Below are 139,443 nucleotides of genomic sequence, written 5' to 3' on the forward strand. Positions count from 1 at the left end.
GTGTGTGTATATACATTTCATCACTTGAGCTCAATCATTTTGTGTATATAACACTTATTCCATGATATTTTGAAGACGATATATCTATATTGGTAAGACATATCTTCTCTCGTGTTATATATGTAGTGGACATGTGAAGCCTCTGTGTGCGTTTGTAAATGGACTACGAGTAAAAACATATTCATATTAGAATTGTAGTAATGAACAAAATACATCTTCAACTTGTAATAGTTTCTACCCAGACATCTCTTGTTTGAAATTTCGACATCTCTTAAATTATTGTAACAGTTTCGAAATTTTTTCTTAAAAAAAAACTTGTATAAAATAGAATAGAAAAGAGTAATTTATTATTATTTTGTCGCAAGGAAGAAACTGACTACAGATTTTGACAGGACAACATCAACACATGCTTGCTTTTTTGAATAGATTAATTTAGTCGGATGTCATTAATTCTCTTCTCTGAGCAGTCCTAATCATAAAGTTTTCAATATTTCACACAGCTTGATGTCCCGTAAGAGAATAATGTTAAGAAAATTAAATTGGTAGATAAAATTTGTGAACTAAATAATGTGTCATCAATAAAAATGAGCATGCTTATTAATGCTTAAGTAATCATTCAATCATCAACTTTCATATCATTTAGTTACAAAATTCTATCTACAAATTTAATCTTTGTAGCATTACTTCTCGTATAATCCATATATAGTTATCATCCATAAGGGAATGGAGAGGGACAGAGAAACAAAAACTTAAGTACGTTATTAATGAAGGGTTTTTTAGCCAAAATGGTCCCTAAGATTTGCATAACTCCTCATTTTGGTCTCTGAGATTGTCCACCATCCATCCTTTTGGTCATTCCATTAAAAACTCTGTTAAGTGTCCCCGAGATCTTGGTCGGAAGTTTGGGCAATTTTCAAAGCTTCGTAATTCAATCGTTTCTTAACCAAATTCAACCCATAATATATCAAAATGAAGATAGGAAAGTGTAGAATAAGATTATACCTATTTGGAAGCCCAATGGTTGCCAGAGATGGTTGGAAAATAGCCTCAAAATTGACTGGTCTGAGGGAAAACTGGAAAACTCGCCGGAAACTGGGCAAACTTTAAACATTCATAACTTCTTCAATACTCAACGAAATCAAGTGATTCAAAAACAAAAATCATAATTCTCGATGAGACGAAGAGAATGATACTTTTTTTTCAGTGGCTAACTCGCCGTGGTTTGGCCGGGAAACGACTCGAAAGTGGCTGTCTTGGTCTCAAGTTAGCCCCTTTCGAGCCATTTTCCAGCTAAACCACAACGAGTTAGCAGCTGAAAAAGGCACCATTCTCTTCATCTCGTCAAGAAATATGATTTTTATTTTTGAATCACTTGATTTCGTTGAGTATTGAAGAAGTTATGAACGTTTAAATTTTGCCCAGTTTCCGACTAGTTTTCCAGTTTTTCCTCAGACCAGTCAACTTTGAAGCTATTTTTCGACCATCTCCGGCAACCATTGGGCTTCCAAATAGGTATAATCTTATTCTACACTTTCCTATCTTCATTTTGATATATTATGGGTCGAATTTGGTTAAGAAACGATTGAGTTACGAAGCCTTGGAAATTGCCCAAACTTCCGGCCAAGAGCTCCGGGACACTTAACGGAGTTTTTAACAGAAGGACCAAAATGATGGATGGTGGACAATCTTAGGGACCACTTCTATTGATTTGAAATCTCAGGGACCAAATTAAGGAGTTATGCAAATCTCAATGACCATTTTGGCTAAAAAGCCTTAATGAAACTTAACATGCACGCCACTAGTATTATAATCTTAAGTTCGACTTCATAAATAACAAGTTCAATGATCAAGAAGTCTTAAGTTTGATTTTCATAAATAGCAACTTCAACAGAGTTAAGATTAAAAATGGGTGGACACGCATTGCATATTTAGAGGAGCCACATAGGGGTCACAAAGGTATTTGGGTGCAGAAAATTTGGATTCCTCAAGCTCATCATGTCGCTTACTCCAATGATAAGGTAATTTATATTAAACTATAAAAGCGTGATTAGAATATGGAACATCAAGTGCAAGAACAGATACTTTTAACCAACTGAGTTACAAGCCACTTCCGAAGACTATCTTGTTGAATGGAATTTCCGTTTTTGTTGAACAGCAATGGTGCTAATACCAAACTAAACCCTACAATTAAAGAGATGAACATGACAATACTAGTACTACCGGCCCTGCCGATGGCAAGTGCACTATATAGCTATCAGCCCAGCTGGTATCACTCTCATGAAGCTCATGTGTCAAACTAGCTCGCACAATTAATTAAGTACCGGCCAGCGGCGAGCAACCCAAATTTAATGAATTTACTAGACAATCTAGCAAACAATTGCCAGTCGCAACTTAAATGATTCGGACTCGTTTAGTATAGAGGGTCGGATTAGAATTGATAAGCCATTATTTTGAAGATACGTTGAAGGAAGAAGTATTATTTTGAGTTAGATGTACGTAGAAGATGATTACCCATTAAGAAAACTTATCAATATTTCACTCCCTAAATTAGTATGATTACTGAAAGGGATAAGTTTCCTTCATGTCTAATTCCCGTCCAATAACCTCAAAATAAAAAATCATCAACTTCTATCTTCAATATACCTTGAATTCATAGAATTAGTTATTTCAATTCAATAATAGAGACCAAACGAGGCCTTGGTTACACACTCAGGAATCTGTCATTGTTGAATTGATTTTGGTCACATGACCATGAGAGAGATAGGTGATCAGATTATGTATGGATCACAAGCGACTCGTTACCCGGTATAATCTCTCCTCCTTTTCCATGGCCGACCTCAGCTCCAAATATCTTGAAAAGAATTTTACACAAATTAATCTCGCCAACAATCAAATATCGGTCATTGAACGGAGTAGTCTTCCAATTTATACATGCAATTCATTATTTTGCAGTGAAATTAATCAGCCATAGGCCCATACGCATACGAAGAAAGATTTTTCAGTATGTTCAGTACGCCATATGTTTTTATACATTTAGAGGGATGCTTGAAGAAAAAAAATATTTCTCTGCAATTATATAATAACAGGAGATATACCGCCCCGTGCCACACTGAAAAATATCTCCCACATGGAACAACCACGGTTATTTTCTTCATGTGGGCACATGCATATTAATCATCCCCTCACTAGCCGCATACAACTTGGAAAAAATAATAATAATTAGAGTTTATATTAATTTACCTTACCTCCTACAACTTTAACTCCTATACATATATATGGAGTCAAATCTTATAAATAAAATAAAATTAAAGTTAATTTAGAGCCAAAATATTATACCTTAAACAAATTAATTAGGGTGAAGCTAGCGTGTGAATATATAGCTTTAAACTGTAAAGGGAGAATATATAATGTGGTCGATGGAGTGTGGGTGAACCGATTAACCCGTAAATTATACATCCTATTTGATTTTGGTCCCCTCCAAAAATTATTAGGCAATCTTGTCCTCGGGGATTAAGTTTAGATGTAGGATTGGTGAACAAAGTCGGGCAAAGTTGCTTTATTTTTTTTGTGGTTCGTAGTTTTGTTCTTGTTTTTGGTCAATGTGGGTTTGTTCTTACATATGCATGCATACTTGATGTTTTAGACTTTGAATCCTTAAACATGCATGAATGAAGCACATATGCCCCTTTTTCACTCCAAAACAAAATCAATTATCCAAAACCATTATTATATACAAAATTTTGTGATATTAAAATGAATTCATGTGGCATAATATGAATAGACGACGCGTTTATTCTTTAGATTATAACATTAACAACCAACAAGACCAAATCTCAGATTCTGGGGTTTGTGTTGAAGTTTAAACCGAGGCACTCAAAATCTCATTTTACTCCCAGCTTTTCTAAGTCTTGTTTGAAAAATAAAATTTATAGATTGTGACACAGAACAACAGTTGACTGGGAGCTAGTCATAAGGTAATTAATGGTCAACTTGATTTTGTACAAATGGATCCTGGTTAGACTTATGTTGGTAACCGACCAAAAAAAAAAAAGAAACTTATGTTGGTAACTTTTTATGTCAGTTTTTGTAAACATTATGGAAGGGAGATTAAATTTGACGCCGTATTTACATATTCTTTTTATGTTAATTTTTGTAAACATCAAAAAAGAGATTGAATTTGATGCCCTTCAGGGTGCATTTGTTGCACAAGACTATTTCAGACTGGATTAGCTTTAAAAATTAAGCTGAAGTCGCGCTCGAACCCTTTGCTGTCGAAAATTGAGATCGATGAGCCCAAGGTAACAAAGCAGACGAAGGCGAGAGAGGATGAAGCGCAGGTCTTAGTCAGTCCCATATAGTTTTTGGGGGATCTTGCTAAGACTGTCTAACGAGGCCTTCATTGATGCAAGTAAACCCTAATCACATTAAAGCTATAGTTTCGCATGGTGACAAACATGAGACTACATTAATACTTAGTAACGAGGCCAACAAATGCTCCCTCATACCCTTAGAGCTGGCCTGATAATTAACAGGACATGCTGAAACTATAACATGCTAAATTGCTTATAGTTCAGTACATGTGACATGCATTTTGCCTTGGATTGACATTCAACACATTACACTTCAGAAACTTTTTGCATACAAAATTGAAAAACTGGTAGAAGAGGTTGATCTGAATGAAAGATTATTATACTTCTCGCGATTAGTATATGCCCTATATTTTAACAGTGTACAATTTGCATGCAACACCAACAAAATCAACCTGGCCAACGTAATTCAGATTTCCGAAATAATATTGGAAACCCTAAATAAAAAAGGTAAAAATACAATTAAAATTTGACACAGGAATTTCACAGTTTCACACAGACCAACGGCCTCGCTCCCGCCAAATAACCAGCCGGAGCTTATTTTTCCTTTTTCTTTTATTTTTCTTCACCGCCTCTTGTTCTTGCTCCCAAGCAACAAGGCGAAGTAAAACAGAATCCTAAACAGAAACCCCCAAGCCACCGTGATCCAGAGGCAGTTCCACTTGCTCAAATCCGTCACCCCCTGCTGCTCCAAAATATCAGCCCCCGTCGTCAGACACGTGGAAGTCGTGATGCGCATCCCCAGCGTCTGGCTCATGCTCTTCAGCAGCTTCAGCTTCATCGCCGCCGGCACCGTCCCCAGCGGGGTGTTGTCGAAGATCTGGACCCCGCGAACGAAACACTTGGTGGGGTCCTGGAACTCGTTCTGCATCACCCCCTCGTAGGGATACTTCACTAAAGACAAGTAGTGGAACCAAATCCAGTAGGCCGGAATTCTATCGCGCGTGATGAAGAAGCCGCTGAAGAGGAGGAAGTAGGCCAGTATTGCCGACTACGATCGTGTACCCGAGCATCACGTGCGGGACCACCCCGGAGAGAAACGTGACGAAGGAGCTTCCCGCCCAAAACGACGCGAATATTATCAGAAAGTAGAATAAGAAGCCGGACAGTCCGCCGTCGAGCCCCACCGCCCAAAACGTCGTCGCTGAGAACGCCGTCGAGAGAAAAATCAACGATGGAAGCGCCACCAGAGAATGCGAGAGGACGTAGGAGGATCGGCGGTAGGCGTTGTAGGCGGTTTCGCGCATGAAGATGTAGCGTTCCTGGAGGAAGACGGGGAGAGCGTCGGCGCAGGTGTAGAAGGTGGTGGACATGGCAAATGCGATGAATCCGAGGCGCTCCTGGACGCCTTTGGGGGTGTTATCGAGCTTCCAGAACATGGTGGCAAGGATGAATCCGGTGACCATGACGGCGCCGAGGCGGATGCCGAAGAGCTCTGGCATTCTTCTAGCGTTTTTCATCGAGCGGTTGGCGAGCACCGCCATCTCTACCCAGATTGGGTTCGCGAATGTGGGGACCATCGAGTTCGGGCTCGGGTTGTTGTTGGTGGCTCCGGATACCAATTTCCCGCGAGAAATGCTCGCGCTTATCGCCTCCTGGAGGGGAACGACGTGTCGTGCGTCGGATGCTCCTCTGTACGACGCGTCGTTGGGGTTCGAGTGTTTCTTGTTCTGCCAGGTTCTGTTGAACTCCACCAAGCTTTTGGTCCCGCCGGGCGAGCCTTCAAGTTCTCGGATTATGTCGAGCGCAAACTCGGTCCGGTTCTCGGACTCGGGTATGGGGTGCCCAAACTCAGCGAAGTAGGAAGGTAAGTTGGTGGGGGACCCGCTGTAAACGGTTTGGCCCCGGGTCAGGAAGAGCAACCGGTCCAGGAGGCCGAGGATCCGATAACTAGGCTGGTGCACTGACATCACCACGATGCTCCCGCTCTGTGCGATTCGCTGGAGTACTTTCACCACCATGAATGCGCTCGTGGAGTCGAGGCCAGAGGTCGGCTCGTCGAGGAAGAGGATGATCGGGTCGTGGATGATGTCGATTCCGATCGAAACGCGGCGGCGCTCTCCGCCGGAGACTCCGCGGTGGCCTTCGTCTCCGATGATCGTCTTCGCCGCGTTGCGGAGGCCGAGCTGGTCGATCAACGCCTGGACGCGGGACTTCTTCTTGGATTTCGAGAGCGCGCGCGGGAGGCGGAACTCGGCCGCGAACATGAGCGTCTCTTCGACTGTGAGCATCGGGAAGAGGAGGTCGTCCTGCATGACGTAAGCGGATATCACCTTCAGGAGCCGCGATTCAAGAACCTCGCCGTTTAAGCTGACGGTGCCTTTCAAGCTTCCTTTCGCGATCCGATTCGCTAAGGCGTCGATCAAAGTGGATTTACCCGACCCGCTCGCGCCGAGAACCTGCGAGAATCTCTCCCTCGCGCGCTTCTCCCGTGATGTCGTTGAGCAGCGTCTTCGTCCTCGTGAAAAGATTATCTCCGCCGCATACGGGATCGGAAGCCGTGGCTGCGCCGAGGCGGTTATTGCAGCCGGATAACATCCCCGACAAGCTGAACTTGCGGCGGATCTTGACACTGTAAGTGAGGTTGTTGAATGAGAGAACGAACGGCAAGGAGCGAGGCTCAAGGCTGGCGTCGGAGATGTCGAGTTCATGGTGCGCCGGAGTCTCGCCGCCGTCACCTGTGACCTCCTTGCGTGCATCACCAACTTGCTTCAGTAGCTGGCCGAGCGAGGGCGACGCGCCGTGGGCGGGGCGTGGGAAGTCGTTTAGCTCCATGGAAGTGAAAAACGGCGATATCTGGTTGTCCGCCACCCGAGCCGACATTCGTATTGGTTCCTTACTCTCCAAGTCTCCTGATATTTATAGTCGTGGAGTATGTGATCTGCAAGTGAGGAGAGAGTGGTTAACGGCGTGTTTGGAATGGGATTAATTTCTCAGAAAAATGCGTCAAATCAGAGCGGTGTCGTTTTGCTTCTTCAACTCGACTGTAGTTTCTGTTTCTCTCTCTAAAAATGCACCTCTCTCGATCCGTTCCTCTCTCTCTCTAGAAGTGAGAGTTAAGCTTCTGCTCTATGGAGTTACGGAGAAGTGTTTTCTATATATAGAAAGCCAACAAACGTAAAACCGGGTGAGGTTTTGATGGTGTGGGTGTAGGGTTTACTTACTTTTCTCTGTTATTTTATTTATTTATGTTTTAATTTCTAATTTAATTTTAATTTAATTTTCTGCAGGTTTGAAGGGGGAGGTGAGAGAGAGGTGACCTACAACGCCTAATCTCATCTCCATACGTCTTCCCTTTCTCTCTAATTCTGCTTCTTGAGCAAGATATGGGAGGACACGTGGGTGATATGGGCTGGTGACACGTGGAATTATGGCAGGGTTAACAAGTTTTGGGGATCCATGTGGAAATTAGGTTGGGTGTTGATCAAATTATGCGTAAGCAGTAATGTAATTATATGTATTTGGTCCATAATCTATATTTCGTGGATGGCTCAAGGGTCACTGATTTAGGTGCCCATTTTATGGTTTACCGGGTTAAGCTATCGAGTCGTACGACTTTGACAAGTTTGTCTATGTATACAGTACACGACGATATGATTGATACGCTTTATTTTTCTGATTTAATAATACAGCGTAGCAGTGTTCTGGATACACCGAAATATTTATCGCAATCTTGATCATTAAGCGATGGGGTTCCAATTTATGAGGTGTACATGGTTGGCAGGAAGCGGAAGGTTACTGTTTACAGGCAGCTTTCTTGTGTAGTGTTACAATTCACTTTCCAGTTTTCATATCTTCCCTGTTGTTTAGTCGTTTTACACTTTCTGGTACGAGTTTAATGATTTGGGTCATTGATTCGGATGTGGGTTATGTAGCTATAACTTCCAAGTTTAGATTTCTTTTCCACATGGAGCATCTGCTTTGGGACTCACAAGTCCTTTGTTTTGGTGTCAAAACCTTTTTAGGGAGTTTCTTAAGTCCAAGAGATTCACAATTTGGAAGGGCAAATTACGGTGAGACGTAAACACAACCGATTCATAAAGTGTGTTTTTTTATTGGGTAGTTTTTTATGAGTTGTTTTGACATTCTTATTAAACTATGATTGTGGTAGCAAAAAATCGCTGTCTTTTTAGTCTTACAAAACAAATTAAACACCTTTGATTAAGCTAAGAACCGCAATCCCTGAGGGGGAGGTTGATTGATCAATGAACTTTCGATGCCTAAGTCAGGTTTTTCTAGAGTGAGGGTTGAGTTATGCATAGTAACTTCAACTTGAACATTGTGTAGCATGAGGTATTTATAGCATGGCCGCCCAGATGCGTAGGGTTTTTCATGGCATGTGTCTACGCCCAGTTGGTCAGGTTATGTCATCTGATGGATAGAGTTTGTATTTGTACCATGATAGTACTGAGGATAATCCTTATAGATATTATTAAATTAACTAATAATATACTAAGGATTTTCTTTGAGAATCCTTGATTAGAGATAGCTAGGAATTAGTTATTGATTTTGCTTTTAATTCCTTTGCCTTACACCTTGGCATGAGCAGACGAGCTTTGAGAAGTCATACTCAGGAGCTCAAGTCTTATTGATGGTTGAACTGCACATGGAACGGATGCGGACCTCACTAATTTAATGAGAACATTCTAGTTTCTTGCCGATGAAATTCCACGTATCAACTCCACAAATTTCTAAATTATTTTTAGCTCTACAGTAATTTTTACAAAAGGAGCACTCAAGTGTCTCCTCTTATTATTCATTAATATTACTAAGTAATCCTCAACTCTGTCATTTATTCCTATTTCGATTTATCCTCTATGTTCAAGGGTTTCACATTTCAATTTGAAACCCACATAATATATACGATTGGAGTTGCCTGCCTCCTACTCCTAGGAGTCCGCTATGCCCATTCAAGACGAGTCACCGAAGAGAAATGCTAAGGAGACATTATTAAAAGTGAGACTATTTATAAATTCTCCGTTATCTCATGTTTTTACACAATATTCTATAATTTTAACAAAAGAATTAACGTTAAACTTTAAAGTGTCAAAATTCCTCCCTAGCATAAGCACGAAGAAAAACAAGTTACCTTATTAGTACTAATTTTCTTGTTCATCAATCGCATATAGAGACAAACTAGGCAGTACGATAGGACGTGAAAACACTGAATTCCATTTCGACGTTAATACGTGGAATCGTCTTGTTGGAGAGACATGATCCAAACCCAGTATGACATAAGAACAGGAAAATAGGTCTATGATATATATATATTTTTTAATTTCAGTAGCAAATGCAAACCTTATAATAATTCGGGTGATACTTGTACAACACCCCAATTTATATTATGGTTACACAGTGACAACTGCATGATACACATAAGTCCAAAACAATATCTAAGTGCAATAAATTATGCAATAGTATACAACACACTTTAGCAGATTTTCTAACGTACCTCACCTAAGATCGTTAAGTTGGGAACGAATAATAGTGAAATAAACCATTCAAAGCAATTTTGTCACACATCATCGTTTCTAGAAAAAAAAAATGAAAAATCATATTTGGTTGCTAAATGACGAGAAATTTCTCAAGAGTGTCAGGAACACAGTCAAGTACATCAAGTGCCATAATATAATTGGTTAGAGATTTCTTTTTCAATTTCCAACGAATTATATTATAACACTTGGTGTCACGGAATATATTCCTGGCACGTTGAAAAATTTCTCCTAAATGACAAGGAGAATGATTCTTACAACGAGAGTACATCGTTATCATCACATCCGTATTAGTATTAAAACGAAGTGTGCAAATTTTTCTTTACACGACATTGTATCATTGATACGGAACACTACAGTAGCAATGTATCCGTGCTATGTAAGTTGCTATTTTGAGAAAAAGGAAAGTAAGAAAACAAGGGAAAGATTAAAAGGTAGAGAGGTTGGTAGTTAAATATAGATAGGCTACCCCATCCTTCACCGAATCATAAGGTAACTCAAACCAATAAGGAGATGGGAGGGATGGAGGGGCTTAGCTAGATATTTTATGTGAGAAAAGCAAAGTCCCCTCAAAAGTCAAACAAACATGGACGTATCTGCATGCGCATACAGTGCACATATGAATATACTTCTTCACTGCACTTTACACTCATGTTTTGACACTTTCGCGGAGGGATTCGGGTACTGTTTGGGAAAAATTCTTAGGTTCCGATGACCAAACCACGTGGCGTCCAGTTGAACACATGTTGGGCGGGACCAATTGCAGATGGGTGACAAGTTTCGGGAAAAAGAAAGTTGCAGAGAAGAAAAATGCAGAGAAGGATAAGTCATATTTCATGCCTCCAATGAGGTTACAACGGAATAGTATATGGACAAAGATTGTCTGTTCTCTCACTTTCGGCGCTTTCTCGTGCTCTCTTGTTTTGTGTGATTACGGTTAAGCTACGTCAATATTTTATATTATTTTTTATAAAGATAATAAGACAAAAATAAAAAGTAATATAAAATATTGACGTGATTTAACCGTGATCACACAAACACGAAAGCACAGAAAGGCTTAACCGTGATCACATCATCCACTACAGTAAAAAGACTTAGGTAACCAAAGTGCTGAGTCACCACATTCCTATATTCCACTACGAGGCAGGTAAATTAACCAAGGCATGAGTTAAATCATTGCAGGGTCCTGACACTGTCCGGACAACAGGACAACTCCGATTAAACTGGATAACAGTCGTATAAGAGTCTCACACATGTTTTAGCAAACCTAGATGCATTTCGGACCGAGACTTTGCATCAAATTTCCAGTGCTCAAAGCCTACTCCGCCCCTGAAAGCCATGTCCGATACTTGAGTAATCCGAAGCCGGCCTACTCGGCCCCCGGGAGCCATGTCCAATATGTGTAGGCCGATGCAGCAAACGAGTGCTATGCATCAACATCAATCTAAATTCTGCAGGAAGTATGACATTTTACAGAACCCTAAGTAATACAAGGCATGCTGGTCCACAACCCCACATTCGAGCGAGCACAAAATAATGAAACAGAAGTTGCCCCCACATATATACATATGTAAAGCGAGGACTCCAAATTCTGTTTGGTTTTGGTGGTCGACCAGGACTCCAAATTCTGTTTGGTTTTGGTGGTCGACCATTCATGCTTAGCTTAGCTTTAACGAAATGGGTCCAAGCATCATGTTTTCGCCTCCGAAAACATCTACAGATAACCAACTCCCCGGAAATACTATACATTTGTACAAGCAGAAGTGCGGTATTAACTTGGCACAATGTTTGTTGGCTATCTACTTGGTTTCTCCGGAACCTGCTCTTATCCGCCGAGTACCTGTACTAGTTCATTTTACCCGTTTACCGATCATCGTTAGTAGCAAGAGGTGTAAAAGAAAATGCTTGCAGCAAAAGTCGGCACAACAAAAGAGATGTCATGAAAAGCACAAGTCAATACGAATTACCCACTCTACAATTTCAGCTTAATTACAGCATCTTCAGATGCAAAGTATTCTCATTTAAGCAATTCAATTTGTGCCACCCATGGGATAGAATGGTTCACTTCATATAGGCACATACAACATCAGCGGTGCGTATTAAGAAATCACATAAGGCAAATTTTTAGAAGTACTACTCAGTTATCAAAATGTTGGAGAGAAGTGGCCACGTTGAGAAAAATATAAGCCAAGGAACAAGGAATACTTCATCGAAGCAACATCTACAATTACCTTACTAATTATCATCCTGGAAGTTGACCGCAAGATCCCAGTAATGAGCAACGCCAGCATCAGCAAAAATCTTCCGGGCAGCAGCTTCGGTCATGCATTCATGAACATAAAATCTATTGAAGCTCGGTCTGGCAACACTTCCTTGCCATACTAACACGCACTTATTAGGAGGCTTGTCATCCTCAACATCATCATCTTCTTCCTCTTCTTTTACTGCTTCAGCCCAGTTTATGCGCCTAAGCATAACCTTAGCATACCTCTTAATAGACTTGCTTCCACCTTCAACAACCACAACATTAATACCATCTGATATCACACAAGATCCAGTCAGCCGGTTCTCTCGCGCATTAACATCTATCTTGAAGCGGGCCTTTGGATGCGACAGCTCATTGATCCTGTAAACTGAGACTATGGTCTCCACGTTATTTGGGTCATCAAAAAGCTTCCTTTCTTTCTTCTCGCGTCGTTCAGCAGGAGTGAGCTTGCGTGCTATATTCCTGTCTGCATGAGCCTGTTCACGTTCAGCAGCTGCACTCCGGATCTCCTTTTCAAGCCTGGTTGGATCTTGGGTTGCTTCAGAGCCAAGAACTTTCATCAAATTACTCATTTTAACTTTTGGCTTTGGAGGCTCAAGTAGGCCTTGTCTAATCATCTCCTGCCTATCTTTCTCTCTGGCCAGACGTTTCTGTGTACGTAGTTTTTTCTGTTCCTTCTTGGTCAGCTTCAGAGGTTGAGGTGGTGGAGGAGCTGGCTCAGTAGGGGGCTCAATAGGTTGAGGATGCTCAATATAGATTGTGACTTTTTCCATCTTCAATTTTTCCTCAGCTACTGTACCATCGATGACTTCATTATAAGTACCAGAGTGCAAGAGGGGCACATCCCTGACATAATTAGCAAGTATATTCAGGAGACATCTTTAGCATAATGTGCAGTTTAAAGATGATTTTAATCAGACGACAAGTTCTAAGAGGACTAAACAAAATGCAAATTCAATCTGCAATTTAAAGTTGGCAAATGAAACAATGACAACGTTCTTCAAACATCTTAGTTGAAAGACATAATTCAAAAGGACGGATATTAGGGTATTGGGTTCACCCCTTTTGTTTCATCTATCGTCACAGATCATGGCCTATTTTCAACATCGGGAACAGTGGGGAAGCGTAGAGGAGAAAATATAATCAGTAACCATATTGAATAAAGTTTCTAGGTCATTTCATTACTTGCAGTCACAAAAAGTAATGTTACGTCTCCCCCAACCCAAAAAAAATTAAAAAATAAAAACAATCATTCAGCAAACTGCAGCAACGCAAAAGGCAATCAACTTACCACCACTCGATTTCAGGAATTGGATCCTTTGGCTTTTCTTTGGTGATAACTCTCTCTCCTACCTCTATCAAATTTGGATTAATATCTGGCGCTGCCTTTGCCTTTGCAAACTGTTGCTGCTTTGCTCTTTGCTCTTTGGCTTGTGCTTCTCCAAATTTACTCTGTACAGATGTAGGAAAATTTTAGTCAGAGTCTCAGAGACAGGTAAATAACTCAAAAAATGATCAAAGGGGTTAAAGGGACATCAATAAATACCTTTAATTTTATAAGCTCAGCATCTTTTGTCCATTTTCCTTCCTCTACAAACGCAAAACCCATCCTCTTTGGCCTCAAAAATTTTTTACTGATGCCCACATCCGGATCAAAATGAGGATTCTTTTCAGGATCCACATCCAATTCAGGTTTTAGAATCTGGAATGCTTCTTTCTTCTGTTTGTTAATGTTGACCTGAAAAAATAAGAAACAACATATTAAATTTCAAACAAAAAAAGTCCATATAACAAGAGGCAGCTGATTGACAGGTAATAGCTACTAAACCTTTAGAGTGCTGAGGTTGTTTGGTTTGGTCACATTCACTAAGTTTCCGTGCTCATCTATTTCCCTTCCAAGGGCATCAAGACGAAGAACAGGGGCCTTAGTAGGCTTCTGAGGGGCAGCAACATCAGTTGCCACCTGTCCGGGAAACACATTTATAAGAGGAGAAAACTCGGGGTCTTGATGGAACCCCATCTGAGCAGCAAGCTCTTGTGCACGTTTTACAGCTTCAAAATTGGGAATGCCTGCTGCAGAAATGGGTAGTGCAGATGAATCAAATGTTGCCACAGAAGCAGCTGTACCACCAGCTGTTGATGGGGCCGGTGCACGTAGTATCCCAGCAGTGGTAGATGGTGGTTTAAGTGCCTCCTTCGTTTCCAAGTTATGGCTAGCGTCTTTGCTTGCATTGCCACCCTTCTTCAACTGCATGATAAGAATAGTGATAGTAAGTTTATCCAAAGGTATATATGTAATAAGAAATTGTATAGTACATGAAAGTTTGTCGCACACAAGTGTCAGACACATTAAAATTTTATGTGGATATGTTACCTGGTTAAGCTTCTTCAGCTTCTCAGTCAATTCCTTCTGCTTTTGTAAAGTTCTCTTAATTTTTTCTACATCACCAAGAGACAGATTCGCACTTTTCCCAGCAGTTGAAGATGTTCCATCTGTACTAGAGTTTCCATGAACCTCATGAGATCTGGTAATACTAACTCCCTTATTTTCATTTGTGGTAGGAATTGAAGATACCTTGGTAGGAAGGGGTTGATTGGGAGCAAAAGAGGTCTCAGGCATAGTCCTTGATGTCGTAGTAGGTTCCAGAGCAGCACCCTGTAAGTGGTGAAAATTAACAACGTCACTCGCTGCGGTTGCCGAAAGATCTTGATCATGGTGGAGAAAAAAAACACAAACATGAAGAATCAAAACAAAATGAAGGGAATACATTTCATACTGATGACCTCGGTCCTCAGCTAATGGAGAGGTGACCTAGAACGGATATAAAGCATATAGGAAACAGAGCTATTTTCTAACGAAGAAAATAAGACACCTTACATTATTAAGGAAGAATATACCTCTTCTAAAAATCTGTAGCTTCCAGGTAAATCAATCATCAGTATACAACACTACAAATTTCAAGAGTAATAGCAAGGTAGTTCAACCAACATTTTCTGTTTCTCTTATTCGATAAATATAGTTTACTTCAACCTAAGTTGTTATTTGGAGAGCCTTATGGCTTCTAGCACTATGGCATACAATCACATACGGCAATGCTATAAGAAGGCATAACCCTTCTGCTACATCATTAATCCATACCTCAAACCATGATATCAACGAGGGGTTAGAAATTTCAGTTTCAAAAGAATTGCAGTTTTACGAGTGATTAAGAGGCTAACCTACGGTATATCCTAAATGTGGAATATTTTCGCCAGGTTTTCGCAATTTCAGCATCTAAATAACATAATTATCAAATTCAACTAAAGCGTAAATAAAAAGAAAGGTACCATCAAGCATAAAACTTACATTACCCACCCAACCACTCCCATTTGGGGCGGGGGCGGCGTTCTGGAAATTGCCAATCTGATCATCCCCAACTTCTTCTTTCTTAACATTAACCTCACTCGCATTCACATTCAATTCAGTTCTCCGTTCAATAGCTCCGCAATTCTCTCCGTCCTCTTCCGCCTTTACTCTGCGGTCATCAAACCTCCTACTCTTTCTCTGACCTCCATTCACTTCCTGCCCATCTTCCTCGAATCGCTTCCTCTCTCTCCTCTCCCCTTCCGAAACCCTAGACCTCTTCTTATCTTCTAAACCATCACCATCGCCATCTCTACCCTCACTCCTCTCCCTCTCTTTCCTCTTACGCTTCGATTCCTCTCGCTCCTCCGACCTCTCGCGTTTCGCTTCCCGATGCCTGGACCTTTCTCTGCTCCCTTCCCTCTCGGCCCTGGGCTCGTAGGACCGCTCGCGATGGTCGCGCGAGACATCCCTGCCGTCTTCACTCGGCTCGCGTGACCGTTCCCGACGAGATTTGTGGTCGCGGGCCTCGCGCTTGGAATCACGGTCCGATCGGTGGTGGTGGCGGTGGTAATCGGAGTCCTTTGACGATCGCTTTTCATCGGCGTCACGGCTGCGATGCTTATCGTAGTCTCTGTCTCGATCCCTGCGGTCGCGTTTGCTCGATTTGTCTCTCTCCATAGCTAGGGTTTCCCAGTCGCTCACTCTTCTCTCTCTCCCACCAAATGGGGGTTCAGGAGGATAAATTGGGCAGAATGCAACGGATACGATTTCTATGGGTATTTTCGCAAGGAATTAAAAGAAAACTCACGTTTTATCGATAATAGTCGAAAGATAATAAAACATAGGCTAAACTTTATACGTTGTTTTAGGATAATAAACAAAGAAATTTAGCTAAATTTTTCTTTATTATAATCACGTTTTATTGATCTGCCGTTCTTGCAATTCAAATCAGAGACCAGAGACAAAAGGATAGGCCACTCTTGATGCTTGGTTCTAAGGTTGCTTAGTGAGCACTCAGGGAGAAGAATGAGTCTCATATTGATGAAAGGCAGTGGCGAAGTCAAGATTTATCGATGGAAGGGGTGAAATTCAAAAATGTGCAAAGTTCAACCAAGGCGGTTGCTTTTACATTGAAGAGTGCAGAGTTTTGATAATATTCATAGTAGAAAATGCTCTATGACTAGAGCGGTTGTAAGTGGGAGTAATGCTAGGGAGATCGAAATTTTAAACCAAATTTGTAAAATAAATGATGTGTCATCAATATGAAATAAACACGTTAATCAATGCATAACTAATAATCCAATCATCATTTGGTTTCCAAACTTGGTTTAAAAAATTTGGTTCATCTAGCATTATCTTATAAGTGGTGGTAACATCAAAACCCATGTAAGAAGCTTATATTGGTTAAGATTAGGTTCTAAAAGACGTTAGGGTACTAGCCGGAAGGTGGGTTGAGGCCTAGCGCCTAAGCGAGATCTAGACGAGAGCCTAAGTAGACTAAACCAATTTAAATTAATTTATTATACATCATGAATAAACATTAAATAGTATTTACGTTATTTTTTTAAATCATAATACAATATTTGTGACATCCCATATCGCTCAGGGGAGTGATCCTTAAATGTATGTTCTCATCCCTATCTAGCACGAGGCCTTTTGGGAGCTCACTGGCTTCGGGTTCTATAGGAACTCCGAAGTTAAGCGAGTAGCGCGCGAGAGCACTCTCAGGATGGGTGATCTATCGGTAAGTTCTCGTGTGAGTTCCCAGAAACAAAACCGTGAGGGAATGGTAAGCCCAAAGCGGACAATATCGTGCTACGGTGGTGGAGCAGGCCCGGGAAGTCGTCTCGCCCGGGCGGGATGTGACAATTTGGTATCAGAGCCTAACCCTGGCCGTGGTGTGCCGACGAGGACGTCGGGCCCCTAAGGGGGTGGATTGTGACGTCCCACATCGCCCAGGGGAGTGATCCTTAAATGTATGTTCTCATCCCTATCTAGTACGAGGCCTTTTGGGAGCTCACTGGCTTCGGGTTCTATAGGAACTCCGAAGTTAAGCGAGTAACGCGCGAGAGCACTCCCAGGATGGGTGACCCATCGGGAAGTCCTCGTGTGAGTTCCCAGAAACAAAACCGTGAGGGAATGGTAAGCCCAAAGCGGACAATATCGTGCTACGGTGGTGGAGCGCTCCCGAGAAGTCGTCCCGCCCGGGCGGGATGTGACAATATTTGTATATAATGTGCAGTTTAAGGGAAATATGGTTGGGGTTTTAAAAGAGAAAAGAAAAAAGAAAAATGGAAAATAAAACTTACAAGAATAAATAAAACATTAGTTAAAAAGGTAAACAAACCAAAAAAAGGTCAGGTGAGAAGAGAAGTTAAAAAAAAAGGGAAAAAATGAGTTAACGAGAAAAGATGGGGTAAGAAGAGAATAGAAAAGTGAAAAATGGGTAAACAAACGAGTAGGGGTCAGAACTTTTGCCAAATGACGCCGTATAGGAAGAGCAAATGAAGGCTTCATCTTCTTTGCAAGTTCCGGCCCGCCGCTCTGCAAATATTTTTTTTCAGATTTTGTTCACCAAAAATTAAAACACAAGAGCCATCAGCGCACCAGTGCAACGCCGCTGCATAACCAAAGCCAGAAATTCAGCAAATTTAAAAGAGTAGAGGGGCGAAATCCTCACTCTTGGTGGAGATTTCCGACGAGCGGAGGGGCGGCCGCCTTTTCTTGCCCCTGTGTAGCTTCGCTAGTGATGATTGTACCACGTGTTATAAAAGGTTATAAGAGGTTGTGTTACTTTCCATACTGCCAATTAATTTTACTGTGAAACCTAACTTTTTTCATGAGCAAGTTACTACCAGGCTAATAAACTGACGGCATTTTGTGGGTGTGCAACTTTGGGGCAAAAGATTCGTGTGCTTTTATATTTGTTTCAGACAATTTTCTTGCTTCCCAGGATTGTCTTGTGTATTTATGTTTTAGGGTATAGGAATTAGGGGTTTTTTTGTTTTTAGGTTAACTGAATGTGAAGTGACAATTGAAATGCAAGCCACACATTCGTGGAGATCAAATGTGACACCCAATAAAATGATTTTTTTTTTTTTGAACAAACGATTATATTTTAAGTTTACTAAATACTCAAGGTACGTATGCTTCTGATTTTTCTTGTTTTTTTATTTTTTTAATTTAATTTAATTTAATTTTTTAGGGAAGGGATTGTTAGAAAGTTTATATTATATAGAGGTTAAAATCAGAGTACACCTATTTTATGATATATTTTTTGTGTATTTGAACAATGGATGTTATCATCTGCACCTTGATATTATGATATGATGTTATTACGTTTTTGTTTATTGATATTTCACATTAATGTTACTGTAAACATACAGGAAGACGGGAAGACAAAAACAAGTCTATTTTAAATCCGATCTTTACTCGGAATATAGCCAACAATTTATCAAAACCACTTAAATGCTATCTCCGTAGCCCCCCCCCCCCCCCAAAAAAATAATCAAGAAACTCGCCAGAATCGAACTTAACATCTCTCACTCATAAGTAGAAAGAAATGTCCATTAACGATCTTTAAGTTTTTTAGATTATCTAAGTAAATGCTTTTTTTATTAATGAATAATGGCGTTAGCATTTAGCTTTAAGTCAACGAGCATTACCCTTTTTTCTCCTTTGTTTTTTGGCAAAACTGTTTTCTCTTTGCTTGATTGTGTTTGGTGAAGGAATCGCTTAGTTTCATACAGATTACAGAGGGATTAAGATCAGGCTAATACAGATTAACCATCATTAATCATCAGCCACAGCAGGAAATCAATGGCAGGTTTGTTTGACAAGCAAGCAGATTTGTACTTGGATTCAAGGCCAACTTATCCCAAAGAATGGTACTCCAAATTGGCAGATCTCACTCCTCACCACTCTCTCGCTTGGGATGTCGGAACCGGCAACGGCCAAGCCGCTATCGGTGTTAGTATCACGATACTACCCTCTTTCCCTTCTCAATTTGCTGCATTTCTTTGAATTCAGTTGAAATTATTCTCTTTACAAGTTACAATATACAACATAGCAAGTTAGTTTCTTTTTTCTCTTAAACTAAGAATTTCACATAGAAGTGAGTCAGGAAAGTTGATCATGTTAATATGATGGTGCCTTTGCACGGAAGTTCGAACAGCATATTAGAATAATTTTGAATATCGTTTTGTCACATCCATAATTTCATAATATACATATTGGTTGCATCCCTGCTTTTCTATGCTGAATAGCCTACTTGACTATTCCACCCAAATGTTTGATTTTCAAATGATCAATATACATATATAGAATCAAAACAAATGATTACTGAGATTCGCCAGGAGGATACATCTTAAATCGCAAAAGGAGGGTTTGAAAACACTGAGGTTTTAGTCTAGATTATAGTCTAACCACATTTCACACGAGTATTGAACACGTTGACTGTTGCAAAATGTTACCACAACGATTGTGCACATTAAGTTTGATAAGAGAACGTTCATCGCTCTAACTTGTATACTGTATGTTTTAATAAAAAGGTTGCTGAGCACTATAAACAAGTGATTGGAACCGATGTGAGTGAATCCCAGCTGCAGCGTGCAATGCCACATCCTCGTGTTCGATATGCCCACACGCCATTTACCATGACAAACGACGAATTAATAGCCATGATCGGGGGCGAAAACTCAGTTGACTTGGTGACTGTGGCCCAAGCTGTGCACTGGTTCGACTTACCAAAGTTTTACAGTCTTGTTTCGCGGCTTCTGAAGCCAGGAGGCGTGTTGGCGGTTTGGTGCTACAATCGCATCGAAGTTTGTCCGGAATTTGATCCTATTGTGAAGCGACTTGAGGACACAACCCTTCCCTATTATCATCGTAACATCCAGTACGTGTTTGATGGTTACAAGACGCTTCCTTTCCTTTTCAGAGCGTTGGTTTCGGATGCGAGGGGAGTCCATTGGCGCTGGACATTCCAAAGAAGTTGTCGTTCGAAGGGTTTTTGAAGATGGTACGGTCATGGTCTGCAGTCAATACGGCCAAAGAACAAGGCGTCGATTTGTTGCCCGAAAAGCTGGTTAAAGAGTTTGAGGTTGCTTGGGGCGGCTCCAAATTAGTCAGGTCTGTCAGCTACAAGGCTTTTATGCTCGCCGGAAAAGTTAAGGTGTGATCTTGTTGGGTGGGTGTGCGGATCATTTCCTCCTACAAACAAATATTACTTTGACGTTTGTATTGAAATTTCTTTAAATACATGCGACAGATATCAGCAGTTAATCATTGTTTACGTGTGCAATTTTTCTTACCATAACATGAAGCTAAGGATCTGGAATCCACCAATTTAGAGAGAAATCCCAAAGGATAATTTGATTAATTGATGATTGATGATTACATTGAAGCATCCATTGGCTTAAATAAATGGATTACAACTCTTTGAGACAACTTATATGGCTTAGGTAATTTAAATGAAAGCAAACGACATTAACCAAGCAGAAATCAAGGTTCGGTTTTTATTACATAATTTCAAATGTTGTTTTGGAAGCCTAAATAGTCTCGGATTGCTAAAATTCGCCATGTTTCACTGCAAAGATGTGAGTTGGAACCACGGCGTTGTTCCCCTCTCAAAAAGGAATCGTGGCTCAATTCAAAGCTTGGACGCCAAATCTACAAATTTCTGATGCATCCCTTGTCTTTCGTTAGTCCATTTCCTCTTCAATCCACTCGGTCCATTTGTTCTACATCACTCTCTTTTTTTAGGTTTTTTGGTAAACATCACTTTCTCTTTGTTCTTAAAGAATTGGCAAAAGCTTCAATGAATCATGCCTCTACAACTCCAAAGGACAAAGCATAAAATTCTATTTACCCCGGAGGGGTCCTTCCCTCTCCGATCTAGGTCAACAAATCATAACTTTATCAACTAACGGTGGAGCAAGTTTTGGCAAAGGTTGTATCAAGTTTGTGATTTATACTTTGACTAGTAGACAATGGCATGCATTTGTTTAAGAGTTCGCTTTCGTTAATTTCTTTGTCACATTTAATTGACGGACATTCTTAATTACAAAATTAATATATAAAGTTTGGGAAAAGACATGTTGCCTCTTATTATAATCCTTGATGTAGATGTGGAAAATAAATATTTGAGTAAATTACAAAAAACTACCTTAACTATGGGTCGAATGACAATCTCATACCTCATGTTTGAAAAATGACAATTTCATACCTCATCTTATGAATTCGTTTCAATATCACACCTCCATCAGTTTTTCTGTTAAGTTTGACTGTTAAGTTATGAGTTGGCAGGTGTGGAATCCACATCCTTACCCAACTAAATTAAAAAATTAATTAAATACTAATAAATATATTTCAACAAAAAAAAACTAATAAATATAGAAAATCATTTTAAAAAATTATTAAGAAATTGTGGGACCCACCCTCATCCCTTACCCTTTTCCCTACACCATCCGTCCCCTACCTTTCTAGAACCCCCTCCTTTTTTTTCCTTTGCAATTCTCCCCCCTAGCCCCCAACAACAAAACCCACCGCCTTTGTCTCTTCTTGGTCCTCAGGAAAACTCTCGTCCTCACTCACTCACTCACTCTCTTCCTTTCCTAGTCCTCGGGGAAACTCTCTTCCTCACTCACTCTCTTCCTCTCCTGCAACTCCTAATTCACCCAATGCCATTCCCATCCTTGCCACTCTCTCTTCCCTTTTCGAAAACCCGCCTTTGGCCCAAGATGGGCACAACGATTCTACCCGAATGCCTATTAGCCTCTGCCCTGAGAATGTACCAGTCGATGGTAACAAATGCGATGTGGGAAGATAGGTCGAAGATCTTCGAAAACGTCGTGTGGATTTCGACGGCTCGCTGTACTTATAGTTGCATCTGGTCACCACGATCACCACTAAATCTTCCTATTGACTCGAGTTCTGCTGGACCCTCATTAGCTACATCGTCTCTTTTAGGTCCACGGCAGTGGCTGGGGCTTCTTAGCGAGGTTGTGGGCGACGGTAGTGGTGGTGTAGACATTGCTGTGGGGGTGATTGAGGCTAACAATTTGAAATCTAGGGTTAGGGTTTGGGGGGAATTGAGGTTTTCTGTTTGAAATTGGTATGGAGAATTGAAATTTAGGGTTAGGATTCCGCGGCGCGGGGGGGGGGGGGGTGGATTGGGGTTTCTGTTTGAAATTAGGGAATTAGGGTTAGGGTTTGGGGAATTTGGTTTTCTATTTGTAATTTACCCCATAAATTTTTAAAAAATTTAATTATTAAAATATATATTTAATTATATTTTAATCCAGTTGGATTAGTGAGTGGTCCCTGTATCTAGCCACGTCAGCATTTTACAGAAAAATTAACAGAAAAACTAACGGAGGTGTGACATTGACACAAATTCGTAAGATGAGGTATGACATTGTCATTTTAAAAAGATGAGATATGAAAGTGTCGTAACACCAATAGTTGAAGGTAGTTTTTTGTACTTTACCCTAAATATTTTGTTCTTCATGAACATTATATCATTATTTTTTACTATTAAATCCCGTGTGCCATATGAATTTGTAGTTCTAAGTTGTTAATTTATGAGAACTTCATTATAAAAAATTCATATAAATTACATTTGACAGTTATTTATATAGACATGAACGATGGACATTAGCGTTTAACTTTCATGAAGTGAAAAGATATGCTGCCCTATTATTATGACCATTGACGATGAATGTGAAAAGAAAATTACAAATAAAGTCCTTACGCGGACACTAACCCAACATATATGGTTAGGCTTTGCATAGAAGAAACAAACAAATACAAGAAATTGAATTAATGTATGCATAAAAGAAGCTTCCTTGTGTGCCGCTGCCATGTGTGGGAGTGGATGAGGGAGGAGAAGAACTCTTCGAATCGGCTTCTACTCTTGTGAACACTTCCATGGCACTCACTATCGGAGGTAGGGTGGACCCGCTGGCCGATGCCATTGTCACGTTAATTGCGGGACCCACAACAGTTATAGGATACAGGGTGATTACTTTGCATTCTCCGAGTTTAAGTGTTGTCGTAGACTTTTTCTGACCGTTGATGTAGATGTCGATGATTCTGCTGTCGTTTGGTTTGGGTAGGGTTGCCATTTCGGCGAAGTAGAGCACTATGTAAGCCGATTGTGGGGTCGTGTGGGGGAGATCGACGGACAGGATGATTGGATCAGAAGGTTTCAGTGATTGAATGGAGTCGAGAAGCACCGGAATAGGGGGGTCGTTTTCTATTAAGGGGAGGGGAGTGGCTACGGTAGGGACTTGGACGCAGTTTGGTGGGGTTGTTCCACGTGTCCATACTCGGTTGTACCTTTCCTCACTCAATGGTCCTGCGTACCTGCATTGATTTAGCAGTTTGGGTCCATTGTCAATCAAAATCCAACTCATTTCTCCAATAATCTAGGAGAGACTTTGGGTACGGAAACCCGTACAACGTTAGAATTTATTAGGATTTGTTCACGCAAGACACACGCGAATGTTAGAATTTATTGTATACACTACCATAAGCGAATTTTTACTATTGATATATTATGAATCTCACATAAATCAATAATATACATACGAGATTTTGTATCTAATTTTTGATGTCCAAATTTAATGAGCATACAATTAGAGTAAGAGCATAAACAACTATATATATGTATGTATATGTAACTATTTGACCTACCTGTCAATGTTTATGTGAGACTCGCCTTTACATGGTTAAGCTCATATGCAATTTTTGAGAACTCATATGAATTTAAATTTTTTTGAGTTCTGTGAGATTCTAATAGCACTTTGCGTTACATATAGTTCACCCTATCTCTCATGTCAATGTTTATTCCGACACAATGCAACGTACGAAAATCAATAGTCACTTATGTTGTGTGATAAAGATGCAGAGAATAAAAATGGTAAATTGACACTAAAGGATTTGAGAAAGGTATACCTTACTTCATTGCCACCAAGATTAACCCTAGAGACTAGATCATAAGCGTAACTGGTCTCCATCTTAGGGTACAATGGACCTGTTAGAACATATATTGGAACAGCTTCTACTGAAGATACAAAGGGAACCATTCCCTTCTCAACCTGCACAACACACACATTGAGAGATCCTGACCCTTGATTCACATACATGGCTTCATGGTACAATGGCCCTTCCGCCGTTGATGCTTTGACAGTTGACCACGTTCGGCCGTTGATATGAAGATCAAACGGCGGAGGGCGGGAGAGACCGTCATAGTCTCCGTAGTAGAAGCCCGCCCTGATCAAGTACCGCTGAGTAGATGCATTGTAAGGCAAAACATAACAATTTTGCTGGTTTTGGTTAGGGAATGATCGGACGGTGTTCATTTCTTCAAGTGGTTGCTTTTGTGGAACTTGCTTGTTGATGCCTGCTTTGGTGTATTCATTGTCTGTGACCCATTGGAGTAAATTTTTATCCCAACGTGTAGCATTGCTACCGCAGTCAATGTTCAGCTATCCGATTGTAACTGCGATGTAAAAAGTAATAATCAAGAACAAGTTTGATGTACGCGGTCAATCGCAATCTAAACTATCCATCAGGTGAATTTGTCCTTGAATGAATATATATGAACAAGAATTAAGAGTTTAGTAACATAACGACATGACGGATGAAATAAAAATTATGCATTGCAAGTTATACATACTCTGAGACGAAGCGCAGAATAAATGGAAGGCTAGAAGAAGCGCCGGTACCCATAAATTTGTATTCATAGAGAGCGGCTTGAGTTTTAGAATTGAGAATGAATTTCAGTGAGGGATGTTTGGCTTGTGAGGTTAGATTTGATTTGGTTATGGGACTTATGTCAATGAAAATACCCTCCCCTGGATATCCCCACCGCAGAGACGAATATTATAACATATACACACACACACACACACACTGCTGTGACAAATATATACATACATGTAGCAGTGGCACTATTTCTTGAATTTACCTCTGTTTCGTTAAGAAATATCGAAACCAACATTGTAAACTTCAAACTTTTGATCCAAATATAATTATTTTATAACTACCAATGGGTTTCTAAAGAAATTTAGTAAAGAAAAAAAGTCTAACTGGTGGCTTAGCCACAACAGTTCTATTCTTCTAGAGGTCAAGAAGATTCACAAGGGCATTTTAGATTCTCGTGGCAACCATCGTGTGATTGAACTTAAAACGTATTGTATGTAATACGGGCCGATAGTTTGTTAAACCTACCAAAAAAAGTAAAGAGCTTTTAAAGTAAAATTATGGGTTGGGGCCTTAGGGCAGTTAACTAGAGTATTGTGTCAACCCCTTAGTATTCAAGTTCGAAACTCTCTTTTAAATTTGAGTAGTTCATATTTTTTGTTTGACAAGACGAAATATATTCTAAAGTACTTGATTTTATGGGAAGATGGAATCGAAATTGGGTGCAAATAGTTAGACCCTCCCAACTGGTTGACACAAGGCCAGAGATTTAGTCCAAAATTTGGGGTTTGGTTGGGTTCAGAAGCAATGTTATTAGGCATATTTACCAATCGACCTCTATATTTGTTGATTTGAATTAAACATATAACAAAACAACACTAATATTTCTCATAAAACACGATCATTTTTCTTTAAATTAAATAAGACAGCACATTCCTATAGCTTCATAGATTGTATGTAAATAATCCACTAAACACAGAACAGGAGTCCCTCCCAAGTTTTATTTCTCCTCTCAGTTTTCATGCCTCCACTTTTTCATTTCCGGCTTCAGCACCATTAGATTCCTTGCACCCGTTCAACAATTCGGATAACCTCGCGGCCAAACTTTGCTTTGCTGCAGGAGAAACACCGTGCTTTCCAACGATCGACTCTAAAACTGCCTCGGAAAGTAGTTTGTTTTCTATCACCGCGTTTGCAGCTTCAGGTACGGATGCATCTCTAGAGAAGCTAATCTGTGGCGAAAGCGAGAGGGAAAGATGTCAAAAATCCGATGTAAACTACAGAACTAACCATCCAAAAGTAGGATTACTAACCGTTAGTGATCCTTTGGGAGATTGCGTGAAAAGAATGGAGGCGCCGGGTGGGAAGTTTTGATCTTTGAAGACCTCAAGGAACTTTTCAATGGCTTTGCCTTCCGCATCAGTGTAAATTCCGACTGACTTCCAAAAGGCAACGCAATTCTCCGAAACTTTCTCAGAGTATTGCTGGCCTGTCAGTGGCAGTATCGTTGTCACTTGAATGAATTTCTCAAATGGACCTACAAAAGGATAGCGAAGATCATAAACCGCGCTACAAAACCTCAGTCATATCTTTAGTAACTGTTTCTTATGCCTCAAGTAATCATCATAACCAGAAGATAGCACTACATCTTGAGAGATTCATTCATTCTAATTTGCTAGTCAGGACTCAGGACTAAATTACCACCATAAGCACACATAAATTTACAAAATTAGAATACAACTTGAAAAATCTACAACATTCATCGACCGCGACAGGTCTATATAGGCCGCTGAGAGAACGGCAGGCTGTAGGATTGCCTCTGTTTGGCATGACTACCGATCATTCTAAAACGGCTCCACCTTAAGATGCAGGGCATGAGTAACATGTACACTTTCAACAGCATCAACGAGAGCTCAAATCAATTTACCAAAAGATACAGAAGGCATCCATTTGAAGATTAATATGATTATATTTTGAATCTGACCGTTCAACCGGACGATGATAAATAGAAGGGAAGATACATATGAAACCAACTTATCTTTAACAAGTCATCCACTTGTGTGGACCTTTTTTAATGTGAAAATGTACTTAAGAAAACGTACGGATAAAGGGTCGAACATATAAAACTTAGATAAAATTGTTAAATAAAGTGTCGAACGTATGTATTCATAGGGTCGAACATCAATGAATTTTGCCCCAAAAGAAGTCAAAGAGATGAAAAAAGTGAAGAGTCGAAAGTTAATTTGAACTCTAAATTTGACTTATTTCATCTCTAATACACTGAAACAAATTAGTTATATATATGAATAATTTTTCGTTCTATCTGGTAAGTCTAGCTAAAATTGGGTTCACCATAGCATGCAATTTTATTCCTTTGCTAATTATAACACGACAAGGTAACAAATTTGCACCAGTAACTGGAATTTACTGTCAAAATTCAAACTGTTGTTAAAACAGCAAAGAAATCTGTGTTACCTGTAACGATGTCCCTGAAGAACTCAACGGACTCCGTCAACTCCTTGGCTGTCTTACCCTTCCACTTAACAGCGAGCTGAGGCACGGCGCTATCCTCCAAGTACACTCCGATCGCTGTGAACTTCACGAAGTTCCCCTGAATCTCCAGCCCCCTCACCCCTACGCATGTTAGCAAGCAAAGTACTGTCAATCAAAACCAAAAGAAACAACCATTCATAATTACAGGTATAAGCGCCGGATGTGCGAAGTTTACAAACCTCCGCCGCCGAGGAACAAAGTGTTGGAGGATCCCGGAGGTTTGATGGACGGTGGAAACGTAGTCGTTTCGATCTGAAGTCCGGCGAGCGACGGTGGTGGAGCCATTTGACAATCTCTCTCATTTCCGGCTTTGCCATCATTAGATTCATTACACCCGTTCAACAATTCGGATAACCTCACGGCCAAACTTTGCTTTGCTGCAGGGGAAACACCATGCTTTCCAACGATCGACTCTAGAACTGCCTCGGAAAGTAGTTTGTTTTCTATCACCGCATTTGCAGCTTCAGGTACGGATGCATCTCTAGAGAAGCTAATCTGTGGCGAAAGAGAGAGGGAAAGATGTCGTAATCCGATGCAAACTACAAAATTAACCATTCAAAAGTAGGATAACTAACCGTCAGTGATCCTTTGGGGGATTGCGTGAAAAGAATGGAGGCGCCGGGCGGGAAATTTTGATCTTTGAAGACCTCAAGGAACTTTTCAATGGCTTTTTCTTCTGCATCAGTGTAAATTCCCACTGACTTCCAAAAGGCAACGCAATTCTCCGAAACTTTCTCAGCATATTGCTGGCCCGTCAGTGGCAGTATCGTTGTCACTTGAATGAATTTCTCAAATGGACCTACAAAAGGATAGCAAAGATCATAAACCGTGCTACAAAACTTTACTCATATCTTTAGTAACTGTTTCTTATGCTCAAGTAATCACCATAACCAGAAGATAGCACTACATTTTGAGAGATTCATTCATTCTAATTGGCTGGTCAGGACTAAATTAGCACCATAACCATAAGCATACATAAATTTAGAACTTAGAGTATAACTCAAGAAAGCTATGACATTTGTTGAACGTTACAGATCTATATCAGCTACTGAAAGAACGGCGGGCTACAGGATTGCCTAGGTTTGGCATGACTACCGATCATTCTAAAACGGCTCCGCCCTAAGATGCAGGGCATGAATAATATGCACACTTTCAACAGCATCAACAGGAGGTCAAATCAATTTACCAAAAATTACAGAAGGCATACATTTGAAGGTTGATATGATTATGTTTTGAATCTGACCGTACAACCGGATTATGACAAATAGAAGGGAAAATATGTATGAAATGACTTATCTTTAACAAGTCATCCACTTTTTCAACTCAAAACCTGAAAACTCTACAATTGTGAACCTTTTAATGTGAAATGTGCTTATGAATTGCTAAGAATGAAGGGTCGAACATATATAAGTTACATAAAATTGTAGAATAAAGAGTTACGTATTCATAGGGTCAAACATCAATAAATTTTGCTCCAAAAGAAGTCAAAGAGATTGAAAACGTTAGAGTGAAAATTCAATTTAAAATCTAAATTTGACTTATTCTCTCTCTAATGCACTAAAAAAAAAAAATTAACGTTAGGAAGACTAAAATTTTAAGGATTATATTAGGAAGACTAAATTGTAAATAAAATTTGTGAAACTAAAGGACGTGGAAATTGATGATTGCCTATTGGTGTATTAGTGTTGATAAACATGCTCATTCATATTGGTGACATATAATTTATTTTACAAATTTTGTCTCCAAATTTAGTTACAAATTTTGCAAATCAAATGATGCGTGACTAATAGAAAATAAGCATTTTAATCAACGCTTAAGTAATAATCCAATCTTCAACAAACACATCATTTGATTTTCAAATTTTGTTTGGAATTGATTTTAAATTGACTGAAAGCATTTTTTATAAAAGTATTTTTAAAATCAATCCTTAATAAAGATGCAAGTGAATCATAAAAAATACTCCCAATAACATTTTTTTCATAACGCTTTCAATCAATTTTAAAAACATTTTAAACTCATCCTAAAACTTCTTCTTCTTCTTTTTTTTTTTTTTTTAGTTTGTCTAAGTCCTAAAACTTCTTTTGACTTTGTGTTTTTTGTGTAGAAAGAAGATCCTCTTCAGATTTTTTTTATGAGATCTTACCAATCTCAACATCCTAACTGTTAATCGTACATCGTGCGATCAGTATTTATCGGATACAATTTGTGTTTAATTTTAAATAAAAAAAATCAAATGATTTCTAATCGCATGGTACACAATAAATAATTAAGATGTGAGGATCTCTAGATATTTGGATCCTCTTTTGAGCTAATGGAAAAGATTCTCTTAATCAATCATCATGAGCCGTTGGATTTTTATCCAATAGCTACAATCAGAGAGTCCCTTTAAAGTTATAATAATTATAACAGTTGGAATCCAATTGTCGATTGATCAAAGGATCATCTTCATTAGCTCAGAGAGGATCCAAATCTTCATTAGTCAACGATGTTAGAATTAATTTTTCGTTCTATCTGGCAAGTTTAGCCAAAATTGGGTTCAGCAATGGCATGCAATTTTATTCCTTTGCTAAATTAGAACACGACGATGTAACAAAATTCAAACAGTAGTTAAAACAGCGAAGAAATCCGTGTTACCTGTAACGATGTCTCTGAAGAACTCAACGGACTCCGTCAACTCCTCGGCCGTCTTACCCTTCCACTTAACGGCGAGCTGAGGCACGGCGTTATCCTCCAAATACACTCCGATCGCCGTGAACTTCACGAAGTTCCCCTGAATTTCCAGCCCCCTCACCCCTGCGCACGTTAGCAACCAAAATACCGTCAATCAGAACCAAAAGCAAGCAACAAGCATTCAAACAATCAGAATCACGGATAAAAGCGCCGGAGGTTCGAAGTTTACAAATTACAAACCTGCGCCGCCGAGGAACAGAGTGTTGGAGGAGCCCGGAGGTTTGACGGACGGTGGAAACGCGGTCGTCTCGATCTGGAGTCCGGCGAGCGAGGGCGTTGGAGCCATTTGACAATTTTGTTGTTATTGTGGAGAGAGAGAGAGAGTGTGTGAGAGAGATGGGGTTTGCTGTCGGAAGCGGTGGGTTTAAATAGGCAAAAATCCCTGAATCTCTTCCACCAAACCTACGAATTAAGTGATTCGAATTCTTAAAAATTGATCCAACAATTAAAAACAGAAACTTTTTAAAAATTATAATAATTTTAAGATCATTGAGTGACGGGAGAAGGTTTGATGAGTAAGAAGAGGCAGTTGGGTGGGAGCCTTTAAAACGTGCGGGTGTTTTCACCGGTCGCTCAAGGGAAGGCGGGGAAGTGTCCACGAACTGATTTTCTGGTACCAACTACCCCTTCGGTTGTCTTTCCCCCAAATACAAAAAGACAAACAAAATTAAATTGAAGAAAATACCACGTCACAAAATCCAACTAAATAAATATAATAAAGGTGCAGAAATATTAAATTGAATTGTTTTACGAGAGTTTTAACAAAAAATTTACGGTAATGTTCACTTTAACGAAAAATCATATTTTTACACTAAAAAGTCAATCCTGGTACTATTCACTCTACCCTTTATTTTATCCTTATCATTAAAACTCAAAGTTTTCAAACTTTTTTCATTAGTTTTCCTTTGTTTTATTTTAAGGGTTTTCTCGAGAATAAGATTACTTGGCACATAATTTTTGGAGTTTTAACAAAACATTTCCAGTACTGTTTACTTTTAACGAAAAACCCCATTTATACATTTACTATTCACCATACCTTTAAAATGGGATTTTCATTAAAAAGAAAGTTTTTTTTTTTACTTTTCGTTAGCTTTCCTTATAATTTTAAGGGTTGATGAAAGAATTGTTTCTGCAGGTGGGATTGTGGGGCTAGGTTTGGTTTGGAACTCATGGTCGAAGCACGTAGGGAAATACAAGTCTTTTCTCTTTTGACATAAACCCAGATACAAGCACTTCATTCATCGTATTCCGAAATAGGTTTAAAAGCAAAACCGCATTTTTCATACTCGAGCCTTGTCTTTATAAATTTGATTTTGTTTTTTTTTTAATGTTTTGAATGTTTTTTTTCGGATTTTTATGTTGTTTGTGTTGCCGTTGATGATTCAGTCCACTTGTTCGAGGTGCAGTGGAACTAAGACCTGGAGGACAAAATTCAATTATAATTAACAACGTTAATGGATTTAATTGAGTTATTAAATCCTAATTATTGCATCAAAATTCAATGTTTTCGTGCTAATTGCTTGTTGTGCAAGTGGAATTTACTATTTTGTCAGGAAAGTGTTATTAGCACTCCAAAAATCTCATTCTACACTTCTTATAAGTGTATTTTTCTTTCCTAATATAGAAAATTTGGAGTGTAGAATGATATTTTTAGAATGCTAATAACAATTCCCTTTTGTCAGCGTAAGATAATGTTTACATGTCAATAATGTTATAATCCAACGTGTTAAGAATCTTATAATCCAACGTGTTATATTTCATCTAATTTTATATTTTATGTAATTTGGGTTGATGCTGCTAATCTTTTTTGTTGTTGAAGGATTTAGATTGTGTAGCGATTGATTAGTTTGCAGGAGAATCAAGGGGTATTTAACAAATTTAGCCAAAATTATAAATATGTTAATTTTATAAATATTTTCAAATATATCTAAAATCTCACTTAAATAGACACAAATACTCTGAAATTTAAAAACTAAGAATTAGAGAATCTGACGGCAAAACCCTAGGCGTCATAAATGGTGGAGACCTGTGCATAAGAGAGTGAAGGCATTGATTACTAGTAGGAAACAATGGAGACTTGTGTAGTTGTAAACAACGATGACTGTAAATGATTAATTTTCTTGCATTTTTTCTTGTCTACGTTTTCTCTTTGCTTTTGTAGTTCTTCCTTCGGTTAAATATTTATTAAATAATGAACTGTCAATCCTTGTTTACGTTTTCTCTTTGCCGGACGTTGTACCACAACACTTGCAAGTAAATTTTGGGATTTTGCACTTGTTTGTGTTTGCTTTAGATTTGCGGTGGACCTCATGGAGTAAATCATAGCTCTTCCTGTGTATTACGGCGTTTATGAATTTTGTTAGTGTAAGTTGAGCAAGATCAGCCAGTTTTCATGCCGTATTTGCCAACAGAATCAATCACCTCCATAGTCCTCAATTCATGGGTCAGCAACACTTTGATTGTAGCACTAGAAGTCTTCTTGTCAATAACTAATTATTCAAAGAAATTGAGGGTATTGATGTCTATTTAAGTGAAATTTTGGATATATTTAAAAGTTTTTATAAAAACTGTCATTTATGAAATTGAGGGTCAATTTTCGGCTATATTCAATAAATTCTCAAAATCAAGTGATACAAACAAGGATCGAAACAAGCGGAGTGGTGGAAAAAAGGGCATGCTAAAATAATGTATGGATGGGTTCATATTGTACAATCTTTTGATCGGAATTCAGACTAAAAACAAAGACTTGTATTCGTAAATGAGTGTTGTTGTAAACTTGCATGGATTGGAAAAGATTATGATAATTAACGACATTTAAGCTCAAAGCCTCTTGAACCGAAGGAATCATGATCGCAGGTAGTATCCCTATTTGAAATATTACGTGCACTATAATTCATAGCAAGCATGACCGTTTAGTATGGTACATTAGCCTGCAGTCGAAGCAATCGATCTCGAATGTCTTTAATCCTAATGCGCGTACCTCTATCTCTACTCGGGGTTTCATACTGTTGAGCATTGGTGAATTTGAACAGAATCGTAACACTGCCAGAAGCTTTGACATAGGAAGAACTATGTTCAAGATAACCAACGAAAAGTTAAAAAAAACTTTCGTTTCAATGAAAAATGACAAATAAAGGTGTAGTGAATAGTACTAGAGAAAGGTAAAAATGTTATTTTACGTTAATAGTGAACAGTATCGGAAGTGTTCTGTTAAAACTTCATTTGTTTTTTCTACATAGACTTGGTCCATAGAGGCATCTAATGAACATTTTATTTTTATTTTTGTTTTAATTTTTGAGTCTGTGTAGGGAGGAGGGGCCAATGCAGTAAAGCGCCATAAGTATATTCGATGTGAACGTTGAATTGTATGATCACCACAGAAAGGGCATATAGATTTAGTTCTAGTCACAAGCGCACGGTATATCATTGCCTGCCTTTTGAATTCTTTGCGCAGCCATGGATTTCAAACCAAACTCGAAGTTATTGTAGTTCCTAAACAGGATTCCTTGGGTGTTTTTCTTGCACATATGTACCCGTAAACTCAAAAACGTGAAATCAATTTTTAAAACTAAAGTATTGTTCCGATTAATTTTAGAGAGATATTTTAGTTCGTTTCAAATTTCCATTTGTGAAATTACATATTTTTGTACTCATTAACAATTATCACTATGTAGAGGCGTGTTTTATAAGATGTGACCAAAATAAATATAAAGTTATAATATAAAGTTTTTATGACTTTAAGGGATTTCTTTATAAATCTATCTTACCAAAAATAGAGAAGGATCGGTTAAGCTAGAAGTAGACTGGTAGTCTGTCAGTGGCAAGGCCACATCACCTAAAACCCCCCCCCAAAACGTGGCCGTTTAAGTCCAGAAACGTGGCAAACGAAACGCCGACTGTTTCATCCTCCCTTCTTCTTCCCGTCTCAATTGGCAATGGCTCCCCCAAAAAATCCCCAAATCCTACCCCCATTCCCCTAAATCCCAAACCCTAAACCTCTCACCTACTCGATCGCTCCCCCAAAGCATCAAAATTTAAAAAATTTCAGCTTTTTCGTAAAAAATTTCTGAATAATTTCTCAGCTGGAGCGATAAAAGTCGGAGAAAATGTCGTGGCTGAGATCGGCGGTGAGCAAGGCGGTGGAGGCTGGCAACAATAACAACCTCACCCGCACCGTCAAGAACTACGCCGACTCTGTCGTCCAGCAAGCCGGCCAAGCCGTCGCAGAGGGCGCCAAACGGTTGCAGGACCGAATGGTAATTTCACAATTCACCATTTTTCATGTTTTCCACATTTTTTCTCATTCGCATTTGTTTACAGGGAGGTCGGAGCTTTAGGAGTGCGAAGAAGAGTATACAGAGATTGGAGGAAGCAGCTGTGTCCTGCAGGGGGCCCGAGAGACTTGAGATATTGAGAAGGTGGGTCTTGCTGCTTAAAGAGGTGGAGAGGCTGAAGCTGTCTCAGGGTTCTGTGGAAGAGAAGGAGAACGCGCCGGAGCAGCCTGTTGCTGCCGATGACACGAACGAGATTCGAAAAAGAATATCTCTGGTTTGATTTTGTTTTGTTTTTGCAGTTTTATTTCATTCCATTCAGTTTTTTTGTTTTGTTGGAGTATTGTTTGCTGTTGAACCTTGTGATTTTTGGTAATAGGTTTTGTATTATGACTCTGATGTTGGTGGTGAACCGATGAATTTCCGCGAAGTTTTTCTTCAAAGTCAGGCTCTGGAGGGCATAACACTCTCTATGGTATGTATTTGAGAAATGAATGCTGCATATATCAATGAAATTAGAGACATTTCTTTGGAAGGGATGGGATTTTTTATTTAGCTAATGATCTTAGAAATAGTTCAGCCAAACAGATGAATGCTAAAATGGATGACTAAATGTGCTACGCGGAGAAATTACTTATTTCATTAGTTAGGGGAAGCACTTAATGCATGATGGAAAATTATTTAAGTCGAGATGATTTTGTTGAGTCGTATGCTCTCTGTTTTTGCTCAGGCATTGCCACATATGCACTTGGTTTGTGAAGTTCATGGAGTTTTCTTTTGTAATAGGAAACGGTGGCTTTTTTATTTAAGGAAAATAATGATTAGGAAACTTATTGTTCTCATCAAATGCCTAAAACTTCTAAAACTGGGATTATCCTAAATGATCTTATATATTTTTTGGAATTTCTGATTCTGGAAGTTAACCGCTGGTTAACCCTTTTCTATGCCTCAGATTCTTGAAGCTCCGAACGATGAAGAGGTTGCCCTACTCATGGAGATGTTTAGGTGAGAACCAGGAATTTCACTAGTGTGTAATGCAGTTCATGGCCTGTTAAGTGCCAGTATTATTTATTCGGGTTGACAAAACTATGGCCTGATTTTTTTAATCTTATTATTACATGAAACTGCAGGCTCTGTCTTACTGGAGGAACAGAAGTTCATCATGCGACAGTGAGCAGTATAAAGGACCTGGCAACAGCTTTGTCAAGCTACGATGATGAAGTATTGGTAAAGATATAAAACTAAGAGTGCACTTGAAGATCATATCAACAATTATGAATTGTGGAGAAAACTTGATGTATATTTTCCATCAAGTTTATATAGATATAATTCATGCAAGACTTGTACTTCTTTTTGCTTAAGTGAAGCATACTAGTTCATATTCTTCTGTATTCAGGTGAAACGGGACGAATTGCTCCAATTTGCACAAGGTGCAATTACGGGGTTAAAGTTAAATGCTGATGTCGTAAGGTGTGCAAAAGATAACAGAACTCTCCCTCTCTCTACTTGATATAGCAATTTCATGAATAACTTCTTATGTATGAATAACCCTATTTTTATTATCACGCATTCACACCCAAAAAATGAATGTGAAAAGAATTATCACCTAGGCAGTTGACGATTGAGTATGAGAAAATCTGATCTTAACAGTTAGTAATCTCTTTTGGATTTTTCTTTTTTTTGAGAATAGGTAGTGGGATTTTGTTCTTGTATGGATATGGGCTAGTCCTGCCACTCACTAGATGTGTGGTTATGCAAATAAATTTGTTTGTTTATATTTTTAGAAACTTTTACCGATAGGTTGTTTGGGATGGTGACCTTAGGCATTTAATTATCAGTTGTGAGCTAAAGGGGTAAGGTGTTGCTGGTAAACATTTGCTTACCCGTGTATTTATATGTGTCCTGCCACAGAATAGATGAAGAAGCCTCTAGTCTAAAGAGGAAGCTTGATGTAACGAAACCACCTCTGAAGCTCTCAAATGAAGGTCATGACAAAGCATCAGAAGAAACAAAATTGGAAACAATAAAGGTGAGCATGATTGCTATTATTGATTTTTGTGGTTTTACTGCCTCATAATTTTTTTTGTATTTAATCATAAATTCCAATGACATATCAAATTTTATAAAGTGGAAGACTAGCGTCTTAATGATGCAATTTTAGTCATGGGCGAGCTGATAGATAACTGCTACCATATGTGCAATTTAAACCTCTAGTTTCTGGATGTAATAATAATTATAATATTATTTATATGGGAGGCTTCAATATAAAAGTTTTCCATTGAAGCTGTAACAATTAAAAGTTTACAGCATTCGGTAAAAGAAGCCATTTAAGAACTCCATGTACAGGAAAAAAGAGACAATTGGGCTTAGTCGGGATTGAGTAAAATATCCTGCACAAGGTGCAAATGAATTGTTACTATATATACAGTGTACATTCTGTACATGTACAAGTTCTTCCTTTGTTCCTTCTTTATAAGGTCCAGTTTGATGAATTTGTGAAAGCTTTTTATTGGCCAGTTTTGAGTGAAAAGTTCTGAAAATAATGGATCTGACTGCCCTATGTTTCTTTGTGGTAGGCATTAAAAGAAGCACTTGCACAAATTCGAGCATGTTCCAGAATAGAAGTGCTTTTACTGAAGAAGAAATTGTTGAACAATGGAGATTCTCCAGAGATCCATGCTCAAAAAGTATGTCTTGTGTAGGCAGCATCTTGCCTTTATTTATGTAGTTTCTGAATTGAATGTAGCTTGATGCTTTGATTGTTACTTTTGCACCAACAAAATGGCAATTTTCTTTCATGGTTAAAAACCATTGTTATCAACACTATTTTGGCTGTATACTCAGGTTGATAAATTGAAGGTTCTATCAGAATCTCTTGCTAGCTCCTCTGCAAAAGCTGAAAATCGTATTTTAGATCACAGGTATAATAACACTTTAGGAACCATTTGTGCTTGTGTTGCTATTCGATAGTGTTGAATCACGTTGTTACAATGTCTTTTTTCTTATAATACATGTGTGTTCATTATATAATCTGTTGTTTTGTTTTTAAGTCAAATGTTAGGCTATCAAATAATAAACATTAACTCAAAAGTCAAAACTTCATATGACTTGGCTTGATGTATTCCATACAGAGATTTAGTAAACCTTGATTTTGTAACTGCAGTTCCAGTGAAGAATTATTGGTTTAATTAACAGCAATGGCATGTGGTCTGTGGTTGTATTATTATATTAGATGCCAGGAAGAGGGAAAACAAAATCACTTCCGTAGTTCTTTTTAAATAACAGACTTCAAAAAGAGGAGGCAATAAAGGTTCGTGTAGCCAGAGCAAGTGAAGTGACTGAAAGAGAGAAGGTAAGGTTCTTCAACCTTATTTAATAACAACATGAAGTTTGTACTCGATCCAAACACATTTATCTAGAGAGATTATTATTAGGTACTTGCATTGTTATCAGGCTTGAAATATGTTGGTATTTTAATTATTAGCATCTTTATTTTTGTGGGAATTATTGTTTGAACGCCAAAAGAAGCTTCTTGCAATCCATATATAAGTGCCTGGAGGAGTATCGGAAGCAAATTTTGGAGTTCATAAACCATCTCCCTTTTTTTTCTTTTCTTTTTTTTTCTCCCGTGGGTAAAACGTTCTTTTTTGGTTCATGCTAGGCCTGCGTATAGATGTGGTAGAGATGTTCAAGTATACCATGAGCCTTGGAAAGGGAATTTTAGTTTTTGTCTTATGACCATTTTCAGGAAATAACAGCTGAGATTTCAGAGCTTGAAAAAGAAAGGGATGATCTTGAGGCTAAATTGAAAAAGGTTTTTCTGCTTTGATATTTCCCCATATCTATTAAATCAATTTGGCCTTCATTGATTGCTAATTTCTAAACACTAGCCATCTTTTCTAGGTTAATATTTCCTTGGCTGCTGCTAATGCTCGCCTTCGCAATACCAGGGAAGAGAGAGAACAATTTGAGGAAGCTAACAATAAGATTGTTTCTCACTGCGAAACAAGGGTTTTGATTTTTTCTCACCTTCTGGATTATTTCAGGGTATTACACCTTTTTGGCCATTTGCATAATTCAAATATTTCTTTGTTTTGTTACCAGGAAGTCGAGCTCTCGAAATCCATTGCAATGTGTAAGGTAGAGGCTGATATTCTAAAGACATGGATTAATTTTCTCGAAGATACTTGGGTTCTCCAACTGCTCGTATGCAGATAAGAAGGAGAAGCTGGTCAAGTATGTTCTTCAAATCTATGCAATTGGATTCTTTTCTTTCTTGAAATTTATGCATTGTTTTTTACACAACTATTGTTTTCTGCATTTTCAAGCGATGAATTGGAGAAGCATGAGGACTATTTCTTGAACTTGGTCGTTGTTCATCTCTCTGCTTACAAGGTATTGACTCTCTCTCTCTCTACACACACACACACACACACACACACAAATATATATATATATATATATATATGTTGATATTTCTTTCAGTGTTCTTGATGCACACCTTTTATCTTATATGCAGAAAGAGTTGGGGCCTTCTATCAGCCGTATTGAGACATTTGTAGAGAACCTTAAGAAATTGAGTGAGGGGTAATGTTTGTGAAACTGTGATGGTTGTACCTTCATTTTGTTTGCGCGGTTTTTAATGTATTTGGACCTGATGAGACAGGTCAAAGATGGCAGCCAGTGCAGAGAATGAGGCTTCCAAAGTATTAAATCCAATAAATAATCTTGAGGAGGAATATTTGGACCTCGAAACCAAGGTAAAAGTATTGTGTTATAGTATTGCATCAGGAATCATGTGTCAAAGTCTTATTTGTCTGTATCATCTATGATCCAATTTTTCTTTTGCAAGTAGTCTTTTATAGTACCGCATTAGGAATGCTTCAAATTATGTGTCTAATGGTTTCCTAATTATTTTTGTTGTGCAAGATTTATCTACTAACAAGTACAAACATTGATGTTGTCCTTTTGTTTCAGATTATTACCACCTTCAGTGTAGTAGATTACACCAAAGAGCAATTTTATGGCCAGCGAGCCGAAGTTTCCAGGTATCAACTTGTGGGGGTGTGTGAACTTGTTTCTTTTCCTGTGTACACTTGAGTTTGAAGATGTTCACCAAAGACCCCAAATGTGATGTACTTGTCTTGCCTGTTCCAGGAAAGATGACCCGATGGTTAAGGAGCTGTTTATTGATATTGAAAAATTAAGAGAGCAATTTGAAGCTATCGAGAGACCAAATCTACAACTGGAGAATCCATCCCCTAAAGCAGAAACTTCATCTAGTGAAAAGCCGCAGAGCGGTCCATCTCATCTCCCTACAGAAAGCACAGGAGCACAGGAAGCAGGGACAGATAAGCAGCCTGGATCAGGTGCGGTCAAGGCAGAGCAAACGCATGAGACGGAAGCAGAACTAGCTAAGCTGGAATCCGAGTTTGGCAAGGTCGGTCAAGACTACTCAGGGGAGGAGATTAATGACTGGGAATTCGATGAACTTGAAAGGGAATTAAAATCTGGTGAGTCATCAACCAAATAGCCCAATACTTATGCTGGCAAGGTGATCGTCACCTGTGTACTATAAGGGATATGACTCTACCTGACCTCTGAAAACCTACACATACTTAATTTTGTAATTTCATTGCAACAAGTGACGGATTATCAATTTGTTAATTCTTCCTTAAATTCTCGAACGCATGTGATATAATATGGATTTACAAATGAATGAATGGTTTAATTTGGATGTAACCGGTGAGCCACAACAATCTCTACAACGGTTTAGCCTCATGGCACCATGTTTCATATAACTGTTCGATACGATTGAGAAGCCACATTGCTTCTCTTCTCTGAAGTGGGGAACGCCGGAAGCCCACTGGATGTTTAAGCGGGCCTCTCGTGCTTCCCCACCTACGGAGGAGTCCAGAAGAGAATGTGGGGTTTCAAGATTTTTTGTTTATATGGATTTGAAAAGGTTTCGGATATGCAAGTAAAAATTTTGTTTTATGTTTCAATAGCACCATAATTAGGGAGGACCTCCTATGTTTTTAGCACAAAGGGAACAGAAGCTAGTGGCCTGGACATTAAACATATCTCCACCCAAAAGTGCTTCCTCCAAAAGCACCTTCTAAAACGACTTCCAAAAGAAGTTGTTTGAAGTCGTTGTTGCAATTCTCTTTTGTGGGATGCCCGGCCAAAGGTGCCTCGATTAGTCGATCCAAGACTTATCAGTCCTTGAACCAATCAGATAGCTCAAGTATCCCTGATTTTGGGGTTGTGGGTCATTTGTATGAAATTGTGGCCATCCTTTGCTAGAATGATTTTTAATGTAATTTGGGAACGTAATTTGTTATTGCATATAATGTAAGAGTTGTGCTAAGATTCTCGTCCATGCGCGTGGGTAAACATCAACCCTTGATGCGCTGCGAAACTCATCTCAATCAACAGCTAATGACTACAGTTGACTATTAGTAACATTTCTCATAAAAGTAAATGTAACATGTATTGGTTGTTGGACCCTTATTATTTAGGAGATATTCTTATGTTCAGACTCTTGTATAAGGCACCAGACAGTGCAGACACAAATAAATATAATCGAAGAAGGTGGGCGAGACCAAAATACAAAAGAGAGAGATGCTTTATGTGTAGTTGGACGGCCTTGTGATCCGGACTCCTGCACCTAAGAACTTCTCCTTTATGGCGATGCAAGGGTTAAAAGCAGGAGAAGGTATTGATATGGTCAAGTATGATGGAGGATTAGATATTGTGGAGTAGGGTGAGAGTGAGTCGAGTGACTTGTTACTAATCAAATTCAAACCCTTAAAATCTAAGCTAAAGAAAGCAAATTTATGAATGCTTGCTGTAGGAGGACAATCGTGCGCTACTACTCAGTGTCGTTTGTCTCAAGAAAAAACACAGAAAGAACATAACACAAATTTTTTATTTTTTATTTTATTTTTCAAAACATTTAACAACTTGATGCAAAATATGGATATTTTAGAAAGTGGGAGAAGCCACATGATATAACCCTTGTGTACTTATGTGATGTATGGAGTTCCCCATGCTATAGCGAGAAACTCTAACACATCCTTGCGACACCTCTCACACAAAATGTTGATTCTATATGTGAAGCTGATATAGGGCTTTTTTTTATGTGAGAAGTGCCGTATACATCAACATATAACTTTTTCACTACAAGTCTACAACACACGTACTATTATCAATATTCAAATCTAAATTCTAAACTCAAAACTTAGTATACGCGTTATAATTTGAGTGAATTTAGATACGCAACATATGCCTAACCACCTGGCCAAAACATATATGATCAACTTAGCTAGTGAGTGATGATGATGAGGAAGTGTGAGGGAATAGAATAGGGTGACATTAGAGCCATGGCCAACCATTTAATTTGGGTTTTGAAAAATGAGGGAATCCCATTTCTGTGTTTTAGTGCCTTAAAAATGGTTCGAGGAAAGAAAACAGTGAGAAAAAGATGGAACGCAAAGATGGGGAGGGTGTTAAAAGGAGAAGACAAATGAAAGGTCTATCGAGACTCGCAGGCATTCCTTCCGGAAGTTCCCTTTCCCACCCACCACCAACTGTCGGCTTCTGTCTTGGCTCCTTTTTGATGTCGACAAATTCTCCCCTCCCTCCATTTCACTATAAACAATACAATCTCCTCTCGACTTTTTCTCTCATTTTATAGAAACTAATAGAAACATGTTCAAGATATTTATTAACTTTTCAAAAAGAATATTGTTTGATTCTTTTACATGTGAAATATTATTTGATACGAGAAAAACTTATGTATAGGTATTCAACCACATCATTCGTATGATATTTCTCTTAAACGCATGAGATTTGTTTGTATCTTTTTCATCCGGACTAACACTATGTTGGTCTCACCGGTGTGATAGCCGCCCTAGTCAAACATCCCACAAAAAATTCCTAGTACTCTAAATCAGTCTAAATATAACTTTACTCACTAAGGGTGATATGGTAGTATTGATTTATCACCTCTTTTCTCCATATTTACTCTTCATCTCGCTCGACTCTACTGTAGTAACTAATTCACGTACAAAACATGTGTCGCCACTCTAGTACGATACATATGCAAAAATAACTAGTTAAAATTCCAAAAAAAAAATTCTGCGTGCATGCATGTCAAGCTTTTACTTATGTGTAAGATTAAATATCAAATATGGCGCATATAATAAAATTGGAGATAAGTTAAAGAATGATCAAAGATGTGTGCACGTACAAATATGAAATGAAAGTGAAAAACAAGCCCAGGAATCCAGTAAAAGTAAGATGATCAGGTGAAGTGTACTACAAAGTGATTTTTTTTTGTTCTAATTACTATATTGGATTACAAGAGCTTTTTCAACCTATAGCTCCCACCATTACTTCACCGATTAAAAAAGCTTTTTCGTTGTCTTTGAGAGAGAGAGAGAGAGATAGTTTACATTCTTGGCGGCATAAAAAGCCAGGTTTTGAGACGTGCGGTTGGTCACGAATTTAAATTTAACTACAAAGGTGGTGAGTCTGAGAAGAACTTAAAGAAATATGTACTTATTTTCTTGTGCTTGAGCCTAATTTTTGATTTATTTAATTCACTAATAAAATAGGTGGCATTAGTGAGCATGAAACGGATGTGATCAGTGAAGGATTCAAGATTTTAATATTGGGTGATCCTAATAATCAAGATATGCTAGGCGCTAGTCAAACAGCAGATTGGGGCCTAACGTCTATGCGCCTGGACGGGGCTTTACAAAATGTTTTAGAAGTTGTATGAATTTACAGGTATTAGTTGAGTAACACTAATTAAAATGCTAAGCGGCACAACTTGATTGGGTAATAATTAAAAAAAGAAAAAGAAAAAGAAAAATGGAGAGTTGGTCACTTGGGAAATGGAAAGAAATTCTTTCTTCTTCGTTGGAACCAAGGTCCAAGAACAGCAGGGCCATAGGTAGTCTTCTTTGTGTTCCTCTTCATCTTAAATTAGATCTATCTACTTGGTTCAAAGTTTTTCTTGCACATCATCTACATAGCATGGTGGTTTGCTCCAAAAGCATTGGGTGGTCCTCAGAGGTCCTCACAGGTTACTTTTTCTGACCCTGGGTGACCCCGGGACCACCCAGGTCCATGAATCAATCCGCACCTAGATGTGATAATGTTTCAAACCAATTACAAAACACTGTGCAGAAAACTTAAAGCATCGACGTTGTATTTTTGGTCTGAAATACCGTCGTGACGTCGCAAGAGATACAAGCAACATTCTTCCGAGTTTTGAGTTAAAGTAGCATCGTTTAGTTGGGCTAAAAAACGAAATCATGCACTCAAATGTTATTGCACCAAGTATTCTCACTAACAATAATATCAGTTTCCGACAGCACTCGTTAAATATTTTATAAGATATTCTAGTAAGTTTCAACTTTGAACGATTCAAGCATTGTTTATTTTGAGATGTGTCAACTTCACAAGTAAACTGAAACAATTTTCTGTCTGACAAAGACCAATTCACCCAGCAAGAGCCGGCCTGGGCCAAGTTGATGAATGTGATCAAGAGGTTAAGGCAAATCATCAATAGATATTAATCCTTTTAATCATGGTTCTTGCTTAATTTAGCACTTTTTAGATATTATTAACCACAATATTCCTCTTTTTTCACAACTTAGCAACTTTGATTGGAAAATGCATGGTCCCAACAATTAAAGTCTTAAACCTGTCCCGAGTCCAGGAAAAAATATAAAACCGACGTGCATTCTGATCAATTCAAACGCTCATCTTCTTTTTTAGTGTAAATTAATATAAAATACCATTTGTAGTAAAAAAAGATAGATAAATATATATATAGGCTGATCCGTGACATCATTTCTTTTACACAGCTTTTGTATGACTCACTTTATAATGTATTTTAACGATCTCAACTGTCCATGTTTTAAAATATCATCCATAGATCATTCTTTCAAAAAAATTAGAAAAATCCAAAACCATTAAGACAACATGATTCTACTAAAAAACCTTGAATACAACAGTCTTATGGTTTCATATATTGGGTGATTTTTAGTGGACATGATCTTTGAAAAAAAACCTAAAAGACAATTAGAATCGTTAAAATAAATTACGAAATATGCTTCATAAAAATTTGTGTGAAAACTTGTGTAAGAAGAATGGCAACCCGGATCCATCCCATAAACAAAGAAAGAGATAAGCACAAATTTTTTTAATGATAGATAGAGAAAAGAAAACATTTATAAATGAGCCAACAGAAAAGGTCCACATCATATTTTATATTTGGAATTTTGGGAGCACTTAAAAAATATTCTAAAAAAACAGTTTATTTCTCTCTATAAGTTGGCATCATCGACATTCTCGAAAGGTGGCATAACACCTTTCATAAACCTCACCAAGCTCATCTTCAAGCAGCACAGAGGCTATGGCTGTAGACCACCTATCCTGTGACCATGCAGACGATGACTACATCGACATGGATGTCGGTTCGTACTCCGCCTCCCTCAACCATTCCATGAGCTCCCCTCCACACCCCAGAGAGTTTGAGTTTCAAATGTCATCCACTTCTTTGAAGAGGTATTCCCCCTCAACCTCTCCAGCTGATGAGCTCTTTTACAAAGGGAAGCTCCTTCCCCTCCAACTCCCTCCGCGCTTACAAATGGTCGAAAAACTACTGCAAAACTCCCACTCTGGTTTCGATCACCGAAAAGATATGTTTGAAGAATTCTATAGCACTCCATTGGCCACCACTGCCCCAACTCCAACCACAACCAGCACCCCATTTGAGTCCTGCAATATCTCGCCTTCGGAGTCTTGCCAGGTTAGCAGAGAGCTGAACCCAGAAGCGTATATTTTGGAGTACTCAACTGAAGGGAGCGGCTTTACGAATGAAAACCCAAAAAAGTCTTGGACCAAAAAGTTCAGGCAGTCATTGCTTGGTTCAAAGCTGAAGGCTTCCCGGGCATACTTCAAGTCTCTGTTTGGCAAATCTGGTTGCTCGGACGAGTCCAGTGCAGCTGCTGCCAGGAATGCAGATGGAGGAATGGTTTTCAAATCTGAGGATTTAAGTAAATATGTGAAGACATCCAAGAAAACCCCATTTGGACAAATTCAGAGAGAGAAATACCAGATGTCTGCTTCTGGCGCGAGGAGCTTCAGCAAAGCCAAGGTCATTGAGGATGGTCCTGGTCTCCACAGGAGATCGTTCTCACTGGCCATCAAACGGAATTCAACAAAGATCTCAACATCCTCTTCATCATCTTCGGGCTCTTCTTCATCTTCAAATCATTCCAATGGAACTCAGGAGCTGCAGTTTCTGAAGAGATGCAACAGTGCAAGTTCAGAAATTGAGAGTTCAATTCAGGGGGCAATTGCACATTGCAAGCAGTCTCAGCAACCTTTTAGTTCAAGAAAGACCGTCAGTGAAGTTGGGTTCTACTCATTGTCATCTTCGAGGATAGCAGCTTGTGAGGATCAAGAAAGACCAGAGCTTTGTACGGGCTGAAGGGCTCTCAGTGAATGGGAGGGAGGGAGGGGAAAGTACAAACTTTTGACTTGGGTTAATGATGTGTTATTTTTTTCCTTCTTTCACAAATTTGTTAATGAATATGGTTTGGTTCAGTGCATGGCTGTCAGAAACTCTGTTTCACTTCTAAGACAAGACATCATGTTCTTCCCCTTTTTTACTAAACTGCTTCACTTCCAGCAAATTCCGTGGCTCTAGAATTCAACTAGCTAACAAGTTTTCAATTTACGAGCATGTGGTCCAAAATCCTAATGGATAGAATGTTGGGTTTCCACTCATGCGTCCTGGGTTCGAAACTGGCTATCTTTTAAGACGTCATAATCAAGAGAATTATAAAAGAAAAGATTGGTAATAATCCATGTCAAGGGTCTGAGATTTGTAAATTAACCCTGATGTTATTCAAGGAGTCGCCTGATGAACTCTCGGGGATCAGTTTCACCTCCTCAAATTACAATGAATGAAAAAACGACAAAAAAAAAAGATTAATCCTACAAGATTAATCCTAAAGCACGGTATAAATGAACAAAATTACGAACTCGACGAAGAAAAAGGGAAGACGTTCAACAATTTAATATAACAGGAGTTCTTCAAGTGCAAGAAAAGAAAACAGCCTTTACTTTGGCTCTTGTTTCCTTCCCCTTTTCTTTTCCCAGATACTTCCTAGTGGGAAATATAAACCTTAAATTTAGTGAACATGTCAGCCAAAAATTTGACAGGATTAGAGCCAAAGAAAGCAACTAAAAGGTCTAATTGATGTTGTTGAGCACTATGGGTTAACAGATACCCATCTAACCACAAACCTTTTTCCCCACTCAAATTTTAATGTTATCTAGGAAAAATAAGGAAATGGTAGGCCTTGCAGACCAGCTAGATTGTTACATCAGCACAGAAGCAACAAAGTTGCCCCTAAAAACTAAGATATCAGCATCCATACCCATTTAGCCTAACAGCAATAAGTGAAACATACACCGAGAATGTGGCAAAGACCAGTAAAGAATAAATCAATGTAACAAAACTTGTCGTATCTCGTTTTATAGTGGTGAATTTGCATCCTTAACTACTGATTAGTTTCGTAGTGACGAAGGGCTTAAGGTTTGGATCAAACTGATTTTTCCCGAATGCAACAGCTTACATGAAGTTCAGAATTCAATGTCAATCGCATATACAAAAGACTAACATTGCTCTGGTAAGAATATTTTTTTTATCTTCGAGACTATGGTTGAAAAGGTCAATAGCGCAAATGATCTTTCTTATCAAGTTCTTTTGGTTTGAACTAGGAACGGGCCTATGGGAGGTAGTGGATTTATCACCAGGCCGTCCCCTATGACCTGAGAGATTTGGATATCTCCAATCCCTTGCATATCCTTTTATTGTGCTAGCATAATGATTATACCGTAAGCACATATATAAATATTCGCAAACATACAGAAATAAAGACAATTCCTACTCTTCATTTATCTTTTTAAAACCGCTAAACAAATCCAAATCTCCATATAGCAACAAACTCTACTAAAAACAGAGGTAAACTAAGCCTGCCATGTATGACCATTGCAGCTTACTATCTGTACTTAAAGACAATGATTTTGTCAATGCATCACAAAGTCAACATCTCTTATCATTTTATTTGGGATGCACATCCAACTGATAACCAAAACATAATAACACACAAACCAGATGAGGAAGAATTTAAATGCACTGTAGACCTGTAACTTGTTTGAAAATCAAGTGCTTTGATTTCTCGGCATCCATCTTGATAGGCAGTTGCATTTATACAGATGGATCTTGCCATTTCCTGAACACAAACAAATTCAATCGTACACATGAACACAGACATTCGTACCCACCGTCAAAACATGTACACGCACGTACACAAACATGTATCTAGACAAATGTCTACACACGCCATGTAGAGAACTCAAGTCGATTCATTTGCCACTTACCGCTATTATGCAGGACACGAGTCAGTTGACTGCAGCTTGATAACAATCTGCCACAAAACAAACAGGACCAATTAACAAGCTATATCTTGCCCACAAAACATCAAAATCATAAACTACTATATGCGTCTCTACAACTAAAAAGTTCAGAACTTCACTTTCAGTAACATGTCGAAACCAATTGCAATCCATACAAGTAAGGTAAGGTATCAAATTAATCACCTTAGTTTTTTCAGTTGCTTCCAATATAATCACACAACCGTTTACTCCCATCGAGCACTTTCCCGGCCCAACAAAGCCGACTCGAATCCTCCCCGTTAAATTCAATGCCTGTAACTTTTCACATTGCAATAAAAAACCAAGACTTCCCAATTGCAATACACAATTCAAAAACTCAAAAAACAAAAACAGGGTTACCTCCCAATAGTTCCTGAAACTCAGAAACCGCTTTGAGCTCTCTCTGCAAAGCTTGTATGTGGTTTCTCAGTACATGGTAAGACAAAGGCTTATTGTATACAACCTGGTCCTGTTTTCAAAAACCCAGAATTTATCAGTGCGTTTTCGTTCTCGAAAACAATTCGAATTCAAATTCTTTGGTTTATACCTTGGAAGCGTAGGATTTGACTTCGGATAGAGCTCTGAGGAGAGAAGCAGCTGCATTAGTAGTTAAACAAGTGAGTGATTCAGAGATTAAGGATTAAGATTCGGATTAGTGGGTTGTAAGCAAAGTGATTAGGGTTTTTCGGGTTTTGTTTGAAGTTTGAACCTTTTGCGTCGCCATGGAGGAGTTCCAGACGAGGTTCGAGCTCGAGAACCAGGCGGTCGATCTTGGTTTGGAGATTGGAAATTCGGGAGATGTCGGGGGCAATCTCGTCAATTGGCGAAGTGCTTGCGCAGTCGTAGAGGAACTCCTTCTGGTCGGAGCCCTCGCCGCGCTTCACGTGGATTCGAACCATTTCCGGCTGAGAACGGAGGGACGGAGCGGTCAAGTTCAAAATGCTCACGAATCACGATCGAGCAAAAACTCTTATTGTGTTTTACGTGGCATTATACAAGAATATGTGAAACAAATTCATTTTGTAAGATGTTTCTTCCTTAACACGTCGAAAATGCAGAGATAACATGTCTTGTGTTTGTTATCGGCACATAATCGATGACATATAATAATCAAGAACGAAAGTTTATTACCCTAGGCGAATAAAAAAGAAATAGTAGTAGTTACTCGTGAAGTCATTAAAAATAAGTTTTTTAATTAAAATGATCCCTTAAATTGCTATAATTTTTCATTTTGGATCTCAAGATTTAAAATCGATAAAAGTATTCATTGAAATTATCGACCAGTCAATCATTTTGATTATTCTATAAAAATCTCCGTCACATTGATTTTTCACCCCTTTCTTTTATTTCCCTATAACAAACTGCTATATTGCTAATTTTGGCAGAGGGAAATGAACAAACGAAAGAAACAATTCTATCGATTTTAAATTTAAGAGACCTGAAATGAGGATCGCAACGATCAAAGCGAAGAGTTATGCCAATACATTTTGACTGAAAAGCCTTGAAAATAAAATAAAGGTTACTTGTCTTCGCAAATAGATTACAAGACAAGTGCAATTTTTCTAATATGAGTTGAAACAGGCAGAGTACAAACGGAAGACAGAGAAATGTATTGTTGTTATTTAACTCCAGGGGATCATTCCTGTTTCCTGGAGGTAAGGGATATATCTACACGCCTCTGCACCCACTGAGCATCCATTGTTGCAGTGGTTTTAACCTCTACAATTCCTCTACAAACTTCCGATCAAAGGGCATAAATCCGTTCGATTTCCGAATTTGAATGGTCAGAGTGCATCCACGAGTTGGAACCGCTCCTCTTCGGGTGCTTCTTCCTCATGGAACGTATCCGCTTCGACTTCACCACGTAGTATGTCATGGTGCCGAGAACAGCAGCCATTATCATTCCCCCAACGACTGTTACCAGAATGGCGGCCCACTTATGGCGCTGGCCAACCACTATGTAAGAGGAGGCCATGAATGCCACTGAAGTGCAGACTGAAGCCAGCCACATCAACTTGTTGATTATCTCCACCACCCGTTTCTCTGCCTTTGTCTCGCCTCTGACCAAGGTAATTTGGACAACCACAACAGCCAGCGACGTAAAAAGGGCAATGGCATTGAAAATGAAGAAGATTTTGAAAGGAGTGCTCTTAACTACCACGGCAGTCCCGTCATTATTATCACCGCCAGGCACCGTAAAGATAGCTGCAAAGGCAACTGTTGCGAATAGAACAGCCACCACAGTGACTGAGTTGGTGGCGTTGTTGATTCCTTCCCTGTGGAGCTTTCTCAGCTCTTTGGATATATTGTGAACATTTTTGTTGGTTTTCCTTGTTTGTTCAAGCTGGATATGAACATCGTTCTTGATCTGAGTGACCGTTTTCCTCAATTCATCCCTTGGTTGGTTCAGTTCATTTGCCTTGACAGCACCATAGCGATAAAGACAACCCCTTATTTCTGAGGATTCTTCGGAAAGTGGAAGTGCATCAGCAATGTCAAGAGCCGTTTTTGTATCCCTGTTCAGTGCATTAACATTGGTGTCTGGGAGGAGTAACAACTCATTCACTATCTGCAATGAAGGTTACAATAATCAGTACACTATCTGCAATGAAAGTTACAATAATCAGTTCAGATCTATGTTTGTCGTAGAGATGTACAATCATGAAAGGAAGAATCAATGGCTATACTAGTTCAAGCTTGAGCCAAAGCTAAATCCAGTGCAGGAAATACAACAAACGTCCATAAACCCTATGTTTGAGAGCAACGATGTTAAAACTGATACTGGTTTTTAGCCAACTAAACCTTTTTGTTCACACCAGACTAGTAAATAAGAATCCTAGTTCATCACAACTATATTTAACCATGCAAATAAAATTAGATCACGAAAGGAAATTGCTAAAGAAGAATAGCTCATATAATCGCAAGCATTTGCAAGGATCAGATGACCAGGTAAGGATTTTACAAATGGCATGAGTAAATCTTTAAGAAATTATACACTAAGGGCAGATAAACAAATTAGCATTACATACCAAAAGCAATTACTTAAAGCACTGACTCAAGATATTGGTGGGATTAAAGCCGTCGTTACCATATTAGAAGAATTGGAATTCACAGCCATTTATCACTAAAAAGAAACACTGGTAAAGATAAAGCGTAACCCAGACATACCTCTGCTCGCTTCTTCCTGGTGGCAATATGTAATGCTGTGTTACCAAATTTGTCTGGCAGCATTACAATTGCGGAGTCTGCCTCAAGAAGCAATTTCACCACCTCGCAGTTCGTCCCTTTTACAGCCATATGCAATGCAGTTTGCCCCTTCTTGTCAGTTCTTCGTGCCAACTGTGGATCCTTAGTTAGCAATGCGCTTACAATCTCTGTATGCCCCTGTCTTGCAGCCAGATGCAATGCATTCTTCCCATTTGACTTAGAAATCTCCAACAAGGTAGAATCTTTCGAGAGCAGTTCATCAACTACCGCTATATGCCCTTTATGAGCTGCAGATATAAGTGGGGTTGAATTCGACGGACCAATTGTTTTGCTTAGCCCAGGGTCATGATCTAGGAGCACCTGGACAATGGCTGCAAGAAAAGTAGAAGTATGAATGCATTTTCCAACGGCACAGACACAATCAAAACAAGCAGTAGCTTTCATGTACTCACTACAATCAGAAATCATTATTTGAGGATAGACAAAAGAACCAGGAAAGAAGCAACTAGGAAAGGTATCAGTAGTTTTACGAAACCCCTGTCAATGGAAATCAATATTTGTTTCACAACATGATGCAATTTCTCTAACATAACTGTCGATTCAATAGTATCATCAGTGTGTCCTAAACTCTCGAAACAACAGACAAACCAAGCACCAAAACTAGAAGACAATTGTCACATGGAATGGTTAACATTTGTGCCTTGTCCACAGAAGAGCATAGCTTATAATACCACCAAATCCTATCCCTCAAAAAACACAGGCTTGGATACTCATCCAACCAAAATTCATCACTCTTTTGAATCATAAACCTCAAAGATCAAATACATCTTACTTCCTATTCGATTTCCTAGTGCAGCTTTGCTCATAGAATAAGTACGCTATATCGTACACTATATTCAACATGATTCAAAGAACACGAGAAATGATATAGCGAGATCCCAACATCTCAAAGAAGCAAACTTTTATCCTAATAGTCCTCTTACCATCTTTCACCAAAACACCCAAACTAACAAATCACACAATTAGAATTAGATAAAGAGATTCTAAATCCAAATTAGCACAAATGCTGAAGATCATTACCGTGATGTCCTTGACTTGCAGCAGCATGCAAGGGATCAAACCCGGACCGGTTCTTCTTCGTAACGGTCTCCCGATTCGAATATTTCAACAGCTCCTTAACCACATCAAGGTGCCCTTTATCCGCCGCCGTGAACAAAGGCGTCTCTCCCAGCTCATTGACCTCATTCACCACCGCCGCCCGAACCTCAGCCACCTCCGTATCAAACTCCGCACCGCTAACTGTCCCCACAATCTGCGAATCGATATCGCCGAGAATCTTCTTCACGGCGGCTAGATCCGCGCGCTGAGCCGCCAAGTGGAGCTCCGTGTCGTTGTGCCGCCCGGTGACCTGCTTCAAGTACTTCTTCTTCCCCGCCTGGTCCATCCGCTTTCCGGAGTTGGAAAGCACCAAAGCCGGCGCCGACGTCGTGGAAGACGGAGACGGCGACGGCGATGGCTCCGCCAGAGAGTTCTGGTTTGGCTGTGCAGTCATCGGACCCTTCTCTAAATCCCCATCACCTCCTACAAGTTCGATCATAATCACAAAAAATACGCAAATATTCAGAAAAATAAAAAAAATCTGTTTGGCTCGGAGGAAAATAAAGGAAGCAACTTTCCTGGAAAATAAAATATGGGTTCAATCAGGAATGATGAAATTAAGCATGTGACAAAAGTAATATACAAAAGACAAGTTGTTGATTGATGATGATATTTTATTGGATTGTTCATTCAATTATTTTCGGAGCTGAGCTACAGAGAATCTTGTTTTCTTTTTCTGAGGTATATTTTCCCTGAATAATCAAACCAATCCGATTAAAAAAAAAAATATTCTAGAGAGAGAAAGTACCTTGTTCGATTGGGAACGCCATGAGAGAGAGAGAGAGAGACAACAGTCTGAGAGTGGGAAGAGAGCTATGAGTTTATTTAGCTGAGGGTGGTGGGTTGCTGTGGCGGTGAGTGAAAAGACGAAAAGGGGCAAGGATAGGAAGACAAGAAGATGACAAGGAAAGGGAGGAAGCAGGGAGGAAAAGGGGTCGCTAATCAGCATTAGTCATGGTTGGCTGACTGTTTTGGAATTTTGCTTTCCCATGTTTAATGCTCTCTCTGACTTTCCCTGTCATCACCTGAAAATACCAAATTACCCTTCTCTTTTTCTTTTACTTTTTGGACAACATGTAGAATAAAGCGAATAAGGATCTTTTTCGAATCCTCTTAAGTGAGGATTTCGAGAATTCTTATATGATATTTGTTTATCGTATATTGTACGATGATAATCTTTTTTAATTCATTTGATTCGATGATCGTAAAGAGAGATGCGTAAGAAGTAAAAGTAATGGTCTAATTGGATAAATGGTGATCTTGATAATAGAGTTGTTGGAAGGTAGTGTCGAGGATAACAAATTCAAATTAAAACCTACTGGTAAAGTCTGTTAGGATTTAAACTCAAAATAAAATCTCTATTAATTCTCCGTTAACCCCATTAACCATGGCTTCACACTCAACAACCAAACTTCCTCCGCCGTCACCATTTGTGAATCTTTTGACTAAAAATGGAAACACCAAGGATGATCTGAGGCTTCTCACTTATAACACTCAGCTTACCTAGACGAGTTTAATGAAGGATCTTGTAGTGATTGTCAAGTCTGCCATGGGAGAGGAGCAAATATGTGCCCTGAAGGTCATTGGTCCGAAGAATTAAGCATGACGTTCTTTGTTTTACCTTTTTTTTTTTTTTTCCTGTGTGGAACTGTTGCTGACATGAATACTAACAAAGGTATTTTAGCCTCTCTCTAGCAACTACCGTATAGTTCACCAACCCTAAAAATCAAAATCAGAATGTGCTGTGTAGAATACAGGTTTAGAATTCGTCTACAATTATTAATCCACTTGTAGTAGTTTATAACCGAACTCATCGTTTGATCTTGAAGCTAATAATGGGTTACGAATGGCAATGGGCTTTAGAATTTAGATGCGTAATGCACTTGCACACAAACACTTTGGTGATATCAACATTTCAAGCGAAATGAAACTTCCTTGTAATTATTACTTTACAAAAAAGGCACTTGGTGAAGAAGCCAATTTGAAACAAGATACAAATTTTGGGAATGACAAAATGCGCTACTATTCGACTAATGCCTAACATCTTTTAGAATCTTGAAATTTAAATGCGTAACGCTCTTGCACACTAACACTTTGGTGATATCAACATTTCAAACGAAAGGAAACTTCCTTATAATTATTACTTTACAAAAAAGGCACTTGGTGAAAAAGCCAATTTGAAACAAGACAGATTTTGGGAGTGGCAAAATGCGTATGAGTCCGTGGCTTCAAAGGACATATAATTTAATCACTTTTGGATTTTTGCTATATCCTCCTTGGAATTCTGGTTTGTGGGTCTTCCATTCCCAAACTTATCTATTGCTAGTCCAAGAGGCTCCTTCCTCGAACGAAGCAATGCTCACTTAAGGTCTTCAAAATGAGAAGAATGACCTCTTTCATATGAATCCGGATTCTCCTTTGATTCTCTTATAAGGATCTCGAAGATTTTTTAATCGTGTTCGTTCATCGTATATTGTGTGGTCAGAAATCATTTTAAATATTTTTATTTAAAATTAAACACAAACAGTACCTGATAAAAAACTGACCGTACGATGTACAATAAACAAACATGATTCATGAATCTCCAGAATCCTCACCAAAAGGATCCGAAAAGAATCCTGTTGGCTTTCATATAAACTTTTAGATTAATTTAAAGGTAATTAGACTTATTGGCTTAAATCTTCGTTTGTGTATCTAACAAACTTGAACTAATGAAACAGAGTGTAAAATCCCAATTCCATAAAACTCAATAACTTTACGGACTCAATTCAACCCATCTTTTTTTTTTTTTTTTTTTGAAGACCTAGACAACCCAATTACACAAATTCAACAAGTTTCAAATTCACGCAATCTAATTCCACAAATTCAATGAAATTCAAAACCCAATAGACCAAGAAAAGATTGGGATTGTTGAGTTTTGAAAATTGCTTCACTCTTTTTCATCACAAACCCCTAATAGGGTTGTGTAACACCGTATGTATCTTCCTGACTCATCATCGTCATAGAGAACAAATGAATAAAATCGATTCTTCTGTTTGGAGTAGAGAAACACAAGATGAGGTTGCCACTAAATCTAATATATGAGTACGAGACAACGTGGATATGAATCTAATTACAAGCCAACCATTCAAATTGATACTTCCTCTTTTGTAAATTGATCGAACCCAGGTTAAAATTCAAAAGAAAACTTGATATGAATCTAGTTACAAGCCAACAATCCAGTAGATTTAAGATTTGGGGAAGACAGAGAGATAAGAAATCATAAGCCTTGGGATTCTCCTGCGACAGGGCTCGTGGGCTTAAAGAGGGCCCACTATCAGCTATACCCATCAAGAATGTTTGAGCCATAAAGAGAATGGATTTGGCTTGAAAAACTCAAGGGGAATTTGCATGAATGGCATTTGAACTTTTTCATTTTTGTGCGATTACCATGTAAATTAGAAAAATTAATAATTTATCACTTAAACTTCAAATAGTGTTATAATTTGGCGTCTATGTCTACTTCCATCTGCATTTTCGTCAAATATTGGACATGACAAATACAAATACCATTTTCCTTCGACAAGAAAGCTGCACAAACATATGTGGTTTTGTTGGCAAGAGAGTGGATGTCGATAAAATAAATGGGTTCAGGTACTCTAGTCATGATAAATGACCACAATGCCTTCGAAAAAAGGCCTCGTGAGTTTTGGTGAATGCCTTCGAAAAACGGGCCTCGTGAATTTTGGTAATGTCGAACTAAACATGAAATTTCGTAAGATTATTTCTAATTTCTACTAATTCAAGAGAGTTTTTGTACCATTTGAACAATTTTCCCAAAACAAGAATTTACTTGGTAAAGATTAGTAAGTCACGAATTCAAATGTTAAAACTCATGACCCAAGCGACTGAGAACATTAACCATTTTGACAGATAACAAAAATAATTGATACTTGAATTGATAGGGGCACCCACACAGGTGGAACCCTCCAAAAATAGACGTATGCCACTTATAGCAACGAGCACACGGTATTCTTTAGTAAAAGGCGAAAGAATAGTTCGCTTTGTGCTCAACGCATGGCTCCGTGAGTCTATCAACATTCTACTGCTGTTTTTTATATCCCAGAGGCTAGCTGCTTCTTTGGACTAGCCGATGTGGGAGTAACTCACCGCTTAGTTGAACGGCCAACGTAGAAAAACTTACAAGCTCAACAAAACCCATACCAGCGTCTCAGCTCCTAGAATTTGATGCCCAATGGCACAAAGCGAGGTTCATGAGCAGATGACTGATGACTAGTATGATGCCGTTCTTCAAATTTCTACTCTTTTGAACAATTTCCAGAAGATATATAATTTAATCACTTTTGTCTTCAAAATGAGGAGAATGACCTCTTTGATATGGATATGGATTCTCGTCGGATCCTCTTTATGAGGATTCCAAAGATCCATGAATCGTGTTTGTTTATCGTACATCGTGCAATCAGAAATTATTTTAAATATTTTTATTTAAAATTAAACACAAACAATACTTGATAAAAAACTGACCGTATAATGTACAATAAACGAAGACGATTCACGGTCCGAACAATCCCAATTCCATAAAACTCAATAACTTTAAGGACTCGATTCAATCCAATGGTTTTTTTTTTTTTTTCACAAATTCAACAAGTTTCAAATTCACACAATCCAATTCCACAAATTCAATGAAATTCAAAACCTAATAGATCAAGAAAAGATTGGGATTGTTGAGTTTTGAAAATTGCTTCGCTCTTTTTCTTCACAAAACCCTAATAGGGTTGTGTAACGCCGCATGTATCTTCCTGACGTATCGTCGTCATCGAGAACAGATGAACAAAATCAATTCTTCTGTTTGGAGTGGAGAAACACAAAATGGATTGTCACTAAATCTAATATATGAGTATGAGACAACGTGGATATGAATCTAGTTACAAGCCAACAATTCGAATTGATACTTCCTCTTTTGTAAATTGATCGAACCCAGGTTAAAATTAAAAAAAAAAAAAAAAAAACTTGATATGAATCTAGTTACAAGCCAACAATCCAGTAGACAGCCTAAGAAACAAACAAAAAAATGGACCTGTAGATTTAAGATTTGGGGAAGACAGATATAAGAAATCATAGGCTTAGGGATTCTGCTGCGACAGGGCTTGTGGGCTCAAAGAGGGCCCACTATCAGCTATTCCCACCAAGAATGTTTGAGCCATAAAGAGAATGGATTTGGGTTGAAAAACTGAAGGGAATTTGCAAGAATGGCATTTGAACTTTTCATTTTTGTGCGATTACCATGTAAATTAGAAAAATTAACAATTTACCACTTAAACTTCAAATAGTGTTATAATTTTGCGTCTATGTCTACTTCCATCTGCATTTTCGTCAAATATTGGACATGACAAATACAAATACCATTTTACAAAGAAATCATTATCCATTTTCCTCGACAAGAAAGCTGCACAAACATATGTGGTTTTGTTGGCAAGAGAGTGGATGTCGATAAAATAAATGGGTTCAAGTACTCTAGTCATGATAAATGACCACAATGCCTTCGAAAAAAGGCCTCGTGAGTTTTGGTGAATGCCTTTGAAAAACGGGCCTCGTGAATTTTGGTGATGTCGAACTGAACATGAGATTTCATACGATTATTTCTACTTATTCAGGTGTTTTTGTACCATTTGAACAATTTTCCCAAAACAAGAATTTACTTGTCAACGATTAGTAAGTCACGAATTCAAATGTGAAAACTCTTGACCCCTGCAACTAAGAACATTAATCATATTGACAGATACATAAATAATTAGTACTTGAATTGATAGGGGCACCCACAAAGGCGCGCCCCTCCAAAAATAAGCGTATGCCACTTAAAACGACGAGCACACGGTATTCTTTAGTAAAAGGCGAAAGAATAGTTCGCTTTGTGCTCAACGCATGGCTCCGTGAGTTTATAAACATTCTACTGCTGTTTTTTATATCCCAGAGGCTAGCTGCTTCTTTTGGACTAGCCAATGTGGGAGTAACTCACCGCTTAGTTGAACGGCCAACGTAGAAAAACTTATAAGCTCAACAAAACCCATACCAGCGTCTCAGCTCCTAGTATTTGATGCCCAATGGCACCAAACGAGGTTCGTGAGCAGATGACTGATGACTCGTATGATGCCGTTCCTTAAATTTCTACTTTTTTGAACAATTTCCAACTTCTTTCAAGCAACCAAAGCTCCATGATTAATCTTCCAATTCCCAAGCTAAGAACCATGAAGAACCCATATTCCCTGCCGGAACTCATACTCCCCGATTAGACTCTGGAGTATAAGATGTTCAGCACTAAGGCAAGATTCGTGCAAATCACGGTATGTAACTAATAGGAAAATTGGTAGAATGTTCGACCAATTCCAATCCCCAACCATTGTCCATAACTTTAGTTTGGCAGTTATCTTGTCAAGGTCATACCCTTGGCTCCTCATGAGAACAGTGTCAGTCCTACTATGGTGTTCATCAATTTCGGGAGTATGGACTCGATGGGGGAGTGTTGGGGCACAGAGAAAAGATGGATAGGGGTTCATAATTCAGTTCTCCAAAGCTTGTTAATCATACGGTAACTCCTTGCTTTTACGTTTTTTTGTTTTTAATTCATAACATGTTCGTAAGAGACACATGAATTTGCTTTAAATTTTTATTTCTACACAAGCGATAGTGCGGAAGGTTGACTTACAAACATCACGAGCATGGGTCATTTTCCCTTCCAATTATCTTAACTTTATGTGCTTTACAACATCTCTCAACCTTAGTTTATAACTTTGTTTTCAATTTTACGAGAGTATAAAATTTTCCTCAACTTGTATGATTTATACCTTTACAACCACATGTTGTTGTAGTATATATCTAATTTATATGATTTTTTTTCAACTTTTGTAATTTATGTGACTGATTCTTTCTAGGCATATCATCTAAGCCAATCAAAGTCAAGGGATTTTAGAGCCACCCGACACTTATGCAGTTTAGGGCATCTCTACTGCGATATGCATAATATTTTCAAAAAAAAAATTTTACATTTTCAGTTAACCGGTTAGTTGTCCAATAGAAAGATATCAATTCTAATCTTGACAAAAATATATATATAAATAAAAATGCAAATATGCGTTTTTTTTTTTTTTTTTTTTTAACATCTTTGGATGTGGGTCCTGTCAAATAAACAGAGAAAAATGGGATCCGCAATTTACATCTCTCCTGTTTTTTCTTCTCTAGTTAGAGTACAACTTATATTTACATCTCAGAAAAATTTTAAATAGAATATAAATGTAACCTTACATCTCTAATTTACATCTTTCAATTGCAAATGCTCTCATACATTATTATTTAGGAGTATCGAATAAAAAACTCCACTACCATTTTAAGAACATCAAAAAGAGATGATCTCATGCCACTAAACTCACAACAAAACAACATTTATTGGTCAATAGAATCGTTCAATTCACTTTAAGAACACGTAATAAGCATCCACCGTACCCCAATGACCAAGGACTTCACATTAGGCCGAAAGAGGTTTGCGGCTAAAAGTTATGAAACCAGTATTAGCAGAGCGTCAAAGATAAGATGCATTACAGGTTTGATTGACTTTTACAGTGAAATAAACAAACAATTCAAACTAAAATTGTAAGGGACACCCACAAAGATGTGCCGCTCCAAATATGTGCGTATACCATTTGTCACGATGTGCACACGGTATTCTTTAGTAAAAGACGAAAGAATAGTTCGCTTTGTGCTTCAGAAGCATCTAGTAAGCATGCTGCTTTGCCGCTGTATACCAAGGACACTAGCTAGAGTTTCTCTGCCCGTCGGTGTGGGACATCGAGCGTTACTCCTCCCCTTATGACTAATAGGTTCAGTCCAATCCAACATTCAACATACAAAATCTTGGATCTCTATTTGATATTGTTGTTGACTTATGAGAATCATACTCTACTTCCCAAGTTCAGCTCTTATTCTAGTACAAACAAAGCCTCAGCATAGGAGAGGGATCTTTAATTATGTTGTCAATATCAGATTTATTTCTCCATTTATGGAGAAATCATTCCCAACTTTCCCAATTTGGTGTCTATAAATTTAGTGCATGTTTGATAAAAAAAAAAATGGATGCAACTACTTAATTTTATTCAAGTTGAAGGTTAAAAAATGAATTAGTCATGAAACTTGTCTATTCTAATTCTCACAAAAGAAGTAGAAGTAACAGTCATAATTTTCTTTCTATGACTAATTCATCTTCTACATTTAACTCGGATAAACTTCTAAAATTGCGTCCATTTATATTGCTTCAAATGTGCATCAAGTTTAGTGAGTGATCTCCAATCCAACCCTACACAACAAACGACATAGTTCAATTGTGAGTCCCAAGCCAAGTTTTCATGAAGAAGCCATATTGCATGCGTTGTTAAGTCCCTTATTTTGTTCACAAAAAAGTGATAAGAAAAGTACATATTCAATAAGACAAAGACTACTCCATCTCAATAATTGAGTGAAGAAAGCATCACTGCTAAATGTCAGGGCACTCTTAATTATCCAACTAATTATTATATGTGGTTGTTGTGCCTAACACCCTTAACCATACATCTTAATGAGGCCTACTGTATTATATTTATCAATAAGTAATACTAGAAAGACCAAATCAAATTATTTGGATTATCGAAAAAAATATATATATTTGTATTATATTTTGTAAATCCGTATAATGTGATTATTGATAATTAAATTATTATTTAAGTGTTAATTAACGTGTTGATTTTCTTTTAGTGACACATTGCATAATTATAAATGTAGTTTAAAAATTAGTCTACCAAGCATACTATTTAATAATTATTTGACTCTAGCTCTTGCATAAGCATCTATTTATAAGAGAAAGATATCGTGCAACTGATCATTGACACTGCCCAATTCTAACATCTCTCTCTCCCTCTCCCCCTCTCCCTCTCATGGAGATCTTGATGGCAACGTGTTTGCTGGCTCTTTTCTATGGTTTTTACTGCCTCCTATAAGTTACTTCTCAGATGGAGAGACCAGTCATGCTATCTGCTGGCCTACGAGTGCCACTTGCCTCCAGACGACATGAAGCTCAGCACTGACTCATGCGTGAAAATCGTCTTGCGGAATAGGAATCTGGGATTGGATGAGTTCAGGTTTCTCTTGAAAACTATTACCAATTCGGGCATAGTCGAGGAAACTTACTGCGCAAGAAACATCATCGAAGGCCGAGAAGAAAATGCAACCCTAAAAGATGAACATGCGGAGATGGATGGCATCATCTTCGATATGCTGGACAAGCTTTTCGCTAGGGCTACATCAATTTCTCCGTCACAAATTGACATTCTTGTCGTCAATGTGTCGATGTTCTCCCCTGCACCCTCCCTATCGTCGCGTATAGTGAATCGTTACAAGATGAGGGACAACATCAAGAGCTTCAACCTCTCGGGAATGGGCTGCAGTGCGACCCTTATTGCCGTTGACGTTGTACAAAACTTGTTCAACTCTCACAAGAACGTGAATGCCATCGTTGTAAGCACGGAATCCTTAGCTCCTCATTGGTATTGCGGCATAGAAAAATCCATGATGCTCACAAACTGTCTCTTCCGCTCGGGAGGGTGCGCGATGCTGTTCACGAACAACCAAGACCTAAAGCACCAAGCCAAGCTGAAATTAAACCATTTGGTACGAATCCACACTGGCTCGAATGACGACGCATATAACTGTTGCGTACAGGTAGACGATGAGAGTGGACATCGAGGTTTCCGCCTTACCAAATACCTATTAAAAGCAGCAACTCAGGGTTTTACAATAAACCTCCAAGCTCTAGCACCAAAAGTGCTTCCACTAAAAGAAATACTTAGGTACCTTGTAGCCTCTAGGTTTAAAAATATAATAACTAGTATTAAAAACTAGTATTAAAAGCCAACAGCCAAAAGTAGCTGAGGGAGTAGGGTTGAATCTCAAGACAGGAATAGAGCACTTCTGTATTCACCCTGGTGGAAGAGCAATCATAGATGGGATTGGGAAGAGCTTGGAGCTAAGTGACTATGATGTCGAGCCGTCAAGAATGGCGCTTCACCCGTTCGGAAACACATCCGCGGCCGGATTTTGGTACGCTTTGGGATACATGGAGGCAAAAAAGAGGCTGAAGAAGGGGAATAAGATTCTGATGAGTGGATTTGGAGCTTGTTTCAAGTGCAACAATATTGTGTGGGAAGTGATGAAGGACTTGGATGATGTCAATGTGTGGAAAGACAGCATAGATAGTTACCCTACGGATCAAACCCTAGTCAATCCTTTCATGGAGAAGTATGGCTGGATCAATGATGATTATCTAGGCTTTGTTAAGTTTGATTTTTCCCTGTTAGCTGTTAATTGACTTTTCACCACTTATTAAATTTACGTTTTTTTCTCCTAATTTTTATGGTTGTTTGAAGTTTGCATGAAGTTTCTCAAGCCATGTACGCTGGATATATCTCATAAATAAAACCAGATCAGGTGTTCCTGGATTTCGTTTATCAAAATCAGAGTTCCTTTGCTAGATGTCAGCCCATGATCCTTTGCTAGCAAACTCTCTGTTCGATATATATGTTACGATCGGGAACACAGATTTTGACACACTGTTTTTGTGGAGTTCAGTCCTTAATATATTTCAACGATCCAACCAAACTATTTTCTATATCTTACCTCAAATATCATGTCAACTAAAAATACATTTTCAAACGGGCTCTAAGCTTGCGAGTCCCTTTGTCAATTCTTGTATGAAATCAAGCTTTGATTGTCAACCTGAGTGGAATTAGTTGACAAGTATTACGTAGAAGACTTAAAGCCCGTTCGAAAAAGCTTGTTCAGAAAGCACTTTTAAACATTAATATGTTACTATGTATGCTATCTGAATTACTGTCACTATGTATGTTACTCGCTAGTGGGCTTTTGGATGCACAAGTTCCGGGCTCACGACTGTAACGTTGTGAGACGAAAGTAGCCCGCAGTGACTCAAACATATAAAGACATGGTACTTGAATTGTTAGGGGCACCCACAAAGGCGCACCCCTCCAAAAATATGCGTATGCCACTTAAAACGACGAGCACACGGTATTCTTTAGTAAAAGGCGAAAGAATAGTTCGCTTTGTGCTCAACGCATGGTTCCGTAAAATTTAACTCTCACATGCTGCCCTTGTTTATCCTACCGCCACTACATACCTCGAGCCTCTGGTCGATGTGGGAATTATGCAGCACAGCGCTCAGCTCACGACTCGTGGTTTTATTTGAACGGTCAACCTACAAAAGCATTCATACTTGTCCATGATTCCATCACATTTTTCATTTCCTCTGGTCCCCTTCAGGCTAAATCCACTTGTATCTTTTGCTTGTTCTATCTTTATCCCCATCAAAATCCTCATCTGTTTTCACATCAGCTCCACAGACTAATGAGAAACGTTGCAATCTGCCACCAAGGCATTCATTTTGAACAGTGATGATGGTTGCTCAAGTTTATTTCATTCAGTTTGAATAAACTCTGAGCTTGCTAGTTCTTTGTTCAAACTCCATGCCATACCAGGTAGCAATAGGTTGTCTTTGAGTTTAGCATTTATATATGCGTCATGTTTATTTGAACTCAAAGTTGATCAACATGCAAAACTCTAAGCTTGCCAGTCCCTTTTACAAACTCCATACCTTAATGGGTAGCAATGGGTGACGTTTAAGTTTGCCGTTTACATCTATGTTGGGTTTGTATCAATACATTCTTAAAAAAAATATAAGAAAAGCCGTCATTTTACAGATATAATAATTAATTGTGCACGCAACATGTTTTATATTCATGCAGGTTTCGAGTCGTGTAATGTTTCGTGTCCAAATTTATCATCCCTAACTTAAAATGAAATGAACTTATTGGCAAGAAAATGGAACCGAATTTCTTCAATCTTACGAAATTACCCACATGTAGTCTATATATAGAGCTGATTTTCCACAAAAATGGAACTGAATTTCTTCAAACTTAAAATACTCACGGATCTGCACATATGGCAACATTGCATGAAAATGGAAGGTGCATAGAGAAGAAGAGACGAAGCAGAGTGAGGAAGAGAGAGAAAACACTTGGTTTATAGATGTAAGCTGAGACTTTGCTTGGAAAATATTCAATGTGTATTTGGCAAACCAAAGTTTGATATATTCTTGCTATGCTTGTACTGAAGAATCAAGATGGAACAATGGACATAGTTTTTAAGTGTTGAATTAGAAGTTTAATTAAGTCCTAATTTTGTCACCATTTTTTCTACCAATTTGGTTCATGAAGATAGAAGCAGACAATGCTGCAGCACACAGCTCAGCTACACATGCTGTGCTGCTATCATAGCATTCATGTTATGACTCTCTTGTTTCCCAATTTATTACTTTGATGGCAAGGACAGGACCAAAACTTGATTTGGGCAACACATGCCAGAAGAGCATAGGCAGTCTTCTGATTGAGAAATTTATTATGTTTCAGAAATGGGGCAGTTATGTTATTCAATGGCTCTCGCAGATACAGTGCTGCAAGATGTTTGTAAACTTAAATTGCTCAAGTTCTTGATCACCTACTTACTAATTTTCTCCTTTTGGTTAGGACTCAGCCAAATTCCATTTCTAAACTAGATGTCTAGATATTGAATGTGAACCTCAGATTCAAGGCTATATAGATGTAACTAAAGAGACATGGCCAAGATACGGTAAATGTACCCCTAAAAAAAGATATGGTAAATGTAATATAACCTCAAAAGTTACCTTTTACTTGCCATTCTTTTGGTATACCATGTGCTCTTTTGGTATACACACATATATAAAAGTAAAGAATAATGCTTAAGGCATAGTGCATATATAAATACGTGAATTTTATTGTCCACTCAGTTGTGATTGATGAATTTTTATGATCTATAATTTGATATGTTTCTATAAAAAAATTATTTTTTAAATGTTTAACAGTGGTTATAAAATTAAGCAATTCTGATTGTGACATGTGTACAACGAAAAATCATTGACAACTTAGCCAACAAAGAGGTGCGCTTAAGTATCGTTCTAAGATAAATTTCCCATGCTTTTCAAACTTTATAGACTTGTAGCAGTTCAACTTTATTTCATAATTTATTAGGCAAGTCAAAAATACCAAAGATATGACTGTACGAATATGTAGATCGATATTCAGTCATAAAATTAAACATACATCTCTTTGTGCTTTTATTTGCAGCTTCAATTATAGAGAACACAAGTTGGCACAGTGAACAACAATTTGATAATCTGTCGACGAAATAATACAAAACCCTTCAAGAAGATCACAAAATTAACCAAAATCACACACAATGCAGCATACAAATAAAGAAAATAACCGAAAATTAACTGGGAAAAGCCAAGTTTAAGCGAAAATTTGGGAGACATCGAGCCTAACGAAGCTTAGACATTCGTCATTGAGCCAACTATACTTCTCCATGAAAGGATTCCCCAAAGTATTATTAGGAGGGTAACTTTCTATGCAGTCTTTCCACACATTGGCATCATCCAAGTCCTTCAATACTTCCCACACAATGTTGTTGTACTTAAAACCTGCTCCAAATCCACTCATCAGAATTTTGTTGCTCTTCTTAAGCCTCTTCTTTGCCTCCATGTATCCCAAAGTGTACCAAAATCAGGCTGCTGACGTGTTGCCAAACCGGTGCAGCGCCATTCTAGATGGCTCAAGATCCTAATCACTTAGCCCTAAGCTCTTCCCAATCCTATCTATAATTGATCTTCCACCAGGATGAATACAGAAATGCTTTATTCCTGCCTTGAGACATAACCCTATACCAACTGCTCCCAACTTTTGGCTTTTAGTACTAGGTCTATTCGAATCCTAGAGGCCACTATAGGTAGTGAAATATTTCTCTCAGTGGAAGCACTTTTGGGGCTAGATCTTGGAGGTTCATCGTAAAAGCTATAGCTGCTGCTTTTGTGAGGTGTTTGGTGAGACGAAACCCTAGATATCCATTCTCATCTTCTAGTTGTATGCAGCATTCATACGCTTTGTCGCTCGAGCCAATGTGTGCACGTACCAAATGCTTTAACTTCAACTTGGCTTGGTGTTGTAGGGTTCTGTTGTTTGTGAACAGCATCGAACACCCTCCGAGCGGAACAGACAGTTTGTGACCTTCATGTCCTCTTTCGCCTTGTAGCATTCGTAAGCCAGCAGGTAACAGCACTGGTCTCTCATTCGGAAAACCAACTTCAAGATGCAGAAGAAACCGACGAAAAGAACGAGTAGAGACAATGTCATGACGATCTCCATGGCCCTAGGGTTTTGAACTTGAATTGTGAATTGTTCAATGAACGCAGAACTTGAACAATGTTTCTGTTAATTTATACGTAACTTTGGAGCCATCTCTTTCTTATAAATTGATAGTTATGAACTAGTGAAATTTTTTAACATAATGGATTTTTCCAAAGAACTCTAGTTTTTACCTACAAATATAGATAGTCACTACTAGCCTGCATGAATGATCAAAGTTTCCCAAAATTTGTTAAAATTATTGAGAGGAAGAGAAGTTATGATGCTTCACATCTACACTTGGCCAAGTTGCCATCTCTCGTTACAACACCAGAACAGGCAAATTTATTGAGAGGGAGATGTCTTCATATATATTGTTTTATAATTAAGTTTCTAAGGATGACTTTGGATTTTATTTTATTTTTTGTTTTTTAAAGTCTTTGTTATGATTGAGGTGTTGTAGTTCGATATAAATCATAAATTTAAATAAAAAGTCAGTTGTTCGATGTTAATTATCGAGATAAGACTTCACATCTAAATGTGTTCATTGGGTCTTAACCACATGGTTTTAAATCGTGCTGGCTTCATTAAGTTTGGGACAATATAATTGCAGTGTTGGAACGGATTTAGTAGGGCGCTTACACTGGTTCGTACACAACACAGTTTGTTGGCTTGTCTATGATTTCATTGGTTTATTTGTAAAGGGGATTAATCATGATTGATGATCATATGGCAAGCTAGACTGATTAAAATCATTAAGTGCATCATCAGTGCATGTATATCAGACCGTGCACATACAAATGTAACTAAACAAGGGACTGACACGTTTTGCCATCTTCCTGCTTAATTACCATTTAATTCCATGTGTTATCTTTGGATGGCAATCTCTAGCTAGTAGGTTAAACAAATGATTGCAGAAGAAATTTGTGTATCCGGCGACACTAATCTGGTTAAATAAAAAGGTCCAATTAGTCTGTCAATATCACCAGAGAAATCCAACATGACTTTTAACCTGCAAATAAGTACAAGCAAAATGATCATAACAAATTTATATTCCGTTGATCAATACAAAACTCTTTGATCAAAACCACAAATTTGCAGTGGAATCAAAGTACTACATGCAGACATCGTCTCGTCGGTTGTTAATTAGGCACCCGCTTAATTGTTCAAAAGCAAAGCAATCTGTGTTTTTGAACCAGTTGATATATCTGTTGGAAATTTTCACAATATATGTTCAGTGCTCAAGGGGTACATGTTGGAAGCTAAACAGCTTCTAAAGTCGAGGGATCGAAGGCAGCAAGGAGCTTCAAAGCATGGTTGTTGTCTGCATCGAAGAAGAAAGAAGAAATGAAGGGTTTTAGTCCCAATGGTTAGTTTTTTTAGTTTAAATGTATGTGTGAGTGTGTGAGTGACAAGTGTACACTCCAGATTAGATTACTTAAAACCCAAACGAAGGGTTAGGATTAAATCTGGAGTAGTAAGGCTAAAATGGTTGTTAAACCTCTTGTCAATCACTCTTTTAAACAAGTATGGGTTTTGGCAATGCACCATACCCTAAAAACATTTACCTACTTAATGAAATTATTGCTGCTACATCTTGCACAGCCTTGAAAGCCGTCAATCACTTCTCCAAGTTCTCTCCATTCTCTGTCATTCTAACCCTAAGAAACTCACCCAAACAATCAACCAAAAACACCAAAATAAACATACTTTATCATGGCCTCAGAGCCTAGTTTCTAATCTTACAACTTTCTGGGCATAATCTGTGCAAGTTGAGATCTTTGGGAGCACCTACGTAGTGTCCTCAACAACAACAACCAACAAACAACCCTGCAAATGAAGGGATCCAGCAATAGCAGTGAGCTAAAAGCTCCAGTCCTTTAATGGGGAGAACAATGATTTTTGGAGAATAAGAATGACAACCATTTTCAAGTCCTATATATATGGGATATGGTTGAATACAGGTATAAACTACTTGAGATAGGAGGTCGATGCTCTAGAGGAGAACCTCACAAAAACACAACTCAAAACACTGAAGTAAAACCGGATGGAGGATCCTAGAGCACTTGAATCATCCAAGGTGCTATCTTAGACACCATTTTCCTGAGGATAGCAAATGAAGAGACTGCACAGGGAGCTTGGGAAGTTTTACAACAAGAGTATAGAGGAGACACCAAAGTCATAAAGGTAAAACTTCAATCCCTTAGAAGAGATTTCGAGTATACAAGAATGAGGGAAAATGAGTTGTTGAAAGATTACTTTACTAGGCTATTTGATGTTGTAAATAAAATGAAAACACATGGTGAGGAACTGCCTAATGAGAGAGTTGTCCAGAAACTGTTGATCAGTTTGACTAAGCTCTATGATTCAATAATGAGTGTCATTGAAGAAACCAAAGACATTGAAACTCTTAGTGTGCAAGATGTGATGGCATCCTTAAGAGCTTTTGACCAAAGACTCGAGAGGCATGCTAATTTTGCCACTGAGAACGCATTTCAATCATTCTCATTGGATCTAGTAGTCAAGCTAGTGCAAGCAAACAAAAACCACTGTGGAAGGGCAAGAACAAGAAATGGGAAGGAAAGGGGTATCAAAACCCTAGACCTAACCAAGGCAGCAACTTAAATTAAGGTCCAAGAACCAAGCGACAATGTAAGCACTGTGACAAGTCCCATTTTGGGGAGTGTTGGTTCAAGGACAAGCCTAAATGTCACAAATGTAACAAGCTCAGGCACATCATGAAGGAGATCAAAGAATGTGCAACAGGTGAACTGTGCAAACCAAGTGGAAGAAAAAGCAAATGTGTTTTGTGCTTTCAGTGCAAAAATGGAGAAAAATAATGAAGTGTGGTACATTGACAGTAGCTACAGCAACCATATGACTACACATGAGTCATTACTCATTGACATTGATACAAGCTTCACTGTAAAAGTGAAAATGGGGGATGGAAACATTTTCAAAGCCACTGGAGGAGGAACTCTGGTCATTAACACCAAGAAAGGAAGAAGATGCATAAGGGAAGTGATGCTAGTGCCTGGATTGGATGAGAATCTACTTAGTGTGGGTCAAATGATGGAGCATGGCTATTTCCTACTTTTTGGGGGAACTGTGGTTGAGATCTATGATGACAGGTCCCTATCAAACCTAGTAATTAGAGTGGAAGTAGAAACAGGTATTTCCTAACCTTTATTGATGACTACTCACGGATGTGTTGGGTGTATTTCATGAGGTTCAAGTCTCTAGAAGTTTAAGGTAATGGTAGAATTGCAAAGTGGATATTAAAGCAAAAGACTAAGAAGTGATAGGGGAGGAGAGTACACCTCTCTTGAGTTCAATGCATTCTGTGAAGATGTGGGGTTGGAGAAGCAACTCACTGTGGCATATTCACCACAACATAATGAGATTGCAGAAATGAAGAATATGACTATAGTCGAAATGGCTAAGTCTATGATGCATGAGAAGAACATGCCCTATACATTTTGGGGTGAAGTTGTGAACACCTCAGTGTACCTATTGAATAGGTGCCCTACTAAAGCACTGGATAAGAAAACACCATTTGAAGTGTTTAGTGGAAGGAATCCTTCTATGAAGCATCTAATAGTGTTTGGCTCAGTGTGCTATACTCACTTTCCTCAACAACTAAGGCAGAAGTTGGAGAAATCAAGCAACAAGAATGTGTTTGTGGGCTATGAAACCAATGAAAAATGGTACAGAGTTTACAATTTGTCAACTCAAAAGATAATCCTATCAAGGGATGTTATCTTTGATGAAGACTCAACATGGAATTGGGAAATAAGTGTAGAAAAGACAGACGGTGTCTCTCTACAACTTGACCTCAACAATGGGCAAACAAGGCAGCCTATGGAGACCTTAACTCAAGAAGAAACCACAAAGAATGGTGACACACAAAGGACTCCACAACAAGCAAGCATGAGTCCACAACCGAGTCAATCACAGATAATAACTCCAAGTTCAACTCCAGTGAGGTTGAGAAGCTTGGATGAGATTTATGCTACATGTAACTACTGTGTAGTGGAACCAGAAACATATGAAGAAGCTGAGAAAGACAAGGCTTGGAAGAAAGCAATGAAGGAAGAGCTTGAAATGATAGAGAAGAATGACATTTGGGAAATTGTAAATCAACCTAGTGACAAGCTGGTGATTAGAGTGAAATGGGTGTACAAAGTGAAGATAAACCTAGATGGTTCTATGCAGAAGAACAAGGCAAGATTGGTAGCTAAAGGCTACTCACAGAAGTCGGGTATAAAGTTCAATGAAATTTGCTCTAGTAGCAAAGTTTGGACATCATAAGGACCTTGATAGCCCTAGCAGCCAAGAAGGGTTGGAAGCTGCATCAATTGGATGTCAAATCGGCATTTCTAAATGGAGTGCTAATGGAGGAGGTTTTTGTGGAACAAACTCAAGGGTTCACAAATCAAAAGTTTCCAGAGAAGGTGTACAAGCTAAGGAAGGCACTATATGGCCTAAAACAAGCTCCAAGAGCTTGGTATAGTGAGATTGACTCTTATTTCACTGAGAAAGGATTTCAAAAAAAATCTAGTGAAGTTACACTCTACACCAAAACAGAAAGCAACAACAAGACTCTCATTGTTTCAATCTATGTGGATGATGTGGTCTACACTGGAAATAATGCTGCAATGATTGAAGAGTTCAAAGAAGAAATGATGAAGCGGTATGAAATGACTGACCTAGGCTTCTTGCATCATTTTCTTGGCATTAGGGTAATTCAAGAGGCAAACAACATCTTCATTCATCAAAGGAAGTATGTTAAAACCTTGCTTGAAAGGTTTGGTTTGAAGGGTTGCAAACTGGTCTCCACACCCCTAATTGAAAATGAGAAGCTTAAGAAGGATGATGGAAGTGAATCTGCAGATGCAAGTCTCTACAAAAGCATTGTTGGCAGCTTATTGTACCTAACTGCAACAAGGCCGAATCTAATGTTCTCAGCAAGCCTACTTTCTAGGTTTATGCATAATCCTAGCAAGATACATATGGGGACAACGAAGAGAGTTCTAAAATATGTGCAAGGAACACTTGATTATGGCATCAAGTATGAAATGGGGAAGTCAACTATCCTAATTGGATTTTGTGACCGTGACTAGGGTGACAGTGAAGATGATAGCAGAAGCACATCGGGCTATGCTTTCACTTTTGGGTCAGGGGTATTTTCATGGGCCTCTGTGAAGCAACAAAGTGTTACACTGTCCACAGCCGAGGCAGAGTATTTGAGTGCATCAGAAGCAACGGCTCAAGCTATTTGGCTAAGGTTTATACTCAAAGACTTTGGCGAATTGCAGGTTGATGCCACACCACATTTATGTGACAACACCTTTGCAATTGCCATGACCAAAAACCCAGTTCTTCATCAAAGAACAAAGCACATCAAGAGAAGATATCATTTCATCATAGAGGCATTGCAGGACAAGACAATCAAGCTAATCTATTGCAGCACAAAAGATCAAGTCGCAGACATTTTCACAAAAGCATTACCGAAGGAGAGATTCAATTACATGAGGGGATTGTTCGGAATGACTCCCATAAGCAGTTTAGAGGGGAGTGTTGGAAGCTAAACAACTTCTGAAGTCGAGGGATCAAAGGCAGCAAGGAGCTTCCAAGCATGGTTGTTGTCTGCATTGAAGAATAAAGAAGAAATGAAGGGTTTTAGTACCAACGGCTAGTTTTTTCAGTTTAAATGTATGTGTGAGTGTGTGAGTGACAAGTGTGCACTCCATATTAGATCACTTAAAACCCAAATGAAGGGCTAGGATTAAATCTGGAGTAGTAAGGCTAAAATGGTTGTTAAGCCTCTTGTCAATCACTTTTTTAAACAAGTATAGGTTATGGCAACGCACCATACCCTACAATCATTCACCTACTTAATGAAATTATTGCTGCTGCATCTTGCATAGCCTTGAAAGCTGTCAATCACTTCTCCAAGTTCTCTCCATTCTCTGCCATTCTAATCCTAAGAAACTCATCCAAACAATCAACCAAAAACACCAAAATAAACATACTTTATCGGTATATACACATAATATATGAAAAGTACTCAGAAGCAAACGGATTTTAATTACTACGTGTTGGTAACTTGGCTTTCACAAAGTTCTTTTTATTTGGTGGGGGGCCAAGTACCCAGAAGTTGTCATACAGTCCTTTAACTCTGATATTTTGCAAAGAAGACTGGTAAAGGATTATACGGTACAAATGTGAAAGATAAATGGACCTAGAAATTAACTGCAGATAATGTGAGATCTACTCATGTGCCTTCAGTGATGGAAAAAATTCCTGGGTACCATTTTGTCCCGAAGTAAAAAAAAAAGTTAGAGTTGTTCGTACTAGACCCTTGAGTATCATCCAAAATTTATAAAAAAATGTCAGTTTCAAGTCTTCTGTCATGACTCATATCGTGTCATAAAAGAACAGACAATAGATTTGGTAGATGCCATTGTCTTTTAAGATTTCACAGAGATTAACATGCACAATTCAGTAGGTGTAGGGTTTTATGCTAAAGGTCAATATTATGGGGTTTTACATGATCGGTCCCGATGCAATAGTAGTAAAACCACTCATTATATATTGTATTTTAGTTTGTTCAGATTTCGGTGTGGAACGTTTCATTCATCTTAAACATAAGCCTTAGTTTTGATATGTTGGCCACTCGTAAAAATTATGAGCAGCTTGAATGCTGTTTTGTAAATGCAGTTCATTTACACTTGGCTCGTTTTAGGGATAGATTTATTAATACCTCGTGCCCTAGCTTATATTTTTCCATGGTTTTTCTCCATGCTTGATGAATTATAGATTGGAAAACCTTAATTTTTTTCACTTTGGGTTAATGGGTAACCTACTTTCAGTTGGTCTCATGAAATAGAAGTTGGTAGAGGGCGCATTAAATCGTTTTATTTATCAGCAAAGACCGTGTTCTAATGAATTATGATGAATGCACATGCTCAAAAAAAGTCGTTAAAAGATTTTTTAGTGTGATTGGAATACGAAGTGGTACACGTGTTGTTTTACAAATAGTGAGATATGTGTGTTAAAAAATTAATAACTTAAAAAATAAAATTTCTCACCATTTATATAAAAATATGTGATATACTATTCGTGTTTTGATCACATTGAAACATTGACTTGAAGTCATTAATGAAAAAGAGAAAGAAGAAGCCAATGAAATTGTCGGTGGGATAAAAGCAACATGATGAATTTCCTTTTCATGGTTCTATTTATGGGTAACTAAGAAGCATATTCAACGACATAAATGTAAAGTTGAATCTTAAAATTCATATTTACATCTTATTTTACATTTTTAAGATTGTAAATGTGAGTTTATTATAATTAAAAAAATGTAAATTTGTTATCATATTCACTTATCTCACTTTGACAGTGGGACTCACCTTCAAAAAATTTTTAAAAATATGTATATAAATTTACATTTTTTATTATTGAAGAGATTTTCAGCCAACTAAAAATATAAATACCCATTTCAAGACATTTGCATATGTGATTTTAATCCGGGATTGATTCATGAGGCTCATTCTGCATTGTTTTACAGCCATCCTCAGAATCACCTGTTTTTGTTTCTGTTCATAGTTTAACGTGGAAAAATCACCTTAATTTGATACTATTTACTCATTTTGAATCTTATCATGAAATCTAGTATTTCTTTTTTTTTTTTTTAATTTTATTATTAGTAAGAGGAGAAGAAGGGTTCGAAATTATTATAATAATTCAGAGAAAGAAAATTTCGACTGACACATGTTTGGAAATTCAATACCCTATCCACTAAGTATCTAAATTATAATTTGTTGCAACGATGGTCTACGAACTATACATCCTAATTAAAATACAATATAGGGTAAGCTCACAAATAGTTACAGTGTTTTGCATAAAATGAGAGTTTCTCTTCTGAAGGTTCTTAATTATCTATGTATGAATAATGTTGTTTGGATCATATTTATTGATTACATTATTGGCCAACTTGCAATATAAGCGGACCTATCTAAGCATGCAAGACCTACTTAGGTATGAATAATGTTGCATGGATCATATTTATTGATTACGTTAATAAATGTAGTCCAAATAGCAGTACTTTATATGGTTTATTTCTGTTATGAAATTAATTGGAAATTGGGTAATATAATATGACTTGTGATAGGGTACAAGCTTTTGAGGAGTTTTGCCACAAGGGAACTTCTTGCCCCTCCAGAAAATTCAAAGTAGTTGCAGACTTGGTTGCTATCTCCAAAACAGAGGCTACATGCTACTTTCTGGAAGTCTCATTTGGGTGGCGGAACAAATTTTTCATAATAAGAGAAATGTGAAAGGAACTCTCTCAAAAGTAAGACTTTTCAAAGATTTTTTACCTTATAATGTTTGAACGTGAATTAACATTAAACTATAAAATGACAAAAAATTCAAGAAGAGTTTCAGTTTTGAGAAAGTTTCCTTAACATTTCTCTTCGTAACGATATATCATTATCCTTTCTGCAGCTCAAGTTGTAGCAGAACAATTTTTTATTTTTCTAATTAACTAACGATAACATGAAAAAATCACAACCTTTGACCTATATACTTCACATTTTATGAAATACATCAAATCAACGCAATTTTTCCTTACAAAAACAACAGATTACTCAGAAAAATTAAAATTAAAAACTTCCAAAATTACTCACTGATCTAACTATACCTCTCCTGAAAGCGTTGACCAATCTTTCTTGGAGTGTTGACCATCAACACAAATTGCTTTCATAACCTCCTCAAATCTGACAAAGCTCAAATATTCATCGTTGATCCAGCTATACTTCTCCATGAAAGGATTCACTATGGTTTCTGGAGGGTAAGTTTCTATGCAATCTTTCCACACATTGGCATTTTCCATGTCCCTCAAAATCTCCCACACACAATTGTTGCACTCATAGCCAGCTCCAAAGCTCACCATAAGAATTTTCTCACCCTTTTTAAGCCTCCTCTTAGCCTCCATGTACCCCAAAACGTACCAAAGCCCACCCGAAGACGTGTTCCCAAATCGGTGCAGTGCCATTCGCGCAGGCTCGAGATCATAGTCGTTGAGTCCTAAGCTCCTTCCAACCCCATTTACAACTGCAGCTTCTGTTGGGGGTATGCAAAAATGATCAAGTCCTGCCTTGAGATTCAAGCCAGCATTTGCAACTTTGTTTTGACGGCGTGACACTATAACATAGCGAAGTAATTCTGTAAGCGGTAACACTTTTCGCAGTAGGATTCGAAGGTTCATGGTAAGAGCTTTGGCTGCAACTTTGGCTATGCTTTTGCTGAGATTAAAACCACGGAATCCATTTTTGTCTTCTATTTGCGTTGAGCAGCCATATCCTTCATCGAGTGAACCAAGATGCGTTCGCACGATGCATTGCAATTTCAAAAGTGATCGATGCTTGAGATGCATTTTGTTTGTAAAGATCATAGAACACCCTCCTGAGCGATAGAGGCAGTTGGCAAGCATCATGGGCTGAACTTTGCCGCGGTACCAATTTGGAGCAAGAGATTCTGTGCTGACAATGACGGCGTTTACATTCTTGTACGTCTTGAACAAGTTCTGCACAAGATCAATGGCCACGAGGCTTCCACTGCACCCCATCCCCGAGAGGTTGAACGCCTTGATGTCCGTCTTCATCTTGTAACGGTTTATGATCCTGGCCGTTAGAGAAGGTGCAGGAGAGAACAACGACACGTTTACCACTAGTATGTCGATTTTCGAAGGTGAAATTCCTGTTTTGTGGAATAGCTTGTCGAGCGTGCCAAACATTATGTCGTCCATCTCCCGCAGTGAGTCTTCCAAACTAGGACAGTCCTCGCATCCGGCGATGACATTTCTTGGACCGTAGGTTTCCTCTCCAAGGCCCGAGTTAACGACGGTTTTGAGAAGAAACCTGTATTCTTCCAGCCCCAGATTTGTGTTGCGACGGATGATCTTGACGCAGGATTCGGTGTCCAGCTTCCGCTCGTCCGTGGCCTTGTAGCACTCATAGGCTAATAAGTAGCATTGTTGGTGCCTCCATTGAAGCAGCAACTCACACAGGTAGATGCAAGCAAAGAATATAAGCAATAAACACATTGCTAACAAGAGCACCATGGTGGTAGAGAGAGAAATTGAGAGATTTCTAATGTTTGGGAGTTCTACTTCTACTCAGTGCTTTGTGGAGATTTTATACTAAAACTGTTGGGTAATTAATCTTGTTATGATATAATCCCTTATATTCTTATGTTGCAAATTGAGGCCAAGTTTTAATGACGAATACTATTTAATAGGATTCACGTGGTATGCCTATCCAATTTCATTGGCATGTCATAATGAAGATTAGTTGATTATCATGTGTCAACACACGAATGATTCCGTTCAATTTTAGCTGTTGCAATAGCTAAACCTACTTAATTGTCCCCTCACTTACGATTAACTAATCTTTTTCTTCCAAACATCATAATTGAAACCGTTCCATAATTTTCTCTATCATCATCTAAAAATTATATTTGCAAAACATCATTCAATTTAGAGATCGTTTAGTCATCCATACATATACCAATCAACGATTTTGGTAACAAGTAACATCCTCATGATGAACCGTCCATTTGTTTTATGCATTATGGATGGCTAAAAGATCTCCAAATTAAACTTCTTTTTTTTTCCATATATATGTGATCTTTAGAAGGTGCTAAATCATACGAACAGTTCCGCTTATAAAATCGGGAGTAAAGATTCATTAAATTGCAAGTGGGTGGACTAGTAGATTCCCATAGGATATCACAAGCATTATCCCCTTTTTCTTGTCATCCTCGACATCCTCTAAAGATCATCCATGTTTGGTTGTATGAACGTGTCAAACAAATCGATAGTTATTATAACAAATATAATATTTAGAAGACAATAGAAAGAATATTAAATTATAACCATAACGTTTATACAGTAACATAATGTTATGTGAGGAGTAATGTACGTAAGTATATATCAACCTAACAAAACCTTGTTAATAAATAGGAAATACTTAATGTTGCACTCAATAATACCTGAGTCGAAAAAGATCCAGCCTGTAATTGTGGTTGGTATGACTGAATGAAGGACGAAGCATATGAATTGTACTATTTAAACCCTGTAAGCCAAGAAAACACACACACTGAACTGAACCAATGGACCAATGGTCCATCCCCTCAATTTATAACGTCCTACCCAATTAAACCATTTTTTCTTTTACCGTTGTTTACCCGTTTCGTTAGTTTTTTTTATATTTTTTTAATGCAATTTATTATTATTAAGGGGAGGGAAGGGGAGGATTCTAAATTTTATAATAATTTAGAAGATGTGAGAGTTTCGAATCGAAGACCGCATGGATAAAAACCTAACACCCTATTCATTAAGATATTAGATCACATGCTTAGTCAGTTTCCACGCAACCATCAGATATGATGGGTTTATATTTTTAGGTTTAGTTGTCTCAATGTTCAACCATATTTGAACAAATCTATGCAAATTGTTATCATCTTGATATCTTAAAATTTTGTCAGTCGAGCGTGATGCATGCAATTAAAAAATGTCTCTTGTGCGCATGCGGAGAGGTAAAATCTTAGAAGATTTCACAAAATCCTTATCGCTTAGTTTTCAACTTTTCGGAAATATTTTAGCTGATGAATTAGTGATGCATGTAATTAAAAATTGTCTCAAGCACGTGTGCAAAGAGGTTAGTATACATGACGAAATTAACGAAAACTTGTGACATTATATACAGTTGGGGTGATGTTGGCACAAAGTTGAAATTTTAGGGGCTCAGAATCAAATTGCATGTTCGTTGGGCAAAATTGTATATGCATCAAAGTTCATCAAAGTTTAGAGGCAATGTTAAAGAAGGTTAAAAAAAACCAAACTAAACAACGGTTAAAAAAAAGAAAAGGGTATAGAGAATTCCAATTTCAGGTACAGGAAAATAAGGACATGGCTTCTCTACCGTACGCCGACGTGGATTTCAGCCTGAGATCAATGGCCGGTCGGCCCGAGGGCTTCGGCCGGTTCACCATCGGTGGACATGCATTCAAATTCGATTCTCTACCGTATATTAGATTATTTTGGATATTTTCTTGTCCAAAAAATAGACTGAAATTTTGGGAGCTATAATAAGCCTTTGTAGCTGTTTTTGCTTTGAAAAGATATAACAAAATGAAACCATTTCTGCAAGGTTAGGTGCCCGTTTTGTCCAACAATTTGTTATCGAGTAGCACATTGCTGTAGGAGGGACCAGATTGGCTGGATTCCATACTCCAAAGTTATGCATCTGTCTTTTGCTTCTCTTGTCAGGTTTCGTTTGGGGCAGCTTATGTAGGAAGCAATTATGCTCATAAGCACTTTTGCTAGAAGTTATTTTGTTAGAAACACTTGAATCTTCCTCAAGAAGCATCTAGCTAGGTACTTATCAAGAAAGAGTTTGTACGACCTAGAAACACTTCAAACTTTCTTTTGCCAAAAGTCAGAAGTGTTTTTAGTCCTCATAGAAGCATTCCCGAACATGCCCTTAATCTTTTAGGATTAAGGTGGACTGACACTGCTGGTGTTGAACCGTCATCTGCCATTGACCACCTCAGTGATCGACTCGCCAACGATTTCCAACTCTTCTTCTGATCCATCCTCGTCTTCTCCATAAAATGTGCATGATCTGCTTGAAGATAGACTTGAAACTGCCACCTGTTCAGATACAAGATACTATCATTACTGCCTAGACAATTAGACATCCAACCGGTAATCACGACCCAATTGCAAGAGCGGAGCTCTACCAGATTCGGGGTCAAGGTGATCACGGTTTGCAGACAATGTCTCATAAAACTCCCTTTCAAGCCTTTTCATAGCCGTTTGAGCAAGCACGAGGTTGCCGGATGCAGAGCTTTCACGAACCAGAACATGAGTAGCACTGCGCAAGTTCTTCACGGATTTGAGAAGCTGTTTGGCCTCTTTCCTGCTACTCTGGAAGATAGACGCGGGTTTAGTGTATCTGGAGGAGTTTGGTCCCCATTTGGTGATGATGGATATCGTTTTCAATGTTTTCTTCATCGTCAATAGAGAAGAGGTATGGGAAGGTTTTGAACTAATGCAAACACTCTTCGGGGTTTCGGAGGGCATCATTGAGCCGGGAAGGATGTCTAACTCTTAAAAATGGGGTGAAGGGTGTCGAACTCTTCTGATATTGGTGTCTGAAGAGAGGACCTTCAGCTTCAAAGCTGGAGACATAGAATCACTAAACCAGGAAGCAAAAGAGGAAAAACTTGCCCACTCTAAATTCAACTCAACACTTAATCATAACTAGTAATTCCCAAACACACATCAGATAACAAACATTCAGCTTCAACGCTGCCTATCTCGTGAATGGATCTGATTAGACGCTCGCTTTTTCTCGCTATGTACATCATTGACAATCATGCTTGTGCTAAAAAGTAATGTGTTCTGTGAGTACATGCGACACTAGTAATCATTTGCACACCAGAAAGAGTGGACAATATGAGAGACCTCTAAAACAAAGCAATCAGCTTAATGTCACCGAAAAGACTACACGCGCCCATTAAATGTAGTAATGTACTACTAAAAATGGCCAAATGCTTCAGGGATTCAAGAAGCAGAGAACTAAACATCAACAGAATCTTAATTATCATTGCACCCGAAGAAAATTTAAGTCAATTTGGGTAAGGCATGCCTACCCAAACCTAGAGGAGTACAATTAAACACCAAAATCTCATGTCTAATATCATAATTAAACTCAAAGCCAAAACTTGTGAACAAAATATTCTATTACAGCAAGGTAACATGACGAACTAACGTACTCAATTCGACCCTCTAAGCCTTAATGGCATACTTCCTCAAAGGATAGTACATCTCCTTCTTCTTCTCCCTCTCGGTCTTCAAAGAAGCCTGCACAATACCAAAGCGTAACAAAATTACACTCCAACACAAACCAACTGAAAAAAACTACGGATTAGGCAATCTAGCTTTCCATCAAACTCACAAAAGCACAATGCCGATCAACGGAATATACACATACAACATATTGTCCACAATCTATGCGAGTTTTGTGTTTCATATGCTATTAATTTAGCTAAGCTATAACAAACAGTTGAATCAAATGCCATTACAGAATACTTCGTTTCAATTTCGGTCCACAGCTATAAACAAAAGCAATCGAAATCGAATAAACGTTAGTACCTGGTGCTTGGTGAGCCTCCGGCGGATGGCCCTGGTCTTCTTGGGACGGAGATCAAGAGGCAAGAGCTTCTTCTTCTTGTACACTTCTCTGAGAGCAGCCTTCTGCTTCTGTGACATCACCGTCAACACCTGGGCAATCGACAGCCTCACAACTTTGCTGCAAAAACCAAAATTTCAATACAAAAATCAAATTTCTATTCGTTTTCACAGATTTCAGAACAAAAATCAGAAAAATAAAAAATTGGGTTTTGACTGTTACATCTTGGAGAGCTTGTTGGGCGCTCCGCCGGTGACCTTGGCGACGCGGAGGAGGGCGAGCTCCGCCTTGAGATCCTTGAGCTGGGCCAAAAGGTCAGGCTTTGTCTTGTGCCTCAGCTCATGTACCTTGATTCTCGCTGTCACATTTTACAAACAACAAGAACAAAATCATCAGCAAAAGCGATAGCGTTTTGGAGGAAACGAAATCGCAGAGAGAAAGTGGAAGTACCCATTGCTACTGCGGGTGTGCGAGCTCTGCAACGGCGGCTTTCTCTTTCGCTTGACGGGAAAATGAAACCCTAAACTATGAGTGGTGGTGGGTTTAGCGGGTTCTATATATAGCGCGGGCTTATGGACTTTAGGTTGGTATGATTGGGCTATTGGTGATTTGGTCCAACACATGGGTCATTGTGTAGTGGCCCAATTAGTTATGGATAAAACTTAAAGCCCATGTCTTGAGAACTTAGCCCAATTTGTAGCACACATATTCTTCTTTAGTAAAAGTTGATGCCAAAAGAAAATGAGAGATGTCTCTAGTACTACAATTTAGTTATATTTTCTTTATTTTTAAGTTAGAAATCTCAAGCTTGACTCCCAAATTAACAAGTTTAACACTTAAATATGGACTTAAGCTCACATCTAGGGGTGATTTTTAGATGAATCAAATCAGAAATAACGTTTCCAATTTCTATTTCAAAATTTTGGAATTGGATCTAATCGGATCACAATTTTCAAATTTGAAATTTTCGGAATTAGAGTAATCTCGAAAATTTGGAACATAAGTTGGAAATTCATTTAAATTATATATTTTGGATATTCATGAACTTTTTTGTACATTACAATTATTATTCTTTTTTTGCTTATATATAAATTTAATTAATTTTTTGGTACACTAGTATGCTTATCCTTTTTAATATATAAGTGTATTTTTAATATAAAAACAATGAACAAAAGTATCCAACACAAATAATATAATATAAAACTGAATACAAAATACATAATTTGAGTAAATAACTATAAAAAAAATGGGAATATTTTGAAACTTTCTTTGTCAAAATAAGTTCGGAACACTTCAGAAAAATTCGGATCGAAAATTCGGGAAATTTTGTAACTCTGGCTTTGAGTGAAAGTGTAATCATTAATTACCATTATCACTAGGACCAGGAGTAATGTTTTCTTGGCACCGATTATGTACAACTTGTGGTGAGGAAGACGTAGACCAAAAGTTTTTATCTATACATGATAATGATATCTTCCTTAAGGTATGTATGAAAGTTCTTTAAAATAACTCAAAAGCATGCGCAAGTGGTAGATTGTCATGATGGTTAAGGTTTTTCTCTTTAATCCGTCGTGTTCAAGATTCAAACTCTTTTCCTTTCCTTAGTGCAGTTTAGAGTAGGAATATCGCTTATATTTCAGAAAAATGACTCAACGCACTTTGAGATAATCATAAATAATTATGACAACATTTGGCCGAAAGACTTCATAATGCTTCTTGATTTACCAAAGCAGTTTTTATTGGCTTCTTCATCAAGCACTTTCAAGTACTTTTCAAATAAGTTTTTTATTTTAATAAATATTAAAAAGTTGTATTCTAATAAATATTTAGGACGCTTGTTTAACAGAATTGTTTCCTTGAGAAGTATTCCTAACAAAAGTGTTCCATCCAGAAACTCATGGCATCCATCAATTATAAGCCCAAAACTGATAACCTAACTGCGCGTTGCATCCATAATTTGCATCAACTTTGAAGGTTCTTTGCAGCTGGTTCAGTAGCCTGTTGTTTCTAGGTAGTTTGGATGAACAAAATACCATTGTAAAGTATATAAATGCAGGCAAAGTTGCACGCAATTAATGTGAACCTACGAAGTTGACATGGTGAGATGCCGGATAAGAAGTCTGCAATTTGAAGCCCTGTATATGTCCCATCCTGTATACATCAATCGATAATATAACATGGAACTGCACTTGGTGCATAGATATCGCTCTTTCGACAACGATATAAACCAAACCCATACGCCATACCCTCTTCCAAAAGAATGTGATACCATGGATTAAAATACCCCAAAACTTTGGAGATCTCACGTTCTCGTAATGTCAATAGTTCCTTCTTGATTGACCTAACTTTGCAGATAATGACATATGACACATGTATTGACACTAATACAATAATGCTTATCCATATAAACATTATTTATAGTGGTGATATTTGTCAAAAATCAAAGTAGTGGAAAGGAAATTTGAGTCATTTGACGAAAGCTAGTACGTTAATTTGATCAAATCTCCACCGTCAACATGTTAACAGATCTTTGTTGATTTCAAATCTCTTAATAGATCTTTCAAAGCGATTCATCACCCATTAATTATATAATTAGGGTAAATTATTGTTGTTATTAGATAATATTATCTCATTGATGTCTCAATTTCAATTTCAAAGGCCTTTTCTAAAGTTCAAGCCATCAAAATAAAAAAGTCATATTCACCGATTATAAATGGATGAAAATTTCTAAAATGTAACAGGGAGAACTGCCGAATTAAAAATGTCAGGAGGTTAATCAATTAAAATTAAAATTCAAGGAAAAATTGGTCAATTATAAAAGTTCAAGTGATTACTGGCTAAATTAAAGTTTATAGTGAAAATTAGCAGCTCCTTACAAGTTTGGAAGATCATTGACAAATTCCTCAAATAAAAAATTAAACTTGTGAGCTAAGCATTTCCTCATTTATTTGTCATTACCAGCAATCATCATTGTACCACTAAAACTAACAACTAGTCGGCAATCGAAAAAAGTCATCACGAACACTTAGCAATATATGTACCAAAACATAAGCAAAAAAACATTCACTTAGGAAGTGTGTAAGATAAATATATATTTGAAAACTCTCCTAATAGTGAATGGTAAGAATTAACAATAACATATAAGAAACTTGTAGCTCAAGTAATTAAAAATATTTATCTCTGCACCTAAAGTATTAAGTTTGTTGGAAACTCCACACCTTTTAATATATAGTAATTAAGTTAGAGACAATATCATGTTAGTCTTGTTGGACTTTTTGGCCATTGTCTCTAAAACTTTAACAAGGTTTGGTTTCCCTGCCCCAAACCTAGTATTGCCTATTCATCAGAAATTATCCTTTGAAGAAAAAAGATTATTATGCTCCTTGGCTCTAATTAATGGCGTATTGAAATATAGATTTAGACAGCCATTAAGCTGGGGAGAGGCCACCTCTGCCCAAATCGCCAACCCTTCAAATTGTTCATCCATAAATATATATAAGATGACATCTAACTAATTATTTAATTAAATAAGATGCCACTATCTGACTATCATCATCCATTCATCCCTAGCAATTCGTAGGATTTGACCAAGTAACAGCTAACAACAAGAAGAAGATTTCTCCTTTTCTCCATGTCCCCATTGCAGGGTTTGGAGTAAAAAGTCAAGAAATCCTTGCATTTTTACATGTCTACATTCGAATTTCTAGCTAGGGTTTGCAAACAGATCGATAATATAACCAACGAAAGAGAACAAGCAATACAGCTAGAGGAGCCCCCCGATGCAGGCCCAAGGCGATATGAGATATGATAGAACAAAGCTTGGCTTCCGAACAATCAACGACATTTTTTTACTAAAAAGTCAATGTGACCGCTTCTTAGGTTGATACATGTCTAATTGACTTTTCAAACTAAATAATTTTTAAATAATTAAAATATTGTTCATGTGTCAAACTAAAGAACCGTCACATTAGCTTATAACTGGAACTGCTGTACATATTAAACATATAAATAATCTGCATAATACAAGTGGTAATTAAAAAGAGATTGAATTCAAAACTTTGCGTTTAAAAGAATGCATGCTCTTAAGTGTTAACCGACTAAATTACAATCTCCTAACCAATTACTATACTATTCTATTGTTAGATGGAAGAATATAACCCTTAGAAAGGTCAAGGGTTCATGGTTGCATTTGCTTACAGATTACATAGTTACGCGTCGGCTCAAAAATTAAAATAAATAAATGAAAATAAGAAAAGCTCGTGCGACTCATGATCCATGTGCCTAGTCAAACCCCCAATGGCCACCGTCCATTATATGAATCAGACCCCAAATAGTAGATTTTTTTTCTTCTTCTTTTTTTACTCAAATATTATAGAAATTAGACTCCCCATCTCGAAGCCAACGTTGCTAATCAAATATATAGAGCAGAATTATATCCACTTGGCCAATGGATTGGACTTTGGAGTCTTATCTGCCCACTTGTCTTTCCTTCTTCTTATCTGGTGTTCCCTAATGAACATTTTAAACAAATTCAAACATTGAATGAGCTTATTACTACTCTTAAATTCTTAATTCCAATACACGCATTATTGTCTTCCATTCCCCTTGACCAAAGAAATCAAATACATCTAGAAAAAGTGATCAACATCGAATATAATATTTATATATATAAGAAGAAAAAGTGATTGATACATTTTGTACAAAACTGATCTCCGGAACCCATGTCAACCATTTATCACATTGAGAGGAAATTTTGGTTCAAATCAATAGTGCATATACAAAGACAATATGATGTGGAGAAACTTGTATCAACGGTCCCTTAACTTTAATTCAATTGGAGTAATGGTCTTTCAACTAAAAATTCATGACTATTAATCCCTTAACTCATCAAAATGTATAGTTATTGTTATTTTCGTCAACTCTATCAGAACATCCATCAAACTGAGTTATTTTGGAAAGAGTTGAGGGACCATTGGTCCAATTAAGTTAAAGTTGATGCACCATTTCTCCAATTGGGTTAAAGTTGAGGGGTTATTGCTACAATTTTTCTCATTTGGTTTTCTATATTTGCTCATGCATTCAACCTCATGTGTGTGACACTTGGCACGTGACTCATTTTGACAGATATTCTAACAAGTTGGCGAAAATGATCATAGTTGCATGTTTTGATGAGTTAAGGGATCAATGATCACAAATTTTTAGTTGAATGACCATTACTCTAATTGGATTAAAGTTAAGGAATCATTGCTATAATTTCCTCATACAATATGTCTCTTTTTGGTTAGTTATTTTTTGGCCGCACACAATTAATGATATTTGATGTTTAATGAGAGATAATTTTCCTGTAATAATGATATATAAATACATTACATGAAAGACTAACAACCCTAAATAAAATACGTCTCACATTCTTTGTGTGTACAACTAGTTTATTAGAAGCCTTTAATATTATATTACCATTGGCTTAAGTTTCAAAAGATGCAGATCCGTTGTTTGAGCAAAGGAGTTAAAGTCTTGTTCCAATTGGGTTGGATCTATATAATATATATGTGGGTGTGGGGTTCTTGGTAGTTACTTAAAAGTTAGAATATGAGCTTTACAACTATGATGCGTCTGGTAAGTTAAATCAGTTCATTGTTAATTTGTTTAAAAAAAATATTTAAATACATAAAATTAACATATTTATTGACATATAATTATATGCGAGTTTCACCTAAAATAGTAGTTAATTTTGTGTGTGTAAACAGCAACAAGCTTTTGTTAATTCGCTAATGTTGTTTCGGTTATTTATTTATTTTCTTGAGCTTTTTCAGTCACGTCTCCATTATTCTTCTTCTATTTTACACTCCACAATTTTTATCTCAACCTTATCAAAAGTCCAAATATATGTGGGAGTCCAAGTTGACCACATTTATCACTCCAAGGCAGGCCTATATATATGCATCACATGTATACGTTGGTTTCTATATATAAAATATCAACTCCCCTATACTCCCCACTCTAAATCCTAATTTGTTAAATTCCATCAGAGTTTTGCGTATTTCTCTCTCACTGATCATACGATTAGCAGTCTTCCAGAAAAACCTCGGCTTCTTCCTGATATCAAGCACTCTACGCATCATGGTTGGTTCTCTCTCTCTCTCTCTCTCTCTCTCTCTCTCTCTCTCTCTCTCTCATTGTTCATCTTTGTTTATGTATTAGTTTTCTTATAATTGTTTGGTTTTCTGCAGGCCTCTGACATGGATTTTGTCAAATATGAAGAGGTTAGACCTAGTTCTGTATTGGGTTGTGATCTTTTTTGAGAAAATATTTTTCTGTGTGTTTAATTCTAATTAATTTTTATAAATTTGCAGGAGTACATCTTAAATCCTAGAGGCATGAAGCTTTTCACATGCAGATGGCTCCCGAAGAACACCAAACCCAAAGCCCTAATCTTCATCTGCCATGGGTACGCCATGGAATGCAGCATCACCATGAACAGTCAGTCTCAAACTTTTCTTCACGATCAAATTATAATTCTAATTAAAATACCCAAAAGAAATCATTTATATTATATATGTACCCCTGAAATTAACAGGTTTTCAAAATTGTCCACTTTGACCAGGCACTGCAATCAGGCTAGCCAAAGCAGGCTTCGCCATATATGGAATAGACTATGAAGGCCATGGAAAATCAGCAGGTCTACAAGGTTACGTGAAGAGCTTTGATGATGTGGTGGATGACTGTACCAACCACTTCACAAACATATGTGGTTAGATTTTCGCACCCTGTCAATCTCTTCAATTTACCGTTCTTACCTGCACAAGAGATGTCTTGTACGAAGAATTTCTATTCTCGTTAGTGCCAGTATTTTTGTCGTTGGTTATAATTTGTTGATGAATTCAGAGAGCAAAGAGAACAACGGAAAGATGAGGTATCTAATGGGGGAGTCAATGGGAGGAGCTGTGGCTCTGCTGGTGCACAGGAAAAAGCCAGAGTTTTGGGATGGTGCGGTTTTGGTTGCACCCATGTGTAAGGTATTCGCTTCCACATTCTTTTTGGACTTTCTCTCGTTGGAGTCTTTTTTATGGAACTCATTGGAGTTTTTTTCAGCCACCCACTTCTGGTGGGTTTTTTTATTATATTTTATTCATATGCAAAATTGAATTTGGACCCCAACATAAAGATTCCACAGTTTTTTTTTAATTTTATTTATTATTTTGAAATTAATTTGTTGTCCAAATCTCTGTGGTGATAGTAAAAATTTGTATTCCTTGCGATAATTTCTGCTAAATCTGTATTTTTAATAACCTTATTGGTCCAACACATACTTTGAATCTCTCCGCACAAATTAATAGGTGTTTAATATTATCAATCTAGACTAGCCTTCTTTTTACTCAGGTGACATTGTTGAATTTGACATTTCTTTTGAATATTTTTTTAATTAAACACATAACCAACTGATGTGATGACCCTGCATCTAACTTTCAATGATAGCAACTTTCCTCCTCGGATTATTTTTAAGTTGGCGTTTGATATGTATGGTTTTTGAATTTTTGGCATATTTTCGTTGTGACATTATTCTTTTATTAAAGTAAACAACCATCTTGGAAAAAAGAAAAAGAAAAAAAAGTAAACAACCTTCAGTGAAAGCATTTTGGTTTTTAGTTACAAGGAGACAAAATGAAAAATAAAAAACACTTTCAGATTAAATCTTTCTGACCTTATTATCCAAATAACCATGCATCCTAGCAAGAGCTTCCACCTCGTCTCAAATTTCCAAATCCACACACCTCTCGAAACTGCTTTTGCCTTTTGCTTTTGCCTTTTGCTTTTGCCTTTTGCTTTAGAATAATTTATAAAAATTACGCTGTCTTCAACAGGAAAAATACGTATTATTCTATTTTATCTTCATCCATACAAAAATGTGTGGTGGTCTTTCACTTTCGAAATCCCATTATTTTGAAACAAATAATACAATTTAGTTAGTAGACTTTTTTCAAAATTTTTTTTATAAAATGTTTAGTTAGTGGACTTTGCATTCAACTCCAAATCATGAAAAGCTAAACTAACATGTGACATCCCACATCGTTTAGGGAAGTAATTCTTAAATGTATATTCTCATCCCTACTTAGCACGAGGCCTTTTGGGAGCTCACTGGCTTCGGGTTCCATGGGAACTCCGAAGTTAAGCGAGTAGCGCGCGAGAGCCATTCCCAGGATGGGTGACCCATCGGGAAGTTCTCGTGTGAGTTCCCAGAAACAAAACCGTGAGGGCGTGGTCGGGATCCAAAGCGGACAATATCGTGCTAAGGTGGTGGAGCGGGCCCGGGATGTGGTGGACCCCGGGCCGGGATGTGACAAACACGTTTTGTGGTTTTATTTTATACTAGCCTTTTGCCACAAGCATACATGTGTGGCAATTTACCTTTTTATTTTTTATTTAAATAATTAATTTACATATTTTTAAAAATTATTTAAAAAAGAAAGAAATGAATTAAAAATGTGAAACCACCCACTAACGTGGGAGGTTTTGTTTTTTTTTTTTTTTTCCCATAATTTTAAATATTAAATTCATTCAAAGTAAAAATATGGTTAAATACTTTAGTTTCTTTTGGTTCAATTGTAATTTATGAAATTCTTAAAGGGCAATTTATGGTATTTTAAATGTTTCATCCATTTTAGGATGCTCACTTTGTATATAAACCATTTTATTTACAGATTGCAGATGATATAAAACCATCTCCACTTGTGATCAGTGCTTTGACAAAGCTCTGCAAGTTCATCCCGACCTGGAAAATAATCCCAACGAATGATATAATCGATGTCGCTTTCAAAATGCCTGAAATAAGAAAACAGGTACATATATAATTCTGTATTTATACTATATATATATATATATTTTTTTTTTTTAAATATATATCATCCAAGTAAAAATGCAGGCCATTGCTAATAATTTTAACCTAATCACAGGTTAGAGAAAACCCTTACTGCTACAAAGGCCGGCCTCGTCTCCAAACCGGCTACGAACTTTTGAGGGTCAGTTCGGAGCTTGAACAGAGACTCGACGAGGTACGGTACCAAAACGTAATCTCTTTGGCATTACTGTTACATTACCTTGCGTCACGTATAATAATTTGTTTTTTGTTCTTGTCTACTTTGATTAGGTCACCTTGCCGTTTATAGTTCTCCATGGCGAAGACGATAAGGTTACCGATAAATCCGTCAGCAAACAGCTCCATGACGTAGCCTCCAGCCATGACAAGACGTTGAAGATGTACCCGGATATGTGGCATGGACTGCTCTATGGAGAAACACCAGAAAACATTGAGGTTGTTTTTGCAGATATAATCAGTTGGTTGGATGAGAGGAGTTGCTTCGGAAATGCAAGGCTGGAGGGAGAGTTAAAAAGTGAAAACGACGGTCTACCCAAGTAAAAAGTAAAACGATAATAATTAACATGGTTTCTTTCTTCGGCTTCAAGGGAGGTGGCTGGTTTGTTTCTTGTAAAATTCAAATACCCTTCAGTTGTAAAGTTCTTTATACAAAAGAACAAAAGTTATAATAAAAATAGTTTCAATCTTTCAGTTTCGTTTCCCTTAATTGATGTGATTTTATGGTATTTGACTACATAAATTTTAATTATTTGGGTCTTGAGTTCAACGCGTTTACTAAAGTATCGGTATAAGAATCATTTTACTTTTTAATTTTCTTTTTCTTGTGTTTACTTACAAATAATATGGAGAATTGAAAAATTATAAATTTTATCTTGAAATTCGTAACTAAATACCTCAATATCAACATTCACGTCAAATAAGCATGACAATTGATATGATTACCCGTCTTCATTTCTCTTATTTCTAAGTTCTTTGATGCTTTCTTTTTCGTTTACGATGAGCAAACACACTTCACTTCCTATGTTTTAGTAAACATTCTCTTATGGTTACTTAACACAAGTAGCATGCCATGAAGTTTTCTCAGTACTCATGTTTTAGTAAACGTAAAGGATAACTCTTGAATTCTGATGCTATGCAAGTAATCATATCTAAGTAAACGCACAGAACCAACCCCCAACTCGCAAATTTATAGGTTACTGAAATCAAAGGTGGGAAATCTTGGGTTGTTAATGGAATGGACCCGTTTAGTTTGATTTCACCATTTCACCTTAATATGGTGGTGGGATTGGTAATGGTGATAATGGTACACATTATTATGGTGAATCAAACTGAATGAATCTTAATAGTTATCCATTAACAACTCAATTAATAAGTTGATTTATCACCTCTCTAACTGAGATACTTGGATTTGAATTCTCGACTATGCAAATAGACTCAATGAATTCAAATACCATAAACATATGGAGGTTCTGTAGCCATAAAAACAACCATACATAATACAGTGCAAGATTTCAGAGAGGGTTACAGAGAAAATACATCAACCTTGCTAACATTGTTCAACTGAGGAGGAACCACAAAAGGGGAAAACATTAATCTCTATTATTACTAATTACAACAACAGTTAATGCAGTCTATAAGGTGCAAAGATGCATGCTGCTGCTTCCGATACGCTTCAATTTAGTCTCAACCATCTGCGTCTCAATTTTATCGAAACAGAAAAGTTCACTCATTCCGGCAACATCAGGAAAAGACAACCACCAGCATGCTTGTCCTGTTAGTGTAACGACAGTCATCGTCGATCCCAGCAAATTGACACTGCGACGAACTACAGATGAACAAAATTCTCAGTTGTATTGAGCACTCATCCACTTCACCCTTTTGACCAACACAGCGATGTTATGCGATGAATGCATGCTAAAACCAAATGGTGCGGTAAAAACATGAACGAACTTTTGATCTTGTTCTTTCTTAAATGATCTTGTTTCGAATTTCCTCAAGCTTCTTCAGTATCTCTCCAGGAGTTCTATCCAACTCATCTGCAATTTTTCTCTGCAGATCCATGGGCAATGTTGGGAACTGCTCACACAGATCTCCATCAATCACATCCTGAAAAATTAATTACAGAAATTATTAATTAAGCTTTCTAACATGATCAAATTAAAATGGTAAATAACAACAATATCGAAAGAAAAAATAAACCTATATTTTACAGCTGAATTACCTTGACCGGGAAATACGCTGATCTATAAGCCATGTGATCTCTACCACAAAAGGGTGGGTGCTCCTGCCTCATATACATCTCCAAGTGAGAAAAGAAGTCAACGTCATCACGTGAGGTGAACGCAAGTAAGGAACCCAAGCTACCCATCACTGTTCCATAGATGATGCACTCCCCACCACCTGGAATTAGAGATGCCTTCTGCAAGCAGCTGACAACATCACCAACATGATACTGCACTATCTCCTCTACTTTGTTGGGAGCGCCATTCAACTTTCCCTGCTCCCATTTTATCCTCCCACCCGTTGGATCTTCTTCTATCTCATCTGAAACATCCTGTGGTAACCGCACAAAATAAACATTCCCAAACTTGTCTGCACCTGCCATGGTGTCAAAATCTATATGGAAGGATGCTGTAAGCCATCTTGGAACACAATCATCAGCAAAGATATACAATTGATTCTCATCCCGCCTATACTTGCAGTAGTGGAATGACTGCCAAAGAATTAACACCATAGGAAATATAGTTAGTCCCTTATAGTGAACAAAGAACGGCAAGCAAGAAGAACAAGAATATGTACTTCAAAGAAATCCACCACACAAAAATGCACCTCACATCCAGTATGCAGAAAGCTGATATTGGAATATTACCACGAACAAAGACTACGCAACCGAACATGATTCATTACATATAACAGTAACTCCGAACCCAGTATACATCAGGAAACAATATATGATATGTCATTGCAATTTGTACGAAGAGAAATTTTAGTCTAAATTTCAGCTATTTGACCATTCCCCAAGAATTTTTAACCAAAAAATAAAAAATAAAAATCCAAGCATGTACCTACTTATTTAGCTTATATAATCCAAGGTCAAATAACTTGGTTTTTTAAACGAACACCAGGATATCAGTTACCCATGTTTAACGAAAATGTAACGGGGGAAGGTACTGCACAACAGGAGGCACAAAAAAATAGATGAACCAGATACACCCACAGAGAAAGAAAACATACCTCTTGAATGTCACCTACATAAATCCGATCGCGATAAGTTTGGATTGACACAATTGTGTTGGGAAACAGCTTATTCTCACACTTCCTGAGCAATCTTTTCTTCCCCAAATCATAGAGTCTGAGCACTGGTCCGATCCCAGCTAGTAACCTTCCTTGAAACTGGCACAAGGCAAGAGGAACACCATCCACTTGTGTCTTGTGCAAAAGTTCAAGGGACTTTCCATCATCTAGGAACCTATATATATGTATATAGCCTGCTGTTACACTCTTTTTTGGCCAAAACTGCAGTCCCTTCGCTGTGCCAACAGCTAAAAGTGTACCATACTCCTTGTCATGGAAATTCACTGTACAGATACTGAATGCAGCTTCATTATCCTGAAGCTCCAGAAGACATGTTGTAGTTGCTGTCTTGGGGTCAAGAACTCTAATGCAAGACACCCATTTGTCAGACTCTGCCTTAGGATACCCATAGTGCTCATCAGATAAGGGATCCTCCTCATCTCCGCCATTTTCCATCTGCTCTACATTACCGTTTCCATTTTCACCTAAACCCGCAGCCTCAAAACACTCTTTTTTGGCAGCTTCACGCTCTTCTGCTGTGAATGCTCCTTGATCACTTTCAATAATTACCAAAAGCTTTCGTTTGAGCTGAATGATAAACTTTCTAGGGGTGTACCTCAGTGGAATCACAGTTTCATTAAATGTTTCTCCCAATCTTTCAATAGTAAAAACCCTCAAAGCATTTCCAGCAACAGAAACTACACCTTCCGAACATTGATCGGATGAAAATGAGGCAGCATATTCAAGGGTCTCATACGATAGGGGTGTTAAGAGAAAATGTCCTTGATGGATATAACCAAGCCAGGGCCGACTTGACAAGCAAAGCATAGCATGCTTGCCTCTCACACTAATAGAAAATAGCTTTGGCGCTCTTAGTCCCAAGAATCGAGAACGGGAATCAGAGAGCTGACCTGTGACCATATCCACCACTGTTCTGAACAAAATCCCAGAGCGTAAACCAGCGTTTAGGAAAAGGCTAGCAGGATGATCAGCACCATCCTCCCCACCAATTGACGCCTGAACCTCAAGAAAGAGAAGAGATTCTGGAACTCCAGAAAGACTTTGCACACTAAGAATTTGCATACAGTCATCAGGATCCAATGACAAAATACGAATCGTGTTGTCATATGAACCAACTGCAAGGAAACGAGATCTCTGTCTCCCTTCAGGTACAGGAGCAATGTCTAGACAAGCTACATCTCCAGACATTTCATGTTTCTCCACCTCCATTAACTGACCCGTCAAATCAACCTCAAAATATATGAGTTCTCCTCCACTCAGTGCAATAACTACCTGAAGTCTATTAGAGCCAACCTTTACAATCGTCCTCTTTCCAGGAGTTCTCCATTCATTAATACGTCCATCTTCCCTAATATGTCTAATTCCATTTGGGTGCACTTGCATGAGAGAATCATCACCTATCAAAGAAACTGCAAGTGATGGGGTAGTGTCAAGAAACCCACTTTCACTAACTTCCTCAACTGTCTCACCAATTGAAAGCACAAGAGTAGCATTTGCAAATGACACCACAATGTATGCATCAAATTCATCGGACACATTCTTCTTCACTGTCCAGACCGCACTCGGTACACCAGGAAGCTCTGACACGGCCATCTCACTGATAGCTAAACCAGGTCTTAGTATCCTGAGGGATGAACGAGGACCCCGCCCACAAAGTGTAAATATTTGAGGTGTTTCTTCCTCAAAGAGATTATTGACCTTCATATCCATTATCGGCATTAAGCTCTCAACTTGATCAATCCTAACAAGGTTTTTCAGTTTTCTGGGCTGGAAAAACAAGGGCTGGAAACCTTCTTCCGTTTCCATCAATGTGGCTGATGAAGACTCCACGTCAGGTTCTTCCCCTATTGCCTGGAACTGGTACAAAGAGTGATTCCCAAACTCTGACGCAGCAAACAAAAACCCAGACTTTAACACACACATTGAAGTTGTAACTGGAATTGTATCAAAATACTTTATCTTTAATTCTGAGACCTTGTCATTATCATGATCCAGAGTAACCTTAAATATATCTCCATACTCTGTCTGCAAAAGAAAAAAGAACATTGATTTCTGCTTGTGCATAGCTGCTGAAACTATAAGAACCCCACGCTCTGCAGGCAAATCTGCACGCCTAGGAATCACAGCCCTGAGATCCGGTTTATCCTGGTTCTTATAAATCACAAAATTTTCCGCACAGACCAATACACCGCTTGGCCCATCCCCACCTCCAGGAACTGTGACCAGCATATTTGCACCATTATCAACCTGATCTGACCACTTCCTCGATACGTGATTGAGCCCAAGATCGAGCTCATAGAAAGTCAAATGCTTCTGCGCCTCATTAGCCGCCTGCCCAGTAGAGTCCTGATCAGCTTCCGCATAATCCAACTCAATGGCAGCAAACATGGGATTATCAAACCCACAATCAACCCCACAAATTGAATACACAATCGTATGCGACTTGTGAGCCTCCAACGGAGACGAAATCGTCAACCTAGCAGAAGTATCCCTATTCAAAACGTAAACAAGCTTCTGCTTCTCACATGCCCCAACCATAACAGCCCTCCCCTTGGGGTCAATGGCCAAATACTGGCCCGGAACTATCCTTCGACAACCCGATTTCCCGAAAGTCTCCTGGTGAATCTTATCAAACACATTCTTCTCCTTATTATACTCTAGAATCACAATCCGACCCGAATCGGACCCGACAACAATATAGTCCTTCTGAGAGCCAGTGAGCCTAAACTGAGCTAACGACCTAATTGCGCCGAAAATTTCAACAGAGAGGAGAGTCTGGATCTTACCATTTTCGTCGGGACGGAGAAGGTCGAGAACTTTGCCGCGGGCGACGACGATCTCCTGGGCCTTTCCGCCGGAGAAATTGCCGTTGATGGCGCAAACTATGCCGGTGGCGCGCTGGAGTGTAAGGCTGTAGAGATACATGGCATGGATTTGTGGATGCCGGAAAAAGCTAGGGTTTTGGGAGGACAGTGAAGTGGGGAGTGTTGGGACCTCACGAGGTTTAGGCCCGTTTAGGGTTTTGTTTATAAAAAAAAAAAAAGCTTAATTGCACCAATAGTCCCTTATTTATTGATATTTTCACTTTCATCAACGTAGTTTTTGTTGTTTCATTTTTGTCCTTGTAGTTTCATTGGTTAGCATATTGTGGACTGTTTTTTCCTGCTAGGGCTAAACTCCAAGAACTGGAACTTAGGATTGTAACCCTGATTGATTAGGACATATATATTTGAAAGCTCAGGGTATTATGGTCCACAAATCATTGGAAAAGCACGAGGGATTTTTGTTGCAAGCTCTGAAGATAGGAGCAGTTACATGATGACTATGAGATAGCGAGTTTTAAGAATGGATTGAGATTTTTCAAGGTCTGGATGGATGTGCACCAGCATGACGGGTCTCATGTTGCTGTGATTGGTGGTATTGGGATGTATGATGGTGCAAATGGCTATGCAACTGTTAAGGCAGTAAATAATGCAGGGTCTAATGCTATATGGGAAGAAGAAAGCAAGCTTCTTAGGCTCAATATTTACCTCAGCTAGTAGCTCGAAACCTTGTTATGCCGTAAAAATTGTGTGTTTTCAGGTCACACGAAGACATGCTACCGATGGTCCGATGGATTTCTGCAGTTTTCTGTCCAAGTATGATCAACCTGAGGACTAATATATATAACTCCACTTTACAGAACTTGACCAACTGTTGTACCCTAATGAACTTGATGCAGTCCTGGTCGCTCAAAGGATCGTCAAGCTTTTACCACTTCAATGAGATTTCATTTTAATTTCTCCTCTTCAAACAGGGAAAAATGCTGAGCCATTTGACCCTAAGTAATTGAAATAGACAAGGATCAAGTATGTCCGAGTCATCAATATTTTTATTTATTTACCACTCATCCATCACAAAAGAGATATATCTCCGGTTGTAGGGCAGATTCTCTTCATAGCAGATATACAATTTGACATAAAATTATAGGTTAACCGGTTAATGTAGTTATTTAGCATTTGTGTATAATGTGGGTCACTTGCTCAAAATTACCTCAGGGTAAATCTCCTAAAGGTCAAGCCAAAACTCCGGGCTGTAGTTGGCAGCACCCAATATGCTCATACCAGCACCATCTTAAACTACTAAAAAAAGGCACCAACTCCGATAAGAAACAAGGGTGCACCAACTCCATCACTTCATACAACTCCATTACAACCTATAAATAACAACACAAATCATTGAATTTCTCAAACACAGCACACACTCAAATCCAATACATTCTCTCAAGAGACAAAGATTCAATACAAAACCCTTCATTTCTTCACAAGCTCACAACCTAAAAATGGCCAAGTCCCCCAAACCACTCAAGGCCACACTCTACATCTTGCTTCTAGCCATCACCCTTGGATTTGCCAGCCCAGCCAGGATCCTTGATGAGGTGCAACCCGATGAGTCCAATCCGCTTCCGACAACTGTTCCCACCACGAACCCTCTGCCAAGTGGCCAGATCCCTGCCGTCGCCCCTACCACCCCAACCGCCGATGACACTGTCGACGTCGCTGACTCACCAATCCCGGAGACTGATGATACCCCGCCAAAAGCTGAGGTGGTGCCTCCAGTAGTCCCTCTTGTCACAACGGTCCCACAAGCTAAATCACCAGTACCAGAGACACACGACGAACCTGCCATAGTTCCAACACCTATTGCTGATGTGGCCCCCGTAGCAACACCCGCCATTCCAGTCGCCACACCCGTGGCAGGTCCCGTCGCCACAACACCAACCGGCCCTAACCCAACTGCCGCGGCCGCTAGTGCCATCGTGGCAAAACCCGGCGCGGAAACCCCACACTTGTCCTTTTTCATGCACGACATTCTGGGAGGATCCCACCCATCAGTCAGAGTGGTGACCGGCCTCGTAGCCACCACAGTCCTCAACGCTGCATTCTCCAAACCCAACAACAATATCTTTCCCGTCAGCGGTGGGACCCCCCTAACCAACAACAACATCAACGGCTTCCTCGATAACAACAAGAACAACATCCCTAACATCGCTGGCCTCAGCGGCCTCACCAACTCCCAGTCCAGCACGGTCATCCAGAACAGCGGCAACAACAACGTTGTCAACGATGGCAGCAACCAGCCCTTCGTCACTGCCGGCCAGCTCCCTAACGGGGCTACCCTCCAGAAGCTCATGTTCGGATCTGTGACCGTGATCGATGACGACCTGACCGAAGGACACGAGTTGGCCTCTGCCGTGCTCGGCAAGGCACAGGGTTTCTACTTGGCTAGCTCGCTGGACGGGAACAGCCACACCATGGCATTTACTGTGTTACTGCACGCAGGTGAACATGATGTGGAGGACACCATTAGCCTCTTTGGGGTCCACCGTACAGCGTCGCTGGTGTCCCACATTGCTGTGATCGGTGGGACTGGGAAGTACGAGAATGCGAATGGGTACGCCGCCATTGAAAGCCTGCACCAGGAGGACCAGCACACGACTGATGGGGTGGATACTATTATGCAGATCAGCGTTTACCTTTCTGAATAGAAGGTGGTCGTGTGTTTTTCAATGTGCATTTGATGTACTTTCTATGTGTATCTTTAATTGAATGAAAAATGAAATCTTTGTCATTAAAAAGTCCGATCAAACCTGTTTTTGCTCTTTTATTCGAGTAGTTTTCTACTTTAATTTAATCTAAACTATGGGAGAGCACATCCACTCTAGCCAACTTAACTACCCCGCGGGCAGACTCGTTTCTTGTTTAATCAAAGAAGAAAAACCAACCATTAAAAATGTCATAAGCAGAGCCAAGTATCAATATCACAACTTTTTTCTGTTGCGTTCTGTGTTCAAACCTATTAGTTTTACATCAATAGACACCATTAAATTTCTCACAATTCATTCATTCAAGTTCATGTCGTGATATATTCCTAAGTCTATTCCTTCAACTTGTAGGTGTCTCATGTTTTTGACAGATATATAATAATTGATTGGATAACTCGTAGATTACCCTTTTTCTGAAACGCGGAAAAAAAAATCATTGCCTTGTCAAATTATCTTGCATTAGTTGAATCATAAAAGCTTATCAGTATGTAACATTTGTTCCTTACCAATATCTCTGGTTTAGAAAGGCTTGCAGTTTAATGGATGACGACTTACAAGTCCACAATATGGTTCTGCAATTTTCGACAAGATGATAAATGGAGAGCAGAGTTGTTCACAGAAAATAATAACACTCAACCAAGATTTAAATCTTGACGGGAGGAATTAATCGGCGATGAGTTACAGACCAGCTGGCGTAGCCAGGCAAAACCTACAGAGGTTACACATAATCGGAGATTATAGACCGCGCTAATCTTAGTCCTCCATTTTCATTGTTGTAACGTTTTGTAGGACATGCGCTGGTTGCTTTAACTAGCTATTCTAGAAAAATTACTCATATTATACGCCCTTATCGCTCATACGGACATGAACTGATTTTTTCCGTTAGGAAAGAAGTTCGGATCCAAACTTGCAGTCCTGTGTTAGGTTCAGATGTTTCAATTTGAACAATGTTACAGAAAACAAAATGTAATCATTTCATTTCTCTAAAATAACAAGCAATACAATACAAGAAAATCTCTCTTCAGAAAGCCCGCATCAGCAAACTTTATCGCTCTTTCTGCAGACCTTACAAACAAACTTGAAACACAAATGCTCTCAATCACATATAATTAGTAAAGTGATATAAACAGTGAACTGCAACAGCGTCTCCGCCCCATCAGTTTGCTGGTTGGAAGCTGGAAAGGTCTTAACCAATGCGAAACCTTTGGCATTGACATACTTTCCGGTGCCTCCCATCACGGCCAAGTGAGACTCTGACACAGATGTCTGGTGAACCCCAAAGAAGCTAAGACTGTCGGTGTAACTCCCACTTTGGAACATAGCAGTAAAAGCCATAGTCTGACTGGTACCATCCTCAGAGCTCACTATATAGAAACCTTGTGCTTTGCCAACCAAGCCAGAGCCAAGCTCATGCCCTTCAGTCAACTCATCATCAAACACGCTCATTGTTCCGAACATGAGATTTTGGAGTGCGGAAGGGCCTGGCAGGAGCTGCCCACCATTTATCGGAAAGTTTCCAAACCCGCCGCCATTTCCGTTGTTGTTCTGTCCCACGTTTGGTGTTGTTCCACTAAGCCCTGCGAGAAATGGGATGTTATTGTTGTTTATGAGACCGTTGTTGTTGTTGTTCTGGGGTACTCCGTTGTTAAATGGTAGGACTGCCCCATTGGGCTTGGCGAACGGTACTTGGCCGTTGACTGCAGGGTTGTTGACTATCCCTGTCATGGCTCGGGCAGTGGGGTTCGATCCTCCGAGGATGTCGTGCATAAAGAAGATTAAGGTAGGGTGTTCAGCAGCATTTGCAATTGTTGCAATACTAGTTGCTGCTGAAGGTGTAGCTACTGGTGCAGCATTTGTGGGCGTATCAAACGTATCGGGCGCCACTGAGGGAACTACCAGAACTTGTGGCTGCTCCTCGAGATTTCGTGCTGAAGCGGCAGAGAAAATGGTGAGAGTAAGAAATAGGAGGTACGCAGCGGCCTTGACAGAGATGGAGAAAATTTTGTGAGCTTCCATGTTAATTTGAGAGGAAAATAAAATACGGGAGTCGAAATTGTTTCCCTTTCGGGTTTCAATTCAAGGATCGAAGGGATGTTTTCGTTCGTGTGGATGTATAATAGTGTATGTATAGATTGAGCTTCTGAAAGGAGTTGGTCAAATGGAGTTAGTGCTAATCTTTCCTAATTAGTGTGTTGGTTAGGCTCCTAGAGTAAAGTTTGACTCCAAAAGAGGAATGGTTTGGATATGGACAGAGAGGTTTAGGTCACCTAACTAAAGATCCTAGCTTTCAAAAGGTTCGGATTATCGTTCAATATTTCAGGGAATACGGCTTCTGACGTTGATTCTTAAACGAGGATGTACAAGCAGTCCTCGAACTTTCATGAAGCCGTTTATAATTATATACAGAGCTTCCTTACGCTTCCTTCCTGGTTTTCGTTTAGCCATCCATCTAGAAACAATTGCAAGTACTGAACTGGGGAGGAAACATCCAATTCCAACACATCTGAATTTCATTTATCTTGTATAAAAATCGAGTCTATACATATATCCTTTGCAAACCCTATCACTTGATCAAAACTGTGGCCATATCTACGAAAAAGTACCTCTGTCTAACTTGTTCACAAAATTACTCTACCAAGACAATAATCACTAGTGTCTTATAAACTCTCCATGGTAACAAACTCCGCTATGAGCTTATCGAACAAAAATCTCTCAATTTCTCTACCAATACCATCAATATCATCACCTAAATCTAACTCAATCTCCCTTCCTAGCGCCTTTTCAATGGAGTCCTTACCTTTTTCCTTCTCTTGGCTAACAAGCAACACCCATAGATCTTCCTCTATCATCTCCTCACTTGGCGTGGATCTAATCCTTCTAGACATGGGCTTTGTCCACGTGGGAACACCCATACAAGGCTCGAAAATCTCCATCAACCCTGCATTTATACGGTCAAACAAAAGCCTCCTGTCCGACCTTTTCCATGATGCCTGATCACCAAACTTCTTCTCCAGGGTCTCAAAGACAGCAAGGCTTACTGGCCATTCCGGAGGGCACCAGGTGCCTAAGTCCATCGTTGAGTTCCTACCATAAAAACCTATCTCCGATAACACATCAACAAGGTAGGAATAGTCTCTACTTTCTTCAACCCTGAACAATCTCATTGAATCTTCATTTTCTCTGTAACTGCTTGCAGATCCTTGAATAGTATCATCATCGTCGTCACTTGAAACAATCATTCCAGATCCTTCGGAGTATGTGTCAGAGTAGTCTGATTTCAGAAATGCAAGTAGCATATACAAATTTAGCATGAATAAATCGAAAAATAAATAGTCAAAAGCGTGAACAAATAAAAAGGGTTAATATCTTAGAAATCAAACTTCTAGTCAACAGACTAAACACACCTGTGATGTCAACATTCATCCTTCGCGGGAATTCTGGTGTAGGCGACCGCTCTCCACTAAATATTGGTTCCAGAACTGAAACTGGACTAGGCTTATCAGCCTCCTCCAAGCTCGCCATACAATCTGACTCTGTGGTGGAGCAGTGCAAAAGAAATGGACTTTCTTTTTTGTCTTCAGTGGATGTTTCCTGCAGTTTCACAATAGTTTAAAAAAGTGGCGTAGGGCCGTAGTAAATCTAGTGATGACATGAATAACCAAGCAACAATTAATACGGATTTTCACAGTAAACTGATAAAAAATTAAAAAAAAAATCAAACCATGTATAAAAAGACTACCTGTCTTCTAAAGAAAGAAACAACAAACCTGTTGAACTGAAGCATCTGTGCCATGACTGGAAGAATTGTCATTTTTGTAGACAAAAATGCCGGCTCTGCGTCCAGATTGCTGCTTCTTGAAATTTCCGGAAGTTTTTTCCACAGTGTGAACACCTTTGAATTCTAAGCTTGGATAATAGTGGAGTTTCTTACGGTTGGATCTCAACTTTATAGGTCCGAAACCATCATTCTGGTTGAATTTGTACTCCCTTGACTTGTGCTGCCCCAAATTAATTGACCCTTTTGGCTTGAAACTCCACTCATTGCAAAGAGCTGCATATTTATCTTGCTGTGTTCTAAACTTACTGAGGTCTAGGTCTTTAACGTCATCCCTAACGAGCTTTCTTTTTGGTTGAAGATGCCTAACGAGACTGTCATCCAATGTTCTTGAGCCTGTTTCGTGGGCAGACATGGCAAGCGAATTCCAGAGGGTAGCGCCTTTACGAGCCATTCCTGCTTCTTCCAGCTTATTAATCATCTTCCGTCGTTCTGAGAGTTGCTTTTTGGCTTCCCGGTATACAAATGACTCATCTGAATAAGAAAATGACTGGTATCTTGAGGAAGACAGCCTCATCGATTCAGTTTTCATTGCAACTGAGTTGCCACCTCTGGATCCTAACCGTGATACCGTTGCATCAATGTTGGTTTTGTTGCAACTTGTATTTTCAGTTAGCTTCCCCAATATTTCAATCAAAACTGTAGACCTTAAGCTTACTGGTTCCATGTCAAATGTCAAGTTCTTCCTTTCTTTTACTTCAACATGTAGTTTCCCACTACCAGGACTAGAATACTCCATGCACTTTCGATCACTGGAATGAGAATCATCAAGGGAACTCAAAGAAGGGAAACATCTCTCAGAAATCTCGGCCTTTCCTTGCTTCTGTTTCAAAACAACAATTCTACTACTTGGAATGCATCCTTCTTTGTTCGCCCCCAATTGAGATCTTGAAAAATCATCTGAATTTAAGAGTCCAACTTCTCCAAGGGATTCTGTGACAATTCCATTCTCAAACGTCTCAAGTAAAGTGGCATTTGGCAGCTCGTATCTCCTCCCGGATTTGCTGCATGTATCAACATTTCCACTGCCAGAAGTGCATGTCGAAGGGGAAACTTGCAGATTATGCCGATGCTCACTGATCAAAGAACTGCCCCCCGGGAGACATTCCGCGACATGATCACCCTCACAATCCATCATTTCCGGTACTCTCAACCTGAATGAATGACGAGACTCTCGGGCACCAATGGAAGCAACTCTGCGCAGGTAATTCTCAGACAGCACTCTTCTTTGTTTTTGGACAGGCGCCTGAGGCGGCGAGTCATTAAGACCCATCAGTTTTTCCATAACACTTGGTGTACCTGTAGCTTCCATTTCTGCCAAGTATTCCGATATAATCTATACAGGCACCGTGAACACTTCACTTTCTAGAAAATGCAGGAACGGAACTGCACAAAATCGGAGGATGCTTGGTGAACAAGCGAAAAGTATACAACGCGAAAATCCGAAGAACAACAAAAAGAAAAGGATTCAGTGAACCCATTCGAGAATCCGAATGATCATAAATTTTTACTGTTCCAAGAAACCCAGTAGAGATACAGAATACTAAAAGTTTGTAGAAACCAAATTATTACCACAACTTTTGTTAAGCAATCAATGAACAACAACAAAAGAAACAATAAGAATCTAAGTAAATTGAACACAACATCATAATTACAAAAGAAAAAAGACAATTTCAGACCTTTAAACCTCAAAGAACCACACTGCCATCATATGATATGATCATCCTAACTACTACAACAACCACATCAACTTCACTGAAACAAAATCTTTGCAATATCAGACGTGGCCAAGTTGGTTATAGCAACGTGCTCCGTCATTCTGTACTCAAGTTCGAATCTCCCTCTCGCTAATTTAAATTGGATTAAAATATCGCTCAAACAAAATAACAACAACATCATTTATTCCACCACTATGAAATCCCATTAAGAAGAACAACCATCATTAACAAAAGCACAAGCATGCAAGAATCAAAACCCAATAAAATTATGAATCGCTCTATAAATTAAAGAACAAAGAAAACCCAGAAAATCAAAATTTGTGAATTAATGGAAAGCTCAAAGGGTTACCTTTCTACCATTGGTCAGGCCACCATAATTAAATTCCTTCACCAAAACCAACAATCTTTATAAAAACTCTCCCTTCATTTTTGGACTAGAATTTAATAACGTAATAATTTCATCAGTCACAATCTGGGTTTTATATAAATCAATCCAAGAAAATGACTCAGCGGTACACCCACAAATCTGGTCAACAAAATATTTTGAAAAATTAAAGTCAATAATCCAATAATTTTTGCTTATTTGGGCACGGGAAATGGCTGAAAATTCAAATCTTGGAAATGGGTTTTGAATTTAATTTCTGGGTTCTGAAGAAAAAATTGGATCGAATGATAAAAAAAATGATTGGGAAGGCGGAAGAAGGAAAAATTAAAAAAATAAAATAAATAAATAACAGAGAGACAATACAAAATCGTTTGGGTTGGGGTCGTCTTATTCTATTTGTTTTGTCGTAATATACCCAAATGATTTAATTGTCTTGCTTGCGTAACTCCCGCCACAAAGATATGGTTTTTTAATGGGGATTTGATTGGAGCTTTCCAATTTTTTATTAGTCCAGGCATGGAGGGGGATTTGTGGGAGGTGGTTCTGTGAAGAAATTAGGAGTGGAAATAGAGGAATGTTGGCGTGTGTATTTGGTATGTCCGATTCATATGATTGCATGGGAGATAATGGTTCAAATTTTGACTTTTAGATGGGGACGGCGGTGGCGGCGGCGGGGGTGGTTCGGTCTGGTGCTCCTGGGTTTTTGGAGGTTGAGAAATAGTGGGTTGGGTTTATTTGTCAAGGATTTGGGCCTGTGGCTTGTGGAACAAGATTTTAGTCCACATAATCTTTTGCGCCTATGAGACTGTCAGCAAGTTCACTCTTGATCAAAACAACGAGAGATACGTGTAGACGGAATGCTATTATGGTGGCATTTCATGCTTATCACGCATTAATTATTACAATATGTTTTAGTTTGCTCACATGACAATACGTGATAAATTTGGTATTATCACAACGTATTGGTTGCATGTACTTCAACATTACACACAGGCTTGACCTGGTTTGCATGGGTTTGACCAATTTCAGGTCAACTACATTACATATAATACAATACTAAATTAGGCCAACTACGTGAAATAGTCTCATAACGTACAATTTTAGATCAGCCTGATAATAAAACATTGTTCTAAAAATCCCTGCCTAGCGCCGCCTAGGCGCACTAGGCGGTTGGCCACTGCTCCGATTAATGTCTAGGTGTTTGAAAATTAAGAAAATGCGCTTAGACCTGTTGAGAGGCCCGCCTAGACTACCTACGCACCCGCCCAGACCTGTCTAGGTTGCAACTCACATAGACAAAAAATATATAAATTTCATTTTGCATATTATTTTTTTCAATAAATTGTAAGAGACTTGTTGAATACTTAAATGAACACACATTATATGTTTGTCCCCATATTTTCATTATGTTTCAATACTTCATAATATTTATATACGTCATTCTATTTTGTAGTTTATATATATTTTAACTATAAACAGATACTTATTTACACGAAAATATAATAAATTTACTTAAATTCGTCTAGTCCGTCTAGGCGCTAGGCCTTAACCCGCCACCCGACTAGCACCTAGCGTCTTTTAGAACCTTAAGGTTAAACTCGTGCTTAGTTCATACAGATAATATTTAAGGGTGGATATACGTTTCAAATCAAGATATATTTTTTACTAGGACTCTATATCTTGTACTACCAAATGTCTCACCCAAAAGAATTTTGGCATTACACGTGCTATTATTAGTATGCAACAAGTATAGAGTCTTACATCCGCCTCTACTTAATTGTGTCCCCGATAAACTAACATTTTAGCTTCACCCTTGATCCATGATATGTAAATTCTCAAGTGTCAACAAAAAGTCAACGTTCAATTCAACCAATTTTTATTTTCACATCAAAATACATTTGCCCTAGTAGTAAAAATGCTTCTTTTACTTGCCAATATAACTCCTTTTGATCAGCTCAAAACTAGAAATTTTAGATCCCAATTCAATTGCACTCACTTGCATGAAGTAATTGTCAGGTGAGTGGTGATTCAAACACTTATTTTTTTTTTTTTGTTGAACAAGCGATATTATCTATATTAAGAAGTTGAGGATGAGGGAGGTTGGGCTAAACTCACAATGGGCGAGCCATAATAATGTGATTCAAATTCGTTTTTGGTGAGAATTGAACATAAGAACTTTCACTTACAAGTGAAGAAAAATATCACTAAACCGTAATACTAAGTAGATAAAGTAAAGAAAACCATAAAACCAAACAATCACATCATCTCTCATATAATGCTTTAGAAAAAGCAGAGAAAACCATGAAAACCAAGTCACCTTTTTCCTTCCATTATATATGCCTTTTCATCTTGTTATGACACGGAAAGGAATATCAAACATGTGGCAGAAAATGGGATATAGGTAGAGATTAGAAATATGAAAATTAAAAAGGAACCAATTCTATTGAATATGTTGACAAGTAAATGAATCCAATGGCTTTGCTCTCAACAATAATGTTATATATTCTCACATAAAGCAATATACTTAAGACTAGGTCAACATGCAGTTAGAAATGACAAAATAAATGAATTTATTGAGTTAATGGATATCCATTAGACCTATTTTCAGTTTTTTTTTTTTTTTTCCTTCTTCGCATCTAGAGTTTTACTAAGATTATTTAAACACTTCATTTCAATTACAATCATCCTACACACGTCCCCTTAAGTCAGCCACCGTCAGAGTCGCCGTTGCCATTGCCAACGGAATTGGATCTCATTTTCACATCTTAGTTATTTACTGTGTATCGTGCGGTTATAAATTATTTGATTTTTTTATTTAAAATTAAACACAAATAATATCTGATAAAAATTAATCGTACAATGTACGATTAACGAGGATGCAGGGATTCCTATAATCCCTACCAAGTAAATCCTAAGAGGATGCTCGGGTAACTATGTAAATGGCGGTTGAAATAAGGGCCACGTGGTATTATGTATATAGTCAACATTCGTACCATGTTCATAGTGATTTGTAACACAGAAAAAGATTAGAAAAGTGTTATTAGAATGTAAAGAAATGGAAATTTGAAGATTCACAATTTGTGGTTGAATGCTTGACACGCAAACGACCTAAATGGATAAATCAAATGTCCTTGCCAAGATATAAACGGTAGTTGGAGAATTAAATTCATTTTATTAATTAATGGTCGAGAAAACAGGAATAATGGTCGTTTAATTTTAATTAAATTGAAGTTCTGGTTCTTTAATTAAAAATTATTGATTATTGGTCTCCTAACTTATTAAAATGTACAGCTATGATTATTTTTATCAACTCCGTTATAACTTATATCAAAATAAATCATGATGGAAGGACCCTTGTTATAATTGGTTAAAGTTGAGGGACCATTACTATAATTGGTTAAAGTTGAGGGATCATTGCTTTGTTTGAGTTAAAGTTGAGGGACTATTGCTAAAATTTTCTCATTTGATTTCCATATTTGCCACTTGATTGAGCCTCATGTGCGTGACACGTGACTCATTTAGACAAATTCTGATAGAGTTGATGAAAAGAACCATAAATGCACGTTTTAAGGAACCAATAATCGTAGGTTTTTAATTAAGGGATCATTACTCTAATTTAATTAAATATGATCGATCATTGCTACAATTTCCTCTGAATGATCAATCAATTAACCACAGATCACATACCAATTCAAAGTCAGAGGCTTTTGAATTTGTTACGTTTCAATTCTCTCTAATTTTCTTGTAACTTAATTTGTCTTTGAACACACACAAAAAAAAAAAAAAAAAAGATTAATTGACTGATTCTCTTTATAAACGCAGTTTTTGCCGATGTACATGTCTCTGAAAATTGGTTATGTGCATTGTAAATGATGTAATTAACACAAACATGCTATTAAAATAATGAAAACTATTTCTACTTTATTAAACAAATAAAATTGTGTCTTCTTTGAGGAAATTCAGAAACCATTTCTTTTCGAGAAGGTGTTATCTTTATTTCCCTTGTTAAATGATGTTGTATTTGTTTCATTACTGGTCTTGTTTTTCAGTTAAAAAAAAAAATATATATATATATATATTTATTTATTCATTCGAGTTAAATGATGTTAATATTTGTTGATCTAGAAATTTCTGGTCTTTTTAATTACTTTTATTTCGGACAAATGATCTACCAATTTTTATGAGCTTATTATTAATTGGTTTGCATAATGAAATTATAATTTAGTCTTATTTTATTTTTTTAAAATTAGTTCTGTTTTACTTCATTTTTTGAAACTATTGTTTTAGTCTCAATTCATTTTACTTCCGTTTATTCTATTAAATAGATGTTAAATTAAAGGATTGTATGAACATTTTATTTTTGATATTGAAAAAATAAATCTTATACTTCGTGACATAACATTTACGAGAGTGAATTGACATTAAATGAGACGAAAAGATAATTTTAAGAAACAAAATGTGAGTAAATAAATTTCTAGAATTAAAATATGATTGAAGACAATTTTAGAGAAAAATTAATTAATAAGCCTTTTATATGCAAAGTGTATTAAGCTTGTGTCAGTACTGACATATGCCTTAATATATATATACACACACACACACAAACGCGCACACACTCAAAGCTCATCAACTCTCGCTCCATAACGAACCGTTCTGCCCCGTTACCTTTCAGTTTCATCTTCCACACTCTCTACCCCCTGGGCTCTCTAATGGTTCTCGAGGTCGCTGCCAAGGCTGCTGAGGGCGCCCCTGATCTCCTCGGCGACTGTACGTTCACATTTCTCTCTATTTTCCCTCGATTTCCTTCCTAGATTTTGATCAAATTTTACTAATTTGGTAAAATCGTCCGTCTTTCGTTTCTGACAGGCCCTTTCTGCCAAAGGGTTACTCTAACCTTGGAGGAGAAGAAAGTACCCTACAAGCTGCACCTCATCAATCTCAGCGACAAACCCAAATGGTATTTCTTTGTGTTTTGGATTTTTGAGCCAGAAAAAACGTGCAGGCAGAGATGGAAATGTTGGATTTTTTTGTTTTAATGGATTTAATGTGTTTTTGTTGGTGATTTGTAGGTTTACGGAAGTGAATCCAGAGGGGAAGGTGCCTGTGGTGAAGTTTGATGACAAATGGGTGCCTGATTCCGATGTGATTGTTGGGATCATTGAGGAAAAATACCCTGAGCCTTCTCTCAAAACCCCTCCTGAATTTGCTTCTGTGTATGATCTCTCTCTCTCTCTCTCTCTTGTTAGTTTTGGGAAACTGCTGTTGGAAGCACTTATGATTATAAGCGTTTTTGCTAGAAGTGCTTTTAGTATAACCAAGTTCATAGTTTTATTAAAAATCCAAATACAGCCTGAGAATCGCTTGGAAGTGCTTCCAGAAGCAGTCGGGCCTTTATTTGTTGTTCATATTTTTGTAACTGTAGGCTCCTTGATCCGTTTCTCTTATTTTGATTTGGTTAATATTTGTTGGCCTGGTAAACATCTGAGTACTTAACGTTATAGGGAATTCATATTTAAATTTCTCTCCTTTTCGTAAGGGTTGTCACGCAAATAATTTGTATTAATATGGCCCGTTGTATTGTGATCATGGTTTGCTAAACTTGAATTTTTGAGGATATCTTTATTGCTTAATATTTCGGGATCTTTTTGTTGTGAATTTGCAGGGGATCAAAGATATTGGGATCATTTGTGACATTTCTGAAGAGCAAGGATCCCAGTGATGGATCAGAACAGGCTTTGCTCACGGAACTGAAGGCATTAGATGAGCATCTTAAGGCACATGTATGTCAGTTTACGTCGTGATGAAGAAACACTTTACCTTTTCTTCTAAAAAGTTGTGGTCTTTGTATTTGGTGGAACATGTTGTAAATTGTAATGTGTTGCGAATGAAACCAGGGTCCGTACATTGCTGGGGAGAAGGTCACTGCTGCGGATCTAAGCTTGGCACCGAAACTGTACCATCTCAAGGTGGCTCTCGGCCATTTCAAGAAGTGGACGGTTCCAGCAGATTTGGCCCATTACCATAAGTACACCGAGGTATGAAATTTTTCATGCATGATGTTGCATACTTGGAGCTGTATATTTTATATCTTCCGGTAATCAATTTTTCAGTGTATATGTTTTATAAATAGGAGACCATTTTTGTTCTAGTAAGTGTTATAGTGTGTTTAAGTTCTAAATCTCCCTTTACTTCTGCTCGTTATCTGTTGTGATTCATGATGCAGAATTTGATTTCCATGAAATGCTGTAGACTAGTGATTTAGATTACTGCAATAAATAAGATGTGGTTCCTGCGTAGTTAGGTTTGTTGGTTAATCAATTTGTCTAAAAGCTATGCTGTTGAATTCAGCCACCATGCGATTAGGTGATTGCTATTCTTCTCTCCCTTCAAACACCACCTGTGTGTGTGTGTGTGTGTGTGTGTGTGTGTGTGTGTGTGTGTGTGTGTGTGTGTATGTGTAGCCCGCTCTCCCTCGTCCCATGTTTGTGTGTGAAAACTAGTCTGCAAGTTTGGGAAAGTTGGTCAATTGCATGTGTTGTGGTTGTGCACTCTGATGCATAGAATAATTTTCAATGCAATGCCTTAATGTGTAAGAACTAGAGCCTACATTCCTCGTAAGGGATTGCCTGTGACCAGCATTTGTTGGTACGCGATCAGAACGTTTTTCTTTTGTTCCAATGTGTAAAGCCCGATACATTAACATTTTTGGTAATCTTTCAAGTGCTCACAAATCCGAAGTCTAAACAGTGATGGGAGCCGATTTTTCTTATGCTTTTGCAGCTGCTTTTCTCAAGGGAATCTTTCGTGAAGACCGCTCCTGCTGACGAGAAATATATGATTGCAGGATGGGAGCCGAAGGTGAATCCATGAAATAATCCTAGATTATGTGCTCATTTGTTCAAGTTTAGTTGTGTAATAGGTTTGAAGACATATGCATGTCAGCTGTGGAAGCTAAACTTGGGTTATTTCCCGTGTCTAATAAATGTGTTGATCTAAATCGTCTATTATTTTGTATTAGCTCCGCTGTTTGCTATTACTTGTTTATGTAAGTGTTCTTCTGTGTTTTCAACCTTTTAATTTCGGTAGTGTTTTTCACATTCTCGTTTTTTCCTTCTGCACGACTCTCGGTGTAGAAGCACATGTGCTTCTCTAGAAGTGATTATGGCCATTTCCGTACTCATTTTCAAACGATCCCTTTGTGATTATGGCCATTTCCCCTGCAATCTTCAGCAGTGAAATACAGCAATTCTTGTGGTAAATGCTTCACTTTTTTAAATGCAACAGCTGAACCTCAACATTCAACGGTTACCCTCATGCTTCTCATTTGAAACTTTTCTTCGGTTTTTACTAACGGTTTTTTTTTATATTTTATATAACGATATATTTACACTAAGTAGTAGAATAATAAAATGGTTTTCGACTTCGCATCGATGAGATTCGTATTTAAGATCTCTCAATAATGGGTGGGTTATTACCAACTTTGAAAACAAAATTTTCCATCATCCTAAAACAAACCGGCAATTCTATACAGCCTTTGTTTACATGAAATGACTAAGAAATATGCCTCATTCCAAAATGTTAATCAACCATTGAGCCAACCCTAGTGAACTTTTGATCTTGACGACCCTAGACAAGATTGGGATATGTTAAATTCATCATTCCCTGGGCAAGTCTACCCCACTAAGACAATAATTGCCCTGTCAATTGGGCAAAGATAATTATTGCCTTAAAAATAGTAATTGTCTGAGTGCATTTTCACGTCGTAAATGAATTGGCGGTGCAATGAGAATTAAAAAAACTATATTTAAAAAAAAAATAGTAAAATTTGTAATTTTGAATAGAACTTCTAACTAGTCACGTCACACCACGTATCATTATCCGAAATTACAATTCCGATCCGGTCACACCACGGTTCATAATCTTCTAATTTAATTTTTAATTTTTTACATTTTTATTTTTATAACTTCTTAAACATTTTTTTTTACTAATATGGACGTTAGATGACATTTTTTTGGTAATCCAAGAGTCCAGGTTGTGCCACATGGTTAGAAAGTTTGTTTCAGATATTTCCTTTTTTTTTGTTTTGAATTGTTTAAAAACTTCAGATTGATATGGACCATCGGATTTGGGAAATCCAACGACCCAAAATCGCAGATGGCCTGAGTGCCTACTGCGTGGGCATTGCCACTTGCATTTTGTTGGACCGCTCGCCTCAAGCATGTGTGAAGCGCATGCACTTGATGCAAAAAAACTTATAACGTAGATGACACCAAGCTAACGTCACATGGCCTCGGGTGCAGAGTCACGCTGTTCCTGCCCGACTCCTTTGTCCGGCGGTTTTGAGCCTACCAATGGCCCGACTGATTAGGCTGGGATGGAGAGGAATGTTGAGATTTTGGGGAATTCAATTGCCCAATTGAGATAACTCGCTCTTAAAGAGATTCGTGAGTACGACCTCACACACACCAAACAAAATAAAAATAAAACCCAGGACCCAAAACAGTGCTAACCGACTAATAGCAGCCGAACCAATCAGTGATTTTTCGGAGCCATATGAGTTCCCACCATCGAGCATACTTACAAAACGCACCTATCGAGGCAACTCAACTTACATGTGGCCCAAAACAATGCTAACAATGCCACCGACTAATAGCAGCCGAACCAATCAATGATTTTTCTGGGCCATACCGACTAATAGCAGCCGAACCAATCAATGATTTTTTTGGGCCATATGACTTCCAACCATTGAGCACACTTAGAAAACGCACCTTTCTATTGAGCTACGTTCTCTTTCGACCCTTTTACTGGAATTGAGATTGAGCCCCTTTGTTTTCTTTTTCTCTGTCTTTTACAAGTGTCCTTGTGTGGGATGGGAATGAATTTGATTATGCAACTACATTATTCTTTCCAATCCTCACAAAAATTATAGGATTTCTTCCTTAGTAATGGAAGATGTTATGAATAGGAACGATATCTCATGGTTAATGTGTGAAATAAACAATGAGATATCGTTCCTATCCATAACGTACTTGATTGTTCAGGTATCACATATTTAATCTCAACACAATGTTCACTTACTTTTTTTGTTTTATGTTAGTAAACACATAATATGTTAATTAGAAACAACAATGATAGTCATACGATGCTTATCTACTCTTGATATATAAGCGTTAGAGATATAATCACGACTAATTCATCTTCCACCTTCAATTTCAAAGAAAGAAAGAAAAAAAAAATTGAAAGTTTTAACTTCTTTTATTACAACCAGTCCATTTTTTGCACTAATCAATGATCCTTATGCTTTAGTGGGTCGGATCCACCTTCGTTCGCTTGAATCTGCATGCAGCAACCTCACCGACCTGTTTTTGTGGCTGCATTGCCTTATGCTTTCAGATTGGATGGTTGATCGCCCTTGAAGGCTGTGTCGCCCTAGGCATCGGGATCTGCCATTTGTTTCGCCTTGGGCGACAAGTTTTTGACTCCTCAACCATCTTAGGCGTTCAGAGGCAGCCCCACCGCCTTGTGTGCACTGACCATTGGGCTGACCGCCTCAGTGATCGAAAGTGACGGCTGCGCCGCCCTAGGCTTGGGGATATGATGCTTGCACCGCCTTGGGTGAGCAGCTCCGTTTATCCCACCGCTTTACGCGTGTCAGATATAGTGGCTCTGCTATGTCGAGCTTCAAATTTGGTTGAGGGTTGAGGTTGTAGGTAGTAGGTAGCTGTGGCTTGATGAGATGACTGGTGGGTCCCTTCTCGGTGTATGGCAGTTATGTTGTATTGTGGTTACACTACATACATTGACGACTAGATGTGGTGTGGTCTTCGTCTTGAGGTATAATTTATGTGGTGTGGTCTTCATCTAGAGCAATAACTTTTGTGGTCTCGTCTACCAACGACTTTATGTGGTCTCACTTCTCTACGATAGTTTTATATGTCTTCACTATTCAGTGATGGGCTGTTGTAGTTGTCAATACATATTTGTTGCGTCTATCGTTTTGTAACAGATTAATATTGGAGACATTGTAGTTTTCATATATGTAATAACCGTTTAGGGATTTACCATAATTGTCTATTTGAGCAAATTCAGTCTAGATCATTTTCTTGATCAGTAGAGCATTGTCCCAAATTGGCACCTTTATATTTGTTTAGATTGATTAATAAAATAAAAATGTTACTCTTATCACATATTTGTATCATCCTTCTAATGTAAATATGTTCCATATATGTTGGCGGGCCCTACATTTATTAGAAAGGTTACATAAATATATAGTTAGTATCACATTACTCTAATAAAATATCAAACTTACGCTTCTTGTAAAAAAAATATATCTTGCAAAACCACATGGGCACTCGAGATTTTTTCACAAAAAACAAGCTGGTAAAAAACAAAGAAACAAACAAATGATCACAAAACAAGGGAATTAAAGAAAAGTGTGATTACGACGACCCCGCAACATAGTTGGAGTCCCCACATTGTTTGCTTCATTCATTGTATACTCTATAAACAAATAACATCACTACAATCTTTCAAAAAAACATTAGTATAATGCAAATGCTTTGCATGCCATCATATGAATATGTATTTAAGCAGAGTGAGATTCTATTTCTTTCAAATTTTTATCTCCTACAATTTCTTTTTATTTAAGTAGTTGTGATTATAACACATCAATGTCTTGCGTTGATTTTTTATTTTTATTTTTTGAAGAAAGACGAAAAGAAATAAGAGAGGAAGAGAGGAAAGAAAAGAATCTGCTCTATTTAAACACTACTACTGCTACAAGACGAAGCGCAATGACAACTCAAATGACATCTGTCGACACGTGAAGTTTCTAGCATGGTGTGTTTGCGCCCACCAGCCCCACCATACGACAAATTTCCGAAAAGCAGCTACGTACGGTGCTACTTTCTCTTCAACATTATTATTATTGCAAATTATTATCTAATTACATGTTTATATAATAAGTTCGACCTAAACCTACGTGCATGGATGATGGATTTGTGTTTACAACTACTAATAGTAAATTGCATTACTTGGCATCTTTACGAACTCGTTTTGATATGTTTTACTTATTAATTTTCGTTAGAATAACAAAATACAAGGTAGAAATGAGGAGTGAATATGGACAAAAAGAGTGATGAGAAAGATGCCGAAAGAAACTCCCATGAACTGTTACATGAAAACCACAAATCAAGTGAATAGGTTTTTGAGTTTTGGGTTTTTAATTTGTATGATATTCCAAGTGTATTTTCCCCTCTTCCTCCAACCGCACTTGCTCCTCAATCTTAATTCATGTATTCTTCAATATACTTTCTCACTATATTTAGTAAGAAAAATTAAAATTAAAAACGAAACGTTATAAAATAAATCCGTACTCTTCTGTATTATTTATTTTCATACAGAATAATACATACATATATATTTGCGCATGGGGCCGGATAATAAGACGATAATCATTCGATCTTATTGCCTATTGTAGTTTGGCTGCATATATCTGAAGCTACCAACCAGAAAGCAGAAGCCAAAGTGAGATCCCTTTCGATCGATAGATAGTTGGCATGTGTGTGTAAATAACTAGTCGTCGGAATCTTTGGAATCCAAGATCATCTTTTGTATCAATTGGCTTATCTCTTCCTCTGACATTCGATCTCCTTTATTCTGAGACTCTTCATATGCCTCGAAGAACTCCTTGTTCACTTTCTCCAGTTCATTCCATACTGCACTCACCACAATCATTCATATATCAACACATATGATCACCATTACTTTATTATCAGTATTTTAACTAAGAATTTAAGTCAAAAATTTTACCAACTAGGTTAAGTTCATATATATAATCACTGCAGTTATTTACATATATGCACATTAACAGTTTGGGAGATTGTTGAAGATGGTACGTAACGTAGTTGATCGACTTTGGCTCAATTTTATTTTTGAACAAAAGATACAAAGAGTGGTAATTTCGACTCAGAATCTCTAATATATTATGTTATTAACTTATGAACACTCTTAAACACTAGAGTTACAAGCATCCGACTGCTTAATCTTATTTTGGGGCTGCCCATATAATTCGTTTAATTTAAGCCAAAATTGGGCAGATTCTTTACCGGGCCAGTTACAGTTTTATTAGAAGAATCACTAACTTTTGTGTTCGTCAATTTTAGAACAATACTCACGGGTGATAATCAGCCTACAAACATGATCTCTTGGTTACTCACAGCCTCAAGAACTTCTGTGGTGCGTGGGTTTGATGTTCGTTTACTTGCATGCATATTATGATAGTATGACTACGTTGCACAGAGAGAGAGAGAGAGAGAGAGAGAGAGAGAGAGAGAGTTATAACCAGTAGAGGTGATAACAGGTTTGATGTTTGCATGTTTAGAAAGAGCTTCCATGCACTCCTCTTTGGTCAAGTGGTAGATCAAACACTTCTCTATCAGGTGCTGCACCTATAATATTTCAAATTAGGGCGCAACCGTCATCCCATATATATCATAACCAATAACGAAAAACTGAAACATGAATATGGACATATAGCTGTTATATATACACGTATATGTATGCATACTCGAAGTGGAATAAGTTACCATGTGTATGTATGATGCTGATGAAGAATCTCCCATGATCTCTATTTCTATGATCTTAAGTAGGTCGAACTGTTCTGGAACTTAACCACACAAACAAGAGAGAGAGAGAGAGAGAGAGAGAGAGAGAGTATAATATGATTGGGACTTGCTTATAAGATATATATATACAAAGCTTAGCTAGCAGGCTAGATATCGCAGGGAGCTGAGAGTCATATGATTGGGAGAGAGAGATATATAGAGATCGAATGAAAAAAAACTGGGTTAAAAAAAGAGAGCAAAGGATGCCGTACTACAAAGCAGTAGTGGGTTGGCGAATGGAGGAGTCCCACTTGGGAGATAGATTATAATTGGTGGAGAGGCGATTAGAGGAGATTTGTAAATGACCATTTCTTTGTCTTCTAACCCTCCTTTTCTGTAGTTGTTTGTTCCCCAGTGGCATTTAGGCAGCCCTTCCACGTGATCAGTGGGTCCCAACCTAGTCAAATCTCTTCCAAACTGACAAAGCCACAAGGCATAGTAGCAACTTTTTAATACAGATCAGTGATGAAGATGGCAATAATCGATCTTCATTGGCTTGGCTTTGGCAGCCCTAAAAGGAAAATTTCTCAATTTCTTCCATGAGATCATATATATGAATGAGGGTTTGGTTTGCCTTGTGAATTTGATCGTTGTTGAAGAGTACCGTAAAAAGTTACTGTTGAAATATCCCACATTAATCATATTTATGAGAAAATAAGAGTTTAAATATTCTAATCTTACTACAACTAACATCGAGGCTTTTGTGATAAAACTCTACATCTAATAGATTGTGCATGTGGTAATTAACAAGTTAGGACAATATTGATGTTGTTAGAAGTTGATCTTTCACGTGTGACACAATCACGTGAGGGAACGTGTTGAAATATCTCAGTACTTTACCCATACTTGGCTAGTAGTTGGTTAAGCTTAGGTCGATAATTGATTAATTAATAATAAACCAATTGATTCTCTATCGATCTTGACAATTGTATATATGTCTACTTCTCATGATTTTTCAGTGCTTGCTATGCTACAAACTTTGCCCATAACAGGACCTGGCATCTGCTGATTGGTGGATCTATAACCATAATAATATCAGCCTGGTATGATATAACATCCAATGTTTTAAATATGGAGTTTATTTTGTCAACTAACTATATTAGTTTAGTGGTATTTAATTTCGGACGAAGGATTTACTCTTCGACAGCACTATCGAGCTCAATGCTAATAGTGATGAACATGTAAAGATCAGCTCGCTGTCTTGTCTTGCTTAATTTACAGAGAAAGAGCACAAAACTTGTGGAGGTCACCAAAACAATTTTAGAATCTTTAACTTTTGGGGGCTGCTTTCTTTTTCTGACGATGTACGTCTTTTGGTTCACTATATCATTTTGTTTTTTGCAAACATAAAAGTCGATCAAATCAGATGAATCAAATGAGAATTTGCAGCTCCCATTGAAAAATATGTACGAATACTTAATAGCCATGCATCTTTCTTTTGCATGCACCAATAAATGAAACTAATTCAGTACACGCGCGCGCGCGCGCGCACACACACACATACACATACATACATACATACATACATGTAGTACACCGCGTATTCTTAGGCTGCAGAAAGCTCCTAGCCCTTTCCTTGATTGCAGAGATATGAGACAAGTATTCATCATATCCATATAAGAGTAGTACTGGACTCGAAATTTGGATGCTTTTGTTTAGCAGCAACAATTCATGGTTCGAAGGGTTTTTCTCCTTTATTCTTATTTTTATAAAAACACACATAACGGCCTCAATTTATTTATCAGCTAGGCCCTACCCTTCTCTAAATTATTCGATAACTATTACGTACCTTCAGCCTTATCACTGCCTTCCAACTATCCAGTCTCCACCACTAGACTCTAAGCCCTAGCTATATGATCAAGGGATTTATCCTTATCTCCTACTCACCCATTGAAGACAGTACATTGCTCATGCATAATGTTACCAGCTGAACACGGACTGGTACAAGAAATCAGTACGTAGTTAGCTAGGTACTAATGGCGACTTTTAGTGTTTTAATGACGTTTAGTAGGTTGACAACAGTTCTTAAGTTTTAAGGGTATGTTCGGCTTTAAATGGCCGAATCTAAGACCTCTCACTTCCAAGTGCAGAAGAATATCACCAAACCGTCGTACTGAGTGACACAACTTTTCATTTTTGACACAATATATCTTGAAAATTACGGAGAGATTTGTGGATACGCGAGAATCTCGCTAACACCAAACATCTTAGAATGTTGACTTATGGTGGATTGATCTTTCTCAATTCATAGTACACATGGTCCAGCCAACTGTATGATTTACATGGATGAGGGTCCTCTTCGGATCCTCTTTGTGAGGATCTAAGAGATCCGTAAATCATGTTCATTCATCGTATATCGTGCGGTCAAAAATCATTTAAATTTTATTATTTAAAATTGAACACAAACACTACATGGCGGAAACTGACTGCACGATATACTATAAATGAATACGATTTATGGATTCACAAGGTCCTCACAAAGAGAATCCGGATTCGATTTATATATGTGATGTACTCATTGTTCAAAATATACGGAGCAGATGGCTCAAAGCACGCTTGCAGTAGCATTCACATGTATTTCAATAATGAGCAAGGACCAATAATCGAGCCAATTAATTAAGTGCCTTGCTCATACATATCAACAGAGCTATCAACTTCTATAGTCAATAGTTGGTGTTTGGGGAGAACTTTTGGGTGTCTGTAGAATTACCAATATTAGAATTGTGAAGTGAATCTGTGACTCGACCCAATGTAATCTAATCCCAAAGCAACAAAATGCAACTACAAAAGTCTCCCCGAGGCTTAAACAAATAAAAGCTAACACAAAACAAAGTAAACGAAAAATTAAGAGCAATTTGGGTAAATGCATATCAAATAAAAAATCAAAGAAATATTCTTAGCGCTAATCATGAGTCATTCTTTTGTAGATAAATTACAATTTAACATGCGCATAACAATTTTTATTTTCATAACATTAATGAGTATTTGCAAGCTAAGTAAATAGAAAATGCCACCTTACATGTAGAAATTAAGTAAACTAATTCAGTAATGCTATATTAAAAAAAAAATAAAAATAAAAGTAACGCTCATTGATGAGTCGATTTTATACTATATATCATTCCCTATTCTTGGTATATTTTGGTTATTATTTTGGTGATATTTTGATACTTTCCTGTGTGTTTTTAATGTAGGACATGCGAGCTTGTTCTGAGAAAAAGTAATCAAACAGTGGAATTTTTGAGTGATTCCAATTGAAGCGGGTTCGCCAATCTGTCAAGAAGGTAGTGTCAAAATTTTATAATTTTATCTAGAAGCAGCAGATCGTGGCGAATTAATTTATGCACAGCGTGCAATACAGGCAGATTGGGTTGTAGAGCTTATTTGTGACTTTTGGGTTGGAATATGATGAATTTTGGACTTGGGCTCTTCTTGGAACTTAAAAAGGAGGTCCTAATCTTTAATTCGAGTCGTTTTGGGCGTATTTTGGGAATCATGATCCTCTCCTGATCCAAGAATGAGGATCCTCATGACCAAGCAGTGTGGACCGTTAGATGAAAATCCAACGGTTATAATTATTATAACTTTAAAGAGAAAACCCCCCTGTTTGTAGCCGTTGGATTTTCATCCAACGGCCCACACTGCTTGGTCATGAGGATCCTCATCCTTAGATCATGAGAGGATCCTGATCCCTATTTTGGAGCCCTGAAGGTCCAGAAATGTGGCTATCTCTTTGATGGGCAGATTTCCTAGTTAGAATAGGAATGTAATTCCTAGTTATCCCCTTATTATTTTATTTTTTAGTTTTTTAGAAAACCTTTTCTATGAGGGTTTTAATTTGGAGTAGTATAAATAAGGCTTTTTAGCCATCAGAGAAGGAGAGAAGAAGAGGAGAACGCAATCACACTTTAGAGAGTTTTTCAAGTTTATTTTTTAGGTGTTGTCTATTCTTATTCTCATTAATAATTTGTTTTATGATTGTTCGTAGTTAGTTTCTTTTGCTAGGGTGAAACCTTGAGCCTTAGCAAGAATATGTAGTTTCTTTTCAATTTGCTTATGATATAATGCATGCATGTTTTGATTTATTAATCACCGTTCTAAACTATCTAAGTGTCTTAGTGATTGGCGACCATTAGGATATTTAGAAAAGTAATTTGATGCAATTTTGGTCGGAAGGTTCCCTGAAATTGGTGTTGGTTTCTTGTGGTTAGTAATTGTAATTTCACTTAAGATGAATTTCACGTCTTAAGGGTTGTATGGTTTTTCAAAGGGTTTTCATAAAACATAATGAGTCTCTCATGTTCATATTTGATCCGAACGTCTAGACGGGTTGCATGTTAGATATACGTTCTATGTTGGAGGTTCCAAGTAGAATATATATTAGGAAAGCCTAACCTTTGAAATATACATGGGCAATTCATAAGTAATTGGAAGAATTACGTAGGATGGTTAAGGTGACAGCTGAACCCTAGGGCTTTTACAAATTGATTTTCTTTAAATTTGTTTCTAGTTGATTTATTTAATTGTCTTTATTTTAAATTCGTTTTTAATATTTTAAGTCACAAAATCAACCTTTTCCAAAATCTTGTTCAAATAATTATTAATAATTAGTTTAAATACAAATTATTCATTCAATTCCTGTAGAAAACGACCTTACTTGAGCTGCTATACTACGATAACTTTGTACTCTTGCAAGTATTTATAAGTATTTTTATCTCTACTTTTACAGGTGGTAAAAATCCTGTCACTCTTCAATTAAGGGTGTATCTTCAGTATAGTCAGTAAGACTACAAACATGTTTCCTCCCACACTCTATTAGGGTGCTGAGCCCCTTTCATCCAAAGAGCTCATATCATGTTTGTAGTTAATTTAATTGCCTAGTTAAACTTTACTCTTTCTTTTTGTACGTTCTGCAACATAAAAAATTACCAAAAACATTATTCATCAGAGATCATGAGAGAACATGTAAAGAAATGTTTTTCGCACATTTTTTTTTTTTTGCACATACGTGTTATTTTTTGTCTTCTAATTCTCTTTTAATTATCAAAAGATGAACAAATAAACAAAGTACATCTATAGAAAGTAGGGATGGTCAATGGGTGCTCATGGATACTCCATATCCTATCATCATCGTCACAAGCACAAACACCACCACTCACCGCCATAGATAACACATATCTATACTTAAATGGTCCTCTATTTAACTAAATGAGTACCCATTAACCATCCTAATAGAAAGTAGGAAGTATGCTGAAATCACTTTCCACCGTTCAGAAGGAAGGGACCAATTAAGGTACTAGTTTTGGCTAGGACCACATTGTTTACTAGGACCAAAAGAGGAGGACCATATTTCATCCTCTGCGTGCTCAAATCACAGAGGGTGAAACTGAAAATGAAAGCTAGTTCACCAGGTGCATGCATAGCTCAGTTTCAACACTGGCAACTACGTACGTAGTCGATCAAATCACTTGAGAGCTCACTTGCCGATTAAATCAGCTGCCTCTTTACTTCTCGTCTCAAACAACAAATAGTAACTCAGTAGACTTTTGAGGAAGAAACAAAATTATTGTGGACTTTAGCAGGATGCATGATTGGACGTTTGATCTTTGATTTCTAACGGCACATGATTTTTCTGCCATCTAAATTTCCATCTTCGTGAATTACAAGAGAAGGTCAGGATGCGGGGTTGAAAGCTTCGGCTGTTGCAATACATTTTGAGGAGGTACACGTGCAACATAGAGTTTTAGCACCCTTTGCCTTTGGACGGAGGAAAATTAAAGAAAATTAAAGATTTGGATTTGATGGCTATTAATTATAAAATTCAATGATGAATATGGCTAGCCACTTAGTATTACAATTTAGTGGTATTCTTCTTTATTTGTAAGTGAGAGATCCTAGGTTCGATTATCGCTAAAGGTGAATTTGAATCACATTATTGCTAACTGCCCACTCCTTCATCCCTTTAGTATAAATAATATTGTTTGTTCAAAATAATAAAATATGACTATTACAAAGTAAGAAAAGCCCAATAGAAAGGTAGCCCAAAATAACAAGTATAACTTCATCCCAACATATGAAAATTACAGTGAAAAATGCCAAACAAGAGATCGTCTACGGCAAATTCTGAAGTAAAACTCTAATTGTGCCAGAACACCCTCACTAAGCCAACACCGATAATGATACTTTGTTGAAATTGAGTTTCAACGTGGGTATTCTTTCATTGTAAGTAACCGAAGTAGTAAATTAGGAAAGAAAAAATCCAACAATCATAAGGTTCCATCCACTTGTCATGTTTTACTTGTGGCGCCAGTCTTCCATTGTAAAGCAAGAATGATGCTTTGTCAAACTATTTTGAAGTGTTTTTTAAGTAGTGTAATTTTGTTAAGGGCTTATATGTAAACACGTAAACGGAAGATGTGTCAAGAATAAAAATATTCATGTATTATCTATTCTCGAAATTTTCAAAAATGAAAAAAATACTTATAATGTTGTGAAATTGAGGAATATAAAGTAAATAAGATATAATATTTACGAGTTTCGGCAAATACATCCTTGAGATAGTAGCAGTAGTCTCTCTCATTGTCTAACTGAACTTACAAAGCAATGGAAACAATAGATTGTTTATCTTCTCTTTTACTGCTTGTCTTACATTTATGAGCTAATAAGCCTTTACATAGAAATTGTGAAACGTGCTGCTTATGAGAATTTGGTAGAAATCCTTAAAATTGAATGAGTGGAGACCCACTTTTCTTGATTTCGTCTATACATGAAAATCCATAATAACATGCACCTCTACAACAGGAAATAAATTGTAAGATGGGCATTAGATTTACTTAATTAGATCAATGAAGAAGACCTGAAGTTTTAAGTTAGCTACTGCGCGCACATTTTTAATTAATTTTGTTCTCCTTTCGCTTAATTGATTATAGTATAAAAATAATACGTTAGCCCTCGGCCAGTCGGCCTGTGCCCATAACCCTCGGCCAGCCTATAACCCCTCCATAAATTCGTGCGCACTTTCATACTTCGCGAGGCAAGCGGCTCTCACTGCTTTCTTTGTTTTCCTTAGTCATCATTATAATACTAGTTTCCATTTAGCAACCCAGCTTTATTTTATAGATCCCCACTTGGACCGAGTTTGTATTAAATGACCGATGTGGGACACAGAGTTTATAAAAGAAAGCTTGCCTTCTCTTCTTCCTGTAGGCTTCCAAAACTAGTTCTGACTTTTAGAAGAAGTGTTCTAAGCAGTTCGATTTTTAGATTCTTTGGTGTCTATGTATAGGTGAATCCATTTCTATATTTCGAGAAATACATGGAGTGATTATGTTCTCATCGGTTATACCCGTGCATCTGCATCTCTCATCACGTAACTCATAGATGTGTATAAACGGATGACACGCAAGATTCAGCAAAGCCAAAAGTCTTATGGGAAGCCATCCACCTCCATGATTTATTGAACCACTGAAACCATATCGGTACTAGTAGCAAGAAACAGAAATCAGAAGAGTACGTACTGGTGAAGTTAGATCGATTGAAGAACAACGCCTTTATAACATCGAACGTGGCGTAAACATTTGTTTCTCTACATTTATTCAAAGCACATTACTTACAATTTGGCTTTTTTCTTTTAACAAGGAAGCTCGTGTATTACATTTTACAACTACAAAGGAGCCTAATTACATGAAATAATCAAAACCCTGAACAGCTAAAGAATGGGATTGATGTGATTGAATACAAAGCCGCCTAGCAAAAATATAGGCATCATATATTACATGCCATCAATATCAAGAAGATTTTCGTGACAATAGCCGCTCCAACTGGGGATCAATCTGGGTGCCAGACTCCAGTTCGGACACCGATGAATCCTCTGCTCGTTGCCAGACTCCAGTGCCAGACGAAGGGTCTGCTGTTTTAGGCGTCTCCCTTAAGCTCTGGAAGTGCCGAAGGCAAACTTGAACTGCATCGTGCACTCTCACAAAGTACCACTCCTTACCAATCAGGTCCACTACATTTGAGCTTGATAAAGTCATCAGAACTTCTCAATTGGGATTGGAAATGGCTATCTGCATCACACGCAGAAGGGTTTCAGCAACATGTTAATAGCAGTCTCCTAAACAATGACCAGAAACAACTCCACCAGAACAGAAACTCACCTGGATATTACGCGGCTCGTACTCCTGATGTAAGTCTATAAAAGCTTGGACAGCGCTGGAGTCTATGTATGTTACAGTTGCAACACGATAATGATACAGTTCAGAAAATCACCAGACCTTATTTAGAAAGTTCTGAACAAGCTCAGCAGGCATGATACAAAAGAGACAAGTCCATGGAATTTTTCGAGAGCTAGAAACAACAATGCATGACTTCCCGAAATATTTCCAAAAATAAATCACTGAATTAGATGACTTAACAGACAACGTCAAATAATAATTGAAAAGCATCAGCTTAGATTTTGCTGGGAACTGAAACATCCATGTCAATCAAATGTGGTATATATTTGCAGTATGCAGAACTGGAATTCTTTCGAATGTTTAGCAATATTATTGTGTTTGAACTTTGAATGAATATCTGATCACTAAATGCTTCTTCATAACCCATGAGAAGAACAAATTCCAAAGAAAAAAGCACAGGATTAGCAAAAACTAGCGTGCCATCTCTATGTTCACAAAATAAATTCTTTCAACTTCTGGTCCGCGACTAGCAGACCTATCAACCTCAACTTCTGGTCCGCGAAAGGCAATTAAATTAACTTGAATATGATTCCTTAACTGGGGAAAACTAACACAACTGAAGAGACTTGCTAGGTAAATAAACAGTTAGATTCACAGAACATCAAAATGGCACAACCTGAAATTGTACCTATCCTTTATGTAACTAATGTTTGCAAAATAAATAGGTGCGTCAATTCGAACAATCACAATTCCATTGTATGTAATGCTTCTGGATACTGTTGAATATTTCTATGTACAGTGGTGCCGGGAAGACGCCACAAGACAGCTGCAACATACAAGAAATTATAAGCAAATTCGGTATTGGCATACCCTGAAGAAATGAATCTTGATTCCAAATAGAACTACGAAGATAAGAAGTTTTGCTTTTAGCTTTTACTGGCAAACCCCAAAAAGGTTACATGGAGGGAAAAAAATTATTTTGCCAGCGTAAATGGAACGGCCAAGGGCTTCATTATCATTAGATGCAACTAGCAAGAAAATCTTGGCATCTTCTTTAGGCTCCAAGAGGCCAAAGAAAATCCAGACAACAACAATATCGTTCCTGTTAAGCAAGGAATCGAAGTTTCGGACTTTTAGCAGAGATGACGATGACATTCAGAAAGGTAATCAGAGATGACGACGATGATGAAAACTATAGAAAGAACAAGAGAACAGGATGGACTTCATTACTTGAATCATTGAAAGTTGAAACATGAACCGAGTTAAACACATAATTCAGGAAGCTACGAACAAGGTGCATCTACTTATGTGCACATAATTTTAGGATAAATTGAAATTGCACTTACCAATATGCGGGTTTGCTGATTCATGGATGACAAATGCAAAGGGAAACACCAGCGTGCAATCACACAAGCACATTAAAACTGTATGAATTGAAAAAGGAAACAGAGAGAGAGAGAGATCATCTGGAACTTCAATGATCTATATGAAATTTGCATTGGAATCTATTGCCACAAAAGGTTGAGCTAATAAGAACACGACAACGATATACATGTCAAGCTAATGCGAACTAAATTCGAAAACTTGTCTTGCATGCATATCAAATTAATTGTCATCTGAGATTGAGGTACTGAGGCAACATTGGATTCTTATCATGAAAAAGTTGTATTTAACACAACAAATGACAGTTCTTACGCCTTAATCAGCCTTTCTGTATGAAAATGTGGATTCTTTTGGGTAGAAGTTGGAACAAGGTCTCCCAAAAATAACATTGCTTCAAGGACTCACCCCAATAAGGACGCCAATCTCAATGCCAAGGAACAATGTCGTAGTGGCTGTAATGGTCCAAAGAAGAAAATCTTTCTTATCTACACCCCTTAAAAATATAGCCTCGACATAGTCCACCTGAATTTCGATAGAAAAGAGTTGTTGTCTGAGTAACGGTAGTAACCAGTTCAATTATCTCGAAATATCAGCGCACAGTGACAGAAGCAGAATCCACAAATGGAAAATAAGTAACCAGTTCAATGACATGGTAGCTATCATTCTCGAAATATCAGCGCACATGTCAATGATAGCTACCATGTCATTTTCTTTGCTATCCACTAGCCAGAATGGAACTTTTCTTCTTCCATGAATATGCATAAACTCAAATTGCAGGTAATACGGATACATGTTTTAGGGATATTAACTTTGGCTGCATAAAAGCTAATAAACAAATTTCAGAATATCACAGCAGATATCACAATGGCCGCCAGAGCACACTGAAGTATGAGAAAATAAATACCAAAGTTAGAACATGAAAAATATACACCCGAATGGAATGATAAGCATGCGACAACCAATTAAGCTTTAACCAAAAGTGCTTAAACTTATATTTGGATTCACTTCTGTTGTTAATAATTCCAGCTGCTGCATGCCATGCTTGATGATTAATCAGTAAATTTTGTTAAATGTGTTGCATGTAAAGATTGAATACATTGAGGACAAGTCTTTTCTTAAATGTGTTGCATGTTAAGATTAAATTTTGTTAATAGTTGTTGGAGCAAACATGTTTTTATTTAAATATTCATATATATTTAAGTTTTGTTTTATTACAACTATTAAATATGAGTCTCTTAAATATATAACTGTCATTTGTTTTTAACCTAATCAATTCTCCTCCACTTAAAGTTGTAACGTGAGAAAACTTCTCACTTGAAAAATAAATTTTTGAAAACCCCTCCTCTGTACAAAGAAGAAGACCAGGTGCATATCCATCCGTTTGGCCTTTTTTATTCCTCATAATTCTTTTACGTTTTCGTCCGGCTTTCTAGCAAACAATTAACACCTCAACGTTCATTTCTTTTGGTGTGTGTGTGTGTGTGTGTATCTATATCTATATCTATATATATCTATGTCCTTAGCATCGGTATGTAGAGATAGAAAAGAAAACAAGTTTACATATATACATATCTTTTGTGAAATTAAGTTTTGATAGCAACGTATCAAAATGGTGCAAGTTTGAAGGTTTTTCCACTGTGCAAGGAAAAACTTTATCAGAAGAAGAAAGTTATGCGTTGTTTTATTCTAAGGTTGTTTGTGAACTGCTTGCACACTTTGGGAAAAGCCGTGAAATGTTTTAAAGAGAGCAAATTTATTCGCGACTCATCCCAAGAATCATTTGTCAGTCAAGGCTAACTACATTTTTTGGATAACTTCGTTGCTTTCTATTGCATATCAAATGTCAGCCATACAAAAGGCTACCTCCTCATTGTACACTCTATAATTGTGGTGTGTCCTCCAATCAACATTTTTGGGCCCTTTCCTTGAAATTGTTTTTGTGCATCGAACCTCCTTCCTCAAGCCTCTTTTATCCAACCGTTGAATGCCAAATTGATTTAGACTCTTATCAGGGTAATGATATGGTCTCTTTTCAAAAGAGATAAGGATGGTTCGGGACCTTCTCAATTTTTCTTGCCCACTTAAGTTGTCTGGAGAATTTTCAGGCAACCTTTTGTATGGATGTCATTCGATCTGCAATAAGTAATTGATATTAAAAAACCACTTCAATTCGCCAAAAACAAAAAAATCAACCAAAATATATTTACATCTTCATCTCCGATCTCACATGTCTAACAATCTTCCTAGATCATGGACAACTCCAAAATTGCTACTAGTGGATTTCTTCAATAATTCCGTCCAACCCACTAGCAACGGAAAATCCATGGGAAGATTTGGTTGCGGATTTGCACCCAAAAATAGCGATGCAATCATAGGAATAAGCTCCATTGCAAAATTCTACATTTAAAGACCAAAAACAATAAATAGTTAATCTAATGTAAATGTACAAAGAAAAATAGCACATGAATATCACATGAAATTAATACTTACCATCAAGCAACCAGGATCCGCGCCGGATCCATTCCCTAGGGATCCTAGGGATCACGCAATCGTATTCGTTCACCGTATATCATGCGGTCATAAATCATTTAAAATTTAAAATTTAAAATTCAAATATAAATAGTACCTAACAAAAACTGAATGCACTATATACGATAAACGGACACGATTACGTGATCCGATCCCTAGGGAATGGATCCGGTGAGGATCCTGGTTCACCATCAAGGAGTAAGTATGTCCCATCACACAAAATGACGCCACATTTGAAATACCGCTTTTGTAGTTTGCTATGCTTTTCTTAACATTTTCTAATGAAAAGTGTAGGTGCGCTAATAAAGCAGCATCTAGGTATCAATCTCTTGGATACTCTCCAAGAGAGGAAGAAAAACAGCTTGGGCTTTACATGTTTAGTCCGGTATTACAATTGCAAATAATATACAAAGGTTTACTCTCTAACATAAGGTAACAACTGTGGACTATCTACACCTATTTCATGTGGCACTACCTCAAACTTTTCCTCAAGCCACTTGAATTTTATACTTCCCCGTTTAACCACAAAATCCTCCCCAAAATAGTGGCGCAACATATATTCTCCACCATAATCATTTCCAGAAACAGCTTTGCCATCAACTAGCAACCCAGTGATGTATGAAACATCATCTAGGGTAAACACTAACTTGCACCCACTAGGAAGCACGAAACATCGGTCTTTCATATTGTAAAGTTCAACCAGAACTGATAATAAAGTCATGTTATGTTCGACCCTGTGGCTGTGGGTGAGGCCTAGAAACCTATAAAAACAAGTATTTCTAATCTTCTTAAGAACTCTTATCATCCAGTTTCCAGGACCCCAAATTAGTTATAAATAAAACATCGAGAATTCAACTCTAAATTTTCAGTTTTAAATCGTTGATCACAAAATACAAATTATAATAAATTTTACACGAAAAAATATATTTTTGAAGAATATGAATATGATAGTTTGTTATAGTGGTAAGAGAAATAAAAAAAAAAATTAACAAAAGATTCAAATTCTTGGGGTGCCAGAAAGTCATGCGTTCGTAGAGCCCGGCACGTGTTGTGTGCTTGGGTTTGCCTTGTCCTGCATGTGAGGTTTTTGCATCGTTTTGCGTGCTAGAAGCCTGTCCCTTTTTGCATCCACGAGGCCCCATCGATTTGGCGTGCACGGAGCCAGCTTCATTTTCAGTGCGCAGGGCTGGCCTCGATTTCACGTGTGACTTTCTGGTACCCCAAAAATTTGAACTATTTTTGTACTTATTTGTTAGTTTTGCTTTTATTTCTCTTACCACTACAACAAAATATCATATCATGTTCTTCAAAATATATATTTTCCGTGTGTGAAGCCCGACTCGTTTTTTAAGCACCTGAGAGTTCGCATCATTCTACATGCACGAACCCTGCCTCATCTTGTATACCTGGGTTCACCTCATCCTGCATATGAGGTGTTCGCATCGTTTTGCGTGTCAAAAGTCAGCCCCTTTTTGCATCCACGAAGCTCGCGTTGTTTTGGCATGCACGAAGCCAGCCTCGTTTTTCATGCGCAGTGTTGGCCTCGATTTATGCAATGTATCCCGCCTTGTTTTGCATGCTTAGACAAGGACGAAAAAAGCTTGATGTATGAAACGTTAAAAACCAAGAAACTTTAAGGTAGTAAACTAAAATTGACCCAAATCTTTATAATGTATTTGGAAACGGATTTATGATTTATTGAGCAACAAGTGTATATTTAGTAGAATATCTAAGCCAAAAAGTAAAAAAATAAATGAAAAATGTAGTGAGGCCCCAAACGTTGTCAAATGGGGTTCTACAATCAAGAATATCAACAAAAAGTCTCACCTTAATTTTCAAAACTTCACAATGAGGCGAAGGTGAAAATAAATAGATTGAACGATGATTTATGGACAAATTTGCAAAACCGACTAAAAACCGTGAGTTATCCTTCTCGGTTCATGTGTTGGTTTTGCTCATGCGAACAATGAAATTGTCATAAAACTTTTTAGATTATGAAACATCATCGTCGACAAATTTAATCTTTATAGTTTGTAATGTATTTTTGTCAAACTTTTATATTATGACCACCCGACATTATAATTCAGAATCTGTTACTGAAGGGGAATAAGGTCAACTAGTAGGTTGTTCTTTTATAGGTGCATGAGACCCAAACACACATGCTATTTTCCCAATGTTACAAGAATCCCAGCTTGTTCTTGACGCCTACCAAATAACTACACATTTTCAGTTTAATATTGCCTTCCATTCGGAATCGATTCTAGTATACAACGTTGAAGATAATAATAAATAGAAATATCCCGACTTTTATGAGTGTGATTGTGCATGCTCGGGCTTGTGACTGAATTCGTAATCCAGATGAACAAAGGCGCGCTCAATTTCGGGCAGGAGCTCAAGCTTCTCCTGCAGGTTTTCCCCTATGTCATGAGCCTCTTGTAAGGGCATGTCAGCCGGCAGGACAATGTCAACCTCGACGAAGTAGTGAGAGCCAAAGGTGTAAGCCCGGACTGTATCGATATGGCGTATTGCCTTGTCATGGTTCCAGCAAAGGTACGTCAATTTTTGTAGATATTCGGGAGCAGCTGATCTTCCAACTAGCGAGTTCACGTTTTCCAACACAGTCAACGACCATGTGCGAATGGTGTACAAGGCCAGCTGCAAAAATCCAAGGTCAAAACCCCATTAACAAAATAATGGACATAGCATCAATTGACATTTGAGTTTAACACACAAATCATAAGATAATCAACACCCAGGAGACGTCGGTTATTAGTGAACAAATGTTTGACAACCTCTCATCTAATATCTTGTTCGACTGCTATGTACTTCATAAGATTTACCATCCCTCTACTAAATATGAAGGTTTCGAAACATAAGAGATCCCTATAGTTATTTGTGGGAAGGAAAGGTAGACGAATGAAGAGAGCAGGAAGCCACTTACAATGATGGCTCCAACGGGGTCCATCCAATCATCAAAATAATTAGCAAGGAGCACAGCAACAAGACCAATGATGTTAGTTATAACATCAAAGAAGTGATCCTGGGCATAAGCTTTAACAATTTCGTTCTTGAAACTGCGGCAGTAAAGCATCAGAAGGAATTTTACCAAAGTCACCGAGAGCATAATGCCCACGACCCATCGCTCCTGATCCTTAGTCAATCTGAACCCATCCTCCTAGTCAAACATAAATTTCAAAGTCAACATGAGAGTGTGTATTTGAACAATCGATCGAAGACATCATTTATTCAAGCCTCCATGTGAACAAATATCTTTATCTGCTTAAATAACAGCACATAACAACTTACATCAGAAACTAGTGTGCGCATTGACTCCAGGATGATCTGCAGTCCCAGGGTTGCCATGACAGAGGCAAAAACAAGGATTCCCTGCATGTTTTTTCCAAGGTTCAGATTTGTTTATGACAAAGGCATTTCACCAACACCTCAATAACAGATGAGAAAAAAAAAATGCCATACAAGAATTCAAACGAAGTATAACGACTGCTATATGTAGAAGAATCCATCTACCTCCATGTCTTCGAAACACTGGCAAATAAACAAACCAAGCTATCGCATAACAATGCATCCACCTAGCGAGCCTGCTTAGCGTAAAGCTAAGAGGGCTTGTTGAGCCACATGATAACCAGTTAGTTTGACAAACCACCCAAACGAGCTTTAACAGGGATTAGCTCATGAGACTTGCTAGTTAGCTGGTTTAAGTTACACACACACACTTACAATATATGATCAACTTCTAAGTCCTAACACATGACAACAATTCATCACATACACATTCCAAAAGGCACTACAGACTGGCAGATAAAACCCTTGCAAGCGCTGATGGAAGAAAGCAAAGTGGCCAAGATATGCCAATGAAAAATCCGTATGGGTGTAGCATATAGAGAACGATTTGAACCATTTGACAAGAGGCAGCATGAATCAAGAACGATGGTTAGAACTTTGCTGATAGTTCTTAGATGGAATACATAAACCTGAATTAAGAATAAATGTTTAGCTATTTGTAAAAGTGGGAAAAAGCACTACCATGTACAAGTTATACACATAACTTCCATCTTCATTCCCAAAAGAGAAGAGAGGATAGAAATTGTATCCAATCTCAACAGTCAAGCGCACCCTGTATGGGTGAACCCCGAACTCATTAATGATTTAGACTGGAGAGCCACATGATTATTCAAGTTGCACGACTAAGCCTAGCAACCATGCCTTGGTAATTAGACCTACGATATCATATAACAGTAATGTATATCCCCACAAAGAGCTGAAAGACAAAGAAAGGGCGTGGTGTATGACTTTGAACATTGAAGGCAGCATAACTTGTATATTTAACACTGTAACACAATTTGAAACTATGACTACAACTACGGTCAAGAATAGTACAGAGACATACCAACGGCTGCATTCGTTTCTTCCCAATAGGATACTGATATGGGCTAGGGGTTTGCATGGAGAATGCAGTAAACCACAGGATGAAGCCGGACAAAAGATCAAGCAATGAGTCCAATGTGGATGCGATGATGGCCAACGAACCACTTCTGACAGATGCATAAACTTTAGCTGCAAAGAGAACCATGTTGGCAATATTGGATATTCTGATGGCAAATGTCTCGCTTTTTGCCAACTTTTCCTGTTCTTCCTGCGACAGAAATCATTACATATCAGTTTAAAACTAATACGACTATGCTGAGAACAAGGCAGAAAACATGATGCATAATCAAACCTTCGAAATTCCAGGAATACAACCACGCTCCGCTAAGGCATCCATTTCAGTAAAGCCCTCAAGCATTTCTACCTGCTGTTGGTAGTACTCCGCCACATTATCCTCCGGACCTGAGGCAATCAAGCACAAAACTTTAACTTGGTACCCATGCAACCTCCTCATATGTTAAATAAATATATCATTTTAACATAAAGAACATTTACAAATATTCGACAACATTTCATACATCCGTCTGCCCCTTTCACCACTTTGCATAGACGACAACCCGAAAATATGAAACCCCTACATAAAGAAGATGAAACTATGAACTAGCAAATACTTAAACTGCCACCCAGAACCCGAAAACGCTTTATTTGTCCGATGATCAAAGTCGAAAACATATAAACAAATAGGTAATAGGTGAACTTACACTGACAGTCAGTCTCAATGATCTAGCAATACCAAAACCCCACAAACTCTGAACTCCTCAACTCCACCACCCTCCCACCAATCCCCACAAACTCTGAACTCCTCAACTCCATCACCCTCCCACCAATCTTTCTAATTGACCTCTCCTTCGAGCTTTTCGATTACAAAAATATATATACAGCAAATTGAACCCTCCATTTCGAATCATATATACATATGCAGAAAAGAGAAAACTAAACTCCCACCACAGAAATTAATCCGAACTTTTAATCAACCAAAAAAAGAAAAATTCTCGGAGACCATGCAAAATAAAATATAAAGATCACAATCAAATATTCCATTACGTTAACAATGGAGGAGAAGATGCGGAAATTACCAAAAACCCCAAGGCAGTCATGGATTCCACGCGGAGGCTTTTTCTCCTTGTGCTCCGACGACAACTGGAATCTGTCGAAGTTCAACCGCCAGGACCCCTCGACAATGCTCGACTCTTGCAACAGCGAGCGCTCCTCGTCGTAGTCGGGCATCAACGGCTCCACCATTCTCCCGGTCACGGTGAGCTAGAGAGAGAGGGCTAGGTAAAAAGAGAGAGTGTGTGGGACGATGAGCAGAGGAGCATTCGAGGGGCAGGGACTGAAAATTCGATGAGAATCCGAGGGGCTTTTGGGGATACGGAAATTATATTGGGACGCTCGGGCAGTTGGGAAATTATGTGAGCTACGAAAATGGAAGTTCTGATCGATACCTGATGCCACGTGTCCGTGACGATGGCGTTATGGCGAAGGTACAAGGAAACAGACAATGTCTGATTCGGTGGGGCCCGCGTCAAACGTGGTTACGTAGACCTTCTCTTATTGTCCGTCGGATGGAGCAATCGGGTCAGAAACCTGCAGATTGAAATATGCAGAGTCAGGCTGTTTCGTGAAAATTGGGAATGGGTGGATCGCCATATGTGGGATTCGTGGGCCCACTTGCTGACGCAGATCTAATTATTCTTAGGCATATCTCCATAATTTGGGACTTTGTCCTCAAGTTTTTTAATATGCTCCGACGTAAGCATAATAAATAATTTTGCAATCGCCTTTCTTTTTTTTGTTAGGTTTTTTTTAGGGAGTTTAAGTTTGATTCTTATTAAACATGAATTTAAATCATATTATTATTAATTTATTGTAAAGTATAACTCACTCCTCTAGTTCTCAATGTAGATAACATCGTTTGTGAAAAATAAAAGTTATAACAAATAAACAAACATTTCAATACTTATTTCTTTTATCAATCCGAACTTGAGACATTTTAAAATAATGACATCACTAAACCGAGAGCTGATTAATACAAAGTCAAAATAGTGCACCAAATTCGTATTTTAATAGCATTTCATTTTATTAATATTTTGATGAATGCTGAATCTCACTTACATAGAAAAATGCAGTTGAATTTGATGTACAACCGTCCCTTTTGTAGCTTGTCAATTTTGTGTTATATCTAGCGTTCAATAGTTGTCGTGAAGAGTTTGAATAATATGTTACTCTGTAACTTTTGCTTAAAAAAAAAAACACATCCTATTAAATAACCAGTTTATTTGATTATGTTTTAACACGGGTGGCGAGTAAAAACACATTACATTGGAGGAGATTGATACCCTAAATAAGAGGTTCACTTACTTTTCATGTCAGTGACAACGACGCAAATAAAATAAGGTGGATCATGAGTTAGCAAAATTTGGACTTTATAATGAAGGATTTCATACATGGATTGAGGAGGAGCCAATTTGGCTTGCTCCTTTCTTGGAAGTAGGTTTGGAAAATGATAATTAATGTAAGTGGAGAGTAATTTGGTGAAGTACTCTTTTTTTCCTCTTCTCTGGAGGTTTTTAACGAGGCTTCCCTTGCTTGCCAAATCTCTTGTACTCTATTATTTTTACAAAAATGAAAATTCAATTTTCGGCCAACTTAAGTAAACGCAAATATATTGAGATGGTTAGGTTTAAAGTTTTAAATTCTAAAGGCATCTCCAAAATAAATGTTAAACATTGCACATCATATTTCAATTTGATAATCTAAGAGAAATAGAAATAGAAATAGCTTCACTTATACATTTAATGTGCTGGTCCAAAAAGTTAGAAAAACTGAAATAATTCATTTGGCATCTGAATATTCTAGCCAGCAATTTTGACCCCAACGACCAAGCCATCAATTCAATTCACATCAACTTTTGGTTGATCGATTGAGATGAAATAAAATAAGATGCCATGTTTTACCATCACACGTCAACTGGGCAATTTAAAGCATCGGTTAGCAATGCTCTAATAAAGTAAAGATTTGAATGTCAATAAATTAAGAATTTGAATCGAATTATTATTAATTTATTGTAAGATTATGTCATTTTATTTCTTTAATATAAATAATACCGATTGTATAAAAAAAATTACATATAATATAATGGGAAGAGATTCTCTCCGGATCTCTTCCCAAGCATATCAATTAATTAATTCGGACTCTTAAAATTTGATCCAACGATTAAAATTATTATAACTTTTTAAGAGACACCTTGTTTGTAGCCGTTGGATCAAATTTCAAAAACACGAATTAATTGATTGGTGGGCTTTCATGGGAAAGATTCGAAGATGATATCTTCCCTAATATAATTGTATAACAATGACCAGTTGTTTGATTTTAATTTGCTTTCAAATAAATGATGGGTTTTTCTCTCCTAACAAGCAAATGATGGGTTGTCAATATTTGACTAAGACAGTATCCCAACATATGATGTATCTGACTCTGAGAGAGAGAGAGAGAGAGAGAGAGAGAGAGAGAGAGAGAGAGTATGGGTTTGAACATGGGCTTTTCAATCTCATATAAAAGGAGTAACCCAAATTCCAATCCAGCTCGTAAAAATTATGGCCCAATTAGGCTATGATTGCATTTAGGGGTGGATTCGGTTTCATTCGGTTCGGTTTGGTTTTTTGTCAAAATCGAAATCAAACCAAAACTTCGGTTCGGTTTGGTTTTTTTCGGCTTGGTTTCGGTTTTTTTTATTTTTTATAAACTTGATTTTTTTTAATATGGAATTTAGAAAAGAGGCTTTCATTGGTAGACTAATAATAAGAAAATGGGAAAAGTGGGAAGATAGTTGTACATATATAAGATCATATAAACCAATCTTATTCTATGAATAACATTAATTGCAAAAAAAAATGATCACCTTATCTATTCCAAAAGTAAACAAATAGAGAAGCTCTTACAAGTTCGAAAGTCTTCCAAAACTTTATTTTATAAACAATGGAATATCCTCCCTGATTGAACCAACCTTTAGTTGCATTCACAACTATCTTTTAATTTAGAGAATCATTATTGGCACTCTAAAAGTTTTATTTTACATTCCAAATTTTATAAATTAAAAAAAAGTATACACTTGTGAGGAGTGTAGGATAATATTTTTAAAGCGCTAATAATAATTTTCTTAATTTATTCAATTCAAATACTAAAAACAAGAACGTTCAAAAGGTCTTTATAACGGTGCATTGAAATTATTTTTCTTTGTCACTCCCTTCTATTTTTATGTGAGTTTTATTTGGTAAGTGTATTAAAAGTATAATCACTAGTATAGTTTGATGACGTGGTAAAACATTTTCGTTAAAGTTCTTCACAAAAACATAGGGAAAGTTAAGGGAGTTTCTGGTTTTTGACTAGAAAACTATTCTTTCTAGCGTAGTGGAGATAAAATGCAAATAACAAAAAATAATTTAAACTTGAAATGAAATCCAAACACATCACGTGTACAACAAAGCAACAAGTTTTATTTTTTGTTTCATACATCACGATTCACGTGTAGACTACACGATAATATGAGTTCGGATTTTTTTCGGATGTTCTTTGTGAAGATCTCGAAAATTCTTGAATCGTGTTTGTTCATCGTGAATCGTGCGATCAGAAGTCATTTTAAATATTTTTATTTAAAAATAAACATAAACAGTATGTCACATCCCGACCCGGGACGGATCACTTCCCGGGCCCGCTTCCACTACCGTAGCACGATATTGTCCGCTTTGGGCTTACCATTCCCTCACGGTTTTGTTTTTGGAAACTCACGAGCAACCTCCCAGAGGGTCACCCATCCTGGGAGTGCTCTAGCCCCCTTCTCGCTTAACTTCGGAGTTCCTACGGAACCCGAAGCCAGTGAGCTCCCAAAAGGCCTCGTGCTAGGTAGAGATGGAATATACATATAAGGATCAGTCCCCTGGGCGATGTGGGATGTCACAATCCACCCCCCTTAGGGGCCCGACGTCCTCGTCGACACATTTCCGGCCAGGGAGAGGCTCTGATACCAATGTCACATCCCGACCCGAGGCGGATCACTTCCCGGGCCCGCTTCCACTACCGTAGCACGATATTGTCCGCTTTGGGCTTACCATTCCCTCACGGTTTTGTTTTTGTCACATCCCAGCCTTCCCTCGCAGTGATATTGTCCGCTTTGGCATTCCCCCTCTGGACTAGGTCGCAGCAGAGGGCTACCTCACGGTTTTGTTTTTGCAAGCCGCAGCTCCAAAAGGCCTCACTGAAAGGTACATGCTGGCAATGGATATATAAGGCCCAAAGACCACGCCCTCACGGGCGATGTGGGATACTACAATCCACCCCCCTTAGGGAGCCCGACGTCCTCG

At 38.0% G+C, this 139,443-nt stretch overlaps 18 protein-coding genes, 1 long non-coding RNA gene, 3 other non-coding genes and 4 pseudogenes across 25 annotated transcripts; 7 read left to right on the forward strand and 19 right to left on the reverse strand.

Annotated features, from left to right (window-relative positions):
* Nucleotides 1–4,673: 4,673 nt before the first annotated feature.
* On the reverse strand, nt 4,674–7,476 carry LOC103936749 (ABC transporter G family member 6-like). The gene is given in 3 exon segments (XM_009346617.3): nt 4,674–5,355; nt 5,357–6,766; nt 6,768–7,476. Coding segments are annotated over 3 exon segments (2,256 nt in total). The 5' UTR covers nt 7,191–7,476; the 3' UTR covers nt 4,674–4,932.
* A 3,194-nt stretch (nt 7,477–10,670) lies between these two features.
* LOC103936750 (protein RDM16) lies at nt 10,671–16,379 on the reverse strand. 4 transcript variants are annotated; one of them, XM_048590534.1, is made up of 7 exons: nt 15,472–16,379; nt 14,500–14,781; nt 13,954–14,373; nt 13,672–13,863; nt 13,417–13,577; nt 12,091–12,971; nt 10,671–11,699 (listed from the first exon to the last, which is right to left on the reverse strand). In XM_048590534.1, the coding sequence occupies exons 1-6, from the start codon at nt 16,147–16,149 to the stop codon at nt 12,095–12,097; spliced, it is 2,610 nt and encodes an 869-aa protein (XP_048446491.1). In that variant the 5' UTR covers nt 16,150–16,379; the 3' UTR covers nt 10,671–11,699; nt 12,091–12,094. The 4 variants fall into 4 exon arrangements, with proteins under 4 accessions (XP_048446491.1, XP_048446490.1, XP_048446492.1 ...); XM_048590533.1 differs by having other exon boundaries at nt 10,671–11,718; XM_048590535.1 differs by lacking the exon at nt 10,671–11,699 and having other exon boundaries at nt 11,795–12,971; nt 14,500–14,623; nt 14,701–14,781; nt 15,472–15,525.
* Nucleotides 16,380–17,685: 1,306 nt separating this feature from the next.
* Nucleotides 17,686–20,805, forward strand: LOC103936751 (annotated as a pseudogene).
* A 1,305-nt stretch (nt 20,806–22,110) lies between these two features.
* On the reverse strand, nt 22,111–24,836 carry LOC103936765 (probable LRR receptor-like serine/threonine-protein kinase At1g51880). Its single transcript, XM_048590769.1, has 3 exons — nt 24,430–24,836; nt 23,543–23,838; nt 22,111–22,253 (listed from the first exon to the last, which is right to left on the reverse strand). The coding sequence occupies exons 1-3, from the start codon at nt 24,834–24,836 to the stop codon at nt 22,111–22,113; spliced, it is 846 nt and encodes a 281-aa protein (XP_048446726.1).
* A 1,208-nt stretch (nt 24,837–26,044) lies between these two features.
* Nucleotides 26,045–30,800, reverse strand: LOC103936753 (chalcone--flavanone isomerase). The gene is made up of 7 exons (XM_009346620.3): nt 30,643–30,800; nt 30,367–30,525; nt 28,308–28,531; nt 27,912–28,227; nt 27,655–27,813; nt 26,493–26,716; nt 26,045–26,411 (listed from the first exon to the last, which is right to left on the reverse strand). The coding sequence occupies exons 1-7, from the start codon at nt 30,746–30,748 to the stop codon at nt 26,199–26,201; spliced, it is 1,401 nt and encodes a 466-aa protein (XP_009344895.1). The 5' UTR covers nt 30,749–30,800; the 3' UTR covers nt 26,045–26,198.
* A 3,704-nt stretch (nt 30,801–34,504) lies between these two features.
* LOC103936754 (rootletin) lies at nt 34,505–40,475 on the forward strand. Its single transcript, XM_009346622.3, is given in 19 exon segments — nt 34,505–34,718; nt 34,783–35,010; nt 35,113–35,208; nt 35,686–35,738; nt 35,864–35,960; nt 36,130–36,203; nt 36,645–36,762; nt 37,310–37,420; nt 37,578–37,654; nt 38,019–38,085; nt 38,482–38,547; nt 38,637–38,744; nt 38,838–38,933; nt 38,935–38,969; nt 39,062–39,128; nt 39,253–39,320; nt 39,400–39,493; nt 39,711–39,781; nt 39,891–40,475. Coding segments are annotated over 19 exon segments (2,052 nt in total). The 5' UTR covers nt 34,505–34,568; the 3' UTR covers nt 40,267–40,475.
* Nucleotides 40,476–44,951: 4,476 nt separating this feature from the next.
* Nucleotides 44,952–47,560, forward strand: LOC103936755 (probable membrane-associated kinase regulator 4). The gene has a single exon (XM_009346623.3). It carries the CDS (start codon nt 45,166–45,168, stop codon nt 46,243–46,245), a length of 1,080 nt encoding a protein of 359 aa, XP_009344898.2. The 5' UTR covers nt 44,952–45,165; the 3' UTR covers nt 46,246–47,560.
* A 137-nt stretch (nt 47,561–47,697) lies between these two features.
* On the reverse strand, nt 47,698–49,231 carry LOC103936757. Its single transcript, XM_009346625.3, has 6 exons — nt 48,970–49,231; nt 48,808–48,857; nt 48,621–48,729; nt 48,426–48,533; nt 48,207–48,253; nt 47,698–48,058 (listed from the first exon to the last, which is right to left on the reverse strand). The coding sequence occupies exons 1-4, from the start codon at nt 49,157–49,159 to the stop codon at nt 48,436–48,438; spliced, it is 447 nt and encodes a 148-aa protein (XP_009344900.2). The 5' UTR covers nt 49,160–49,231; the 3' UTR covers nt 47,698–48,058; nt 48,207–48,253; nt 48,426–48,435.
* A 434-nt stretch (nt 49,232–49,665) lies between these two features.
* LOC103936758 (ankyrin repeat-containing protein ITN1) lies at nt 49,666–53,524 on the reverse strand. The gene is made up of 4 exons (XM_009346626.3): nt 53,374–53,524; nt 52,548–53,048; nt 51,429–51,838; nt 49,666–50,829 (listed from the first exon to the last, which is right to left on the reverse strand). The coding sequence occupies exons 1-4, from the start codon at nt 53,393–53,395 to the stop codon at nt 50,005–50,007; spliced, it is 1,758 nt and encodes a 585-aa protein (XP_009344901.2). The 5' UTR covers nt 53,396–53,524; the 3' UTR covers nt 49,666–50,004.
* Nucleotides 53,525–56,570: 3,046 nt separating this feature from the next.
* LOC125480276 lies at nt 56,571–56,687 on the reverse strand. Its single transcript, XR_007260654.1, has one exon. It is a non-coding gene; the product is annotated as a U5 spliceosomal RNA (small nuclear RNA).
* A 1,749-nt stretch (nt 56,688–58,436) lies between these two features.
* Nucleotides 58,437–58,553, reverse strand: LOC125480274. The gene has a single exon (XR_007260652.1). It is a non-coding gene; the product is annotated as a U5 spliceosomal RNA (small nuclear RNA).
* A 1,725-nt stretch (nt 58,554–60,278) lies between these two features.
* On the reverse strand, nt 60,279–60,390 carry LOC125480278 (annotated as a pseudogene).
* A 1,192-nt stretch (nt 60,391–61,582) lies between these two features.
* On the forward strand, nt 61,583–63,031 carry LOC103936759 (annotated as a pseudogene).
* A 634-nt stretch (nt 63,032–63,665) lies between these two features.
* On the reverse strand, nt 63,666–63,782 carry LOC125480275. Its single transcript, XR_007260653.1, has one exon. It is a non-coding gene; the product is annotated as a U5 spliceosomal RNA (small nuclear RNA).
* A 2,243-nt stretch (nt 63,783–66,025) lies between these two features.
* LOC103936766 lies at nt 66,026–66,934 on the reverse strand (annotated as a pseudogene).
* An 8,518-nt stretch (nt 66,935–75,452) lies between these two features.
* On the reverse strand, nt 75,453–77,103 carry LOC103936767 (3-ketoacyl-CoA synthase 19-like). The gene has a single exon (XM_009346635.2). It carries the CDS (start codon nt 77,040–77,042, stop codon nt 75,615–75,617), a length of 1,428 nt encoding a protein of 475 aa, XP_009344910.2. The 5' UTR covers nt 77,043–77,103; the 3' UTR covers nt 75,453–75,614.
* Nucleotides 77,104–80,565: 3,462 nt separating this feature from the next.
* LOC103936761 (60S ribosomal protein L35) lies at nt 80,566–81,760 on the reverse strand. The gene is made up of 4 exons (XM_009346629.3): nt 81,628–81,760; nt 81,400–81,535; nt 81,141–81,297; nt 80,566–80,849 (listed from the first exon to the last, which is right to left on the reverse strand). The coding sequence occupies exons 1-4, from the start codon at nt 81,629–81,631 to the stop codon at nt 80,775–80,777; spliced, it is 372 nt and encodes a 123-aa protein (XP_009344904.2). The 5' UTR covers nt 81,632–81,760; the 3' UTR covers nt 80,566–80,774.
* Nucleotides 81,761–87,135: 5,375 nt separating this feature from the next.
* On the forward strand, nt 87,136–90,742 carry LOC103936760 (caffeoylshikimate esterase). Its single transcript, XM_009346628.3, has 8 exons — nt 87,136–87,300; nt 87,408–87,440; nt 87,531–87,657; nt 87,782–87,928; nt 88,063–88,193; nt 89,877–90,014; nt 90,129–90,227; nt 90,323–90,742. The coding sequence occupies exons 1-8, from the start codon at nt 87,298–87,300 to the stop codon at nt 90,590–90,592; spliced, it is 948 nt and encodes a 315-aa protein (XP_009344903.1). The 5' UTR covers nt 87,136–87,297; the 3' UTR covers nt 90,593–90,742.
* Nucleotides 90,743–91,481: 739 nt separating this feature from the next.
* On the reverse strand, nt 91,482–96,367 carry LOC103936762 (spliceosome-associated protein 130 A). Its single transcript, XM_009346630.3, has 3 exons — nt 93,287–96,367; nt 92,274–92,765; nt 91,482–92,158 (listed from the first exon to the last, which is right to left on the reverse strand). The coding sequence occupies exons 1-3, from the start codon at nt 96,290–96,292 to the stop codon at nt 92,021–92,023; spliced, it is 3,636 nt and encodes a 1,211-aa protein (XP_009344905.1). The 5' UTR covers nt 96,293–96,367; the 3' UTR covers nt 91,482–92,020.
* Nucleotides 96,368–97,534: 1,167 nt separating this feature from the next.
* LOC103936768 (dirigent protein 24-like) lies at nt 97,535–98,894 on the forward strand. Its single transcript, XM_048590443.1, has one exon. It carries the CDS (start codon nt 97,689–97,691, stop codon nt 98,892–98,894), a length of 1,206 nt encoding a protein of 401 aa, XP_048446400.1. The 5' UTR covers nt 97,535–97,688.
* Nucleotides 98,895–99,977: 1,083 nt separating this feature from the next.
* Nucleotides 99,978–101,327, reverse strand: LOC103936769 (dirigent protein 10-like). Its single transcript, XM_009346637.2, has one exon. It carries the CDS (start codon nt 100,965–100,967, stop codon nt 100,047–100,049), a length of 921 nt encoding a protein of 306 aa, XP_009344912.1. The 5' UTR covers nt 100,968–101,327; the 3' UTR covers nt 99,978–100,046.
* Nucleotides 101,328–101,432: 105 nt separating this feature from the next.
* LOC103936771 lies at nt 101,433–105,445 on the reverse strand. Its single transcript, XM_009346638.2, has 4 exons — nt 104,854–105,445; nt 102,719–104,172; nt 102,356–102,542; nt 101,433–102,222 (listed from the first exon to the last, which is right to left on the reverse strand). The coding sequence occupies exons 2-4, from the start codon at nt 104,096–104,098 to the stop codon at nt 101,609–101,611; spliced, it is 2,181 nt and encodes a 726-aa protein (XP_009344913.2). The 5' UTR covers nt 104,099–104,172; nt 104,854–105,445; the 3' UTR covers nt 101,433–101,608.
* Nucleotides 105,446–109,489: 4,044 nt separating this feature from the next.
* On the forward strand, nt 109,490–111,906 carry LOC103936763 (glutathione S-transferase DHAR2). Its single transcript, XM_009346632.3, has 6 exons — nt 109,490–109,656; nt 109,756–109,846; nt 109,959–110,102; nt 110,552–110,669; nt 110,784–110,924; nt 111,670–111,906. Exons 1-6 carry the CDS (start codon nt 109,599–109,601, stop codon nt 111,757–111,759), a joined length of 642 nt encoding a protein of 213 aa, XP_009344907.1. The 5' UTR covers nt 109,490–109,598; the 3' UTR covers nt 111,760–111,906.
* A 4,339-nt stretch (nt 111,907–116,245) lies between these two features.
* On the reverse strand, nt 116,246–117,787 carry LOC125480129. The gene is made up of 3 exons (XM_048590460.1): nt 117,477–117,787; nt 117,233–117,338; nt 116,246–116,606 (listed from the first exon to the last, which is right to left on the reverse strand). The coding sequence occupies exons 1-3, from the start codon at nt 117,510–117,512 to the stop codon at nt 116,464–116,466; spliced, it is 285 nt and encodes a 94-aa protein (XP_048446417.1). The 5' UTR covers nt 117,513–117,787; the 3' UTR covers nt 116,246–116,463.
* Nucleotides 117,788–125,132: 7,345 nt separating this feature from the next.
* LOC125480255 lies at nt 125,133–127,187 on the reverse strand. Its single transcript, XR_007260638.1, has 3 exons — nt 127,072–127,187; nt 125,708–126,551; nt 125,133–125,617 (listed from the first exon to the last, which is right to left on the reverse strand). It is a non-coding gene; the product is annotated as an uncharacterized LOC125480255 (long non-coding RNA).
* Nucleotides 127,188–131,734: 4,547 nt separating this feature from the next.
* On the reverse strand, nt 131,735–135,662 carry LOC103930000 (metal tolerance protein 11-like). Its single transcript, XM_009339276.3, has 6 exons — nt 135,160–135,662; nt 134,376–134,485; nt 134,046–134,291; nt 132,944–133,024; nt 132,579–132,812; nt 131,735–132,292 (listed from the first exon to the last, which is right to left on the reverse strand). The coding sequence occupies exons 1-6, from the start codon at nt 135,323–135,325 to the stop codon at nt 131,945–131,947; spliced, it is 1,185 nt and encodes a 394-aa protein (XP_009337551.1). The 5' UTR covers nt 135,326–135,662; the 3' UTR covers nt 131,735–131,944.
* Between the last annotated feature and the right edge of the window lie 3,781 nt (nt 135,663–139,443).

The sequence above is a fragment of a genome, unplaced genomic scaffold (assembly GCF_019419815.1).
Source record: "Pyrus x bretschneideri cultivar Hongxiangsu unplaced genomic scaffold, Pyrus_bretschneideri_v1 Contig32, whole genome shotgun sequence".
NCBI classification, from domain to species: domain Eukaryota; kingdom Viridiplantae; phylum Streptophyta; class Magnoliopsida; order Rosales; family Rosaceae; genus Pyrus; species Pyrus x bretschneideri.

What these genes read in the sequence shown, in the direction of transcription:
- LOC103936750 (XM_048590534.1), bottom strand. Translation starts at nt 16,149, where the DNA reads ATGGAGAGAGACAAATCGAGCAAACGCGACCGCAGGGATCGAGACAGA. An exon ending in ACAACCTCAGCACTCTAAAG is followed by an intron (nt 13,864 to 13,953) that starts GTTTAGTAGCTA and finishes TTATTTTTTCAG; the next exon opens with GTCAACATTAACAAACAGAA. An exon ending in ATTCCTGAAATCGAGTGGTG is followed by an intron (nt 12,972 to 13,416) that starts GTAAGTTGATTG and finishes TAATTATGTCAG; the next exon opens with GGATGTGCCCCTCTTGCACT.
- LOC103936765 (XM_048590769.1), bottom strand. Translation starts at nt 24,836, where the DNA reads ATGAACACCGTCCGATCATTCCCTAACCAAAACCAGCAAAATTGTTAT. An exon ending in CTTGGTGGCAATGAAGTAAG is followed by an intron (nt 23,839 to 24,429) that starts GTATACCTTTCT and finishes AAATCAATGCAG; the next exon opens with GTACGCAGGACCATTGAGTG. An exon ending in CATCGACATCTACATCAACG is followed by an intron (nt 22,254 to 23,542) that starts GTCAGAAAAAGT and finishes GTACATTCTCAG; the next exon opens with GGCAGAGGCTAATAGGCATT.
- LOC103936753 (XM_009346620.3), bottom strand. Translation starts at nt 30,748, where the DNA reads ATGGCTCCAACGCCCTCGCTCGCCGGACTCCAGATCGAGACGACCGCG. An exon ending in CTTCAGGGACATCGTTACAG is followed by an intron (nt 26,717 to 27,654) that starts GTAACACAGATT and finishes ATCCTTTTGTAG; the next exon opens with GTCCATTTGAGAAATTCATT. An exon ending in CTCCCAAAGGATCACTAACG is followed by an intron (nt 26,412 to 26,492) that starts GTTAGTAATCCT and finishes CTTTCGCCACAG; the next exon opens with ATTAGCTTCTCTAGAGATGC.
- LOC103936755 (XM_009346623.3), top strand. Translation starts at nt 45,166, where the DNA reads ATGGCTGTAGACCACCTATCCTGTGACCATGCAGACGATGACTACATC.
- LOC103936757 (XM_009346625.3), bottom strand. Translation starts at nt 49,159, where the DNA reads ATGGTTCGAATCCACGTGAAGCGCGGCGAGGGCTCCGACCAGAAGGAG. An exon ending in CCTCCATGGCGACGCAAAAG is followed by an intron (nt 48,858 to 48,969) that starts GTTCAAACTTCA and finishes CTACTAATGCAG; the next exon opens with CTGCTTCTCTCCTCAGAGCT. An exon ending in TCAAATCCTACGCTTCCAAG is followed by an intron (nt 48,730 to 48,807) that starts GTATAAACCAAA and finishes TTTTGAAAACAG; the next exon opens with GACCAGGTTGTATACAATAA.
- LOC103936758 (XM_009346626.3), bottom strand. Translation starts at nt 53,395, where the DNA reads ATGGCGTTCCCAATCGAACAAG. An exon ending in TGCAAGTCAAGGACATCACG is followed by an intron (nt 51,839 to 52,547) that starts GTAATGATCTTC and finishes CTTTTCTTGCAG; the next exon opens with CCATTGTCCAGGTGCTCCTA. An exon ending in CCAGGAAGAAGCGAGCAGAG is followed by an intron (nt 50,830 to 51,428) that starts GTATGTCTGGGT and finishes CCTTCATTGCAG; the next exon opens with ATAGTGAATGAGTTGTTACT.
- LOC103936767 (XM_009346635.2), bottom strand. Translation starts at nt 77,042, where the DNA reads ATGGTGCTCTTGTTAGCAATGTGTTTATTGCTTATATTCTTTGCTTGC.
- LOC103936761 (XM_009346629.3), bottom strand. An exon ending in CCCAACAAGCTCTCCAAGAT is followed by an intron (nt 81,298 to 81,399) that starts GTAACAGTCAAA and finishes TGGTTTTTGCAG; the next exon opens with CAAAGTTGTGAGGCTGTCGA. An exon ending in GGAGGCTCACCAAGCACCAG is followed by an intron (nt 80,850 to 81,140) that starts GTACTAACGTTT and finishes GGTATTGTGCAG; the next exon opens with GCTTCTTTGAAGACCGAGAG.
- LOC103936760 (XM_009346628.3), top strand. An exon ending in ATGCAGCATCACCATGAACA is followed by an intron (nt 87,658 to 87,781) that starts GTCAGTCTCAAA and finishes CACTTTGACCAG; the next exon opens with GCACTGCAATCAGGCTAGCC. An exon ending in TGCCTGAAATAAGAAAACAG is followed by an intron (nt 90,015 to 90,128) that starts GTACATATATAA and finishes ACCTAATCACAG; the next exon opens with GTTAGAGAAAACCCTTACTG.
- LOC103936762 (XM_009346630.3), bottom strand. Translation starts at nt 96,292, where the DNA reads ATGTATCTCTACAGCCTTACACTCCAGCGCGCCACCGGCATAGTTTGC. An exon ending in ATGTAGGTGACATTCAAGAG is followed by an intron (nt 92,766 to 93,286) that starts GTATGTTTTCTT and finishes ATTCTTTGGCAG; the next exon opens with TCATTCCACTACTGCAAGTA. An exon ending in CAGCGTATTTCCCGGTCAAG is followed by an intron (nt 92,159 to 92,273) that starts GTAATTCAGCTG and finishes TTAATTTTTCAG; the next exon opens with GATGTGATTGATGGAGATCT.
- LOC103936768 (XM_048590443.1), top strand. Translation starts at nt 97,689, where the DNA reads ATGGCCAAGTCCCCCAAACCACTCAAGGCCACACTCTACATCTTGCTT.
- LOC103936769 (XM_009346637.2), bottom strand. Translation starts at nt 100,967, where the DNA reads ATGGAAGCTCACAAAATTTTCTCCATCTCTGTCAAGGCCGCTGCGTAC.
- LOC103936771 (XM_009346638.2), bottom strand. Translation starts at nt 104,098, where the DNA reads ATGGAAGCTACAGGTACACCAAGTGTTATGGAAAAACTGATGGGTCTT. An exon ending in CAGATGCTTCAGTTCAACAG is followed by an intron (nt 102,543 to 102,718) that starts GTTTGTTGTTTC and finishes GTGAAACTGCAG; the next exon opens with GAAACATCCACTGAAGACAA. An exon ending in GATGAATGTTGACATCACAG is followed by an intron (nt 102,223 to 102,355) that starts GTGTGTTTAGTC and finishes TTCTGAAATCAG; the next exon opens with ACTACTCTGACACATACTCC.
- LOC103936763 (XM_009346632.3), top strand. Translation starts at nt 109,599, where the DNA reads ATGGTTCTCGAGGTCGCTGCCAAGGCTGCTGAGGGCGCCCCTGATCTC. An exon ending in CTCAGCGACAAACCCAAATG is followed by an intron (nt 109,847 to 109,958) that starts GTATTTCTTTGT and finishes GGTGATTTGTAG; the next exon opens with GTTTACGGAAGTGAATCCAG. An exon ending in ATTACCATAAGTACACCGAG is followed by an intron (nt 110,925 to 111,669) that starts GTATGAAATTTT and finishes ATGCTTTTGCAG; the next exon opens with CTGCTTTTCTCAAGGGAATC.
- LOC125480129 (XM_048590460.1), bottom strand. Translation starts at nt 117,512, where the DNA reads ATGGGAGATTCTTCATCAGCATCATACATACACATG. An exon ending in CAGCATCATACATACACATG is followed by an intron (nt 117,339 to 117,476) that starts GTAACTTATTCC and finishes GAAATATTATAG; the next exon opens with GTGCAGCACCTGATAGAGAA. An exon ending in ACCTGTTATCACCTCTACTG is followed by an intron (nt 116,607 to 117,232) that starts GTTATAACTCTC and finishes TGGTGAGTGCAG; the next exon opens with TATGGAATGAACTGGAGAAA.
- LOC103930000 (XM_009339276.3), bottom strand. Translation starts at nt 135,325, where the DNA reads ATGGTGGAGCCGTTGATGCCCGACTACGACGAGGAGCGCTCGCTGTTG. An exon ending in GTATTCCTGGAATTTCGAAG is followed by an intron (nt 134,292 to 134,375) that starts GTTTGATTATGC and finishes TTTCTGTCGCAG; the next exon opens with GAAGAACAGGAAAAGTTGGC. An exon ending in AGAAACGAATGCAGCCGTTG is followed by an intron (nt 133,025 to 134,045) that starts GTATGTCTCTGT and finishes AAAAACATGCAG; the next exon opens with GGAATCCTTGTTTTTGCCTC.